The sequence below is a fragment of the Peromyscus maniculatus genome, chromosome X, assembly GCF_049852395.1.
Source record: "Peromyscus maniculatus bairdii isolate BWxNUB_F1_BW_parent chromosome X, HU_Pman_BW_mat_3.1, whole genome shotgun sequence".
Classification (NCBI taxonomy): Eukaryota; Metazoa; Chordata; class Mammalia; order Rodentia; family Cricetidae; genus Peromyscus; species Peromyscus maniculatus.
In genome coordinates, this window is record NC_134875.1 from 27,423,943 (window position 1) to 27,568,121 (window position 144,179).

The 144,179-nt window shown below is 42.4% G+C and overlaps 2 protein-coding genes across 22 annotated transcripts in view; one reads left to right on the forward strand and one right to left on the reverse strand.

Moving 5' to 3' along the window:
* Positions 1-53,839: 53,839 nt before the first annotated feature.
* On the reverse strand, positions 53,840-120,536 carry Ocrl (OCRL inositol polyphosphate-5-phosphatase). Of its 5 annotated transcripts, XM_042269379.2 has the most exons (24): positions 120,393-120,455; positions 111,554-111,634; positions 107,357-107,436; positions 103,822-103,860; positions 91,976-92,086; positions 91,499-91,585; positions 90,811-90,931; positions 90,562-90,723; positions 89,599-89,700; positions 88,125-88,239; positions 86,436-86,552; positions 86,148-86,335; positions 84,190-84,301; positions 81,196-81,305; positions 79,423-79,558; positions 74,056-74,166; positions 73,295-73,460; positions 72,846-73,081; positions 63,324-63,347; positions 59,437-59,553; positions 58,491-58,575; positions 57,655-57,782; positions 56,452-56,563; positions 53,840-56,245 (listed from the first exon to the last, which is right to left on the reverse strand). In XM_042269379.2, the coding sequence occupies exons 7-24, from the start codon at positions 90,897-90,899 to the stop codon at positions 56,121-56,123; spliced, it is 2,235 nt and encodes a 744-aa protein (XP_042125313.1). In that variant the 5' UTR covers positions 90,900-90,931; positions 91,499-91,585; positions 91,976-92,086; positions 103,822-103,860; positions 107,357-107,436; positions 111,554-111,634; positions 120,393-120,455; the 3' UTR covers positions 53,840-56,120. The 5 variants fall into 5 exon arrangements, with proteins under 5 accessions (XP_042125313.1, XP_076417697.1, XP_015844039.2 ...); XM_076561582.1 differs by lacking the exon at positions 63,324-63,347 and having other exon boundaries at positions 120,393-120,536; XM_015988553.3 differs by lacking the exons at positions 111,554-111,634; positions 120,393-120,455 and adding an exon at positions 110,918-111,069.
* A 9,110-nt stretch (positions 120,537-129,646) lies between these two features.
* Smarca1 (SNF2 related chromatin remodeling ATPase 1) overlaps positions 129,647-144,179 on the forward strand; it is a 71,829-nt gene continuing 57,296 nt past the window's right edge. For 3 of the 17 annotated variants that reach the window (XM_076561578.1, XM_006994984.4, XM_006994983.4), the window contains exons 1-6: positions 131,344-131,695; positions 136,305-136,391; positions 139,059-139,225; positions 139,528-139,628; positions 139,738-139,838; positions 142,885-143,064. In XM_076561578.1, coding sequence (XP_076417693.1) covers positions 131,522-131,695; positions 136,305-136,391; positions 139,059-139,225; positions 139,528-139,628; positions 139,738-139,838; positions 142,885-143,064 — 810 coding nt within the window. In that variant the 5' untranslated portion in view covers positions 131,344-131,521. Of the gene's footprint in view, positions 129,736-130,691; positions 130,885-131,045; positions 131,065-131,158; positions 131,178-131,261; positions 131,281-131,341; positions 131,798-136,304; positions 136,407-139,058; positions 139,226-139,527; positions 139,629-139,737; positions 139,839-142,884; positions 143,065-144,179 lie in introns of those variants that run through there. The other 14 variants (XM_076561576.1, XM_076561572.1, XM_076561575.1 and 11 more) reach the window with 10 other exon arrangements.

Consider the following 144,179-nt stretch of genomic DNA (forward strand, 5'->3'; position numbering starts at 1 on the left):
AGAAGCCAGGCAGCCGGCAGCCACTGGACATAAGAGAAGCAGCGAAAGTAAGAAAGGCGAAAAGCCCTGAGGCAGAAGGTAGATAAGAGAAACAGGTTTTACGTTAAAAGAGCTAGCCAGAAACACGTCTAAGCTAGGCCGAGCGTTCAAAGCTAGTAAGTCGCTGTGTCATGATTTGGGAGCTGATTGTGGCCTGAAAGAAAAAAGCCTGGCACAGTGCCATGAGCCAGTATCTGCGCACACACACATGTATGTGTGTAAAACATTGCCTCCTTCAGCAGGTGCTTATGACCCCCCCTCCCCGCTTTGCACGTGGAAGTGTTTTATAAGGTGTAGAAAGCTATAGAAATTCATTTCTGAGGCTGTGAATATAGCTCAGGATTTGAGTATGTGCTTAGCGTGCATTAAGTCCAGCTTTCCACCACCACCCCCAGAAAAAAGAAATCTTAACATTTGCCAAATGTGTATAGAGTGCCTATTATGCACCACATTCCGTCTAAGTTGGAGAGAGAAAGGGACAGATGTCATTCAAAATCACAGTAGATGTTTAACCATGGGGCCCTGGAAGAAAGGTCAAAGCTTCTAAGGCAGTTTCTCTGGGGACTGTACAGCTTTCAGAAGGCTTCCTACAGGAGACTTGGGAGATGAGACCTCAGGAATGAGTCTGGAACAAGAAGGAGGGAGGTCCTTGTAGAAGGAGCCCGGGGCTCCTATTGAAACACTGATGTACGACGGGATAGATATGATTTCTTCTTAAAGCCACTTTACAGGTAAGGAAGAGAGGTTGTGACTTGCCCAATAAGAGATTCCATTGGCCCCCAACATGTTGGACTGATTCCCCTCCCTGCCGTAGACTGGGAAGGCAGGGTACCTGATGAATAGCTAAGGCATTGTCTCTGGTAATTTCCTCAGACGCTCTTATCAATTTTACCAATTGCTTAGGAAGGGCAATGCCCCTTCCCTTTACAGGACGGGGTTGTTGAGTGCACCTGGGCCAACTTTCAGGCTGGCAGGATACTTTGAAAGCTTCTAAATTCTGCCGTCCTAAACAGTGGCTCAGCGGGGCTATCTCCCGTAGGCTTGCTCAGTTTTAGGGTGAAATCTGGTGTGACGTGAGAGGCTTCCCCCTGCTGGCGCAGTGTTGAAACTGCAGCGACTTTTTCTCCTCCATTGAGCTCCCCACCTGCCAGTGAACTCTTCAATGGCTACTATGCTGTTTGCTTCCGATCTGTCTACTACGCCTACGCCAGCCTCTGACTGTACGAGCTGTGTTTGAGCAGCGTATGTGTTTGAAACACGGAGAGAGGTTGACATCTAAGGGTGCCGGGCATGAATCCTGTGGTGCGAAAGAGCAGCAGCCCTGCCTCTTCCGTGGTGTCTTTTCAGGACTGTCCTGCACTGGTTTCTGGCTCTCAATGCTTCCTTCAGTGAACTCCATGTTACCGCTGGTCTTTTCCGTATCAGGGAGTGACTGAGGGAAGCTGCATAGCTTTTTCAGGCAATAGCAGATATTACTGCATGTATTTTTGGGAAACCTCTCAAGGAGTGTGTCTAGCCTCTAAGGCCCGTACCCTGGGATCACCTTTGTCCCTGTCTGTGCTGGTGAAGCTGTATAGGGTGTTTCTGCGCAGAGAACATTGTGATCTGGACATTTCTGTGCCATGATAGTTACCCAAGATTTTCAAAGGTGTCACTCCACCTACTTCCACTCTCGTGGGTACCCAGAGCTTCAGGAGACCATGAGTTAGGGTAATCATTCCTGTTTCCAAGCCTCTTCTAAATGACTAAAAATACTAGCCCACCCTGCCTAGTCTCAGCAAGCAAAATCCCCTGGTGAGGTTATTAGCTGAGTATTTGAGCCACTATATTGGGACAAAAGTGTCACATCAGATCCTAATGAATCCCTGGACTTCAGGCAAAGGGAAAGCTTCTGGGTGAGCTCCGAGACATGGGAGCTTTGGAAAAGCCCACTCGGTTCCTAGGAACTGCCTTCAAGTACGTGCTCACACGCAGGCATCACTTTGTCCTTTCCCCACAGGTGAAGCACACCAGTCCACTCACAGCATTTCTAGGACTTACCCTCTTCGGCTCCCCTAACTGTGGCTGTGCCTCTTTTCATGCACAAGTACAAGCAAGGAGGAGCTGCTGGCCTCGGGTTAGCGTTGTCAGGCATGGCTCTTCTCTCATCCACTCTACGCCTTGCTCTTTCCATCTGCTGCCCTCTTGATAGGGTGGTCCTGAGTCTGAGAAGTGCTGAGAAAGAAAGGAAGTGTTGTGCCAGCTCTACATGACAGATAACCGGATCCCTTCTGATCACCTCCTTTCACTTCCCTTTTCTATACTGTGGAGATGATCCTAGTAGCGCTTGCTGGGGCTCTTTAGGCTCCGTGAAGAAGAGACTGAAACCAAAAGCAAACTGAAAAGAAAAATCACTACTAGAACCTTGCAAGTGGAGAGTTCAAAGGCCCTGGTCAGCACAGAGCCCTGTCCTTGGCAGGATGCCTTCTCTTTCCCAGCTGGTGCCAGAGCGTGCACAGCCTACAGTCAGTCCTATAGCATCCCCCACTTGATGGGAACCGAAGCTGAACCACCATACCATTAGGCAAGCCAGTATTTATCAAGCACTGATGTACGAGGTACTATTCTGTGTGCTTTATATCTCCTATACCCATTGACTCCCCATGACAGCTCCACCAGGTAGAAACTCTCACCCCCCTTTTGTGGATGGGGAAAGCAAGACTTCATAAGCCTAAGCAAATTACCTAAAGTCACACAGCCGGTAAGCTGTCCCACGATTTAAAGATTGTAATCTAGTTCTGGAACCTGTGCTTGACACAGTCACTACTATGTTCTAACAGTCTATACAATCCTTTCTGAGGAGTTGTTTTACCTCGGTTTGCTTTCGTCCAGTAATGAGGAATTCATTACTTCCCAGGGTAGCCTGCTGTGGCTTCACACTGGTAGACTCTTTTGGCAAGTCTGGCCAAGTTTTAGTGATCCAGACCTTAATGATCTAAGTTCCCTGGAGATACAAGCAGGGAGTAGGTTATAGCAAATATTCTCCTTGTGTATCCTCACATAGAGAGATCGTGGCATCACTTTTTTTTGGCAGGGGGGAGGAATCTGGCATTCATTCACATCTTGCTCCTGATCACGGAATCCTCCAAGGTACCTAGGCTTCTTTGTTATCTCATGGTCCTGATGCAGTGGCTGAAAACTAGATAGGGAGAGTGACTTGCCCAAGCTTTTGTGTCAGTTAAAGCAGGATTTAAAATGGTTCTGTTCGCCTCAGCCTTCTTTTCAGCTGAGGACAGTGGATAATCAGGTTTCATCTCTAGTTGTAACCCAGAGCATCCACAGCACCCAGTGTATTGATAGGTACTCACTAATGCCAAATGAATGAATGGGCTCTAAGAGTATGAAGTGCAAGCCCACAGCCTCCTTTCTGGCTGGCCTCAATTTCCTGGAAGAGTTAGTTTTACATCCTGCTTTGAGATCCTTAAAAGCAGCATTTCCATGGTAACAAAGCATAGACTTGCCACTCTAAGGCCAAATTCTTTTCTGTCACACAGAATCTGAGCTCACTCCAGAAAAAATACCCTAAATGCCTCCAGTGTCTGAGGAGCAGGCCACTGCTAGATGGGAGTAGGCACTGCCAAGGGCGGATCCCCCAGAGCATATCTCCTCAGGGAAGTTCTTGGGCCCATCGACCTTGCTGGGGTTTCCATGGTAACAACACTAGGCTAATGGGTTGCCAGGGTGACGGAGCGCTATTGCTAAGATTGCACGGGACTGGACCACACACGGCCGCTGAGTTGAAAAGATGCTAATAACACCTTTCTGAGTCTCTATGACAACAACACTCAAACACCCGGTTGGCTTTGTCCCGAATGCAGATTAGGCCCCCACCCTTCACCCTCAGCAAAGAACACCCTGGAAGGTGGGCCCCCTAGTCCAGTGTGTTTAGGACTTGGCCCTCGCCATTCCTTTCCAGAGGGAAGGGAAGGCCCAGGTTTATTCCCCCCACCCTCAGTCTCACTCTGCTTACCATACTGCTTCTCAGAGTGTCTGGTTGAAGCAGCCTGGGTCTGAAAGAAGGCCTGGGACAGGAACAGGGCTTAGCCTGATAGATGTGGGAGCAAATAGAGCTCAGGTACCTTTGGAGTCGAATACCTCTCTTGTTGCGGCTGCTCTCAGGCCACTTGAGTGCATGTAGTCGAGGAGCAAAGCCAAGAACATGGGGCCAGAGTTTTCAAACTCTCCAAACACATAAATTGTATGAAAGCAAGATCAAAGCCCTCAGCATCAATCATCAAGTCTCATTCTTCCTACCAGTATCTCCCTGAGGCACCTACAATTCTGTGGAACACAATTTGCAAAGTCTCAACTTTGGGTCAGTCTGTTTTGTGTTCCATATGTGGAGAGACAGAGAACCAGAGAGATTGACTGACTTGCTTAAAGCCCCATAGGCAGTCACTCGTAGAGCCAGGATGAACCCCGCGGTTCTTGTGTTTGTAGAGTCGCTTCTCTTAAATCAGGATGCTATGATCTTCTGGAAGATCGCTAATTTGGACTCTTTGACTACTAATTTTTCTACCTGTTTCTGGAGTTTATATTAAAGGCCTGTGGGGAGGAGAGAAGGTTCCATTATGGGGCCAGGCAGAAGCATTTAGGATGGTCCTTCCAGAATTGACTCCCACACTTGTGTGCTAGCCAGTAGGTTGAGACGTGCTTCCAAGCTAGTCAACATGTCATCTTCATAAGAAGCTGTCAAGGCAGGCATGATCAGCTCCATTTAATGGAGGAAAAGGAAGCTAAAGGCAGGGAAAAGTGAACCCCAGTGCACCAACCTGGGTGAGCATCCATCACTTCACAAGGGTGCTATTTAATAGCTCCAGCAGAGAATTTTGTGGACAGTGTTGACCCATGACCTCTTTCTGGTGATACTGAGCTGAAGCAAGCAGATTCATCCAAGTCATTAGAGACCCCTTACTTCCTGTTTCCCCCACTCCCACCAATATCCACATGCAATACACTGCCTTGTCGGGGGGCACTGGAGGGCAACTCTACTCTTTAAAGCAGGAAGCTTTATTTCTTCACAATGTTGCACAGCTGCAGGCCATAACAAGCACACGATCTTGTTAGTATGAGGACAGCTATGGTGATTCCTAGTTACCATGGAAACTCAGGAAGGTGTATGAACATGAGTTGTATCAGAGGTCTGCACTTATTGCATGTGGTGTACACACCTAAAAATCCCAGTACACATCTAAAAATCCCAGAAGCTGAGTCGGGGTGGTGGTGGTGGTGAAGAATTCAAGGCCAGCCTGGTCTACAGCCTTGTCTATTTAAGACCTTGTCTCAAATCAAACTAAAGGACAAAAACAGTTTGTAGGGCCGGCAGGATTGTTCATCAGGTAAATCACTTGCTGTGCGAGCCTACTGGCCCGAGTTCAATTTCTAGAACCACATAAAGGTGGAGGCAGAGAGTGGGCACTGCAAAGTTGTTCTCTGATTGTCACATGTGCTGTGCACCTGCACACACATCACAGCCACAGTAAGAACAAACAAGATTGTTTGAAAAGGTCTGCAATTCCTTCGGTCTTGGTAGCAGCACAATCAATCGCTTTCATACTTCTGGAGTGTATGGACTTGTGGGGCCATGTGTCTGGCTCATGAGTTTGGTGGATGTAGTCCCTTTTGTTTGTACCAGAGCAACTGGCAAAATATTCAGGCTGCTGGCCAGTGGACTTTACCTGGACTCCAGCACTGAGCTTTCTAGGATGTACCCCTCCCTCCACCTGAACAGTCTTTTATTTTTTCATTAAAAATTTATTTTCGCCGGGCGGTGGTGGCGCACGCCTTTAATCCCAGCACTCGGGAGGCAGAGCCAGGCGGATCTCTGTGAGTTCAAGGCCAGCCTGGGCTACAGAGTGAGTTCCAGGAAAGGCGCAAAGCTACACAGAGAAACCCTGTCTTGGAAAACCAAAAAAAAAAAAAATTATTTTCATTTATTTTTATGTGGATGAGTGTTTTGTCTGCATGTATGTCTGTGTACTACATTTGTACCTGGTGCCCACGAAGGTCAGAAGAGGGCATTGGATCCCTGGAACTGGAGTAACAGGCAGCTGTGAAGCACTATGTGAATGCTGGGAATAGAACCCGGTCCTCTGGAAGGAGCAACCAGTGCTCTTAATTGCAAAGCCATTTCTCCAGCCCCTACATGAACATTATTCCAATCTCGAACTCTTTGTGTTGTTTGGGAAAAACATTGAATACTGGATAATTCATAAACCACAGAAATTTGTTTCTCATAGTTCTGGAAGCTAGAAATCCACGAGGAAGGTGCCAGTAGGTTAGGTACCTGGCGAGGCCTGCTATCTGCTTCAGGATGGCAACCTGTTGCTAAGTCTTCCAGAGGTGGAACACTGTGTCCTCACATGGCAGAAGAGGAGAATTGGATGCCCATCTCCTTCTCAAGTCATCTTTTCAGTCTCCCGGTAAGTCTCTATGAGGGCTCTACCCTTGTGACTTATCTCATAGAGATGTATAAGTACATCTGCATATGGGGGTATGTGAATATGAGCGCAGGTGCCCATAGAGGCCATAGACATGAGATCCCCTGGAGCTGGAGTTCTAGGCAGTTGTGAACCACCCAGCATGGATGCTGGGAACCCAACTTGGGTTCTGTTGAAAAGTAATAAGTGCTCTTAACTGTTGAGTCACCTCTCCAGCCTAAGACCTCACCTCTTACTACGGTCATATTGGATTCAGAGGACTTATTTAGTTCATCGTTCTCCCTTGAATTCTGTTGTAGGGTCACTTTCCTGCCTTTCCTGACTACCTGTCACAGTCACATAATAGGTGCCTAATAAACGCCAAATGAACAGAGATAAGAACAAATTGCCATAAACACCTTTTCTCCATTCCTTTGTGTTTCTACCCTCATTTGGTGTCTTTAAAGCTTTGCTGTTCCTACAAAGGCCAGAGAGCCTCATGAGAAAGTTTTCCCTGGGACTCATTCCCTTTGGACAGGAGGCCCGGAGGGAGGGAGGCACTTCAGGCACCTTGGCACGTACAGGTTGTATGGAGAAATGTGGGCCTCTAACAACTCCAAATCATGCCCTGTTGTGCTACTTCTGAGTGGCCTTGAATGAGAGTGGCCCCTTGGCCAGCAGAGCCAGCAGCACGACTGTCCGTGTCTCTCCAGGATGGGAACAGTAAAACCAGATGGCCTGGATTCCAGTCCCAGCTCTGCTTCTTCGCAGCTGTGTGTCTACAGGCAAAGTGTGGAACTGGCTAAAGGCTGTTTTCCTCATCTGGGAAACAGAGGCCCTGCTAGTTTCTACTTATACAGCTCTTACATGTTAATTCTCTCTGTGTGAATTCATGCTTGGTACCAAGTAAGCACCCAACAAAAATGTGGCTGTAGTTTGGTGGCCAAGCATTGGTGTAGTGTGTGTGAGGTTCTGGGTTTGCACCTCCGCACCACAAAGAAGGGGGAGTGAAGAAACTCTTTATTCCCATCCAGGGTGAGACATTCTTCCCTCCCACGTATGTTCTACCCATTGCCACCATTCCACTGTCTGGTCAGAGTTGTCCTACTGTCCCGTGGGAAGAAAGCCCAGACTGTCTATTCTAGTCTCACTGATTGCGACTCAGAGCAGAGCAGAGCTTGTATTTATTTATGATGCATGCTCCCCTGAGTGTCCTTTGGAACAATGCTAACTCTGCTCAGAATTCCTACTGTAGCTGCCCTAACGGTCCTTCCTTCCGACTGCAGGCCTCTCCTTGTGCCCTGTCCCAGTGACTCTGTGATATTGAGCCATACTCCCCATTGCTTTGTACTCCCATTTTCTAGAACACGAGAGTCTGGGTAGTCTCTGGGCCCCCTGATAGCACAGATGGTTACAGTGAAGTGCGTTTCTACTGGGTTGTCCTAAGATCAGGCATGGAGGGCTGGAGTCCCTGGCTTCTGTAAGGGCTCTAGCTCTCTCCTGAGGAAGGATGGGAGGCCAGGTCGGGGCAGGCATGTGGCCTAAGATAGAGATTCTAAAGGGAGATCCCAATCTCAACTTCTGCTCCATTACAGGCTGAGGCTGGATGAAAACAACCTCTCCCCTCCCAAGCTTCCTAGTGCCTACCAGGTCTAACCTAAAACTCTTGCACTGGGCTTGACAGCAGCTTCCTGAAGAGCAAGAGAGGCTGAGCAGTTGGGAGAGGGGGACATGAAAGGTAGATCTCAAGCAGGGCTACCTGCCTGCCTGCTGTCCCTGCAGGATATTGTTAGTTGGCATTGATCTCCCATGCACTATCTCATTAGGTCTTATCCAAGCCCAACTAACTCCTGTGGCTTCAAGTTCAACAGGCCAGTCTGCAAGGCTTTTCCCAACACACCACCCTCATACTCCAGCCTTACTATTTGAGTTACAGCCTCTTAATAGTGAAGAAATTTCTACTCATTTTCCTGCTTGGACCTAAACCGTGGTCCTTCATTCAGTTCTTTGTGCCATGAGGACAGTTCCTCAGCCTCACAGATATGAGGAATTCAACCAAGATTGGTTTTGAGCTGGAGCACAGGAACTAACACTGAAATTGAATACTTGAATTCTCCATTCTGGCTCATCTCTGCATTGTGTATGACTTAGGGAAGGCCATTTTCCTTCTCTGTAACTGCTTCCTCATCTGTGAAATTGAGGCAATAGTCTATCAGTCTCACTAGGGAAATATGAGGCTCACATAAGAATGGATCTTTCCATCTTGAAAGCACTTTCAAGCCGCAATGTGCTTATAAATACCCATAGGAGATGACAAGATGCCTGTCTTAGGGTTTCTATTGCTGTGAAGAGACACCATGACCACAGCAACTCTTATAAAAGAAAATATTTAATTGGGTGGCTTATAGTTTCAGAGGTTTAGTCCATTATCTTCATGGTGGGACATGGCAGCATGAAGGCAGGCATGGTGCTGGAGAAGGAGCTGAGAGTGGAGAAGGAGCTACATCTTGATCCAGCAGGCAACAGGAAATGGTGTAGATGTAACCATCTTGTTAAATAAGAAACACAAAGCCCATGCAGAGATCAAAGCCCAAGAGGTCAGAGTAATAGCTAAGCGCTAAAAACCTTACCCCTCACTGCAGCTCCTGTTCTTCCCTCTGCAAGAGACCTCCTTCCTGTGTATCTATCTTCTTATAGACTTTCTGTTCTGCCTTTTCATTGGTTGTAAACCCAGCCACATGACCTCCTCATCACTACCCATCTATACAGACCTCCAGATCGTCTATGGTTGGTATTGAGTTTAAAGGCGTGTGTCTCCATGCTGGTGGTATCCTTGAACACAGAGCTCTGCCTGTTATGTGATCAGGATTAAGGGTATGTGCTACCACTGCCAGACTTCTGCTATGGCTTGCTATTAGCTCTGACCCCCAGGCAACTTTATTTATTAACATACAAATAAAATCACATTTCAATACAAATAAAATATCACCATAAAGTGGTCTGAAATATTGGGTGTGGCTTGATCATATATGAGACATCAAAGCCTGTCTCCACAGTGACTTACTTCCTGAACAAGGCCATACCTCCAACAAGACCATACCTTCTCCAACAAAACCACATCACCTGATAGTGCCACTCCCTATGAGCTTATGGGGGCCAATAACATATCACAATGACCTTCTAACTTTCCTAGGTATCTGGCTTTCACCATTCTCCTCCAAGCTCTGAAGTGTATTTCCCTTTCCCAGCTCCTTGTCCTCCTTCCTTAGCCCTCAAATGTGCTCAGAGATTCCCTGTCTATCTCCAACATTCTTCCACAACCAAACTTCTCATATAAATGGTGTTTAACCATATGCCTTCATTTTATTTCATCCTTACATTCCCATTTGTTGGTTTTTGATGTCACTCTTCACCTCTCATCTTCCTTTATGGTCCCAGCAGACCCTTTTGGTTCTAATGGTCCTCAGAGAGCACCAACTCCTGGTATTCCGATCCTTGTCCAATCTAACCTGCTTTAACTGTGGGCTTATCCTAGAAAGGTTAACAAATGGACGATGGTAGACGAATAGGCAGGCATTTCTAAGATTACACTATAAGACAGTGATACCCGTCTTTCTCATATTCTTTCTCCACCCCTTCCTTGCTCAGAGAAAGCTGGTTGCTATGTTGTAAGCTACCCTCTGGAGAGTTCCACATGGCAAAGCACTGAGGACTGCCCCAAACCAGCAAGTCACTGAAACTCTCCATCCAATAACCAGCAGGTACCAGGACACTGCTGCCAGCATCCATGTGGTTGAGCTTGGAAGTGAAGTCTCACTTGAGTCCTGCAATGACTACAGCCTGGCTGACACTTTGACCCCAACTTGGAAGAGAACTTAAGATGCAGGATCCAGCTAAGCTACACTTAGATTCTTGACTCAATAATTATGAAATAAACTTCATTTTTTTTGAAATACTAGAGATTGAACCCAGAGTCTTGTGTATACCAGGCAAGCATTCCACCACTGAACTACATCCACATTCTTTTTTGAGACAGGGTCTCACTATGTAGCCCTGGCTGATCTGGAACTCCCTATGTAGACCAGGCTTGCCATGAACCCATGGTCTCTGCCTCCCAAGTGCAGGGACTAAAGGCATGCACCACCATGCCCTGCTCTCCTTTCACCTTTGAAGGATTTGTTTTTATCTTATTTTGTGTGTATATGTGTACATGAGTACAATGACTAAAGAGGCCATATGAGAGCATGGGAGCATCTGGAGGTAGAGTCATAGATGCTTGTAAGCCACCTGATATGGGTGCTAGGAAGCTCACCTGGGTCTTCTGCAAGAGCAGTGAGTGCTCTTAACTGCTGAGCCATCTCTCTAGTACCTCTATCTTTTACTTTTTATTTTGAGACAGGGTCACACTAAATTAACAAGGCTGGTCTCTAACTCTCTTATAGCCTAGGTAGGCCTTGAACTTGCAATCCTCCTACCTCAGCCTCCTGAGTGATAGGATTATAGGTGTGTATCAAATCATGGCATTGTGTCAATCATGTATTCTCTATATGACTAGTACCACAGAGCTTTGCATCACAATCTATAGAAATACAAGCAAAGCATTCAAAAAGTCAAACAGCTGAAGTTATCTTAACAGGGAGGTAGTTATACATATTGGGGTACATTTATATAGTAGGATGCTATAGAGTTAAATTGAAATAGATGTTTCCACATGCTAAATCTCAAAAACCTAATTTTGAGTAAAAAGAGCAAGTTGCAAAAAAGATACGAACAGGATATTGTAGCTAGTCTTTCTCTGTACTTCCAGCCAGCTCCCAAATAACAACATGGGGATTAATTATGAAAGCTTGGCCTTTAGCTTAGGCTTGTCTAACTAGCTCTTATAACTTCAATGAAGCCACTTATATTAATCTACATTCTGCCGCATGGCATTACCTCTCTTCTATCTTGCACCTCCTGTTTCCTCTTCATGTCTCATTGGCATCTCCTGTGCACTTAGATTCCTTCTCCTCTTCCTTTCTCTCCCCAGAAATCTTGCTTATCCTCTCCTGCCTAGCTATTGGCTGTTCAGCTTTTTATTAAACCAATCAGAAGGTGCCTTAGGCAGAGACACATCTTTACAGTATAAACAAATATTCCACAACAAGTTATCATTTTATATAAAGTTCAAATACTCATAAAACCACCTTTACATTGTTTACAGATGCAATGCATTGTAAAAGTATTAAAATAATGCTCATTTCAGCTGCACATACAGTAAAATTTGAACTGTAGAGAGTGGCATGACCTCTGTACAAATTTGTGAAGTATTCTATGATTTTATATAGAGAATCTTGCCTATGCCTCACCATACTAACTGTGGTGTTTTAAATGAGAATGGCTTATATGTTTAAATGTTTGATCCCCAGTTGGTGGAACTGTTTGAGAAGGATTAGGTGATGTGGCCTTCTTGGAGGAGGTATGTCACTGCGAGTTGGTTTTGATATTTCAAAAGACTTGTGTCATTCTCTGCCTTTTGCTTGTGGATAAAGATGGGAGCATTTGATTGTTCCTGTTGCCATGCCTTTGCTCTACCATAATGGACTCTAATCCTCTGAAGCCATGTCAAATTAAGCATTTTTGTTTATAAATTGTCTTGATCATGGCGTTTTATCACAGCAATAGAAAAGTAACTAAGGTAGAAGTTGGTTCCAGGAGTGGGTTATTGTTGTGAAGAACCTGACTATGTTTCTTTTGAGGAATATGGAGGACTGTTGCTGGAGGGCTTCTCTCCAGGTTCCACCGAGCCCTGAAGTCCCACAATCCAAGTATAAAATAATCACTCAGATGCGTATATTACTTATAAACTATATGGCCATGGCAAGCATCTTGTTAACTAGCTCTTATATCTTAAATTAACCCATTTTTATAAATCTATACCTTGCCACGTGGCTGGTGGCTTACCGGAGTCTTTACATGCTGCTTGTCATGGTGGTGCCTACAGTGTCTCCCTCCTTCTTCCTGTTTCCCCAATTCTCCTCTCTCCTTGTCCCGCCTATACTTCCTGTCTGGTCACTGGCCATCAGTGTTTTATTTATATAGAGTGATATCCACAGCAGAGGACTTTGGACTAGAAACATGGTTGCATGTTGAAAACAGAGCTTGATGGACCATTCTAGCAGGAGCATGGAAGACAGTAGTGCTGAGAGGAATGTGGAATGTGGAGGCCTAGCTAAAGAGGTTTCAGAGGGGAACAAAATTAGCAACTGGACTAGAGACCATTCTTGTGATATTTTGGCAAAGATTGTAGCTGCTTTCTGCCCTTGTTCTAAGAATTTGCCTGGGGCTAAATAAGAAAGTAATGAGCTAATTTCTTTGGCAAAGGAGATTTCAAGACACTGTGGTTATTATGTAGGTCTACAATGAAAAAGAGCAAGCAGGGCAAACACAAATAAAAAATAAACATTTTGAAGAGAAAAAGCTCCAGGAAATTTAATGTTGGCACTAAGGCTTATGCTGAAAGAGATGAGGAGATTAAGGAGAGGCCTGATATGCACTGGAATAAAGGGAGGGATGCCCTCAGGGCAAGACCCCATCCAGTTAAGCTTCCAACTTGTAAAGGAAAAGGGCTAAGAAATTTTCTCCTCCTAGAAAGGAAAAAAAAAAATCAAAGGTGCTGCCAATGTGATTCAAGGGGGACAAGTCAGCACCCAGACTTGATAGTGTTATTCATGTGGGGCAAGCTTCAGAGTCATGAAGGATACATGAGCAAAAGGGGTTATGGAGGCTTCCTCCATGGTTAAGGAGAGCCACTGAGGCAAGACACGTGGCAGCGGGGAGGCGGCCCCCCCGAGAGGCTATTGTGTCAAGCTGGAAAGGGAAGCCTGGATTGCACTGGAGATCCCAGGATATTAGATGTGCCAAAGCTGGGGAATGTGCGCCAAGAAGAGCTGCACACAGACAGTGGAACCAGCCCAAGAGAGAGAAGTGTGTTGCAGGCAATGAAGTCAAAAGGGTCGAGCCATCTAAGCTCCCTGGCATCAGGCATGGAATGACAGAAGTTAGAGTTTTTCCTGCTGGGTCTGGTCTTGCTTTCACTGAGTGTTTCCTCAGTAAGCCCTGACCCCTTCCTTTTCGAATGATAATGTATATACAGTGCCATTGTATGCTGGGTATGGAATTTGCTTTTTGATTTTTATAGGGTGTTATGATGAAGAGATTGCCTTGAGTCTCAGAAGAGACTTGGATTTTGGACTTTTAAACAGTGTTGAGACTGTGAAAGACGAGGGAGTTTTGAAGTTGTACTAAGTGCATTTGGCATTATGATATGGCTACAAGCCTATGGGGACCAGGGAGTGGAATGTGGTAGTTTGAATGAAACGCCCCCCCCCCATAGGCTAATATGTTGGAATACTTGGTCCCCAATTGGTAGGATTGTTTGGGAAGGATTAGGAGGTGTGGCCTTCTTGGAGTGGGGTATGTCACTAGGGGTAGGCTTTAAGGTTTCAAAAGACTCATCATTTCCAGTGTTCTCTTTACATTCTGTTTGCAGATCAAGATGTGGCCTCTTAGTTGTTCCTGCTGCCAAGCATTTGCTCTACAACCATGGACTCCAACTCTTCAACTGTAAGCCAGTTAAACATTTTTTTTTATAAGTTGTCTTGGTCATGGTGTTTTATCACAGTAGTAAAGTTGCTGGACACCCAGCATCCCTGCTGTGGACTAATACATAACCTTTCACCCCACATGTTACAAAAGGCTTGAGATCAGTCTCCCTGTCTCCAGCCTTTTGCTTTATTCCCTGAAATGATCATTGACTGTCTATGGCCAGGCGTCTGTCCAGAACCCTTTGTTAGCATTCATCTCCCTCAGTGTGATGACAAATGACCCTTCCAGATTTAGTCTCAGTGCCTCCTAGCCTGACCTTCTGCTGCTGGTACCTTAGGCCCTCCACTCACTCCCAACACACCAGCTTGCTGATTAGTCCCTGTCCACCCAGCACAGTCCCACCTGACAGCCTTTTGACTTGGTCCAGAATCTTCTTCTCTCAGATAATGCCCTTCAGTATTTGTTTTAAATGATACTTCCTTAAAGCACCCTGATTTTTAAAATACAAATGCTCTAGCTAGTCCTCTTTCTTCCTCTATTTTTCATCCACACCACTGACCATCACATCAGATATGTTTTTACTTCTTTGCTTATTGCTTTCCTCGCATGAGACTGTGAACTCTAAGACAGTGGTTCTCACCCTTGCTAGTGCTACAGCCCTTTAACAAATTCCTCACGTTGTGACTTCCAACCATAAAGTTATTTTCATTGCTATTTCATAGCTGTAATTTTGTTCCTGTTATGAACTGCAATGTAAATATCCGATATGCAGGGCATCTGTGCAAAGGCTGTTTGGCCCTCAAGGGGCTGTGACCCACAGGTTGAGAACCACTGCTCTAAGACGATGCGCTTTTGTCTGGTGTTTCCTGAAGGGGTTATGCAGCAGGTGGGGGTTAGGGACAGCCTCCATCTAGGACATTTTGCCTTTTTTTTTTTTTGTCGTCATGGACGTTTTCCTGGATGTGGCTCAGTTCTATACCTGCAGCAAAGGTAGCATCTGGCCCTGCCATTCCTGAAGGCTTCCCCAGAACAATAGATCACACAAGAGTATGCATATGAGAGTGGGTGAAGACCTGTGTGGATGTGGGCTGGATTGGGAATGGAAGGCAGGGTGTGACTGTGGGGCTGTGTGCTCATGCTCTGGAGTGGAGAGGTAAAATATGCTCAGTTGGGTAAGGGTAAGCCTAAGGCCCAGAGGCCTAGTTAGCCCTATAGGTTCCATCTTGGCATCCAGCAGGTGTCCTTAGTATGGCTGGCAATAGGATCTAGTGATATCCTTCCAGTGTCCCTGGAGGGGCCAGGAGTGCTGGTGACTAGTAGGCCAAGCATCTTGAGGAGGTGGGGGCCAAGCCTCTGGCATTTCCCCTCATGAGCCAAAGGAATGCCGGAGAAGCCCCAAGAACAATGGGGATCTGTGACGTGGGCCCTAAAGGGGGAATGCACAGCTGCTGGCCAGAACTCAGGGGATGGGAGGGGGGCTGGCAGGGATACAGAGAGGCCTAGGAATCCTTGAAGGAAGAGGCGGAAGCAGCTGGGGATGACACCGATAGGCATTTCCCGCCTCAGGATGCCCTCCTGCTTTCTTCACTTCCACCGCAGCTGCAAAAGCAAACGCTGCAACTTCCATCCGGCCCCCAAAGTCCATTCTAGAACTCTGGAGCTGTGGGCCCCAGTGAGCCACGTCCACTCTTGCCACCCCGCCCAGTCCCAGAGGAGAGCAGGCACGTCGCTCACCCCGTCGTCGTAGAGTGCCATCTTGGCCTAAAGGAAAGTGGTAGGGGGTGTTCAAAGTGCCTGCCGTTGTAGCCCTTCTTCACCTTTGCCGAAAGAGGAGAGGAGGGCATTTGGGTCTGAAGGTGTGCTTGCATTCTTGCTCTCACTGAGGCCCACCTACCCCCAAGTCACGCTATTCGTTGCCCAGCCTCCATCTTCTCTATGGGTGCTTTGGTGAACAATGTTTAGTCACAGGCAGATTGAAGCCTTTCTCTTTAAAGACCCTCTTGTTTTTTATTCCACACCTTGGTACTCCATTCCAGGACTATGAAATCTTTTCTGCACTGTAATGCCCACTAAATGTGCTCCTTTGGCTCCTTTGGAGTATGACAATCCACCCCCACCAGTTTGAAATCACTGGGGCTGCAGCTCTCAGCCATCCTTAGTGGCTATGGAAGGTTTCAGCATGGAGAGGATAAGCTGGGGTCACATGCAATTCCCAGCATAGCAGCTATACCTCTCTGTCCTACTGAAGAAGGTTCACTGGAGGGGAACTAACCTCATTCTTGGAATAATTCCAACTGCACCCCTGCAGTGAAGATCACCATGATGCAACCTTAGATGTAATGCAAAATCATTTCGTTGCAAATTTTGATACTTTATGATGACATTCTACAACTGTCTTGACTCTGCTGTTTGAAAGGGGTTCCCACCAGAGGCCATCCATCAGCCTTCCATTATTGGAACAAATGCCTGAGATTATTAACTTGTAAAGAGAAGAGGTCTGTTCCATTTTAGGAATTTCGGTTCATAATCAATTGGCCCCATCATTTTGGGCCTGCAGCAAGGTAGCACCTCATTGTGGGAGCATGTGGCAGAGAGAATTGCTCATCTCATCTCTGGAAAGTGAAAGAAAGATGATGACATTGGGGTCCCACAATCTCCTTTAAGAGTAGCACCCCTGCGCTGGTTGGGCTGGACTGTGAATTTGATTGGATTGAGAGGCACCCATGTGATTAGCAAAACACTCCCTTGGGTTTGTTCATTAGGTTATTTTCAGGGAGGGTTGACTAAGGGGATGCTCTTGCTTCACCTTGTTGCTGTGATAAAGCAATCTGACCAAAAGCAACTTAAGGGAGGGAAGGGTTTATTTGACTTACATTTCCAGGTCACAGTCCACCATTGAAGGAAGTCTGGGCAGGAACTCAAGCAGGAACTGAAACATCATGGAGGAATTCTGCCTACTAGCTTGCTCCCTGGCTTGCACAGTTAGCTTTCGTATACAACCTGGGACCAGCTGCCTAGGGATGGTGCTGCCACAGTAGGACCTTCCTGCACCAATTAGCAATCAAGGCAATGCCCCCACAGACATGGCCACATGCTAATCTAATCAGTGCAATCTGTCAGTTGCGGCTCCCTCTTCTCTGGTGATTCTAAGCTGTGTCAAGTTGACAATGAAAAATAACACAGGGAGGAAGGAGTCTTATTCTGAATGTCGGCAGCATCATAGGCTGGAGGCCTGGGTGGGATAGAAGGGAAGAAAGGAGAGAGACAGCAGAGGACAGTTGTATTCTCTCTGCTTCCTGGCTGCCATGAATTGAAGAAGCTCCCCTGCCACACACTCCTTCCACCATGATGGTCTGCCCAAGTGTGTGGGACCAAGAAACCATGAGTCCCCCAATCTTTCTCCTGTAAGTGACCTGCTCAAGAATTTTGTCACAGTGACACAAAGTCTGTTTAATACAGCTCCCAGTGACCCAACTTCCTTCTGCTAGGCCCTAACTTTGAAAGGTTTCACTGCATCACAACAATGCCATATTGGGTACCAAGTCTTTTAACACATGGACCTTTAAGGAATGCATAAGAAGGACCCTACAGTAGAAGGTTCTTCCACAGACACCTGAACCCAGTTGGAGTAGTAATGACCTCAGGTGTAGATGCCAGGCAATGGGTGCAGCAACAGTTAGGCTTGGCTTGACCTCCTTAGAGCACTAGGGAGCAGCCTGCTCATCACCCTGTAGGTGTACACCAACAAGCTAGTGTTGACTCATAGCAGGCCAGCTGGAGTGGTTCAGGGAGCAGAGTAGCTGAGGACCAAAATTAAGGATGTGATGCTGCATTGACACCTTAGAGCCCTCAGCGTGAGACCTGGCAGCACAGTCTATTTTGTTACTGTGACAGAATACCACAGACTTGGTAATGTCCGAAGGAGAGAAAAAAGTTATTTTTCCTCATTGTTCTGGAGGCTGGGATGCTCCAAGGCACGCTGACAGCATCTGGCGAGGACTTGAGTGCTTCAGTGCTGTATGGAGGATTTCACACGCGGGCAAGTGACAATGTGTAAAAAAGCCAGTCTAAGAAGAATGGACATACTCCTGTCAGAACAAAAGCACTCCTCTAATCCACTCATGGAGGCTGCGCCTGCCGGGAAGTCTCACTTCTCAACACGGCTGCACTGGGAATTAATGTTCCAACACATGGAATTTCAAACCATAGCTGAGGAAAAAGTGCTTCGAAATCAATTAAACTTCTGCTGTATAGAATCATTACCATCAGCCACATCTGGCTACAGCGCATTTGAAATGTGACTATTGCAAGAGAAGATGTTCTCTAAGAGACGAAGAGACACGAGAAGTACAAGAATTTGCCTGAGGAAAACAATGTGAAATATTTCATTAATACTCTTTGTACTGATTACATGTTAAAATGATATTTTATTTATTTATTTGGTTTTTCAAGACAGGGTTTCTCTGTGTAGTTTTGGTGCATGTCCTGGATCTTGCTCTGTAGACCAGGCTGGCCTCGAACTCACAGAGATCCTCCTGACTCTGCCTCCTGGGTGCTGGAATTAAAGGCATGCACCACCACCGCCCGACAAATTTCTGTATCTAATCAAATAAAATAGACTACCAAATATATAAAATTACAAAGGGAAGGGAGACTGCAGAGATGGTTCAGTGGTTAAGGATACTTGCTGTTCTTCCCAAAGAACTGAATTCAGTTCCCAGGATCCATGTCAGGTAGCTCATGACTGCCTGCAACTCCAGCTCCAGAGGATGCAACTCCTTTTTCTGGATTCCACAGGCACCAGTAGGCATATGCATGCATGCATGTGCATACCATGCATGCACACAAACATGAAAAATAAACTTTAAAAAATTGTGAAGGGGCAGGCAGAGGCCTTTGAAGTGGAGGAATAGACTCATTATCTTATCGTCATGATGCTTTCACAGATGCTAACATATATCAAAGTGTGCACACTTCCAATACATACAGTTCATTATATGCCAGCTGTATAGCAATAACACTGAAAAAATTCCTCAGTAGCTCTGCCATTCCTGCGCTAGAGGGTGAAAGGACTAATTCTACCTCTTTACATTTTTTTTCAGTGAAGCTACTAGAATATTTTGAGTTATACATGTGACTTGCATTGCATTTCTATTAAGCAGGGCCAACCTAGAGGCTCTGGTTCATTTGACAGATTGTAAAACTAAGGCACAGAAAAGAGAAGGAGCCTGTTCATGCAATGAGATGAAGAAAATATTTTCACCTAACAGCTAGTACCAGCATCCACAGAAGTAAACGTATGGTGGCAAAAACCTTGAAGTCCACTTTTAAGGGTAGAAAAGGGTGCTTGTCCCTGGCATTGACACCTGTAATAGGTACCAAGGCCTCGGGAGGCAGGGAAAGATTTTGGAAGAACTTTGGAAATCTTGAAGGACAATGGCAAGGAGCAGTGAAGAGAGGGAGTCAGAAGACCCAGACAGGTGGGGGAAGTCTGGGTCCTCCACCAAAGAGCTTCAGGAAGTTCTTGCTCTCTCATCATTCTCTTAGGGAGAATTGAGGAAGGTTCAAGGTTTCAAACCTTGGTCACTGTGGTAAAAACGGAAACCACGCCTCAAACCGCAGTAACTTGGGGGGCAAAGAGGAGCACAAGATACATTTTCCCCATTATTTCCACACCCTATGAAATTCACAAAGATCATGGGTGGTACTCTCTTGGCACTGACCTGGCACAGAGGTAAAGGGAGGCTAGAAGTAATGCCAGCTAGGTCTCCAAGGGCATGGGGCCCTGGGGAAAGCTCAGGAATCCACTTGAGTGGTTAGAAATGCAAAGGCGAAGAACAGAGTGACTGCAGCTTTGATTACCACCCCCACCCCTTGATTTGCCAATTTCATAGTCATAAAAGGACTAAGGATGCTTCTATGACATGCAAAGCCAATCTCCATCCCCACTCATCATGCTAGGTGTTGCAAAATATACAAAATAGAAAAGCACAATCACTTGAAGCCTACAGAGAAGTCATTTCCACAAGAGAGCACAATGGACAGAAATCAGAGGTGAAGGACACAAGAACTCTGGGGAGCATAAAAAATGCTCAGCAGGGTGGTAGAGTCTGAGTCCAGCTTGGCTGGATAATGGGTCTCATTCAAGGGACTTCCGAGTATGTCTAGAATCCTTGGGGAGTAGGAAAAGCGTGAAAGCAGACAGCGTCTGGCAGTACAAGCACACCAGGGACTTATATTTTCTGGGAAGATGTGTACTGACAATTCTGGGCTGAGAGTAGGCAGAAAGCTGTCTAGATTATTGGCTCAGGGTATCTCATGGTCACCAACAGGGGTCAATGTGATGGAGGCCACTTGGTGCATACTATCACTCTGTTCCCTCGGACCCTTCTCCAAGGTCTGCTGGTGCTAAGGAAGAAGCACTGACATGTACATCTTCACAATTTGATAATGATGGGTAAGTCTAACTTGGGACATCCTTCTGGGAATAGATGAAGTCCCGAGTGAATTGTCTTGTTGACCTGAACACATCCATGTCAATGACCCCAATGCCTCAGACCCATTGTAATAGCAACCCCCCACCCGCCCGCGCCGCCCCCATCAGGCTCAGGGAAATGGCAAAGCCTTCCTCTGGTCCAAATACTAATATCTTTAGCTAAAACCAGTGTATGATGCCTGCAACCTGAAACTGCTCCCCAGGAAAGATCCAGTTAAAAGGTTGTGGGGGGACATTTCCCCTGGGGTGGGTCAGGAAGACTGCATAAAGGTGTGACGTTTGATTTGGACTTCAAAAGAAGAAGGCAGGAATGGCCTGTTCTTAAAACTTTATGAAGATGCTGACTACACATATCAGATTGCCTTTAAAAAAAACTTTAGATTTATTTATTTTATTAAATGTGTGTGTGTGTGTTTTGCCTGCCTGTGTGTATGTAGATGCACCATGGGTGTACCTGGTACCTATGGGGGCTAGAAGAAGGCATTGGATCCCCTAGAACTGGCGTTATAGATGGTGGTAAGCTAACGAATGGGTGCTGGAAATTGAACCCAGGTCCTGTGCAAGAGCAACAAGTGCTTTTAAATGCTGAGTCATCTTTCCAGCCCCGTGTTGTCTTTTTCTATGTGCACTGCACACAGTGAGTAATCAGGCTCACCACAATCCTATGAAGTGAGTGCCCTTACCATCCCCATTGAACAGATACAGAAAGAGAAGCTTAGCGAGGCTCAGTGAATTGCTCAAGGCCACACAGCTGGTTAGGGATGGCGCCAGACTCAAACTTAGCAGATTCCATGCTGTAGCTACTACTCATACTACCTCTGGGATGGGCAGAAATAGTGTGAGGGTGGTAGGTGCAAGCGATGACTTGACTAAGCAGAATCGGATACGGATGCAAGAACACCTGGCATCTTGTGGAAAGCAGCGATTATCTGGATAGCTTTAGTGTGCCTGAAGGAGAAGCCATCCAAGAGCAGGTAGAAAAAAGTAGTTTCAGGTGCCTAAGGAAAAAGAGTGCCATAGTGCTTTGGAGGACTCGCCACCAGCAGCACTCATCCATGTGTGACTCAACCTAGGAGATGCCCCCCACCCCGACTGTACCCAGCGGCTGCCCATTTCCCAAAGGGCTTCACCGTGCCCCACTGAGTATCTGCTAGGCTCTAAAGCCAATGTTCATTTGAGGACAAGAGTGGAAAATCCATCAAGCTCCAGGCAGGAAATTCCACAGTGAAGGCCCTTGAGCTGCATCCCTGCAGCAGGAGCCATCCCACATGCAAGACAGGTTCCGGTCCTGTTTTGTTTGTTTGAGGACTGGATGTTGTTATTCCCTGCTCTGCCTGTGTTTATGTCAGGGGACGTTTACCATCAGAAAACAAAGTCCAGGCCAGGGTCGGGCCAATGCAGCCTACTGTGGAGCCCTTCACTGTGGCATTTCCGGACTTGCTCCCTCCTAATGAAATTTCTCAATTGAGCAACATCAAAGATCTTCTCTTCTAACCTTTCTCTCATCTTCAAGGGACTGTGGTGCTGAGAGGAAGCCATTTGATTCTTGAAGCAAGGTAACATCTAGGCTTGATGTCCCTACCTGACTCCAGCCTGAGTCAGAAACCGAATAGTCTTGCCCATTATACCCAGTAAGCAGCAACATAGAACGCCTCGACCCTCAGACCTCTTTCAGGAGGTATTCATTTACAGGAGGCCAGGGCTAGCGCTAGGCCTGTGTGTGTGTGTGTGTGTGTGTGTGTGGCGGTGTAGTCAGGGACAGCACCTCTCACTGAATCAGATTTCAGAACTGGAGTGCAAGACTGGAGAGGCAAGACCACCTGCTTGCAGTAGGAGCATCTTCATTTGCAGATGAGAAAACGGGGTCCGGGGTGTGGTGGGAGTTGTCTAAAGATGGGAAAGAGTGGAGGCGTGGTGCTGAAGACCAAGGCTAGAGAGAGAGAGCAGACTGAGAATTGGAGAACAAGGGCTACGCACAGGGTCTCTGCAGCCATCATGCCCAAAGTCCCTCAATGCTTTTCCTTCATTTCCTCTCAGGCCTCCATCTTGGGTGCTTGACCTGTGGCCTGGGCCAGACTAACCTCTTTTACTCGTTGTCACCTACTGGTTCCTGCTACCAGCTGACACAGAGCTAACTCATCTCCTTCATAGTCCAATGTTAACCCCTTTGTCTGATATGGCTCTCCTGCCTTTTCCCTCCCCGTGTCTAGACAGCAACATTTTTGCATTGAGCCATGTACCAAAGAGCTCATAGGTTTCCTAACAGCCTCCTATGTGAGCGAACCCAATCCGTCAGAATACCGACTTCCCTCTTTTCTCCTCTCCCTCTTTTCCTTCCATTCAGTAAGTGATGCCCTGTGGGCCAGTGAGATATTGCTATAGTCCAGCAGGCTCCTGATCAACACGGCAATCAACTGACCACCTTGACTAGTAGTGACTGGGGACAGGGACAGTGAATGGACTGGTGGCATATAGAATGGAATACAAAAGAGAACAGGAAGAGGGCAGGGCCTGTAGGCCAGTGATAGAGTACATTCTTAGTGTGTGCACCAGCCATGGAACCTATCTCCAGCATTATAAAAACTGAAAAATATATGAGGAGAGTAAACAGACAAATGCTGACTCAGTTTCCCTCTCCTCCACTATGTCAGCCCTTCCACTTGGCACTCCGAGGAGTCTCTAGTAGTGTGGCTGTGCGGGATGGGGCATGGGTGCTATACCAAGCCAGCCAGCAACATTCGTTGGTCTGGGCCTTGTGGACATCATACTACATGCTCATTCCCCTAGATGCAAGGTCTCCTGAGGCACCTGGATTTGAGCATCAGCACCTATGAGAGGAACAGGCAGATCGGTCCTTGTGTGACTTTGATTGTTCCCTCTACCTCTCCTAGCAACATTCCTAGAGTACAGTGTAGTACTCAGTGCAGTCTCAATAATGAACAGTAAGAGAATCTTGTGCTTATAGATCACCTACTATGTGGCAGGCTAGGCTAGGTGCTTTACAAAGATGATCTCATCCTGACAACCCTACCCGAACAGTATTATATTTGAGGTTCATTTTATAGTTGAAAAATCAGGGCTGGGGCTATGGCTCAGTTGGTACTTGCCAAGCATCTGCAAGGCCCTGGGTTTGTTACCGATCACTGTATAAACTGGGCATGGTGGTATATGCCTGTAACCCCATCACCCAGAAGGTAAGATCTGGAGTTTAAGGTCATCCTTGTCTACACTTCAGGTAAAGTCCACTCTGGATTACATGAGACTCTCTGTTTTGAAATATGTAAATAAGCACCCGGTAACACTCCTTGACTCTTCTCCAGGGGGAGATCTGGGGTTTAGGAGCAGCCTCTGTAGAGTCCACTAAGCTGGCCAGCGTGAGATCCTAACTTCAAGTAGAGATAGACTCTTGCGTGCATGACTTCCCTGCTGAGATCAGTGACTGCGCCCTGTGTGCTCAGAGAAGGGCTGAGGTTCAGAAGTTTTCATCAGGTATGAAACTGATGCAAGAACTCAGCAGTATCAGGCCATTGTTTGTTTACCACAACTGTCAGCAGACAGGATCTAAACTGCAGGAGGAGTTGATGGAGCACTTCCTAAGCAACCTGGGTCAACAATAAGCACAACAAAAACAGGGGAATTCCCCAGGTTAGCGACTAATAATAGCTCATTTTACACTTGCCAGCTGTGTGGCCTCAGGCACCTTCTTTGACCTCTCTGGGCATAGCCTCATATGTGAAAAGTGGGCTTCTATGAGACTGAGATGAATTAAGGGAAGGCAGACGTCTGGAACAATGCATGGTACATGGTGCACAGTACATCAGTATATACATGTTACTTACTCTGTGTTGTTGTTTGTAGGTCATAAGTGTCTCTAGAGAGGATCCATGGCCCCATATGTCCAGTACAAAATACGTAAGCTGAGGGAGGGAGGGGACTGTGATGTTATTGTGGATAGTCAAATCACTATGAATTGGTAGCATTTAAGCTGAGCCCAGAAAGACCTGGGAAAGGAGCTTTCCAGACACAGGGAACAGTGAGTGCAAGAGCCCAGAGGCATCAAGGCACTTGGGGCTCTCCTAGAATGGAATGGAGGTCCTTGCTCCTGCATAGATGAAGGACCATCAGCTGGGAGAGGCAGCTATGAGCTGATCCCAGCAGGCCTAATAAGCCACAGACGAGATGATGTGGAAGGACCATGAGTACAAGGGTGGTCTCACAGTACTGAGATCATTCCTTATAAACAACCTGCCATAACACATTACAAAATCATCCACATTCTGTCAGGAGAAAGACATGCCCCCCAGTCATCTATTTCCCTGTCTGGGTTTTAGACATCTCAGAGCAGCAAAGCAAGCGTCTCCATTTTTGATTTTGTCAATTTAGATTTCATACGGATCCACACATAAACTGAGCTTCCATTTGTTTAACCCCAGTCTCTTGTAGCTCAGCCCAGCCTTGAACTTGATTGATATGTGGCTGAAGACAAACTTGAACTCCAGATCTCTTGTCCCTGCCTCCAGAGTGCTGGGATTAAAGGCATGTGCAGTCATGTCTGGCGGAGGCAGGGCTCGCAGACAGTGAATTTGTTAAGCTGCCTCCCAATAGGTGCCTAATGAAGGGCCTGTGCTGAAAAGAGCCAGCTTCCGGGTATGCCTGAAGCCACACTGGGCAGCTGGGCAAGCTAGGCAGGCAACTTACATGGTAGGCAGGTTCCCCAAGACTCCTCCTTGGCATCAGTGTCTCATTCTTATTTATTTATTTATTTATTTATTGGTTTTTCAAGACAGGGTTTCTCTGTGTAGCCTTGCGCCTTTCCTGAAACTCACTTGGTAGCCCAGGCTGGCCTCGAACTCACAGAGATCCACCTGCCTCTGCCTCCAGTGCTGGGATTAAAGGCATGTGCCATCACTGCCCAGCCAGTGTCTCATTTTACTGTGATTGATTTGTAGTGGTGAATAATTGGAGGGGGGGGAGAGAAAGAGAGAGAAAGAGAGAGAGAGAGAGTTGCAGTATGCAATAGTCTATACATCAATGTTAAGCCTTGCCTATGAGCAATTCATCTGAATTTCTTGAGTGACTATTGATATATCTATGGTGAAACATGTGTTCCATGCTGAGTAGTAGACACTGGAACTTCAAAATATACTAGACAAAGGAACGAATGCCCCACACTTCACACTTCACCCTCACCACAAGACAAGTCACGTTGGCCATTCTGGCTGCTTCTTCTTCTTCTTCTTCTTCTTCTTCTTCTTCTTCTTCTTCTTCTTCTTCTTCTTCTTCTTCTTCTTCTTCTTCTTCTTCTTCTTCAAGACAGTCTCACCATGTAGTTCAGGTTGGCCTTGAATTTATAACCCTTCTGACTCAGCTTCCCAAGTGCTGGGATTACAGGCAAGTGTGTTATCACACCCAGTTTATTTGCTCTTTGAAACTACTTGGCAGATAATTCTCTCTCTCTCTCTCTCTCTCTCTCTCTCTCTCTCTCTCTCTCTCTCTCTCTCTCTCTCTCTCTCTCTCGTGTTTCCTACCTGACATCTCAGAATTGTCCTTTGGCCTTCAAAAATGCTGCAAGGCTCAGCCTAGGACACAGTATATGGCAAAGTTTAAGCAATATAATAGTTCTGACTGGGAAAGAATTAGTGAAGGTTCTGTGTGTTCTTACTGGGTCACAGTATCAGGAATTACTATGCAGTTATGGACTGGATTATATCCCTCAAAATATTTGGAAGTTATTTCAGAGTGTCTGGATCTGGAACAAAGAACTAACGGTGAGTGATTTATGAAAGATGGGGCCCTAATGCACTAGGATTAGTGCCCTTATCAGAGGGGACCTTTCTCTTTGTGAAGTGAAGATACAGTGAAAAGACACCATTTCCAAGACAGGAAGCTGGCCATCCCTAGACACAGAACCTTCCAGTGCATTGATGGTGGACTCCCCAGCCTTCAGAACCAAGAATGGGTGCCAAATGGGTGTTGCTTTGGCTGTTTGCTATGGCAGCCTGAGCTACAACTCCATGCTTCTCCTGGTCTCTTTTGTCCTAGTCTAGAATTCTTGGAGGCCACTGGTTTCAGATGGCTTCCCTAGCTGTTGTTCAACCCTTGCTAGACTGTGTGAGGAAGAAAGGAGCCTTTCCTGTGTGGATCACCTTAATTTCAGCATGTCTGTTATTGCAGCGTGACCTTCTGTATGCCATTTGCAGAGAAAAGGACCTGACACGCCACTTCCATCCCAACAAGTACCGAGTGGGAAGTGGTACCAGCAATGCTCCCCGTGCTGGCAGACCTCCCCACCTGAGCTGGGGGAGGGCAAGGGGAGGGGGAGCACAAGGCCTGGGAATTAAGACATGTAAGCCTTGCTGCGTCTTGGCTCCCTGGATGCAGCGGTGACTATGTAAACGTCTCAAGGAGTCTGTCAACATTTCAAATATGAGAAGAGGAGCGGAGCTGGAGCTGTTCACAAGACGGGACACCGTGGGAGGGAAGGCATTGTTTCTAGAAAAGCCCCATTCAAATGCATACCACTTCCTTAGCAGAGGTTATGCCTTCATCTTCTGAGACCCAGAAGCCGTTCTTCAGGGCTGATTTTCAGGACAGACAGAGCCTTCCTGGTCACAAAGCAGGAAGCAGACTTCACAGCGTAGCCACGGTCCTCTGCTGCCCCTTGAGGAGGTTTGGATATCTCTGAAGAGTAGAAGGCACGTGCTGTTACTTGAATTTCCTTATGATTTCTCTCTCGTTGCTGTGCCCTCTTCGGCCATGCCATCCACATGCCCAACTCTTCAGACAAGTGGTTCTCAATCTGTGGGTCGCGACCCTTTCGGCAACCCTCTGTCTCCAAAAATATTTACATTAGAATTCATTACAGTAGCAAAATTACAGTTATGAAGTAGCAACAAAATAATTTTGTGATTGGGGATCACCACAACATGAGGAACTGTATTAAAAGGATCTCAGCATTAGGACAGTTGAGAACCACTGCTTTAGACCATTCATAAGAAAGGAAAGAATTTAAATTGGGGATCTTGTTTAATTTTATTCTTGTTAACACTCACCTATAAGAATCTTCTTCCATCAGAAGAGGCTTTCCAAATTCTTTTCCTCATTTAAGGCTAAGCTCAAGGCCGAGTCTCCCCTGCCCCCACCCCTCCGCAAGGAAACGTTTTAGTAATGCGCATGAACCTTAGTAACAAAGTTATAACTGATGTCCACTAAGGCCACTATGTCCTGAGCACGGTGCTGGCTCTTGCTGTTTCTACTCTATCTCATCGACCCTCCTAGTCCCAGAGGGAGGCGTGGCTAGCATCCCCATTTTGCATCCAGGGAAACCTGTTCAGAGAGGTGACGTGACCTAGATAGACTTGCACCGGTGTCATATGGCCTAGCCGGAAAGCAAGCATGTCTGACTCCCAGGCCTTGATCCTACTCACCGCCCTCTGTGGTGCCCAGAATCTCAGGCCCCATCATAACCTGTCTTGAATTGTTCTGAAACAAAAGCAAAAGTAGACAGACAAGTGGATTTTACATTTCCTTTAAGTGTTGTGCTCCCTGCAAGGTCTTGGTGTCGGGGGATGACTGCTTTGAGGTAATTAAAACTTACCAAGAGGCTGGAGAGATGGCTCAGTGGTTAAGAGCACTGGCTGTTCTTCTAGAGGAGCAGGGTTCAATTCCCAGTATCCACATGTCTGTATACACTGTCTGTAACTCCAGTTTCAGGGTACCCAACACCCCCAGGCAGGCAAAACACCAATGCACATAAAATAAACAAACAAAAACCTTACCCTTTTAGACAGGACTCTACAGTTGAAATTGGTTGCCTTCATATATATAATCTCATCTACTCTTTACTATATTCCTGAGATATTTGTGTAGTTTACAGACAAGGTAACTGAAGCTCAGAGTTTCTTGATATGCAAGGGGAATGCACCCGGTGAGCACACCCAACTTGTTTTCTGTATCCCAAGGTGCCTCTTAGTCGCTAAGGCGTCTCTGCTAATCCTTTCGCCTCTCCCCTGGCAATTTGGTATGCTAAGCCTTATTTCCACTGCTTCTAAAATAGCTGAGGTCCATAATGGCGCTCATTTCATCTCCAGTCTTTGGTGTTGGAGCCAAGGCACAGTGAGTTCTTCAGTGGACATTCACCAAGCAGGGTGAGTTGGCCTTCTGGAGACCCTGGAACTGGCAGTTAGGACTCAAAGCTGAGGACAAGCCTCAAGAAAGATGTGCTGAGGAACTTTCCATAACAGGGAAGCCAAGGCTTTCCCTAAGGGCTCATTAAGAGCTTCTCGACTGCTTCCATCATCTCCTCCACTTGATACAAGTGGAAAGTTGGGGACATCATAGGACCGGGAGACTCTGGCCTAGCATTGTGGCCTCTGCTCCATCTAGGCCCACAGAAGGGTGAGGGAGTTCCAAGGTAATTCCATCAAGAAGGGTGGGGCTTGGGCTGTGATGAGGGAAGAATGGCATATGTATCAGAAAGTCATTCCTGGCTGGACATCTGCTTGGGTAGCAGGCTTATCGCTCTGCCTTCAGTCAACATATGACAGCAAAGCCGGGGGGTGGGGGGGTGAGGGTGGGGATGAGGGGGATGGGGGGATGGAAGAGAGTCCGGCAATGCTCATTGTAGCAGGCCCCATGGCCAGCACAGTTTTCCTGCCATCCAGGAGCCACCTCAGAATATAGCATGTTTGAGTTGTGTTACCTTATTCCATCCACAAAGACTGACTGAGTGAGGGGCCCTGGGAGCAAAGATCTTTGGGGATCCCCTGGAAGGGAGGATGAAAGTGTATAGTGGAGGTGTGTGTGTGTGTGTGTGTGTGTGTGTGTGTGTGTGTGTGTGTGTAGGGTTGAGACCCAGCCCTCAATTACCCTGGATCCATTTTATCTTTTAATGACAGCCGGAAGCCCCCTGCCTCCCCCAGGTTCCTCCAAGGCCAGGCCAGCCTAGCAGTGAGAAAACAGAAGACTAGGATATGGGATTCAGCGTTATTCCCAGGGTCAGGCCTGTGAGTGAGGCAAGCGAGGCTCCTGGGCACTGAGTGTTCTGAGGTGCACATGCTTAGCTACCACCCTGCACCTTCTCAGGTTGCACCTTTGAGTGAGCAAGAGCCTCCCCTAGTTTTCCACCTCAGGGCCTCACTTGCCTCTTTCTGACCGCCTTAGGGCCTGGGCTGCAACTCAGAGGCTCGCCAGGAGTCACAATGTGAGAATCTTCTGAGGTCTGGCGCTGAGGATGTAGCGAACTGAGGCGGGCACAGCAGCCAGCCTTACAACAGACAGAAGTGACTCCTGCAAAGTCACCTCACATGGCATCCCAAGGTCGAGTGTGAGGAAGGGCAGGGCATGCAAAACGAGGTCTGGAGACCTGGGGCCAAGCCCCACTCTACCAAAGCACCTTGGTGCCTTTCCTCCATCTGCAGGTTAGGAACAGCACCTCCCTTGTAGGGAGGAGGCAGTGAGGACGTGGAGTCTTGCCTGCAGAGCTCTGGCCCCAGATCGGCTACTACCATTCGCTGGTTCTCTGGCTTGGAGCAAGTGTCCCAACCTCTGTGATTTATTCTTCACAAACCAGAGGATGCATTCATTATATTTCCCGGAAACCAGTAGTTAGGCAGAAATAGGAAGATTTCTCTCACTGTGTGAATAGAGGCAATTGATTCAACTGCTTTCTTAAGGTTCCTTCCTGTTTCCTGTTTCCATGATTTTAAAACAAAGCAAAACAAAACAGAAATCTCTTCGAAACCGACGCCAGAGAGCCAAGTCAGCTTTCAGTACCATTTCCCCTCCAGCCCCGCCCACCACATAAAACTAAGCTTATCCTGCCCTCTGGTGTCCACTGTTACTGCATCACTTCTAGTGGCCTGTGGAGGCTTCAGAGTTAGAATCAATACTTCATTCACACCTCTTCGTTCATTCACACCTCACACTTTTATTGATTGGTTCACGCTGGCCAGCAGCTGTGCTGTGCACTGTGACATTAAAGATGAAGAACACCAATATATTTTCTTTAAGGAGGCCACACACTTGTAGGAGAAACACAGATTTTAAAAAAAGGTTATCTTTGAGTGTGTGTGTGTGTGTGTGTGTGTGTGTGTGTGTGTGTGTGTGTGTGTGTGTGTAGGTACATTTATTTTCTGAGCCATCTCACTGATCCAAATAGGTTGCTTTAATAGTAAAATGAAATGTAAAGGGCCATTTAATGCTGTGTTTAGCTGTGCTTGGCTTGAGGGAGGCAATGAGATATCCAGAAGACCTTGGCAAGAACATGCTTTTTCTCTTTCTTTCTTTCTTTCTTTCTTTCTTTCTTTCTTTCTTTCTTTCTTTCTTTCTTTCTTTCTTTCTTTCTTTCTTTCTTTCTTTCTTTCTTTCTTTCTTTCTTTCTTTCTGTGTGCCACTATGCCTGGCTAGAACATGCTTCTTTAAAGCTTCATTTAAAAAATTAGATTGTATTATCTGTTATTCCCTCAAGATAAATTATTTTAAAATTGCTTTCAAAGTTCACATGCAGGTTGATGGATTTCCTTCTGGGGTTTTCATATAGATGTCACCACATGTTATTTGTCCCTCTCCCGATGGCCCTCTCTGTCTCACCTGCTTTCCTCTTGCTGATCTCCTCCATTCCCCAGATGGTGGCTGTCCCTTCTGCTTTTTGTTACTTGTATTCCATTACTCTCTCTACCTCCTCTCTCCTCCCTTAATGTCTCCTCTTGTCTCCCGGTCTCCAATGTGCCCCTCACACACATGGGGCAGGGTTTCAATCTATACTCAACGAAAGAGACAAAACAAAGGATTCAACTTCCTGAGTCTGGCTTGTTTCACTTAATATAATTTAGTTCTTCAGGTCCTATCCATTCTACCATGACATGATTTCATTCTTCTTCATGTCTGAATAAAATTCTACTATGTTGCCAGGTAGTGGTGACACATATCTTTAATTCCAGCACTCGGGAGGCAGAGGCAGGAGGATCTCAGAGTTTGAGGCCAGCCTGGTCTACAGAATGAGTTCCAGGACAGCCAGAGCTATAGAGAAATCCTGTCTTGAAAAAAAAATCCACTATGTATATGTACTATGCTTTCTTTTTCCATTCACATGTTGATGGGAATTTAGACTATTCTATCTTCTGGCTATTGTGAATTTTGCAGGAATAAACATGGTCGTTCAAGTGTTTCAAGGATAATCACTGGGAATCCTTTGGGCACATACCCAGGAGTGGGCTGGATCATTTAGTAGTCTTATTTCTACTGCACTGAGGGAACCTCCATATTCACACCAGCTCACCCCCTCTATATAAAGGTTCTTCTCTCGCCATGTCCTTGCTAGCATTTAAAAAATCGTTTTTATTTTGTATGTATCAATGTTTACCTGCCTGTAAGTATGTGCACTATGTGCATGTCTAGTCCCTGTGGAGGCTAGAAGAGGGTGTCAGATCCCCTCAATCTGGAGTTATACGTGGATGTGAGCTGCCATGTTGATAGCTGATCTTCTGTAAGAGCAGCACATGTTCTTATCACTGAGCCATATCTCTAGCCCCAGGACTTGTGTTTTGATAGCCACTCTAACTGGGTTGAGTTGGAATCTTGAAGCAATTTTAGCTTGCACTTTCTTGATGGCTAAAGATGTTGGATACTTGTTAAAAATATTTATTGGTCATTTGTATTTCTTGTTTTGAGAATTGACTATTCAGTTCATTAGCACATGTATTAATTGGGGAAATTTGAGGCTTTGGTGTTTAATTTTTGCATTTCTTTGTACATTCTAGATATTGATCCCTTGTCTGATGTACAGTTGGCAAAGACGTTGTTCCAGCCTGTAGGTTGTCTTTTCAGACTCTGGGGATTGTTTCTTAATTTCATGCAACCCGATTTCTCAGTTCTCAGGATTACATCCTATGCTATTGGCTTCCTTTTACGAAAGTCGATGCCCAACTGTGTCTTGAGGTATTTTATCTGTGCTTTCCCACAGCAGTTTCAAGGCTTCAGGTCTTACGTTAAGGCCTTTGATCCACTTTGAACTGCTGTTTGTATCAGGGTGAAAGAGAGGGACTAGTTTCATTCTTCTACATGTGCATCTACTTTCCCCAGCATGATTGCTGAAGAAGCGGACGTTTTCTTTTTGGTGTATGTTTTTGACACTCTTGTCAAAGATCTGGTAGCTGTAGATGCTTTGGTTTACTTCTGGGTCGGTCCTCTGTTCAAATCCTTTGGTCTATATGTCTTTTTGTGTGTGTGCCAGTGGTGGTGGTTCCTGGACGAACGAATTGGAGTTCTTCAGGTGGCTGGACACAATGGGTATATGTATATGAAAAAGCAAAGAAACACATTTAGGGGAGTGCAGGGTGTTTGGTATGTTGGGGACATAATGTGGCTTCAGGGTACCAGAAGGAGATGAAGATGAGGGCTGGGAGGCATTCAGGCAGGGATAGTCTCGTTTGTCATGTGAAAAGCTTGGACTTGGTCCCTGGATGAGAAGGTATTATTGATGGCTTTGAGTGACATGACCATATCTGAATGTCTGGAAGTTCATTTTGGCTGTCTTGTATGGGATGCAGGGCTGGGAAGCTCTTGGTCTGGTTGCTAGGATTAGAAACAAAACAAAAGGAAGAAAAAGAGAAACAAACAAAATGAAACACAGATGGTCCAGTTAAATTTGAACTTCATATAGAAAACACTTTCTTTAAGTGTAAGTATTACCCAAATGTAGTACAAGATAGAAAGACAGTGATTCTATTTATCTGAGATGCACATTCAACTGATGGCTGATAGTCTGTCTGCCACTGGTGTCTTAGAGTCACCACAGAGAGATGGTGATGGTTAGTGCCTTGGGCTACGAGGGAGATGGAGTTTGGTAGAAGTGGGAAAGAACTTGGGATGCTAAGGATGTGCGAGTGTGAAAGAGAGGGAGGTGTCAACCACGCCAGTGTCCAGTTTGGTCATTTGACCACACCCTCAGCCTACCCGCCACATGCCCTGTGGTCAGGTGACCCTCAAAGGCATGCTCTAGAACTGTGGAAGCCGGGACCACAGCCATCTCCACAGCCCTGGCATTCCCAGTTCAGTTCTGCCTCCTGCTTCATTTTACATCATAATCCTCATCCCTTGCTTGACTCAGGTCATCTGCCAGGGGCTGGTGCCTGGGAAGAAGCTAGGATCTCTCTGCATTTCCCGTAGCTTGCCTTTCAGCACTAGTCTTGGCAATGCAAGCAGGGGCCGCCCAGACTTGGCCTCACTTGGGACCAGGACAGATTCTTGCCACTACGGAGGGAAATCCTGGTGTTTTAGTATTCTCCAGTTTCCTTTGAGGCTTTATCACCCAAAGAAAGCTCAGAACAAAATGGCATTCTGATTTTGTCAGGCTGCTTGTGGCAAAAAAGTGCCTCTGAGTGGTCATGGAACAATGCAGGCCAAGGTGCCTTCAGGCTGGTTTCTAGACCAGTGGAAAGCTTTACATTGGGAATCAGAGACCCCGCTCCTACAGTTGGCTATGCATCAAGAGTGCAGGCTCCTTGCTCTTAAGGTTCTGGGTCACACATTTGCTTGGCAGCTTGCTGGTAAAGAGCCCAAGATAGCAACCAGCGAATCAGCCCTGCCCCGAGGTCTCCACGCTTGGCAAGACGTGGGAAGATGCTCCAGGCTAAACTGCTCAGGCTCTTCCGAATCACTAGCCTTCCTCTGGGTTTCACAGATCCCACCCTACAAATAAAGCTACTTGTAAACACTTCCACTCAGAACACTGATGTGGATGTGAGAGGGGCATCTCACAAATCTCACAACACAGTTCCTCGTGACGGACATGCAGCCAGGCCAGGCTTCTAGGCTGGCCGCCACAACAGGCGCCTGCTCCATTCTTTCTGTACCACTCTCCCTTCTGGAGTCACAAGAGTAAAAGAGAACCGTAGATCTCCTCCACAGAGGAGACGAGGAGTGTGCAACAAGAGGCAATGATCGAGACTCAAAGAACGGGCGGTGAGAGAAATCCAGGCCTCACGTGGCTTTACCGGCTGGCACTCAAAGCTGCTCTTGCTACCAGAGTGGTTAGGATCAGAGCTTGGGCCCTAACAAGCCAGGTGCAGCAATTCGCCTTCAATAGGGCAACTAAGCAAATAAGCAGTAGCGAAAATTTGCAGGGGAAAGGAGCTTTAAATATTTATCCAGTGCTGTCACATTAGGAAAAGGGACAAAAAGAGCCAGTGACTCTGCCGCCCCATGTCCATCTTCTGGGTCCTGCCACATAGATTTAAATAGAGGGCCAGAACTAAGTAGTTCCAGTCAAGATGTGGTCTTGCTCATCACTGACTCATCATTGTCTGCATGGGCTCCACCTCTCTTTCTCTCTCTCTCTCTCCTGTAAGTGGTCTGAAAAGGTGTCAGAATTGTGTGGAATCTCCGGGAGACAAACTCCTCACTTGGCTGACACCATGGCATCAGCCCTTCCTTCTACTAGCATGGCTCTCCCATGGGAAAGATTTTTAGGGGTCTAATGTTTCAATAGGCCTATACCCAAAGGGAGGGCTCCAACCATCGCTTTAGACTACCTTCATTCCTGGCAAGATGGCCACACTCTGAAGCGCTGAGAATGACTTCCGAAGGAGCCTGTCTCCGGAAGCTCAGCATCTTCCCTTTGCCCTCCGACTTCAGGGGGTCCTCGGGTGTTGATGTAGAGGCTGAGGTAATCACCGAGCCCCTATGCCCCCCCTCCCATTTCAGGTGTTACCCAGCTGAGAGGAGGAACCATGCTCTCTGCTTTCAATCAGGTTTCAGGTTTGGGTTAGTGCCTTACTGTCCTGAGCCAAGACATGAGTTCAACACAGAATTCATCATGCGGTGTAACTTTAAACTCTGAGCAATAACAACTCACGAAGTATCTGTACAAGCTAAAGGAAGTCAACTACGTCAAGTGTTTTAAAAAGTACTTCGAACACGTTTCAGACTGTAAGATTTGAGTCTCTACAAGGATCATCTGCTGGCTCTGCTCTCACGGTCCCATCTCTCTCCCTTGTCCACAGGGTCTCGAGTTGTCTACTTGAAAAATGAAGCAGGGATCACTTCATCCTTTCTGGGATTACCTCAGTTCCTGGAGCAGCTCCATGGCCTGCGAGTTTTCCAGAATGTGAGCCTCTGGGGGTTTGGTGAATCAGGGGTGGGCGGCACTGTAGCCGTGACCCCTGAGTTGTGCAACACCCTAGCTTCATTCCAGCAACTGATGAAGGCTGTTTGCTCAACAGCCTGGCTGGGGGGCTTGCGCTCTTCTCTGTCATTGAGCCACTGACCTGCTCTGCTCCCTCTGAGAATGTCAGCCTTAGCCCTACGTCCTGGACAAATCCAACATATACACATTGTGTATGTCCACACTGTTGGCTCAAAGTGAAGCGCCTGGACCAACTTCTTTCCAGCCCAGGGGTCTGTCTGCCTGTTGTATACTAGCTTCATCAAACCCCAACCCCCTGGCTCCCACGAGGCATTTGCCTATCTTCTGTGTCGCTGACTTAATCATCCGTCCAGCGACCTCCCTAGGCAGAGGAAACCCCTCAGTCTGCGGTGGTGGGAATTTATCTTGTTCTCAGTATATGGTATGGCTCCAACTCTGGATTCTTCCAGATGGCTATCCAGTTGTCCCAGCACTGTTGATTGAGTGCAGACATGAGAACCAGTTCAGCACAGTGAGAAGCGTGAACAGTGAGATGCACACAGGGACTGAGAAAGATGTGGGAAGAGCAGGTGGACCCATTCCCATCCACTCCATGCTCACTCTGGATGTGAGTGATCGGGGCGAAATGGCTGCCCCGAGCCATACTTGTTTTCTTTCTGTTGGTCTTCTGAGCATTTATACGTGGATTCCTTTGAGTTAAATGTTGGATGGCATAGACTTACTACCAAAGCCTGTGTTAAAGGGCCCAGCCTTCACTGGTGGGGCTCAGAGCAGAACAGTCTAGATTACAACGTTTAGGAAAATTTCGGTAAAGGACCAGGCAGTAAATGATTTTGTTTGTGGGTCTCTGTGGCAACTACCAAAATCTCTTATCGTAGTAAAACACAGTGATAGATAACATGGAAAAATAGCATTGCTATGCTCCAATCAAACTTTATTGACAGAATCAGATGGTATGTTGGATTTGGCCCATGGCTTACCCACTCGAGAGCCACTAGAACAGAATTCTACAGGATTTGTTCAGAGGCAAATGGCACATAGTCATACTGTGTAGTATAACACTAGACATTGTCACTAGAGTCGTTGTGGCCAGGCAGGTGGGCAAGGCTTCTGGCTAAGGTCTCTCTGTAAGAATGCCCTGTGTCTACAACCACAAAGCAGCCTGTTTTGGCTTTCTGGGTTTCCCAGGCTGTCCCTGAGCACCCCATCTAGGGCCATTACACAGAGGTGTGTTCTCTCCCATCAGCCCTCACCACCTACACCAGACTATTTCTGTTGGTAGGACTATACTGCCATTCGTCGAGGACCCAGACAAGTCAGGAAAAGATGGGTTTGTGGTGGTATGGTGTGTTCAGAACTAGGTAGATGTGGGACATCTGAGTGGAGCTCTCTAGCAGGTGGCGACATACAAGCATTCACGTACCCTCAACTCAACCCAATTTATGACTTCATAGAAAGAGAAAATGCTGGTAGAAAGTGTTCTGCACTATGCTTGGACTAAGCAAATGTGTTCTGGGATCAACATGAGATGTCACTCTGTTGTCCTTTTAGCAGGTATGTTTTGTGGGAAGATCACCTCCCTGGAGTGAGCATGATTCCCATATTTAAAGAGAGCAGTGTGTGCCAGGTGTGGTGGCACACACCTTTGATGCCCGTACTCAGGAGGCAGAGGCAGGTGGATCTCTGTGAGTCTGAGGCCAGCCTGGTCCACAGAGTTGAGTTCTAAGACAGCCAGAGCTACACACAGGAAACCCTGTCTTTTTTTTTTGTTTGTTTTGTTTTTTGTTTTTCGAGACAGGGTTTCTCTTGTGTAGCTTTGCACCTTTCCTGGAACTCACTTGGTAGCCCAGGCTGGCCTTGAACTCACAGAGATCCGCCTGCCTCTGCCTCCCGAGTCCTGGGATTAAAGGCGTGCGCCACCACCGCCCGGCAGGAAACCCTGTCTTAAAAAGCAAGAGGGGACATCATTTCACATTGGGAATAGTCAAAGGGACACCCCCCCATCATTCAATATTCTCCTTAAGTGCTGACTTTAGAACATAAACCGAGCAGGTTATGACACCATTGGAAAATGGGTCTGAAGTGGAAGGAGGCAGGGGGGGACACTGCTTCAGATAGAGGCTTGGGACTTGTTAGCACACCGGTGGTTAACTGCAGACAAGAAAATGAGCTAGGTTAAGGGAGAGTGCAGTGTAAGAAGAGATGTGATTTAACCCCAGCACATGCCACCAGTGAGTGGTGGGGCCAAGAAGCAGAGGGCGCCTGCAATAACACCTCCGTGCTAGGTTGGAGGAAAGCTAGGATAAGAGTTTTCCACATTAGGTCACATTCATGGGTACTGGGGGTTAAGACTTGAACATATGAATTTGGAAGGCTCCATTGTAACTCACAACAACCGCGTCCACCTTCAGCCTCCTCTGTCCCTTGTATTCCTTCTCTAGTTATATGGCTAGGGTTCATTCTGTTTCTTCCCAGTTCTCATTTGTGGTTCCCCCACCCCACCCCCGCTCCTCCAGCTGGTCCAGTCACTTTCATCCTCTTCTCTGCAGAAGATCTAAGTCATTAGCTTTAGGCAGCAAGATTACCTTCCAACCGTGGTTGGCGCTTTCAAAATAACTGACAAAGGAAAATGTTATTTGATTTGGCGTGGTGTTCTATGGAATACAGGGTTGAAATCTCCACTGCATTTGGACAGTTTCAATTTAGTCTTGAATAATAAAAAAAAGGCTTTGTTTTTGTTGGCCTTTTGAGCCACAGTAGAAAAGAAATGCCAAAATAAGAAAAAAAAAACTCCAGCTTTAAATGCTTTTAAGCAGAGAACAGTCATCCTCTGCTGCCACCTACTGGCCGTAGCTGCAATATGCATGTGATCCTTGTTCTTCAAAGCCAGAGTCACTGTTAGACACTGTTAGATACGGTTCATTGTCAGTAAAGTGAGTGGGGTGTGTGTGGGGGGCTGTCTTAGAGATTTATTTGCCATAGAGCTCTTTCTAGATAAGATGGGACATCAGTGATCTTCTTTGTCAAAGTTGGAGGAGAGACACCCTTCAATGTGAGGGTGAAGACATGGGCTGGCCAGGCCCTTCTCCAGTCACCTCCGTGCTTGAACTAGACACTGTGTTCATTCATTCCCACACACAGACATTTCTTTCTTTCATGAAATAATGTTTTCCTTAATCTTTTTTCTGAGAAAAAAAAAGCAACACAGGCTCATTGTAGAAACCTCTAGAAACCCAGAGAAATAGCAAAGTTAACTAAAATCGTTGAGGTTGTCATCAAAGAGTGGCTGAGGGGGTGCACTTTGTCATAATTACCAGCAGCACTCCCAAAGTCACTGTGGGTGCACATGTAATTTAAAGCAAAATTCGGTTTGCCGTATAAAGGCACTGTGCAGCGTCAAGACAAACCTTCCAGTTTCCCTCGTAATGACCTCTAAACTTCCCTCCAGGCACGTTCTGAAGTCATAACGGACTACAGTGTCACGGTCCAACTGACTGCTGTCAAAAGTTTGTTTTTATTCAAATGTATTAATTGAGCAACACAGTAGGTTTCACAATGAGGTTTTCATGCATGCAGGCAATGTACTTCGATCACATTTAACCTAATCACCCTCTCTTTTTCCCTTCTCCTCCTTCTTTGGTCTCTCCTCCCCCCAAGTAGTCCCATTCTACTATTTTGGATTCTTCTTTAACTTTAGTTTTCACATAGTAGAAAGCATGTGACACTTTTCCTTTGTGAGACTGTCTTATTTGGTTCAACATGATCATCTCCAGCTCTGTCCAATTTCCCCATGAATATTATGGTTTTGGTTTTCTCTATGGCTGAATACAATTCCACTGGGCATCCATATCTCATTTCCTTTATCCATGCATCTGTTGATGGCCCATCTAGGCTGGTTTCATTTTCAAGCTATTGTGAATAGTGTAGCAATAGCCATGGTTGTCCATAGCTCTGAGGTGTGAGTCCTTCAGTATAGCCAAGAGTGGTATATCTGGGTCATATGGTTGTTGTATTTTCAGGTTTTTTTTTTTGAGGAACCACCAATCAATGTCTATAGTCACTGTACCAGTTTACATTCTCAGCAGCACTATGTAAGGGTTCCTCTTTCTCCGAATACTCACCAGCATTTGTTTTCTTCATAAAAGCCACTCTGAGTTAGATGGAATCTCAAAATAGTTTTCTGTTTGTTTTGGTAGTTTTTTGAGACAGGGTTCCTCTGTGTGGCTCTGGCTATCTTGGAAATCACTCTGTACACCAGGCTGGCCTCGAACTCACAGAGATCCACTTGCCTTTGCCTCCCTAGTGCTGGGATTAAAGGTGTGTGTCACCACTACCCTGCTGTTTTTTTTTATAGCAGAGAAAATGTGGATTTATTAAGGAAAAGTGAGAACTACAGAGAGTGGGATGTTCCTTTCACTGATGACTAAAAACACTGAACATTTTCATATGCTTACTGACTATTTGTACTTCCTTTGAGGATTGTTGTTCAATTAACTTGCACATTTATAGGTTGGATTATTTGTTCTTTGAAAAACATTTTATTTATTGTTTCACAATATTTTTTCTTTTCTTTTCTTTTCTTTCTTTCTTTCTTTCTTTCTTTCTTTCTTTCTTTCTTTCTTTCTTTCTTTCTTTCTTTCTTTCTTTTCTTTTCTTTTCTTTTCTTTCTTTTTTTTTTGAGACAAGGTATCTCGACATAGCCCTGCCTGGCCTGGAACTCATCGGGATCTGCCTGCCTCTGGCCTCCTGAGTGCTGGGATTAAACATGTGTGCCACCACATCTAGCTTAATATTTGTTCTTTTGATGCTTAATTTTGAGTGTTTTATATATTCTAGAAGGTATTAATTTCTTTGTCAGAGGAATACATGGCAAAGATTTTCCATCATTCTGTTGGCTCTCTCTTCACTCTACTGTTTCCTTTCCTGCATATCCACTATTTTTGTGTGTACATATTATTTTAAAATTTGATTTTTGAAAATTGGGAACATATACCGAACTACACCTAGCCTGGTTTTTCTACTTAATGTTACATCTTACCAGTTTTTCCATGATACAATTTTTCAAAAATATTATTTGATGAGGGATGAGAGCTGTATTTATCTATCGGTATAAGGATAAATATTGACAATGCAGGAATTATGCTGGCTTTAGTAAAGTGGCGGTTGTAGGGTCTCCTCCAATAACCATGACTTCATTTGCCTTGGGTAGCTGGCTAGGTTTTCAGTACTAGGCATGCTTTACCTCTTGTTGAGTAGGCTTTAATTCCAACTAGAGGAGAGTGTAGTTGGTTGTTTCTTGGCCTTTTGAAGGCCCCACCACCCAGCTCCCAAATAAATCCACACATGGAGGTGTAGATGGAAGTTTGTGGTTCGCCCGGTCCCACAGCCCTTCAGTGCCAAATAAACACACAGAGTCTTATATGAATTATAAAGTGTTTGGCCTATTGCTCAGGCTTGTAACTAACTAGCTCTTACACTTAAATTAACCCATAATTCTTGTCTATGTTCAGCCACATAGCTTGGTACCTTTTCTCAGTCCAACATTCTCATCTTACTTCCTCTGTGTCTGGCTGGCAACTCTGTCTCCCCTTTCCTCTTCCCAGAATTCCCCTAGTCTGCTCACCCCACCTATACTTCCTGCCTGGCTATTGGCCAATCAGCATTTTATTTATCAACCAACCAGAGCAACACATATTCACAGCATACAGAAAGACATCCACAGCACATACTATTTATTCCTCTTTTTATGGATGGATAATACAGTTGCTTCTGCCTTCTGTCTATTGTGAATAATGTTGTTATAAACATGAATGAGCAAATATGTCTTTAAGAACTTTCTTTAAATTATTTTAGATATATATCCAGAAGTATGTTTTCTGGATTATATGGCAGTTCTATTTTTAATTTTTTGAGGAATTTTGAGAATTATCTTTAAGAAAAGGAAATTCAAGGGTCAGTGAGATGGCTTAGCAGGTAAAAGCGCTTGCCACCAAGTCTAACAACCTGAGTTCGATGCCTGGGACCTACATGGTAGAAGGACAGAACCAACTCCCACAAATCATCCTTTGAACTTCACATTTGTGCCATGGTATGTATGTATGTATGCCTCTCTCTCTCACATACATACACTCAAATAAATAAAATTGTGAAGTTTAAAAAAAGCAAATTCAAGGCTGGAGAGATGGCTCATTGGTTAAGAACACCCTGCTCTTCCAGAGGATCTGGGTTTGATTCCCAGCACCCACATGCAGCTCATAACTGTCTGTAATTCCAGTTCCAGGAGATTTGACTCCCCCTTCTGGGCTCTCTGGGCACCAGGCATGCATGTGGTGCATGAACATGCATGCAGACAAAACCCCATACTCATTAAAGACCAACCCAAATTCAACAAGACTGATTTTGTTGCCTGCAAACCAAGAGAAATGATAGTACTGCATGGCCATTAAAAACCATTATCTTAAGGAGGGTGGTGGTGGCGCACACCTCACTTGGGAGGCAGAGACAGGTAAATCTCTGAGTTCGAGGCCAGCTTGGTTTACAGAGTGAGTTCCATGACAGCCAGTGCTACACAGAGAAACCCTGTCTCTAAATACTAAAAACCAAACCAAACCAAGTTATCTTCTTGTACTACATTAATCCACTAATCCCCACCTGCTCACATACATACACACAATTTTCTCTGAAGTTAACAGAACCGAGAATGAATAATTAATTGTATACACATTTAGGAACACATATTGCACACAGACTTGCATCTTCATGTATTTTCAGGCATAATTTTTGTTAATCAAATATTATTGAGTATTTGTTCTTTGCAAGGCACTGTGGGAAAACTCCAAATATTCTCAGTTTGGGTCCCTCTCTCTTGGGACTTCCAGTCCTGGGGGGCAGCAACACTCTTTGACAGATGGTGCTCTAAAAGAGTGGCCTAGAGGGAAAGTTCAAGGAAGGCAGGAGGCAGGAGGAAGCTTTTTTGGAGGACATGACAGTAGATTTGCTTAAGCCTGAACAGATGGAGCTATAGGAGCTAGACCAGTGGTTCTCAACGTGTGGGTCACAACCCTCTCACAGGGATTGCATAGCAGATATTTACGATTCATAACAGTAGCAAAATTACAGTTGGGGGTCAGCACAACATGAAGAACTATGTTGAAGGGTCACAGCATTAAAAAGGCTGAGAACCACTGAGCTAGAGGGATCCAAGGGACTGATACAGACTGGGCAGTAGAATATAGGTGGGTTTATGTGAGGGGAGTGCATAGGAAGGTTGAGAGTGGGAGATTCACCCACAGAAGTGGGCAGAAGAGACTGAGGAGGGCTTTGAAGCCCAGGTTGAAAAATTGGAACGTCTGTGGTGAGTGGGAGTGAAAGGACACAGAGAGGCGGGGCATCGACAGAGGCGGGGCATTGACAGAGAGGCGGGGCATCGACAGAGGCGGGGCATCGACAGAGAGGCAGGGCGTCAACGAAACGCAGTGATGGTGCAAGATAAACTGAGAGAGAAACTGGCTGCTGAAAAGGTAGGCAGGGACCAGGGGATCTCAAGCTCTGCAACTCAGATCTCACGTGATGACAGCTTGGATTCTGCGGGGCCCAGGAGGTGGGCAAGGGCAAAGAGGGCCCAGATGTGGGAAACTTTGTCCCAATCTTGGCTCCATTTCTTTGGCTGTCTTTTCCTACATTTATGTCCACACCCCAACTCTTCCTTTTTTTCTCCTTTCTTCCTCCCACCCCTCACCACCGTCTTTCCTTTCTCCCATCCACCATCCCTCAACCCTCTTCTTCCGCATTCTTTTTTTTTTTTTTTTTAAAGATTTATTTATTTATTATGTATACAGCATGTATGACCAGAAGAGGGCACCAGACTTTATTACAGATGGTTGTGAGCCACCATGTGGTTGCTGGGAATTGAAATCAGGACCTCTGGAAGAGCAGTCAGTACTCTTAACCTCTGAGCCATCTCTCCAGCCCCTTCTTCCGCATTCTTAACCCCTGCTTTCCCCTGTGTGTCTTATCTTTTAAAAAAAGAGTCCACATATTTGTCTTATCTCCCATTTTATCCATTCAGTTTCCTTTGAACCTTCCACAGTAGCCCGTAGTTAGTGAGTGCCTGTTAAGTACTTGTTGAATTCTAATTGGGACATGACTACAACCAGGGCCCAAGAGCCTGGAGCAGGCAAAGGTTAAGCCTGGGCTTAAACCTGAGAGAGGAAGATACCAGGAGAAGCTGGTTGAAGTCTAAGCTAAGTTGAGTATCAGCTACCAGCAGGATATTAAGCTGATGCTATGTGTTGAGGATGATGCTAAAAGGAATTTAAAGGGCCGCTTTTACTACTATGGTTTGGATGTTGAATGTTCCCTAAAGATCCATCATCTCAGGGGGATGATACTAGGAAAGTGTTGTAAAACTGTCTTCAAGCCATGGCATGGCTGTTGCCATCTTGGGATCAGAGCAACTGTGATTACTTGCATGAGGCCTTCATGAGATTATTACCATTTCTGTATAGGAAACATGAGGGGAAGGTAATCAGACCTTCCCCTGAGATTCCAGCCGCTCACTTCCTCTAGTCCGCCCCTAGTTCCACGTCATCTTGTTCCAACTGCTCATGGTTTAGGGAAGTGGTAGAGAGTACACAGGAGGTGGAAGGTTGACGGCGGGGAGGAGACTCCACAGATGCAGCTTTTCTGAGTCATCATTCATGCTAGGGTGGGGCTTTCTGGTGATGCAGCTGCGTGTGAGTCACCCATGCTCCTGTAAGTAACAGGAATAAACTCACGCATCCACCAAACTAGACCTGGGTAGAATCAGTTCTTTGGTCTATCGTCTTGTCTGTCTTGGGGTGAACAGACTCCCCAGAGATCCTTAGATAAGTGGGGAGCATGTTCTTCAAAGGACTTGTGGGACCCCTATCCCTTCTTTTTTTTCCTGGCTTAGAGACTTTGTTCTACCATGAACTTCCCATCATTGACTTCTGCCCCCTGTTAGAAGGCCAAAGAAATTCCATACCTTAATTATGGACCAAACCTCTCAAATCAAGGGCTAAGGAAGCCCGTTCCCCTTTAAGTTAATTATTTCAGGTGTTTTATTATAACAAGGGAAGCACACCCCCCTACATTCATTGTCGTTATAGTGCGGGAGATAACAATTGTTTCTAACAGCCCAGTTTGGACTCTGGGGTCATATTCTACCCAGTTGTTAGCAGAGTAGTAAATTACAGGCTCTTTGAGCCTTTCCTCAACTGTGGAAATGGGAATAAAGCAGTAATTTATAAGACCACGGTCAAGGCTAAAGGTGATGAAAAATGCATTATAACACTATAGCACCATTATAGCTCTTGTGAAAGAAAGGATCATATCTATCTATCTATCTATCTATCTATCTATCTATCTATCTATCTATCTATCTATCCACACGTGTGTGTGTGTGTGTGTGTGTGTGTGTGTGTGTGCGCGCGCACACGCGCGCGCAAGCGAGCACACAGGCAGAGAGAGAGAAGAGGTCACTACATCACTCCTCTGACAAAAGACATCCATAGCTTTTTGTTGCATATGAAATAAAATGAAACTCCTGTCCTTGGCTTCTCAGGCTCTCCATGATCCAGTCTCCAACTACCTCTTGCCCAACACAACGTCCTTGTCCCTGTGCTCTGCCTCTCTGACCTCAGAACAAGACAAGCCGTTTTTCTGCCTCAGGCCTTTTCCTCCCCTCTTTTGTTGAGATACAATCTCGAACAGAGCCTGACTGTTTGGATTCTGTGGTATGTAATTGTGTCACCACCAGTCAGATACAGATAAGGTATCTTTTGGCTGCCGGGGATTTCGGAAGATTACTGCTACATCCTTGAAGGCACTGTCCCGGAGCAAGTCCTCTTGCTGTACCTTCTGGTGCTCATGCTGTGTTCTCTCTGCGTGCTTTGCGAACTCTGTGTGTGGCTGTCCACCTCCAGCTGTTCCACCCTCTCAAGGAAAGCACCATCAGAGTGGGGACTTTGTCTTGTTTACTTCTTCTATGACTCTAGCACCCTCAATAGCAACAGTACATATAGGAGGCACCCCAGAAATATGTATCAAAATGAATTTCTGATATTGAAGATGCAAGAGGAAGTATCAGGGTTGATGGGAGAAAGTCTGGCAAGGGTGGGTGGAGAAAGCTTCAAAGGCATAGATAGAAGAGTTGGCCTTAGGGAGGAAGAACACCACTTATCAAGTAAGAAAGATGGGTGGGGTGAAGATAGAGATATTGTGATGTGCAGGGGCAGCTCTTTGAGAGGGCTGCCTTTGCCAGATGGCTTTGATATGTTTACAAAGTGTATTGTTCCCTACTGAGAGCTGAATGGCAGCAGATGAGGGGTCAGAGCTTGGAGGCCAATGGAACATTTTGGAATAATTAGGTTAGCTGCCATTTATTGAGCACTTGTTTACCAGGGGGCTGTTCTAAGCCTTTAAAATACATTAACTGAGTTTGTCATCATCATGAGTCTCTAAGGAGGAGGAGGAGGAGGAAGACCGTTATTGTTTCTATTCTAAGAGTGGGATCACTGCAGTTTGGACATATTTTGAGTGTATCAAGCCCAACATCATGTATTGCAGGCTTGGTCCCTGGTGTTGAGATGGCAGGAATCTTGAAGAGGTGGAACATAGTCATGACTGGGGGTGCTGCCTTTGCAAGGGAAGAATGTAGTTCTCAAAGGACTTGGGTTAATTCTCCTAAGTGGGATGCTGTTAAAAGAGAAGAGCTGGCCCCCCGAAACTCTTGCTTCCTCCATGTGTGTGATCTCTTCTATTGCAGTGCTCCTTACATGATGTAACCCACTATGTTGTGATGTAGCCAGAAGTCCCTCACTAGAGCTGAGCACATCCCAGCACCAGGCCTGAGATATCCAAACACTGAGCTTAAGAACCTCTTCTGTAGATAAGTGCCCAGCCTCAGGTAGTTGGTTATAGCAACATAAAATGAACTAAATATACAGAAAAATTGACCTGCCAATTGTATCTCAATGAAGCTGAGGAAAATGGAGAGAGAGAGAGAGAGAGAGAGAGAGACAGAGACAGAGACAGAGAGACAGAGACAGAGAGACAGAGAAAGAGAGAGAATCAATTAACTTTTGACTAAGGAAAAAAAGATATATATGAATGGCAGATCTGGGTTTTGAACTCATGTTGGAGCTTAAAGGAAAAGGCAATAACATTTCCTATCTCTTTAGTCCTTAGTGGAACATGTAAAAGGTCAGCTGGATGGGGATAAGAGGCTCATGGAGCCACATGTGATGGACACAGGGGTAGTCAGTTATAATGCCATGAAAGAAAGCCAAGAATTGGGAGGTGAGAAATGGGACAAAATGCTAGTGTTAGGCACAGCAAGCTGGGATCTGCGGCATTCTGAAATGTGAGGCAAAGAGGGAATTACTCTACACCATGTATAAAGGCTTGAGTTGGGAAAGAAGTCTCAGCTCACTGAGAGAGGTAAAGAACAGTGTCAGAGTATGTTAGCAGTAATGGATAAGGGTTATTGGTAGATGAATAAGATACTTCAGGGCAGAATTCTTCGAAGTATTGGTCAAATAATCCTGCATCAAATGCTCTTGGATACTTTAGGGCAGTGGTTTTCACCTGTAATGGCTATTCTTGGTTGTCCAGTTGACTATATCTAGAATGAACTATAATCCAGAAATGGAGGGCATACTTGTGATCTGAATCTTGAGGCAACATGCCTTTGATTGGGATCTTGAGGCTGGATGAAACAGACTTTAATCCAGACCTTGAAGCTGGAAGGCACACCTTTAATCTGGGTCACACCTTCTGCTGGAAGCCTACATAAGGACAATGGAAGAAGGAAGGTTCGTTCTTCACCTGCCTGCCTTCTTCACCTTGTCAGCACATGCATTCCTTCACTGGAATTGGAGCCTACCTCTCTGGGATTCCAGCATCTACAGAAGACCAGCGGAGACATCCAATCTCATCGTGGGACTGAGCAACTACTAGATTCTTGGACTTCCCGTTCACAGCTAGACATTGTTGGACTTAAGCCTGTAAATCATTCCAATAACCCCCCCCACAGACTCATTCCATAATTTCTGTGACTCTAGAGAACCTGACTAATACATCAAACCTCCTAATGTCATGACCCTTAAATACAGTTCCTCATGTTGTGGTGACCCCCCCAACCATAAAATCCTTTCATTGCTACTTCAAAACGGTAATTTTGATACTTTTATGAATTACAATGTAAATATCTGATATATAGGATATCTGATATGCAACCTCAAAGGGGTCACAACCCACATGTTGAGAACTAATGATGTAGAGTGTGGATTACTATACCTCAGTCTTACCGAAGCAGAATTCTGAGAGTAAGGCCTGCAGACCTGCTTTTGAACCCTGTCTCCAGGTGATTCTTGAGTACACAAAGACTTAGCACCCATCAAATTCAAGGCTTGGTAGGCCTTGGGAAAATTTAAGTTTTCTTTTTTTTCTGAGATCTGACCCACTGTGTCATTTTCATGAATTAGGAGTTCAGAAGAGTGGTGGTCTTAAGTCATGCTGCCCGCTATAGGATGGACTGAAGGGCAACACAGAAAGATGTGGATCAGGTAGAAGACGGGGGACAATAGGCCATGTCAAGGGATTATGGTGGCCTGGATAGTGTGTTGGCAGTAGAGGTTATGAGAAAGATGAATGTGTGGTACCAACACTGAGGTGGAGTTGGAAGGAGAGAGAGGAACTTTTTAACCTAGTTAACCTAGACGTTTAGCCTAAGCCATTGGATGGGTTGCATTAGCACACTTAGACTTGAGGGAAACTGACAGAGGATTGAGATTGGGTGGGAATATATGCATTTGGGGTGAAAGTTCATTTTGTGCATGTGAAGCTTGTGATGCCTATGGGTTTTTCAAAGGTAGATATCGGCCGACTAATTTGACACATTGGGCAGAAAAAGAGAGATGAGCTGGAAACAGACATTTAGAATTGGGATCATTGTAGTGGTATTTATGGCCATGGCAAATAATAAGATACCATGAAAGGCAGTAATGGACAGGCAGAGTAGAACTGTTAAGAAAAGATCAGTCCTGGAGAAGAAGCTTAATGAGCGTGAGGAAGCATAAATGACTCATTAGAAGATCTAGTTCCACAGAATGGAACACCAGTTGGTCTATAGGAAGCCTATGCATGGGGTAGATGGCTGCACAAGGCGAGTCAGACCTGGTGCAACACATCTACAATCCCAGTACTAGAAGGCCAAGGTGGGAGGATTGCTGCTGGCTTTGAGACTAGTCTGGGCTATGTAGTGACACCTTGTATCAAAAGAGGGCGGAGGTGAAGGTTTCAGAGGCTCTGAAACAAGTGTTATTAATGTAGACATCCCCATTGTCAGGAATGATGGCAGGGGGTGAGGTAGACAGGGCAACTGGGAACTAGGTAATGATAATTGTATTGTGGAGGTCAGCAGGCAACCAGTGTGGTGTCTGGTCCATCAGCCTCAGCCTTACCTGGTGTGATGGCTAGCTTTAATTGTCAACCTCACACAACCTAGAATCACTTAGAAAGAGGGGTTCAATGAGGGTTTGTATACATTGGGGGGGGGGACTCTGAACATGTCTTAGGTGAGTGTCTTAATTAATTGATGTGGGAAGACCTAGTCCACTGTGGGCAGTGCCATTTATTAGGCAGGGGGGCTGAAACTGTATAAAAGTAGAGAAATAAAGCTGAGCACAAGCAAGCATGAATGCATCTAATTCTCTCTGATCTTGACTATGGATGTAATGGGACTGTTTTAGGCTCCTACCATTGTGACTTTCCTGTTAGTGATGGGCTGTAAGCTAGAATTGTAGGCTAAAATAAACCATTTCTCTCTTAAAAATAAACCTTTTTCCCTTAAGTTGGTTTTTGTCAGGATATTTTATCATAGCAACAGAAATGAAACTAGAACAACTGAGAACGTGTCAGAAATACAAATGCTTGCAATTTCCCTTGCTAGGCTTTAAATATACTTGTCTTCAGAAAAATTCATGTTGGGGCTCAGTCCCCAGTCATTGCAGTGTCAGAAGATAGGACTTAATGGGAGGGGTTGGGCTCGTAAGGACAGAGCCCTTACTAATCGATATCAATGTGTTTCTTGTTGGAATGGGTTACCTCGAGTTGAGTTCAGTCCTTCTTTCTCACTTCTAAATGTCTCCTCCTGCCCTTCTATTTCCTGCTAAGAGTTGAAGAACCAGGAGGCCCACACCAGAAGCCAAGCACATACCAGTGCCATGCTCCTGGGATCTTCCAACCTCCACAGTTGTCAGTCAAAATAAATATCTATGTCTCTTAAATTGCTAGTCTTGTCTGCGGCCATACCGCCCTGAATATTCCTGATCTCATCTAAATTACCCAGCCTAAAGTATTCTGTCATAGTAACAGAACATGGAACAAGATATCCACCCCTAGACCTATTCTGAAATTTGGAGTTGAGTAAGTCTTCCTGGTAGTTCTTAAGTCCTCAGGTGACTCTCTGTAGTGTGAGGACCAATGTCCTAGGAAGCTCTAAAGGTATTTTTATGCCTAAGACCTAAGACGGAAATCTCCCTGAAGAGTCTTAAGTGGGGCCATGGCAGTGATAATTTTTACATGCTGCAGCCATTAGAGCAGCTTCCAGGTGTTGCTGATGCTGCTGTCCTTGGGGACCACAGTTTGAGAACCGTAGCTGTAGATGACTACAGTGAAGGCCAGGATTAAGAACCACTCACCTCAATTGCAGATGAGGAAGGAAACAGTCCAGAACCATGGCTTCAAATCATGATTTAGGAGCAGGCAAACTCCTTTTCTTTACTAAGCGGGCCGGAGGGATGGAAATAGTTTCCCCAGGACCGAGGAGACAGAAAGTAGCACTGTGGGCTAAGAATCAGTTCAGGTAAGGAGTTGGAGGTGGCCCGGGTAACAAAGGCCAAAACAAGGTGTTTACTCACAAAGCAGAGAGAGGTGGAAGTTGGGCACCCAGGATACGGCAAAGCTCCTTAAAAAAAGCGAGAAGCTGGCTTGGAGGAAAGGGGAGAGCAGCCAGTGTGGCTCCCAAAGTTGAAGAGCAGCCAGATGTTTCACATGGGTGTGCTTGTTATTCCTTCTTTTTTGGTGGTTGTTTAATTTGAGCAGGTGTGGCTAAGGAGATGGCTCAGTGTTAAAAGCCCATACTGTCCTGAGGAGGATCTGAGCTCTGTTCTCAGCACTCACATCAAGTAACTCACAGCTACCTGTAACCACAGCTCCAGTTCCAGGGGATCCAATGCCATCTTCTGCTCCTGTGGGCACCTTTACATTCCTGTAACTACCTGTACATGAGTGCGCGCGCGCACACACACACACACACACACACACACACACACACACACACACAGAGAGAGAAATAAATGAAAAAACAAACAACCAACTCCAATCAGTCAAGACAGGGTCTTGTTAATTAGCTAAGACTAACCTTGATCTCAGCATATAACCCAGGCTGGCTTTGAAATTGGTTTGGCCTCCCAAGCAAACGCTGGGTTTACAGATGTATACCACTATATTTGGTGTTAAGTTATATCCCAATTCCACTTTCCAAAAGGTTTCTGAGGGCCACCCAGATGGGCCAGTGAGTGACAAGACCTTGTCACACAAGCCTGATAACCTGAATTCAATCCCTGAATCCCAGTATAAGGAGAGAACCGAATCCTGAAAGTTATTCCCTGGCCTACACACACAGACACACACACACAGACACACACACACACACACACACACACACACACACTAATAATAATAATAATAATAATAATATGAAAATAAGTTACAGATAAGGTCTGAAATACAGAAGCTTAGGTGTGGTGTGGTGGCATGTCTCACAGTCAGATGATGATGGAGAGTTGGATAGACTGAGTCCAAGCTGGTTCTCGCCTGGTGAACAAGGTTATTAGCATTAAATCTAAAGCCTTAGGTGCAGTCAGTTTGATAGAAACAGAAAGCTGGGAGTGGGGAATCCATATAGCAGCTTCTTTGTGCCAGGTACAATTGCTGGCACATATTAATTTACTGTCCATTTAACAATGCCAGACCTCGAAGGCCAGGAGAAAGTTGGGACAAGATTCTAAATCTACTGGGTAATGCTTCAGGATTTTTTTTTTTTAACAAGGAAGTGATGTAATTATACCACATAAGACCAATATTATACTTGTTTCATTTTACAGGCAAGAAAACTACAGGGTAACTAGTCCAAAGTTACTCACAATAAAGAAGTGGCAGAAACTGGACTGAACAGCAGACTCAAGACAAGTGTGGTTAAATGTTAAGCGTGGAGTACAGGCTACGGTTATGTAGTGCTCAGTGACCCATGTCAAACTGTGAAGCTTAAGCCTTTCCTTCCCATCATACTACATGACAGGTCAATCACTGTCCCCCCTAAAACTCCCTATTGGAGCAATGACCATGGATTAGCTCGTTTACTAAGGCTCTCGCCTGAACATTTTGTGGTTTTATAGTTACACCATGTGGCTATGGATTATTAAGCCACACCAAGAGCCTGTTCAAGTTGCCTTGCAACAGAAAGGCTCTAATGGGGCCCCTAGAAGCCAAGAGCAGCAGGGAAGGTGCCCCTTCGGTTTCTCCCTAACTTCAGGTAGGGGCGGCTCTGGCGCCTGCCATGCCACATTGCCCCCTGCTACACAGAAACTGCTGGGTGTCAGTCGCCATTCACAGGAGGAAACGCCTTCTTCTGCCAAGCCTTTGGGTGGAGCTAGAAAATCCCCACAATGATTCCTAACAACACTGAGTCAGCACATGCATCTGGCAGCCTCACAGAGGGAGGGAACTGGAAAAAGGCCCCGGCTGAGAAGAAACCTCCAGCTGAAGCTTCTTTAGTCTCAAGGGTAATGAAATCAAAAGCTACAAATTCATGTTGTAGATGGGCCAGGGAACATTGGTGTCCTGTTCAACTGACAAGCATCCCCTCCAAGTGCCAGAGAGCTCATACCAGAGCCTCCCCAAAGTCTTGGTAAATGTATGCACCTCATTACCCCAAGTAATAAACTGGTTTTCAGAAGTTATAAAATGGATTATGTGAAGACAGGCTCTTTGGGAGTCACATCTAATCCAGCTAGGCTGAGAGCAAGGGCAACTGGGCTCCTCTGAAATGTTTATGTTAGGACTTGTCATATGTCTGGAGCTGGTGGATCATGGATGTGACATTTATAGGACTAAGGATCAACATTCAACCAGGCAAGATGGTTTGTGACTAGAGCCCTAGCTACAAAGGAGGTTGGATCAGGAGGGTTGAGTGAGTCTAGAAGTTCAAGACCAGCCTCAGCAATATAGTGGGATTCCACTGCACATCCCATCCCAGGAGGTGGGGTGGGGTGTGTAATGGAATAGATGAACTAACTGTTGCCTGAATTTTCATGGTCAAAATAAGGATCTTTGCTGATCCCCAAAAGTACATGACTCCTTTATCAGTCTCTGAAAATACATGGCTTCTCATCTCTTAGAGAAAATACATCTTTTTAATTTTTTCATTAAAAATATTTATTTTTATTGTTTTATTTGTGTGTATGTGTACACACACCATATGTGTGCAGGTGCCTGCAGAGGCCGTTAGATCCCCTGGAGATGGTGTTATAGCAGTTGTGAGCTGCCAGATGTGGGTGCTGGGAACCAAATCTGGGTCCACTGGAAGAGCAGTTAATGCAGTGCTCTTAACTGTTGAGACATCTCTCCAGCCGCAATTTTATTCATTTATGTGACCACACCACAACACATGTGTAGAGGTCAGAGGACATATTCAGGAGTCAGTTCCCTCCTACCATGTGGGTTCTGGAACTGAACTCAGGGCATCAGGCTTGATGGCAAGAAACTTTACCCGTGGAATCATCTCACCAGCCCAGGAAAACACACTTTTGTGGTCCTGGTGCCAAGGACCAAACCCAAGGCTTTGTGCACGGTAACTAAGCACACTAAAATGGAGTTACAGACCCAGTGCAAAAATTGAAAATGGCATTTCTATGTAAGCTGGGTGGTGACAGGTACAGGTATAGTTGATGGGGACTACCAAAAAAAACCAAGTGAGACCAGGTGACATAAGTCTCCCCACATCAGTTCTTTCTAAGATCACAATGATTTTTCACACAACATATATTTATTCAGAAAAATTGCAATAAATTATAATAAAAAAGATGACACAAAATACAGAATCCCACTAGCAGCTTTGCTTAGTGACCAAGACATTTTTGTGAAATATAACAAAGAATTTCCGGTTAAGAATCAGAAAAGAGTAGAAGGGAAACCAATGCACTATCAGCCAACAGATGGGAATCATTTCTTCCCTAAGACACTAGGTGCTGAGTCCTTCCCTACCAGCTGGATCTGAAATCCTTAACTAAGAAGAAGTATGAAACAGTACCTTGGAGGAATTAGGGATTAGAGGTTGGCGTGCTGAATAGGCAGGCTAGGGAAGCAGGTTTCTTCCATCTGATCTACTTTGTATCCCCTACCTGGAGATTGTCTAAAACCCTCAACCCTATATACATCCCAGGCCAAGCTGGACAAAAGGTTGAGGCAGTGAAGCAAGTTGGTGCTTTGGCCTGATGAAGGAAGGACACTACATGCATGCCTCACAGAGCCTCTACTAACCATATTCTTGGTCACCCAAACACCCAAGGTTGGCAAGATATTATAAAATGGGCACAGGAGAGTCATTTCCCTGTGGACCACCTTGCCCTAGCCCCTATCATCTGCTTTTTTGGTGGTACTTTCCGGCCTAATAGGTGTGACAAGACTCTTCCCTCTCAGTCTTCCACTAACTAACTGTTGACCAGTCAGATCTTCAGTGAGCTGGCACCAACACTCTGACTCCGATTTCCCAACTCTCATTTGGGTAAGGGCTTAAGCGGTCTATTGCAGGATACATACCTTTTGTTCTCCAAAGAACTCAATTTTGAGGAGACGAGGGAACTGGAAAACCATTTGATGGTGGGTGTTTCCCTGGCCCTCTCGTGGATGCTACAAGAGTCATGGAATCAGTACCGGAGCCTTATACAAGTTCCTTACACCCCATGTTAATTTGGTGTAACTTAACCAAGAGACAACTTGGGTTGGTTTCACTGAAAGACAACCAAGCAAGTCAATTTCACCAGGCAGTCTGCAGTCAGGTGGTTTGCTTGTCAACCAACAGGCTAGTTTTAGGAAGTCTGTCGGTCCCACAAGGCTTGAATGAAATGAAAACCTCAGAGTCGTTGAAGGTGGGAGAGGTAATGTGTGTGGCTGGTACCACTGACCAGTCTCTCTTACACAGCACTAGATAGAGTAACTAGGAGGCAAGGGCAGTCTTTAAATTCTTTACTAGAAGGAGCCAGATATGGAGCCCAGAGTCAGCCCTGCTGAGAGAGGGCAATGTCTCCCCCTGATAATTCAGAAGATAGGAGAAAGGGTTCTGAGGGTTCCCCTCAATATTTGGTCTAGGGGAGGGGGAAAGATCCAGGGGCCTCACTTGAGGTGCACAGACTCCTTTTTAGACTGTGATGCAAACATTATTCTGGAAGCGTGTTTCTAGTGGGAGATGGGTTCCCTAACATCCAGGATTACTCCTCATGTCAAGTGTGGATACGAACAGGTAAAGGGAAGTAGGAGGCAGGACTGCCAAGCATGGACATTTTCCCTCCCGGAATACTCACAGTGCTTTCCTGGCTATTGTGATTTTCTCCCATCAGTGGGATGCCATCTCTACAGTCATAAAATTATGTAAGCTAATATGATCTGAGACAAGGGAATTGGGCTCCACCCAGTGCGGATCCACAAGAAGGCCAACGTTACAGTGACACAGACATTGTAGTAGAAATGCACAAATGCATGGAACATGTAGACAGTGAGCCTCGCTGATGAGGCTACCCATGGAGTCACTAGCCTCATCCAGGCTTCCTTCAAAGTGACAGGATGGATGGAGGAGGAGTGTGAAGTAGTGACATGGGGTGAGGGTGGCTCCAAAGTGCATGATCCAAAGGACTCCAGACAAGTCTGAGTTACAGCAAGTAGTGCTTGTAGGCCTAGAGTGGGAGTGCCTCACAATCCAGGCCTAGGGTATTACAGATAATCATGATTGACTGGGAAGCAGGCCAGAAAACACAGCCCTAGGTAAAGGAGTGTAAATACAGACCTCTTTGCTTTACAAAGAGTAAACACAAAACACCAAAACATGGTAACTTTGGCTTTGCAATATATGTCTAAAAGGATTTTGCTGTGTAGGAGGATATGGTGAGGAGGGATTAAGAAACTCTTCCCTTTGTAATATTAACAGAACTTAAGATCCTGCAGTAGACCCTTTTCGTGTCAGGACTTTTCAAATCATTCTGAAATACTTGGAGCCCAAGATGTTCCTCCTCTAGGATCTCAGCGAGGAAAAGCCTTAGTCTTCCTCACTCCCGAGCAGGAAGCCCAGAAGGAACTGGATGGCACGCTGGCGGTCACTTGGAGTCTGTCTTGCCATGAGGTTTGGTGGAGGCCTTAGGAGAAGGCTAGTGAAAAGAGTAGCTGGAGGGCAGGAGAAAGAAGAGGGGAAACCCATTGTCAGACATGACCTTAGCAAAACCTCAAGGTTCGGGGTGCAGGCAACAAGAACAGCAGGAGGGAGGTGACTCCCATGTTCCCGAATATCAAATAGGTATACATTATGCACGATGCATACAGATTATTCCGAGCAAACACCCCACACAGACTTTCTTGTGAAGCACCCTTACCGATCATGTTGGCGCTGACATTGTTGTAGTCAGAGAATTTTAAGAGTTCACGCAGGAATGCCATCAAGTAGCGGAAAACATTTCTATGGCATCTTGGAAGCTGGGAAATTACCTGTTTATTAAAGAGGAGTGTGGAGTGAGGTAAATAGCTTAAAGGGAATACGAATTCATAGCTACCATAAGAACATTTTGTAATCTAACTCTTATAGGCCCCATTTGTCTGTCACTATACTCTATTACTTACTCATGACCAGTATATTACCTACTGAATTATAACTCTGAAGTGAGGCTGGTTTGGTTTCTCTCTATTCAATGACCAGGCCATCTACTCACCTTAGAATCATGTTCCCACAGTGCCTCACCAGAAGGTAAGTGTTCATCTGTTCTTTTTTTCCTTTTCCCCCAACAGCAAAGGCATCTGTCAACTTAAGCGTTTTTCTCTACAATTACTTGGCAATGATGGGTACCTCCTACCAACACTCACTAATGTGATTCATAGCTAGTCTCAGCCACTGTAGACCAAATTCTTCTCAAGATTAAAAACATACCAAGAAGGAAAGAAGGAAAGAAGGAAAGAGGAGAAGGAAAGAGAAGAAGAAGAAGAAGAAGAAGAAGGAGGAGGAGGAGGAGGAGGAGGAGGAGAAGGAGGAGAAGAAGGAGAAGAAGGAGAAGAAGGAGAAGGAGAAGGAGAAGGAGGAGAAGAAGGAGAAGAAGGAGAAGAAGAAAGGCTCCCAACTGCTACCCACTTTTCCTGGTAATGACAGCTAGAACTGTACATTCAATTAGCTTTGCCAAATACCACAAGGGTTCAAGTAACCACCCCACTAAATTTTCTGTTAACAGAAATAGATCAGCTAGAAAACACTCCAATAGAACAGAAAATAACAGGCAATCTCACTGGCTCCCACAGTCATAACTTTTTTCCATGACAGGGTTTCTTTATATAGCCCTGGCTTTCCTGGAACTCAATTTGTAGACGAGGCTGGCCTTGAACTCATAGAGACCCACCTGCCTCTGCCTCCCAAGTGCTGGGATTAAAGGCGTGTGCCACCACGCCTGGCTCGAGGGTCACAACTTTGAACAATGCTGTTCTGTGATGAATGACAGACCCAGGCCCATTCTATCATGTAGCTTTGTAAAACTGATGATTTCTCTCTGGGAGAACCTGCACGGGCCATATCCTCAGAGCAGCAAGACTCTCACCTGTCTGCAGATCCGAGGATCGTGAGCAGAGTCAAGACATCGCTGGTACAGCTCGTAACAGATGACGGGCTCGGGCAGGGCTTCCAGGAAAATGAGCAGTGCTTCAGCCACAGAGTGGTTACTGCCAGCTGTGTCACCTCGAGTCAAGGGCAGAGGGACCCCGCGAAAAGCCACACACACATCTGACTGGCTCCCTTCCTCAAGCCTCTCTAGGGATGGTTCTCTCTCTCTCTCTCTCTTTCTCTCTCTCTCTCTCTCTCTCTCTCTCTCTCTCTCTCTCTCTCTCTCTCTCTCTCTCTCTCTCTCTCTCTCTCTCTCTCCCCCTCTCTCTCTCAGGACACACTGCTCCTGACTGGGGCTTGATAATGAATGGTCCAGGTACTCTGCAGCCAAGTAGGTCCAGAATTGGCCAAAGTCCCTTTGGAGTCCCTTCAGTAACCTAAAGACTCAGGGAGCACACCCTGCACAATGATAGGGTCCACTGGATGGGGTATACACTACTTGCCAGTGTTTTTCTCATTCTTCTTCCTGCCCTTGTCATAGCATGTGGGTGGGAAGGTTAGCAGCAATGAAGGATGGCAGTACTCATGCTATGGAGCCTATGTCCCATGCTCACTCGAAGCTGTTCTTACCCACCCCTTGATTCCTCTTAGTCCCACACAAAGAGAGACTAAAAATTCCTGAAAGGTTTTGAGAAAATAACTGGATAGTGAGTGACTATCTTATAATAAGATGATGACAAAAATCATTGTAGAAACACAAACATCAAATGCAGGTGGGAAAAGACTTTGGCCACGTATCTGTCCAGCTTCCCAAGCCTTGAGCAGAAAGGATACGGATTGTCTCAGGAATGCTGGTATCCAGACAATCAATGATCTGCTGTAACTCCTCCTGCATTCCAGGGGTTTGGAACAGGTCCTCCTACCAAAGAAATCAGAATGAAGGGAACAAGGCAAGCTAGCCATCCACTTAAGTTATGAAGCTTGCCCAGAAACTGCGAGCGCAGCAGAAGGTGAGGGGTGGTGCATGCATTAACGGTTAGGGAAGGAGGGATGGGTGTAGCATGTTTTCCTTTAGCGTTTCTATAATCCCTGGGAAAGTTTATTTCAAGCAAGAAGATGACCTGTTCAAAAATGACATGTTAGCCTCTACCTGATAGGGCAAGGGACTACATGGCTAGATCAGGAAGCCAGGCAGTCCACTGAGCCTCCGAAAAATAAGGCAGAGTGTACTCTACATAATCATAAGCGTATCAAATGTGGACAGAATTGGATGCCCGGAAAGGAGAAAATGGTACATTCATGATAAAACTTGGTTTTTCAAGTTATATTGGTCAAAGTAAAACTGAGAACACTGTCTTCAATATGGTCAAAGAAAGTTCTTTCTTTTCGGGAATGAATTGGGCATGGCTAGTGTTTAGTATAGGATTTAAAAAAAACGTAGTGCTAGGTTAAAGGAATGGGCTTGAAGTTTGCTTCAATTTTAAAATTTGCAATTGGCTACATGGCACCTAAAATTGTCATCAGACTGGAGTACTCAGTCGTTCAATGCAAAGTGCATAAACAAGCCGTGGGCATTTTCAGTTCTGGTCACGGCTCTGCCATCAAACTTGGAGTGTGGTCTCAGGTACCTGCTTAGCTTATATGCTTTAGAGGTTGGACAGAGCAGCCACATGGAGGTTGCTTGGGACAGTGAAATGCACTACGCTGATGTGAAGCATTATAATTTCCTATAGGATTTATACACATTCTGAAGTTTCAGGGAAGGTTTTCTCACACTCACCTGGTGACATGCACATCTGTATAAGTGATCTACTAGAAGCCAGATCTCCTTGGGCACCTGAAGGGGTCGCTCGCTGGCACCTTCATCCAAGGGGACCATCTGCAGAAGGGATTTCTCCTAACAGATGAAAAGGGATAAAAATCAAAGGAGCCTCAGAATAAAGAGAGAAATCTCTTTCAAAATCTGCTCAAGTGGATACAATGTGATCTTTGTCTCTGATGCGTTTGTATTTTTTTCTCACAAGAGACATCCATGTTCGGGAGGCCCTCAGTAATGGTTCCAGTAGTTAATCTCCTTCCCCAAATGCTTCATTCACTCAGTTAGCATTTCACTTGTGCTTATGGTGTGCATCCTATGGACGCATTCCACATGGTGCAGTGAGAACCAGCATGGCAGAATAGAATACAGTCACAGCAGAGTCTACACATGACTAGTAGCTGAACCATGAAATCACAGCTGTTAACACGGCACCTCGAGGGGCCATGCTTACACTCAGGTTTCAGTTTTTTCTACACTAACTCTCCTTCAGGTCTCACCACAAATACTACTGGGAGTTCTCATTGTTTCTTTAACTGAATTGATTTGGTTCGGAGGAATTAAAGACAATTCTGCACATTAGATGCACAAATATGGACTTGATCCAATTTTCTAATCATAAGCTCCAAAATCCAAAACTAATAACCTGGAATAGAATAGCAACTGAGGAGCTAGAATACCATGAAAACTCAAGGGTCTACTTCCAGAAGTTATTCTTTATGTTAATAGCTCAGCAAAGATTTCTAAGGGCTATTATTTGTTTTACCTACCTTTCTATTGTTAGAGTCTTCTGAAAGAATATAAGATAAAAATCCAGAAGTGACATATATCAGACAAATAACTAAATTCAAAGTGTAAAATAAACTCAATTATCTCCCAATGCTCAAAAATAAATATTAATTTATCTTAGGTTTATAGATTCAAATATAAAGCATATGGAAAATATATCCAAAACAGGCTAAAAGGGCATTTGAAGGCAGCCTCAGAAGAACTCCAGTGGAGAAAGCCATGTTCAGCTTTTAGCATCCGCTTCCTTTTGCCACCTCTAAGTCATACATTATATACTGTCAACTTTTCAGCTTCTTGTCTGACACTGTTCTACCTATAACCTCCAGCTATATAGCTTTAAGACAAAGAAAAAAGCACAGCACTATGCTCACAGGGACCGCATAACTTCAGCAGCGTCCAGTTCTTTTCTTAACATGGTGCTTTTGAATAAGGACCAATGAACTTTCTGAGCTGCTACAGGGAAGAGAAAGGAGTAGTTATCGCTGGTTACTATTTCAAATCTCTCTATGTATCTATTTTCACATTCATTTTCTTTCTTTCCCTGGGATGTTATGTCTCAATATTCATATTCTACATAGTTTCTATAACTTCTATTGGTGAGTCACCCACGGACTTCATTCTGGTTGTATGTATTACATGCAGGCATCCAAACACTTCATAATGCACTCTACTAACTTTCTGGACCAAACAGAACACATGTGCAGATTCTTTAGCAGATGCCTCTAAACTTACCATATATAAATTATTCATCATTGACTCAAAAAAATCTGACATCCAACTAAAGGTTTTTCCTGTCCTGAGGCATTAAGACAACACAAGGCACTGTCTAACTGAACAGACAGAACATGGACTGCCCTTAACAGAGAAGAGCTAAGAAGCAAAGATGTCTCAAGCCTTAGTGGTTTAAAAGGTTAATAAAATGTCAGTAGGTTATATACAGCATCTACCATCCACTTCCACATTCATGTGTGATAATAGGAAATGTCACACTTGTGACTCTGAAGTCTAGGAAAGGATACAGTAAGAAAATGGGGAAAGAATATTTACAAAAAAATTTTCTGTACATTATTGTGAACTCTGATGTTCAAAGGGGAACCAAGACACTCTGCCTTCTTTCAACAAGACATACTCTGCCTTATAAGCCTATACTTTGCAATCTTAATGCTAGTGGTTAAAGAATCTTCACCTTCAAAATGCATTCAACTCCACCCAATGGGAAGGTCCCTCAAACACTCTATGAACATGCTGTGGAATGTCTGTTGAGCATTTCCCTCCCCGAGGAAAGCTTGGCATCTCCAGTTGAGGATGGAAGAGGCCGTGAGGCCCTGCGGAAGGGGCATACCACTTGAGAGGCACGAAACAGTACACCCATACCTTACACTCTGGTGCTCTGTGCCAGTGGGCCTTTTCACAGTATTTTCTACCTTTCTGGGCCTTGGGCCTTGGGCCTTGGCTGATAGAACACAGAAAATATCTTTCTCTGTCTAAAGACAGATGGCCAGATTAGATGATTTATGATTTTACTCCATCTATGATTTAGCTCCACAATTCTACTCTGCACTCCGTTTCTTGACCATATCTGGGTATTCTCTGAGTAATTAACCACTCTTATCAAGACCCCCCAAATCACTCCTTTGTTGTATGTATGGTCCAAGTGGATGCATGTGTATGTGTGTGTGTGTATGCAGGCCAGAGGTTGACATCAGTTGTCTTCCTCAGTCTGTCTCCATTTTATTTTAGTTTGTGAGACAGGTTCTCTCACTGAACATGGAGCTCACTGATTCTTTTGGACTGGCTGGCTAGTGAGCTCCAGGGACCCACCTGGTATCTGTTCCCCATCACTGGCATTACAGATGTGTGCTACTGTACCTGGCTCTTTTGTTTACACTGGTGTTGGAAATCTGAACTTGGGCCCTCATGGTTGCATGACGACAAGTACTTTTGTGGTGATATATTGTGTACCCTAATAAACTTGCCTGAGGATCAGAGGACAGAGCCAGCCACTAGATTAAACATAGAGGTCAGGCAGTGGTAGCATATACCTTTAATCCTATCACTTGAGATCTCATGCCTTTGCTTGGGAAGCACACATGCCTTTAATCCCAGGAAGTAATATGGCAAGGCAGAGAAAAGTATATAAGGTGTGAGGAAACAGGAACTTACTCTCTTTAGGCTGGGGATTTTGTAGGGGGTAAGAACTAGTGGCTGGCTGCTCTTTCAGCTTTCACCCTCATATCTGGCTCTAGGTTTTTTTTTTCCCAATTAAAAGACTCTCTAAGATTCGAACAACATACTTACTGACTGGGCCATTTCCCCAGCTTCCAAATCACTATTAATGCAACAGGAATAGCAATTTTTGGTTTTACTATCATTGGAATCAGGGGCAGCTAAACAGTACCCTCCAACTCATGAGTTTTCAGATAAGATATATCAAGACAAATCTGGGCTAGAGATCTAGCTTCATAGTATAGCACTTGTCTGGAAATTAAGAAATGCAAATGTGGCTGGGGTATAGCTCAATGGCAGTGCACTAGGTTTCACCCCTTTCAGTCCACACACACACACACACACACACACACACACACACACACACACACACACTGGTGGCTAGAGATGTAGCTCAGCTGGTAGAATGCTTATCTGTCATCTATTATAAGGCTCAAGTTTGATTCTCAGGACTGCATAAAATGAGGAGTGCTGTAATCCCAGCACTGGGGAAGTGGAGGCAGGAGGATAAAAAATCAAGGTCATTCTTGCTATATAGTGAGTTTGAGGCTAGCCTGTAATACTCGAGACCCTGTCTCAAAAAAAAAAAAAGCCTGTACCCTTGAGTTTTATTTCTTTTACATACAGAGTATCAACAACTTATCAGATGAATAAACATCATTCTTGTATTTTGATCATACTTCAAGACACCTGGCAGGACATCAGGGCTTCTTAGGGAATTCTCACCAAGTCAGAGGCCTCTGATATGAGAATGCTTAGGGACAAGTTCCAGGGACCACAGTTAAGTGTTAATCAGGCACAAGGAAACCTTCGTTACCACCAATGGATTGAATTACCTTTTCTAGGAAGCTGTCTTCTTCCTGAGAGCAGAGCAGGAGAAAAGTCATTGGCAGATAGACAATGATCAGAGTTAATTCACAGAATTAGAAACAGCTCAGTATTAGATCTTGCCAGCTTGCTAGACACATAGGTTTTTAAAAGCTCAAAATCCTTCAAATGATGAACACTGAAAACAGAACACATTCTCTACATGCAAAGTTCGTTGTCATGCATAGTATATTATTACATAGTTCGCTGAAATTATCACTCAAAAACCATCCTTTTACAGGCCTTGACCTTTGTGCCCCCAGGAAGCCGTCTGAGGATCTAGTCAAGCCTGGTGCTGTGACTTCCTGCTTATCTGCTGTCATGTGCAGTTCTTACCACATCCCAATGCTGCCTCCGTGGAAGAACTTGGCTGCTGGCCTGAGTGTGACCACTCAGAAGCAGGGATAAGCTATCCCTTTTTATTGCTGTTCTCATCCCAGCTTGTCCCCGGAATCTCTAAGAGCCTCCAAGAACTTTTTCCCTCTCCCAGTACCCACCCACCTCCTTCCGTGAAGGCCAATAGACTCCCCAGATTTGAAAGTCCCATTGAAATGTAAATGAATTTATCTCAGAGCTTTGTGGATCAGAGTAGGCATCGTTCCTCTATTTTTCTAGTGGACATACAACACAAAGGAGCAGCAGGGGAAAGAGCGCTTTTAGCTTCCCTGTTATTTCTGAAGTCATTACAACCCAGTGAGAGTGAAAGCAGCAGCAATGGTCACCACCACCTAGGAATATCTACCATGTACCAGCAGCCATGCAAGGGGTTTATATATGATGTCACTTTATCTGCACATCAATGTGAAACATTATTCCCATTTTACAGATGAAGAAACTGAGGCTTTGAGAGGTTAAATTATTTGCCCAAGGTCACACATAGGTAATAAGTGACAGAATCAGAATTGGAACCCAGGTCTGACTAACCCCATTCATGATCACTATACTCATGTAGACAGAAAGGACTACACAAGTGCTTCCTGGATAGAGAGGCAGGGGAAATCTGTGCGAGTACTACAATCAGCTAGGAACAGTGAGAAATGCTATTCACAAGGCAGCATGGTCAATGCCAAGAGTATAGGTACTGATGTTAGACAGGCCTTGGTACAAATCTTCCTTCTGCCTCTTACTGATTGCTCAAGCAATTTACCAAACTTCATATTGTCTCAGTGTCTTTAGCTCTGAAGCAGGTAAAATATTTTCCTCATAGGGACAGTGAAGCAATCTAAAGTTAGGAAGAGGTGGGGTACACTGCCCCAGAGACTCTCAACTGGACTCTTCCCGTTCCCATTATAGACCACTGAGAAAATCGAGTATAAATCACATCTCAGGTCTGGTAGCTCTAAGGAGAAAGCTAAGTCTTCCTGTCAGAGAAGCCAGGGCGCCTGCAGTGGAAGTGAGTATGTATGTATTCCCTACCATTCCAAGTGATAATCCTGAACCTATTTTCCCCAGTTGTTGTTATATATGACAATTAGGGCTTTTAGTACTGTTAGATACATTACAAATTGAACATGATTTTCCATGTTTACCTAAACTTAAATACCATGTGAAATAAAGTAGTCAGAGTCCTAGTCAGTATACATTGTTCTATCATCATGATACTTCTAAATGTGAAATTGATTCTGAGTGCCAGCCATCTAATTTAACAAAAGTTTGTACTCCAACATTTTATTAAATTTAGAAATACTTTTTTTTTTCAAGACAGAGTTTCTCTGTGTAGCTTTGTGCCTTTCCTGGAACTCACTCTGTAGCCCAGGCTGGCCTTGAACTCACAGAGATCCACCTGCCTCTGCCTCCCCAGTGCTGGGATTAAAGGCATGCGCCACTGCCACCCAGCTAGAAATACTTTTTAACACATCTGACAGACTTTGAATTTGTCTTCTGATGAACACGTGACACATGATATACCAAGCAAAATGAAGCAGGGATTTTATGTCAATGTAGGCCCTGAAAGAAGTTTCCTTTGATTGGGGACCATCTACCAGTACAAAGGGCTATGTTAAATATCTTCTAAGGAGAACAGTGACAAATAAGAGCACAGAAAGGAGAAAGATGTGGTTGCTCCTTGACCTTGGTTTCCAATGGAGTCTGGTCCTCCCTCGTTTCAGAATTTACAACCTGATATTCTCAGAATTCATATGTACAAGTTGCCAATATATGGCCACATGTACTGAAATAACAACAACAACAAAACCACAGGAATTTTTTTTTTTGTCAGCTGGTGTTAGGACCCAGAGCTTTGTGTATGCTGGGCGAACTTTCTACTACGGAGCCACATGTAAGCCCTTGATTCCCAGGATTTGGAGGAAGGGCTGTAACAAATGGAAGTAAGCCAGGCACAGTGGCGCTGGCCGGTGATGACAGTTACTCAGGAAGTTCACATGGATGCAGGAGTTCAGGGCCGGTCCGGACAACAGAGCAAGATCCATGCTCGAAGCAAAGGTCGAAGAGGCAGAAAGAAACAAGTGCTCAGAAAAGTTAGATGACAAGGTGACTGGGAAGAATTTACTCATCTTGTTTGTGGGGAGCATAAGCTAACTAGACAATGTTGAGAAACGTCAAGAAACAAAAGGTGGCGCTGAATGACAACTTAATGAATCTGGATTGTGTGCGTCAGGTATGGGGGAGCCACTCACTACCTTTGAGCAACTAAACCATTGCCCCCACTAGAGCAGCGTTACAGAAAGTTCAGTCGGCTAGACCTGAACAGGAAAACATGAAGTGTAGAAACAAAGGGGAACATTAAATGGCTATCAACATAGGTCAAGAGGGAGAGAAACACCTTAACACTAACATGGGGGCTAGACAGTGGTGGTGCACACCTTTAGTCCCAGCACTCGGGAGGCAGAGGCAGGCGGATGTCTGTGAGTTCGAGGCCAGCCCAGTCTACAGAGAGAGTGTCAGGACAGGAAAAGCTACACAGAGAAAGTGTTTCAAAAAGCCAAACAAACAAAAACTACTATGCGGGCCCATGAAAGAGCTCAGCAGGTCATGGCGTTTACCACCAAGCTTGATCACTTAAGTTAAATCTCTGGAACTCACATGTTAGAAGAAAAGAACCAACCTCATAAAACTGTCCTCTGACCTCTTACATGTGTGCCTTGGTGTGAATGCGTAAGCTAAATCAGCCAGTGAATCAACTTCTTTACTAATATGGGGCCTGGGAGAAGGCTCACTTGATGGAGGTGCACTTATGCAGATCTAGTTCAATCCCTGGATCCTACATGGTAGGAGAGAACCAACATCCAAGAGGTGTCCTGAACAACACACATGTGCTGTGGTACATGCATGTCTATCCAAGTATACATGCACGCACGTATTCACACACGTATGCGCGTGTGCGCGCGCGCGCGCACACACACACACACACACACACACACACACACAAATTCATTTAAAAAACGAGAATGGGAAAATATATATTTTTTAAAATAGTGGCCAGGTAGTGTTTCTTAGTAGTAAAATGATTATCTACTACTAAGGTCTGAATGAAACACTGAGTTCCACCTCCAATACTATAAACATGAGGAATGGATAAAAGAGAAAATTCTAAGAGTCAAAAGGACTGATTAAATGCAACTGGACTGGCAGCAAATTTACATGAAGAGCTTATTCCTCTGGTGGCTGGGATGATGGCTCAGTGTTTAAAGCATTTGCTACATAAGTGTGATGGGGTTCAGATCCCCAGAACCTACTCAAATGCCAGGTGAGTGTGGTGGCCCACCTATAAGTCTAGTCTTGGGGAGATATGAGAGCTTCAGAAGAAGCTGGCTAGCAAGACTAGCCAAATCACTGAGATCTGGGTTTGACTGAGAGACTCTGCCTCAACAAATAAGGTAGGAGACAGATGGAGAATGATGCCCAACATCAAGCTCGGGGCTTCACATGCATGTGCACACAAATGCACACATACACAAATATGCATACACACACATGCACATCACATACACTTGGAAGTGGAAAAAGGAAAACATACAGCGAGTTTACTTCTCTGGATGTAGGCTTAAAGACAACAAATATAAATTATGCTTAATTCAACACTAGTCTGAATTTTGAAACTATAAACCATAGTTAATCTCCACTAATAAAAGGTCACTCATCCCGGAGTTCACTGGACTTGAAAGGGTACTTATAAAAGGCTCTGTTGATCGCATTCGAAACAGGAGCCTATTTCAGGCTTTTTTCCCTGGAGTGACATGACACATAGCAAGTACAATGCAAATCATTCCTAGCTCCAACATTTACCCTAAGAAGAACGTTCTCAGTAGTGAACGTAGCTAAAACAATATAAAAGAGTTCTTTACAAATAGAGGATTCAGACTGACAGTACTGAGGACTAAAGCCAGGGCCTGGGCTATGTTGGGAAAGTGCTCCACCACTGAGCTGCATCTCCAACTCCCCCATCCCCTCTTAACTTTTGACATGGAGACATGGCTTGTTAACTTTCTCTTGTGATCCTCCTGCCTTCAGTCTTCCAAGTAGCTGGATAAAAGGTGTGTACCACCGGGCCCAACTAGAAGGTTCAAATTTAATGATAACTAAATGGAAATTGAAGTTCTCAGAAGAAATAATTCATATGAATATATAGAAGAAACAAATCATGCATGTAACAGGACAAGAAAGGAACGATTAGATCAGCAAGATAAAGCAAACACAGAGTAAGGAGAGCACTGGTACTGAACGAATCACCAAGTTCTTATCTCAGACTTTATATCCTTCTCCTCATTGGAATTTTCTCCACCCACCTTTCATCTTTTCCACGTTTGTACTTGCAACCAAAACCCTTAACCAGTTCTGGCACGCCAAGCCTGGTCTCCGTTCTATTAGCTCATTCTATATGCAACAGCAGAAGGTTCCTTCTAATATGTCAACTTACAACCTTGTAGTAGTCCTCAAAGTCTCCCGAAGGTTCTAGATAATCTCTGGCTCAAGCATAAGTACATCTCTTGATTTTGAGGCCATTGCCTACCCCTATACTACAGAACCAGTTTCATGTAATATAATCTGACCCTTCACCGTTTCCAGGGAAATGTTAGAATTTCCCATCCATTGTCACTTTTCTCTTATTTTGCATCCTTTTTCAAGGTGCCCCTTACTTCTAGAAGAGTCTCTCAGACTATACCTAAATACATATTTGTTTCTTAAGTACTCTGATTTGACTGGAAACATGTCTATGGTCAACTCCAAATCACTTTTCTAATCTACTTTATTAATATGTACTGAACATATTTCTAGATCATGTTAATATTACAAGCATCAAATATCCATTAAGACAAAAATAGGCTGATTCTGAGATTGATTTTACAGAGATTGTCTGGTGAATCAATAAGCTTTTATAGCACACAAGGGCTAGAGTAACTGTAGGAAGGAATCTACTGTGAATACAAATTACAATCTCTGTAACATTCACTTTAAATCATTTCCCAAAATATTGACTTAACCAAACATAGTGAGCAGTAGCCAGTAAAGATCATTAATGTTCAAATTATCTCAAACAAAACTATTAACCATGACTTTGAATTTAGCTATATTTTGCAAGCAAGTATACTTTCCCGACCACTAAATTACAGAAACTCACATAATCTCCATACTACTTTATATCCAGCATGTAATAAATATTGATGATTATTTGCTAGTTAACATGTTAGTTAATAAATCAGAGAAATGGGTCTTTGTTCGGAAAAAGAATATAAATAATTACAACAGCAAATAATTCTCATCTGTTCCGTCTTAACCTAACCCCAACTACCCTAGGAGTTGTAGAATCTCTATTATTGAAAGTGGTTGGAAGAACAAAAAGATTCATGCCAATTATCCCATTTTGCATTTGGCAGGAAGCAGATGTAACATAAGAATCTTCCTGAAACAGTACATGGAGACAGAACATACGCACTGAACTTGGTCCTGGCTTCACCCTGAATTTATAGCACATACTACAATAGAGGACATGTACCAGTACTAAGGGCACTGTCTCATGGGCTTGGAAAGAGCTCATTGGGTCCTGGAAAAGCGTGAGTGAACACGACACCTAAAGAAGTATTTCAGAGTCAAAACAGGCAGAAAGTTGTTCAGAAAGGGAAGTGATTATTTTAGATTCCTGTTTACTGCCGCACAATAAGACGGATGATGATGAGATACAGTAATTTAATAACACTGAAATGCAATAAACCGTGGAAAGAATGAGAACCCTAAAGCCTACAAGATAAGAACTTTCAAAAAGAACAAATGATCATGCACGCATAATGTAATAAAAAGTCATTAGGTAATTACAAACGACCAAGGTTCTATTTCTTTAACCCTGAGTCAATTATGTTCTAAAAGAGCACAGAAGGCCCTCTACAGAGCCACTGATTCCTCTAATGATTTTGTCTACTTTCTATTTATGGGTGTGGTCGACTTGCCTGATAATATATTTTATATACAGGAAGACCCTTTAAAGCTGGTTGAGCCTCCTAGTCACTCCCAGAATATGGAAAAATTATGGTCAGGGTACTATTATGTTGCCACTGATTTTGATAAAAATAAGCCATGGTCTAGTTGATAGGAAATCAAAAGTAAAGAGAGGGTATACAAGGATAAGTTAAAAATACCAAGAAAAATTGGCCAAATTTAGGAAATAATAGACCTATGCTTGGGCAACTAAACTAGACTCTTAAAAAGCAAATGACAATAAAGAATGGGAATGGGGGTAGGTTGGGGGGAAGGCTGGGGGATGGGAGGAGGAAGGACAGGGCAATCCGTGGTTGATATGTAAAATTAAATTAATTATAAAATAAAAATATTTATTAAAAAGAAAAAATGGAGAATTGCTCTACTATGAAAAATACAATAGAAACCTTAGCATATATATGAATATATGTATACACATATATGTACATATATACACATATGTTATACTGCATGAACCAAGATTGCATTTTTGTTTTTAAAAATCTATAAAAGACATTAATAGAACTGGAAAAATATGAATATAAATGAGATGCTACATGGCATTGTGGACTGCTGTTTTCTGAAGTACAATAATAGTGCTGTGTGTATACAAAAGTTTGTCCTTTTTCTTAAGAGATACAGGCTGAAGTGTTTATAGTGTCGAGCTGATATAGAGCCACTTAATTTTAAATGGTACAAAAAAGTGTGTGTGTGTGTGTGTGTGTGTGTGTGTGTGTGTGTGTGTGTGTGTGTGTAAGTCATGTGGGAGTTCACTGTATTATTCTGTTTTTTTCTTACACATTTGACATTTTTCATAAAAGGAAGGAACAGGGGTAGAGAGATGGCTTAGCAGTTAAGAGCCTTTGTTGCTCTTGCAGAGGCCCTGAGTTTGGTTCCCATTACCCAGACAGTGGCTTACAACCACCCAGGAATCCAACACCCTCTTCTGGCCTCTGTGGGTAGGCATGGCATGCACATGGTTCACAGACATGTGTACAGGCAAAACACCCGTGTGTGTGTGTGTGTGTGTGTGTGTGTGTGTATGTGTGTATGTGTGTATGTGTGTGTAAAACAAAAAACGTTTTCAAAAAATTAAAAATAATAATAAAATAAAAAGCAGAAACAAAGAAAGCTAGGAAATAGTGTTTGGGATAAAGTAGAAAAAATCATGTATAATCTATTTTAACAGGTGAAACACAAAATTTGAAAAATAAGGAATATGGTGGTAAGCTCCATGCCCAACAGGAAATGGCCAAAACAAAATGAACACAATGGTATTTTTGTAGACTTTTTGTCTCATATTGCTTTGTTTGGGCACTTTTTTTTGTCCTACTGGCCTTTTGCATGGTTTCCCATCTTGCGTTTTCATAGTTTTTGTTTACATGCGTGTGCGTGCAAGTGTGTTTCTTGTGATTTTTTTCCTTTAAAAAAATTCTAGTTTGTTTTTGTTTGCCTCTTTGTTTGCTTTCTACAATCGGAGAGAAAGAACGGGTGTGGAGTTGGTTGGGTGGGGCGGGCAGGCTCTGGGAGGAGTTGGGGGAGGGGAACTGTGATCAGACTACGTTGTATAATTTCTTTTTTCAATACAGAAAGGGAATATGGTGGTAGGAGAAAAACAATTACGAGAAACACCAGGCTGGCGGGATATAAATTTCTGTAGAAAATGGTTTTCTGTCAAACACAGGTAAAACCTTCCATCATGAGAGCTCTATGGAAACAAATAAAATTCCAGTGCTGTAATTTCCTTCTCTGAGTCACAGGTGCAACAGTTCCATGGCAACGGCACAGATACAAGTGAGCAGGCGGCTGCGGCTGCTGCTGCTGCTGCTGCCGCTGCCGCTGCCGCCGCCGCTGCTCTAACCCTTCCTGCTGGATGCTGCAATCACTAGCTCTGCCCAGGCCTAAGCACCAGTGTGATTTTATATACATAATAACATTTGGCTCTTCACTACATTTGGTTAAAAAGAACAGATAAGAATAAACGTGTAGTGCCAACCTGTACACAAATCCAACAATAGTTTCATTTATCATAAGTGCCTTTTAATAGGATGAACTTGCTATTAAATCATGTTTCTACTGAAAATAATATACTTTTTCCTCTTAAGAATATAGATATTATATCATAACTTGGCTTGGGAAAGGGGAGGGAATATTTCTCTTTTCCTTTCTTGAGTCACATGAAGTGAACGAGCCTCAGTGTGCATTGTCTATGGGCTGAGTTTGCCTCTCAGTTGGCAGAGGGCCTGCCTAGCATGTATGAAGAAGCCCTGGCTTTGATCCTCAGCACTGCATAAACCAGACATATGGCATAGACCTGTGACCCCACACTGGGGAGGTGGAAACAGGAAGATCAGAAGTTTAAAGTCACTCTAAGTTGAACAGGAAATTCAAGTCCAGCCTGGGCTACCAAAGAAAAAAGCTTCTGGAATGTTAGTAAAATATAGATTCATAGGCTCCATATCTGAAGAGTCTGTTATCAATGTTGGATGGGGATAGAGACCTCTACTTGTAGTAAGCACCCCTAGGGTCTATGATGCAAGTTCTTAAGTTTCCCTAACAGCTTGTGTTCTCAGCAGCAGCAAAGTTTGATTTGATATACTGTAGGGAGGGATACTGGAGGGGAAGTCAGAAAATCTGGGTGGTAGATCTGTCACTAACTTATTGGACTATGGGCAACTGAATGCCTCTGGGCCTCAATTTTCTTGTAAGCATAATGAGGATAATACTGCATGGTGCACTTGCCACACGTAGCATACATGCCAATTTATGTGAAAGAGTGTGACGAGCCTAACAAGCATTATAGCTTTAAGAGAGCCTTTAATCTTATTTTAGAAGTAGAATATATTATCTACTATAGTCGCAACAAGAGTTAACGACACATTAGCCTCTTCTCTTCCCTTTCTAGCTTAATTGAATTAAAGTAGTGCTAAGATAAAGTGACATTCTTCTGTATCATTTGTCAGTTCCCCTGATCCCAGAAGAGGAAAGAAGGCACAGAAATAATGGGGACAAAATGTGCAAATTAAACGTGAAGATGGTTTATGTTTTAGGGCACTTCTCACCAAGTCTATGAGTTTGGTGACAGGAACTTCTCGGATTGGCCTTTTCATTCGACACAAAGCCTCTAAGGATGTACCAAAGCAACTTGGGAGGTAATTCCCACTGATGGTTAAGAAGTAATCTTTGCCGCGATCCAGATGAAGGACGAGAATATCTTCAATCTTATCTTCACCAGAGTTCAGGATGGTTACAGAGTCTTTGCTGACATATACATCAAGGGAAATGTCCACTGTCTCATCTGAAATGAAAGAGATGGTGCATTGTAGCACAGAGCTTCCCAGTGGAAAATCGACTGGCTTCAAAAACCAAAACCAAACAACCACAGGGGAGAGATGGGACACAAAGAGCTATCACTAATATAAAGACAGTGAAGTGAGAGTCAGGTGGTTAGAGAACTAGAAGTTAAGCCGAGGTGGCGGCAAGCAGAGGCAAGGGTAAAGGGAAAACTCACTTGGCTCCAAGTAGCCCTCAAAAGGTTCAGCTCGAAGCCATGGCTTGCAGTATTGGCTGTCATTAAGTTTAGGGATGAAAGAAAAATGGCAGGGAACCTGTCCATTGTTGCTGATCTGGAACTTCTCCTTTTGCAGCTGCCGAAACTTCACATTCTCAAACACAAACTGGGGAATAACAGACAGACACAACCATGCATCACTAGTAGGGGAAGTAAGTTGGATTATTCATAGACAATATGAATCAAGAATAAGGTAATTATTAATCAGATGTGTAACCACCACATGTATTCACAGACCAAGACAACTTCCTAGCATTGGCTTTCATACATTATTTGGCTAACACCAGCAGAGAAGGTGTTAGGTAACTTTTGACCTTGTTCAAGGCTCCTCTGATTGTTCCAGGGATCCTGAGATGAAATGATCGTGGTCCAGCACGCCAATTCTGTGACTAGGCTCTGTTCCCTCAGACACATGAACTGAGCACCAAACAAGAGTAACCAATATGAGGGCTTCCGAGCTGGGAGGTGCTGTTTTAAGAGCTTATCACATATTAACTTGTGTCCAGAAAAGGGAGCTGTATCTCTGAGAGGGTAAGACACTTCATGTTCTCCTCCATCTATCAAACTGCAAAGCTGACACCAGAACAGAGAAAGTCTGCCACCAGTGGAGATGTTAACCTTGATGCACCTTCAAGTGACACACTTTCCTTTGTGTTAACTCAAAATGGACAGCAAACAGGAAGCTGTGTAGCTCTGCTCACCTCTCTCCTGCTAAGTTCTAATGAAGGAAGGAAGTCATTTTCCATTCTGTCCATAATGCGTACGATATCTTCAAAGACCTTCCGATACCTCCGTTCATCCACAACTTTCACCTAATGGGAAAGAAGGCACCATTTTCAGTTCCACAGGCTCCTAGCTCAGCTCCATCAGAGAGTATCTAATAATTTCAAACTGGGAATTATGGGAACACCTTTAAACTAAACTGTACTATAATCAACATCCTCAAAAACTTTAATATCCTGCTTTATCTATAACTTTCACCTCAAAGGAAATAGATTTTTAATTTAGTTTTAGGTAATCTCAACCTTTCTATCTTTAAGAGTCTCTAATAAAATTTAAAAGCCACTAAAACAAACTAAAACAATAAGCATTATTAAAAAATACACTTTATGGAAAAGAAAGTCAATTGGCTAAATTTCTGGAAAAGTACAATATCCAAGATGCTTGATAACAGTACATATCTGGGAAGGATTTTTCCTTGCTCCATTATTAATTATCTGACAGTGGAGAAAATGAGATAATTGTAGTAAAAATGATTTTTTGCAGTGTGTAAAATGACAGTGCTAAAATACATCCTCTGCTATTTTTAACAAGCATAAAGTGGTGAAACTGTAGAAGATATGATCAAAGCATTTAAATCCATTAGTTGCTATGCACATTGGCAGGAATCAGATAATTGCTCAGATTACACACCAGGAAAGGTATAGTATTAGTAAATGGAGCCAGTGACCATTTTAGAAAAAGGCCACCACAAAATGTCCTGGCATAAAACCATGACAAAAGACAAGTCATTTGGACTAATGGGTCAAGAAAGTTTCCAGGTGACACAGCACTTCCAACTTCCTGTTATAGCTGTATTTTTTAAAAATATTAAAACTTCATGTAAACTAATGTTACCATTTAGCATAAGTAATATAACATATTATTGTTAAGTTTGAGGCATCAGTTTCCTTTTTATATAAAGTATAAAATTTCACAAAAATCCATGTTAAAAAAGATTCATGTATATAGCAAGGGCTCTGAGGCAGATGTGGAAAACAGCTGAGCTAAACAGACTAGGGAATTATTTTTTAAAACACATTGGAGCTCGGGCTGGTGTTTGGCTGTGGATCTCTGCATCTGTTTCCATCAGTTACTGGATGAAGGCTCTATGATGACAGTTAGGGTATTCACCGATCTGATTACAGGGGTAGGCCAGTTCAGGCACGCTTTCCACTATTGCTAGTAGTCTAACCTAGGGTCATCCTTGTGGATTCCCCTATCACCTGGTTTCTCCCTATCCCCATAATGTCTCCCTCTATCATGGTATCTCTTTCATTGCTCTCCCACTCCATCCCTGTTCCAGCTTGACCATCCTGTTCCCTTATGTTCTCATCCCCCATCCCTGACCCTCCATTGCCCACCCCTCATCCCCAGTTTGTTCATGGAGAGCTCATCTATTTCCCCTTCCCAGGACAATACATGTGTCCCTCTAAATTTAAATCAACAGCAGTGGAGCCTGTATGGGACTGGACTAGGCCCTCTGCATAGCAAGACAGTTGTGTAGCTTGATCTGCTTAAGGGGCCCTGGCAGTAGGATCAAAATCCATCCCTGGTGCATGAGCAGGCTTTTTGGAGTCCACTACCTGTGATGGATGGGACACCTCACACAGCCTTGAGGGAGAAGGAGGGGCTTGAACCTGCCTCTCTACTAAATGTACCTCCCCATGGGAGGCCTTACCTTCTTGTAGGAGGGAATGGGTGGTGGGTTGGGAGGGGGAGGCTGGAGGGGCAGGAGGAGGGAAGAGGGGAATCTTTGATTGGTATGTAAAATGAATAAAAAACTTTTCTTAATTAAAAAAAAAACACACTGGACCCATAACTTAGAGAACTGAGATTGATCACTTAAGCCCCACAGTATATAAGCATTAGGTTAAGATGAACATTAAATTCTTAAAAAATTTTGTAATTTTTTCAGAACTTTCAAGGCCACAGAAGTAAGGAATATTCTGAGAGTTGTACAGTTCACCTAACTGGGTCTTTGGCAAGATCTAGACTACCATGTGGATCCTTCCAGAATGATGAGGTAAGCAACAGACTCAACCTGGCTGAGGTTTGAAATCACAGGTGCCCAGGCCTATTAATCACAATCTTTGAGGTGTGGGGTTCATGGGTTCATCCTTTTTTTCTCTTTAAAAAGTTCTCTAGGAAATGGGTATTTCCACTGAAGTCCGAGAGCCAGCGCAACAGATCACAGAACCCAGTGCCGGGTGGAACACTGTCTCGAGGAGCTTCATGTCAGACAGCCCACAGCAAGTCTCTGGAAATTAACTGACAACAGAACAGTTGGCTCCTTTGTTACAAGTCACTGGTGCCAGGGGTGGTGCACCAATGTGCAATGTAGTTTTTAAAGCCTCTAATCATAGCTGGCCCAAGGCTCTAAAGCATGAAGTAGTTACTCAATAAAAGCAAGCCTTTTCTCAGTGGATTAATACTACTTAATGGTCCATTAGGGTAATGGAGGGTGGTGGGGAGAATTTTACCACGTGATACATTAATTTCAGAAGAGGAAATTCCCAGCAAATTAGGAATTCAGTATAAAAGGAAAATCATAATGACTCAGAGAGAGATAATACTATATACCACAAGCAAATTTCAGATCTGCACATAGTATGAGACCAGTTATAATACACACACATAAACACTATTAAGCATAAAGACATATACTGAAGCCTAGCATGGATACAGGACATTTCCATCATCACAGAAAGTGCCAATGACACACGTCTGGAAAGACAAATACTCCTAAGTGGTGTTGGCCTGGCTAGGAAGTAGGGATTTAGGGGAAGTCTCAAGTGGGAGATGACAGTTACTAAAGAATCTCAGCCTTCTGTATAAATTCTGCTTAGATCTCTATTTTAAAGAAAATGCAATTTTAAGTTTTTTATTTGTGTGTGTGTGTGTGTGTGTGTGTGTGTGTGTGTGTGTGTGAGTGTGTGTGAGTATGTGCCATGATACACACGTGGAGGTCAGAGGACTACTTCCAGAAGTTGGCTGATGTAGTGGGTAGCTATTCCAGCTTTGGTCTGGAAGTTCCAACCTCCATTGAGACTTCGGTAACTATCATGCCTACAAGGCAGGGCCAAGGGAGGGCCCTGAAGACCTGAGATCTGGATGCCCCCGCGCTCTCTTGTTTCCTGGACCTGGACGCTGGAGGTAGACTGAGGAGAGTTCTCCAGAGAACACTGCTGGACTACGCTATGTCTTTCCCAGAACCTGCAACCTATCTATCCCTTCATTTGTAAGTTACACCACTAAATAAATCTCCCTTTTAACTACGTGGAGTGGCCTTAATAATTTTCCCCAATAGGCTGATTTCCTCTTTTCACTGTGGGATCAAACTCAAGTCATCAGGCCTGGTGACAGGTGCCTTTACCTACTAAGCCACCTTGCCAGCCCCACAAAGAGCGCATTTAAATTGCTGTATGATTTTAAGTCAGAAACAGAGAACTCTAGTAAAGATATAAAGACATATAAAGAGGCCTTGTAAATTTAAAAATATCTAAGTGGGAGTCTAGCAGTGATGTGTAGTATGAAAAATATTCCAAGGTTCTGAAGGCAAACACAGCAAAAATCCAAGCATGGCTGATTAAACCAAGGAGGCAAGTATTTAAGAAGTGATGCCTTCTTTAAACAGATCAGGGAGATCCAAATGAGGAAAAGAGGATGTCCTGGAAGTACAAACTGGATTCCGATGGGTAGCTTCTGAAGGCCCATTGAATCAGTACATTAGAACTATTAAAGCACTGTGGGGGTAGTGGAAAGACCACAGATGTAGGAGTTAAACAGACTTAAGATTTGAATCTTAGCTCTCTTTCTAATTGAATACTTTCAAGGAAGTCGTTTTTAAGCTCCCTGGGTTTTTAGCTGCTCATCTGTAAAATGGGAAATATTTATGTGAGCACTGTTGTGGTAAGTAACCGACATGCACAAATTACCTAACACCATTTCTAGCACACAGATGCTAGCTGCTGTATGTGGGAGTGGGAGGGGGAAGGGGTGGGAGTGAGCACAGCTGAGTGATCTGGCATGTGTTTAGAAGGCACAAATCCCTGTGTCTGATTCCTAGCATCACATTAAAACAGCTATGCACACTGGAGAGAACCAACTCCTAGCAAATTGTCACCTGACCTTTATACATCACACAGCACGTGCCTCCCCACTAAAAATGTAATAAGAAACAAAAACAACAACTGCAACCCAAAAATGGATAAAAAAATTAAGTTGTTGGTTGTTTGAAAAATTTTAAATATACTTTAAGACCAAGAACTAATTTTGTTTCTCAAGGAAATGCCCTAAAGTCATTCTTCTTTAAAAGAGGACTAAGGGATGGGGGTGGGAGTGGAAAGATGGCTCAGTGGTCAGGAAAATTGGCTGCTCTTTCAGAAGACCCTGGTTCAATTCCCAGCACCCACATGACAGCTCACAACTGTCTGTAACTCCAATTCCAGGGGATCCGACACCCTCACACGGACATACATGCAGGCCAAATGCCAACCTACATAAAATAAAGACAAGTAAAGAATTAAAAAAAGAGGACTCAGGATAAGAGTAACCATAAAAGACATGGGTAACACCTATGTCAGCAGTTCCTGAAACTGACATAAACAAAAGTAACCTGTCCCACTATGCCCTTCGCATGTTTGAACTCAATAATTCTTACGAGGTGGTCCCATTACTAGCATACTTCGTAAAGTAGACTGACACATAAGGATTTTAAATAAATTGTCCAGTCTCCACAATTACAAAGTGGTTGACCTGGAATGCAAAGCCAAGTAGTAGACTACCCAAGTCATCCTAATGAGAATCACACTAATTATATCCTGACAGGTTACAATACCACAGATGTGGAAAATCCACAAGAAATAGTCAAAACACAAATCAGCAAGCCACAGCTAAAAACGGGAAAATGCAATCACAATAGAGGCAAAACATTCAATAACTGGCTATCAATTCAGCCTAAGATGCAGCCAAGTACAAAACAACATAATATCTAAGCTGTTTGAGAGGAAGATGCCACTGTAGTGGACAGGACTCCCTCTCTTTAATAAGTAGATCTGGTCCTATTCTGATCAGTCTGTGCCTACATGGCATAAAATACCTGTACATCAGTAAAAAGATTGGACCACAAAGAGAACTAAGGATAGCATTTGGGAGGGCTGAGGAGGGTGCTAACCACCCAACCCTGCAAATAACTATTTGTTTAGAGAACGTTTATGGCATGCTGAATTATGAATTCACTATGTATCTACGTAATGCTCTGGAAATAGCTACTTAATATGGAAACGAATGAGCAATCAACTATTTACCCCAATGTGGAACAGGGCGCTAACAGGTTTGTGGTCACTAGTTTTGAGTTCCATGTGACTCCGGTAATGAAGTTGATTAATATTTATTCCTCTCCAAAGAATTCGGTCACACCAGGCTGGAACTCGGCATTTCCCACTGTAAATAAAAGAATGAGTCACACACAGAACATACCACACTAGACTGTAGAAACACATATTGGTTTAGAAATCACATTAGGCCTCTTTTTTATACACTTCCAGCGAACCACATACTTCTTCCCGGAGGACACCTATCATCTTCTTCTCTACATTGCAAGTCCTGAGAATGGCCTGTCTGCTTGTAAGCCACTGAACTCCAGGACTACTGCCCAGTACAAAGTATGTGCCTTGTATCAACTAACGGATGGATGGTTTTCCTAAATTTAGGTCTGCATCTTAAACAATGTCACCACAGAGGAAGATAGAACAGCACCTTCTTAAAATAGTCTTCTCAGGTCAGGGTTCCATTCTGAATATTTACTCTTCCTTTGCTCCACCTGACTGCAATGGTACTTCATAATAGACAACTACTCGAGTGGAAAACTGCCATCCTCTATTCCTAGACTGGGTTTAATCGCTGGAGAAGAGTAGAGCTTTCTCTTCTAAGCCTGGACTTTTATGGACACATCCAGCTTCTTTGATAGAGATGAACTAACATGCATGCATGCAAGCCTGAGAGTAGAACAGTCTATAGAATACCCAGGGCAAAAAAAAAAATTATTCATCGTTCATTAAAATAAGAAATGCCTTGTACACTTGATCTAGTAGGGAACTCAAATATTCCTGATCAGTGGCTCTGGAGCTGGCTCTTAAGTGGCAGACTCCGAGCAAAGTGAAAGAGGTCCCTTGGTGTCCCTTTTCAATTGCTGCATTGCTCCTTAGAAACACTGGACCTTCTCCCCCACCCCTAGAATCTCATCCAATGCTCACAGAGTGTAAAGCAGATGAGTATGCCCATGGATTCTTTTGTCTTTCAAGATTCTGAGCTACCTAGGAAACTAGAAAAAAGAAAGAAATGGTATGTAGGGGACAAGCAGTTAAAGATTTACTGACAGGGCTACTCTGCTTGGGAAATGAGGAAATCAAAGGGACTCCAAGGAGTAGTTCTCTTTTTTCCAACAACAGCAGGTGTGGGTCCAGACATTAGGATTTCTAAGAGGTCACCAATGGATTATTTTTTAAGACCTATTTTCAAATTTTCATTTATGTGTACATAAAGGCCAGGAGAGGGTGTCAGATCCCTTGGAGCTGGAGTTATTGAACTTGGGTCCTCTGCAAGAGCACCAAGTATTCTAGCCACTGAACAATCTCTCCAGGCCCTTACCAATGGCTTCTAATGTGTTCTGAGGACCAAGAATGACTATACTAGAAGAACTGCTTATGACTCTTTGTTCTCACCTTCTGGTATCCAAATTTAAGTAGCAGAGAAGTAGTTTGGGAGAGGGGGCTAAGAGCATTAGGTAAGAAAGAAGGGTAAGATTAGAAAGGCAAAAATCTAAGCTAGTTTGCAGAGGTGACAGAAACAGGGAACCAGAGGCAGCTCATAAAATGTCACCAGCCCTGACATCTAATTAATACTTTCCTAATATAAGCTCAGTTTGAAATACTCTTCTGTAATAACACTGAGCCATTAGATTTCCCTCTCTGCATATGGAATGATATTAAAAAAAATCCTAGCCTGTCAGGAGGGACATGAAAGGACACAGAAAAGATCAAGTCTTAACCTTTTCTGTGAGAAGGTTCTTATCACTTTACCTGGAATCCCATCTGTCAGTTTTAGAATCATACTTGTAAGTGGGAATAAACTTGATTTCCCCTTCATTGAAATCCACAAAGGCTTTTTTCTGTGTGCGCTGAATGTTCAACTACAGATAGAAAGAAACACCACATAAGCACAGTAACACCACATCAACAGAGCTGATAATCAGGCTGATCTGCTCCCTTTCTAGGTATCCAGTTCCACAGCCTTTTCAATTGTGGAAAAATACACAGATAAGATGGCTTATCTTTTGAATTCAATGTCAACGCTGCCATAGCATTAGAACTCACCTTCTGACAACACTAGCACATTGCCATTTTATTGCCAACTATGGCCAGGATAAAATTGTGGAAACAAGAACTCCGAATAAGCCTACAATGTTTAGAACTGGGCAGGCACAACCGAGCATAATTATAATTATAACATCATCATCAACAACAACAACAACAACAACAAAACCCCACATAAACTTTGAAAGGATAATTTCTGAAATCAATTTCAGTGACTAGTTAACATTTTTTTCTTTCTTTTTCTTTCTTTCTTCTCTCTCTCTCTCTCTCTCTCTCTCTCTCTCTCTCTCTCTCTCTCTCTCTCTCTCTCTCTTTCTTAAGTGGGTGGGTTGGGGCTATAGAGAGGGTCCAGTGGTTAAGAGAGTACACTGCTCTTCCAGAGGACCCAAATTTGTTGGATGCCTCCAAGAGATCCACAGCCTTCTTCTGGCCTCCATGGGCACTGCACACACATGCACCGACTTATACTCAAACACACATGCACATAGTGATCCTCCTGTCTCCACCTCCCCCTGTTAATGCTGGGGTTACAGGTATATGTGACCATGCTTGGCTTTTTATGTGGCTGTTGGAATCCAAATTTAGGTCCTCAGGCTTACAAGGCAAGTACTCATTTCTCTAGCCCTATAATGTATTGTTGTAAAAGTTATCCCCACTCAGATATTTTACCAAAGTTACACACGACTCAGCATTTATCCCAACTGTACCCTTTCTGGAGGCAAGAAAGAGGAAGCAATACAAACAAATTAGCCATTCAACCTCAGTGTAAAGGAAGATAGCTAAGAAAGGCTCACTATAAAAACTATTGTACTGCAAAACACCTGAATTTTTACTGTGTCTAAAGGTCAAAAGATTCTCATAAGGATTTAAAGACATGTGAATCAAGTCAAAACTTTGTCTTTCTTCATTAAGAAACATTTACTTTCACTCGTGTACCATGATGGGCACATAATCAAAGGAAGTGAAATCACCATACCAAGGAGATATGTGTACACATATGTTTAATGTGGCATTATTTATAATAGTCAAATATAAGAAACCAAGAAAAGTGCCTGTTAATACTGACTAGATAACGAAAATATGACATATATATGTATATATATATATATATATATATCAGCCATAATGAATGAAATACTATCATTTGCAGGAAAATGGATGGGACTAGACATAATTAGTGTTAAATACACAGAAAGATGTATGTTATATTTCAGCTCTCAGGCATGAAAGCCAAAAGAAGTCAACCTGAATATAGAATAGTGATAATCAGAAGGTGGGATGTGAGGGGAGGTCACATACAAATAACCTGGGTGATTTTATGGTGCTGTAGATTGTACACACAGCCTAACATAGATTATGCAAGTGTTCTACCACTGAGCTACATCCCCAGGTCCCAGAGTCTGGATTTGATTACTATACTCTGACTCTACATCCTGATACATCACAATAAACACAAAGACTGTGTGCAATTAATATGTATTAATCAAATATGAAATGACATGAAACATTCATTTTTATTGGCCAGTACCTATATTCCAAAAATTTATTTTTATGATCAAGGTGTACTGGCACATGCCTATAATACCATCACTTAGCAGGTAGAGGCAGGAGGATCACAAGTTCAAGGCCAGCCGTAGACTATACAACTAGTTCCATGCTAGGATAGGCTTCATAGCGATATTCTAGCTCAAAAAGAAAAAACATAAATGTATGAAAATAAAAATTCAACTTATTTACCAGGTTTATACACTGATATAGTGGCTTATATCCACAGAGACTGGTTTATTGAATATCAGGTTTTGTCTGATCGCTCCATAATCAGTCATTTTCCTATAAGGACTTTTGTTTTTCTTGCTTGTTTATATGTGGGTTGGCATCCATGTGAGAATGTGCAGAGGCCTGAGGGTGGTATCAGATGTTTTCTTCAATCACTTCTCTACCTTATATTTTGAGATTGGGCTCTTTCATTGAACCAGGAGCTTACTATTTGGACTAGGCTGGTAGGCCAGTAAGCCCTTAGGATACACCTGTCTCCCTCAGAGCAGGGCTCACAGATACATGCTACTGTGTCTGGCTTTTACATGGGTGCTGAGGATCCTAACTCAAGTCTTGATGCTTGTGCAACAAACACTTTTATCTACTGAGCCGTCTTCCCAGCCCTTTCCACTGTTTTTAACATCAACAGCTAAATACCAGTCAACACTATCAGTCAACTTATCAGTCAGCTCCTATTAGAATATAGCTTATGCTATTATCCCACACAAGCTTCTTTTAGTAGTTTCCCAGTCTCTTTGATAGGGCCTCCCTCTCTCTTTTACCTCCAAACTGTTGCTCAGCCTGCCAAATAATCATAGAACAATTTCCCCCATTCCATCCTCTAAACCACACCAACATGGCAGAAGGCCATTTCCTCTAGGAAGTATTCTCCAATTAACCTCACCCATTCTGCAGCCCATGTATACAAATCTCTAAAATCTCTGCCTGATAAGGACTTACTGAATGAATTTTATATTTGCTTTTTGTCACCAACATTATGCCCCTTGAATCTTAGCACTTAATCAAGGTACTCCAAATCTCTATATCCCCAGCCACAATATCTTGCAAGATAGTAAAACTTGCCATCTCTTTCTAGCATAAGTCATGCCAACCATGTGTCTATCTCATAATCCTCACAATCTCTGCCATTGAAACTTCACTTACCTGGTCGAATTTCAAGAGCTTCTGAAGGTCATTTTTATTAATAAGAGTTTTCACCTCATTGGCATCAGGCATGCAAAGTCTGTAGTTCAAGTCTCCCAACCAAATGACAACACTGAGGACCAAGACATAGATTAGAACAGCAGTAATTAACATTAAAGTCAATCAGAGGAGAACAGAGAGAAGAAAATGGGCAGACTCCTTATAAGGATCTATTTATCACTGACAAGGGGTTTAAAGATGTAATTAATTCTTTAGGGGCAAGTACTACCAACACCTAAGAAAGACAATAGATTGTAAAATAGCTAGGAAAATAGGCACGCCACATAAAACAGAGTAAAAACGGGGCAATGCAGTATACATATGGGATTTGGAAGCCAAGGAGTTAATGGACTGAGAAGCATGCAGTTTATTTGCTGGATTAGCTTCAAAATTTTGTCTGGCTGCCTGCCAGGTCTCTAGGCAAAGAGAATCTTAATGCTTTTTGCCTCCCAGAGCCCTGAGGTTTTGTAGGTGCTCCATTACGGTTTGGAGGGTGGGAAGGACTGACAGAACCCACTAGGAAAATTAAGCCTGGCTTTTCAGTGTAGCCAACCTGACTAAATCTGTTGAAGATCTGAAGTTCAAGTTCCAGGAAAGAAGCAAACTGGCACCTTAGTCCTCAGTCACAGAAGCAGGACTTGAGACGTGCTGAGAAGACCCTGAAATTACCACATCAAAATGGGTCCCTTTTGAGTCACCTCAGGTTCTCAAAGACAACAGGAAAGTTTGGACTCTTGGAAAATCAATTTGTGGAATTTCTGGGGACTTCATGATCATAAATTTTAAGGCCTTGACATTGTCATCGTCAAACAGAATTCTATATGATCCTAACTGTTGAGACAGTACAGACACATTCAAGTATCACTATCTTTCCCTATTCTTTCCTTAGTTCCCCTGATATCCACTGCTTCTAATAATCCTAAATTATCTCTTGATTTACTACAATTCCCACCTCCTACTATTTCTTCCAAATCACCCTCAGGATTTCAAAGAGCAAGTCATCTCTTTACAACTCATTTTTTTTTCTATCACCACCCAACCCATCCCTCAGTGGATTTCTGCTCCCGTCCTTAGGAAATCCCATTCTTCACAGAACTGCCACTGCCACTCCTGTTTTTAATAATCGCAGCCAGTAAAAGGAATAATGTAAATCTGCAGACACAAAGCTGGAAAGATAAAGAGGGCACTATGTTCTCATACAACAAGTATGTGTGTCTGTATATGTATGGAGAAAAGTCGAAAAGAGACTGTTCAACAAAATGATGCATGCCTCCATATCCTTTCATTTTTTCTAGTAGCTGCACTTAAAATATAAAAGTAAAAATAACAACTTTTATTTAACCCAATACACCCAAATCATTAATGTGTGATTAATATTTTGCAAATTAAGGTATCCCACATTTCCCCCAAGCAATCTTCAAAATCCAATATAGCTTTTGCTTACAGACCTCTCAGTTTGAGGAATGACTTTCAAATACCAGCAGCCAGATGCTGCCTATCATATTAGACAGTGCAGCTCTAGAAAGGTCTACACTCAAATGTTAAATAAAGATAATCTCCTTTGGAGAGAGAGAGTGGCTAGGGGGAAAAGGAGGGAAGTAAAGGGTTTTAAGCCATGCTTATTCATTTTATCTTTTCTTATCATCACACTTCTAGTTCTAGTGAACATTTCTATTTCATTTTTTAAAAAATGATACTAATGTGCAGCTTCTTCAGCATTATTTTAGAAGTTACCAACCTTTTTTTCACCTAATACCAAACCTAATTTCTCTGCCTCAGCGAATCTGCTATTTCAAAATAACATTCTCTTCTTTGTGGCCCCAATCCCCAAATGGCAACCCCTCCTTCTGTACAGCTCCATAGCGTCTCCCCCTATTTAATCACTGTTACATCTCAAAGGCCACGGAGAGGCCACTTACTCATGCTTCATGATGTTCAGTTGTGGCACAGCCTGATTGGGAACCACAAAACTCATTCTTGCACAGATGTCTTTGTAATCCTGATTCCTTCTTTCAAATTCTTCCACATGGGCGGCCAGGTGGGAATTGACAATGCAGAAGGTGGTGTTATGAAATACAAATCGTACAGCTACTCCACCTTTGTTTCCCTGTTAGCAAAAGTAATTATAAAGGTATGCAACACAAAGTATCATCAAATTTCACATAGATATAAACAATAATCAAAAATGAGTTGCCAAAGTAACTCACCATTTTCCCCATGATTCCCGTTCCCACTGTTTCTGTAGCAATATCACGGATATACCGACACTGATCTCTTCTGGCAAATATAAGAAGCATCATCCCCACAAGGCGGACTAGTTGAACCTATGAGTTCCAGGGAGTTACAAACAGCTAATGTGAGCGTCACTCTGCTACATAGCTACCTTCCTAGAATGACCCACAAAGTGATTACTAATGTCCATATCTGGATCTGTATCCTCTAATTTCCTATCGGACCCTATAAATTGGAAACCAAGGTTCTCTGTGGAAGCTCTAGTCTGGATTTGAATAATGAAAGTCGGAATCCTGGAGGACAATGTATAAGTCTCTCAGTCAGTCTCTCTCTCTCTCTCTCTCTCTCTCTCTCTCTCTCTCTCTCTCTCTCTCTCTCTCTCTCTCTCTCTCTCTCTCTCTCTGGTTCTATTTGTCAGTGCTGAGGATCAAATGAAGGACCTTGAGCATGTTGTGCAGGCACTCGACCACTAAGTCATATTCCCAGTTTCAGCTCTCTTTTTAAGTCACCCTGTAGCCTACTGAGAGCACCTGAAAAGTTCAAACAGTAAAGAACAAGCTATTGCCCCAGCTTGTTCTCCCTTCTCCTTCCTAGACTCTGGGTTCTAGTTGTCTCAGATATTTAAATCTACAAACAGTGACCCTTTGAATTTTGAGTATTTTTAGTCTCAACTTGAGCCAGAGAGCTGTAACATCATCACGATTGATGCCACATGCATAAACTGTTCAAAAGCATAGAAGAACATTAGATTACTCCTGAGATTAGGACAGTCATCTTCAAATGAAAACGACTCTCCTAGTAGCTAAATGCCTCTATCAGATATCTTCTAAAGACCAACAAATTGGACCACCTTGCTCAAGTCAACTTTATTATTCTTATTATTATTTTTATAAGTAACTGGGTGTTGTGGTACTCACCTTTTGTCTTTTTTTTTTCCAGAGCTGAGGACCAAACCCAGGGCCTAGTGCTTGCTGGGCAAGTGCTGTACCACTGAGCTAAATCCCCAACCCCGGCACACACCTTTTTTTTTTTTTTTTAAAAAAAAATATTTATTTATTTTTATTTTATGTGCATTGGTGCTTTGCCTGCATGTATGTCTGTGTGAGGGTATCAGATCTGAGAGTTACAGACAGTTGTAAGCTGCCATGTGGATGCTGGGAATTGAACCCAGATCCTCTGGAAGAGCAGCCAGTGCTCTTAACTGCTGAGCCATCTCTCCAGACCCTCAACTTTATTCTTGACCTACAAAAAAGTATAAAATTTGTTTAAATCCCACAATACTGCTATTCTTGTTTTGAATCTAAGGCATACTTTATGTACTCCATAAGCTTCATTCTGCTTTTCTTGTAGGCATTTAGTTCTGGCCATGTTGGAAGACAATCTTAAACTTTTATTACACAGACAGATCAGTTAGTTTATATGTAATTATTTTGACTTAACTATTAATGCAAAACCAATACATTGTTTTCTTTTAAAAGCTACTTAAGTGATAAAAAAGTGTTAACCGAAAACTTATGCTTTTTTTTGCCCTCAGAAGTAACTATGGTAGATCAGGTCCCCTTTGCACAGTATTTCACATGGGCAAGAATTCAATTCTTTAACAAACCTTTTGGAAGAGGTTCAGGTAATGGAATAACTGAAAAGGAGAATCCAGTGCAGCTTACTTTTTTATACTTGGCCTTTGAAGGCAGACCCCTTTCCACAGCCATGGACCATTCTTGCTCTTTTACAGACTCAAAGTAGAAAAAGGCTTCTGTGCTCAAATCCAGCTCTTGGAATCTGAGGGAAAAAATGGATGCAGGAACTATACACAGCCCACAATTTTTTTGGCTACCTCCTTTCCCATTTGCTAAGACATTAGAGTAAAGGGGAAAAAAGAATGCAAGATAAATTTTATAAAAGACACATAGTTTTTTTTAAAGAATCTCCACCATTATAGTCATGGGCTATACAAAAACTAAATAATAACAATAAAAAATCTCATAGGGACAGTAGTGAAACTTCTCTTTTATAACCTTTGAATAATCACTGTGAAAACTGATCTCATTTGTTTCTACAATGAGCAGTTTCCTATGGGTTTCATATTTTCTTTTGACCCACAAATTAGCCCTCACATACAGTCCACATCACGTTTTTACCAAACAAGTTTTAGAAAAAACAGGAAGATCAAGGCTGGGGAAATGGCTCAGTCAGTAAAGTGCTTGCTGTACAGGTGTGAGGACATGAGGTCAATCCTCAGCATCCATGTAAAAAAAGCTGGGTGTGTAGGCATATGTCTGCAATCCCTGCACTGGGGAGAAAGAGAGCAGGATCTCTAGGCAAACCCCTGGTTCAGCGGAGAGACCCTGTCTCAAAAAAAAAAAAAAAAAAGGTATACAAGGCTTTATCATAGAAGTGGGTGGCAGTTGATGTAGAACTCGTAACTGGCCAAAGTGCTGAGAACCAGTGATGGTGGAGTGCTCTGCTACTCTGGGACAGCTACGTCCCACATTCCAAGGCTCAGGGAACATGTGAAAGAGGGTCTGGGAAGAATGTAAGAGCCAGAAGATGGGGACATGTACAGCAAAAGGACATCTTCTGAATGACATAGTCATTGCTCCTCTTGAACTCACTACAGCTGTGGTTATCTGCATAAGACTTGTACAAGATTGGGCCCATCAACATTTCATCATGGATAGGGGAGGGGCCGTGGGCAGGTAACGGTTGCTAGTGGAAAGGAAACTTTCTTGGGTGGAATAGCCACTGATAAGTTGCTCATGCTCCAGTACATAACCTCCGATCCATGCTCACATGAGAAACTCCAACTAAATGCAGTGGGTCACGTATATAAAGAAGACATGAATGTAGGAGGGAGCCTTGTTGGGAAGAAAGGTTTCAGCAGGAGAGAGAGAAGGTAACAGGGACTAGAAACAACTAAGATTCATTATATATATGAATGAAATGGTTAAAGAGGAACAAAATGGAAGGAAAGTAAGATGGAGAGTGATTGTGGAATCACCTAATGACCTGCTGCTCACATGTACACGTTAACACATTTACATACACAAACACATACACAAAGAAAGGTGAGAGAGAGGCCAAAGTCATGGTCCATTAACACCAAATATAGGAAAAGGAAGGTGCACGAGTGGTCTTTACCCAATGCAGTAAATATCAGGAGGATTTGGATCACAGTTCAGCCAAGGTTCTAAGCTGCTATCTGGAGACTGGCCATTCACATTCCAAGTTCCAACAAAAAATCTAATATAGTACAACAAAAAAATTAATTTGAAAACAAAGATAACGTATGAACAAACATAATACTGCTTTTAAGACTTCTATGAAAGGGTATCTTGATTAACATAACTCTTCAAAGTGTTTTCCCAGATACATAAGAAAAAAATTTTGCTCGTAGTATACAAAGGCATGGGTTTATTTTCTCTACATTTTATATCAAGTGAATCAACTAAAAGGAACTAGGTCTGTATTTTAAACAAACACACTTAACTGTTTTGCCAAATTTCCACTCAATTGAAGTCCATCCAAATTCATTAAGGGAGAGCTTTAGGTTAGGATGGGAAAGAGGTATCTTTGTGCTGGACACAGTCTAATATGGACAACTGTTCTGTAAAGAGCTATAGCTAAACTGAAAAAACCAACTTACTTCTGGAAGCTCATGAGGACAACTGTTTGGGAAATTTCGATGAGCAGATAGTACACTAAGCGGGAAGGCAGAAGGGATGACTCATATGACTGTCTTAATTGTTCACATGTAAGCATTATGTAGAATATGAGGAACTGCAGTTGTGATTGAATTCGAGGAAATGATGCATGCTAGGATAGCAGATGGGATTGGAGTCTTGGATTAGAAAGGCATATTCTGCCCATGAGTAACACACTGGGGATACATGCTACACCTCCCCTTTATACCACATATACCAGGGGCCAGAAAAGGGGATGTTATTGAGCCAAGGTGAAATGAAAACTAATAGGAAAGGACTCAGGATAGACCTTCCAATCAAGGGGACTAGGTGAAACTTTAATGAAGCTAATATTTTTATAAATAAAATTTATACTGTTATACCTAAATTTTTAGACCCAGTGAATAGAAGACAGACAAACCTGAAGGATTGGAGGTTGACGTATTCTTTTTCTCGCTTTGCAAGGAGATGTTTGATGAGACCCTCTCGCTGCCCAGACTGGGTATTTGGTACAAATAGCTTCCGCATGGTGTTGGTCACCTTGGGCTGCTCCTTGTTTGAAGCTTCCTTTTCACGTGGAGGCCTAGCAAATCAAGCAGGGATTCAAGAGGCAAATTGGCGAAAATGTAAGCCTCTTATGGGGGCAAGCATGTCACAACATAGGACTTACATTCTATTCACCGAAGGAGGTGGAGGGGGCGGTTCCCGATGGATCGCTGTGGGGTGGTTTTGTGTGTTCATTTTTTTATCTAAATTCATCGATGAAAAATTATCCTCAAATCCAAGCAGCCCTGAAGGACACAAGATCCAAAGTCAAAGTGAAGATGCAGAGACCCTCCAACATAGCCAGGAGAGGCAAGGCTTTTATTTGCTTATGACTGCATCAGTAATGCTGCTAAACAGAAGGGTACCCCAGGGGTACGCACTGACACACCAATCTGGACCCTGAATAATACAAGCCGACATTTACAGAAGGGATTATATATCATTTGTCCTTACATTTCAATAACTCATAAGGTATGTGCCATTAAAAATCTTCCCACATGGTAGAGAAGGAAACAGAAGTTCAGAGTTGTTGAGTCACTCAAAGATGATGACGTAATTAGTAAGTTTCATGTCAGTATTTTACTGACTTGCCATTCGAATCTAGGCTGTCTGGCTGTGGGGTTTGTACTTTTTAACCCCCCCCCCCCTCAGTTGGCTTGTAAAGAGCTACTATACCACAGAGGGAAGCATTAGTCCATGACCATGGGGTCAATAAAGCCACTCCACACAATCAATTAATCTGAACTAATACAATCTACTGACTCTAAAATGATCATAGCAACCAGAGATAAAAGAGTCTTTCCAATAAATACCTGAATAAGCAGGTTTATCCTTAGTGTCTAATTTCTGGTACCAGCTAGATGAGTCTTTTTGTTCTGGAACAAGAAGCTGTGACTGAGCTGGAAAGACAAGATCTAGGTCAGACACTGGGAAGACCATCACTAAACTACAACCCAAAGCTATTTGTTTATTCAAAGTCCTTGAGTGCATGGTCAGCACAATTCTGGAAAGGAATGGAAGAGACTAAGGAAATACCGACAGCTCTGAGTCATCTGGGGGCAGAAGGAGGGGATTACAGGCTGCAGGAAACTGCATGCCATGCCACTGACTTGCTTTTTAGAGCTGGATAGACTCGTTCCTTAATCTATCCTGGCTTCATTCCTGAAGGGAAAAAAATCAGTTATCAGGGCTCAAGGGGCTTTGTTCATGGCTACATTCCTCTGAAACAGCATGTCAGTATTTTACTCCCATTGAAATAGTGGAAAGAAAATTGCCGAGTCTTGAGTTACCTTCCTGAGCCGCAAGAACTTCTGAGAGGAACTTTAAGCAGTGTTCTTCATCAGGAATTTCAAAGTGGCGCTCTCTGGTCCAGTCTCCCTGCACCCGAATTTTGCAGCCACCTTTAAAAAGAATTAAATCCACAGATACCTAGCTATGGGATATACTGCTTTATTGAGATAACATTCTCATTTTTTTTGCTCAGTAGGAGGTCCAGATTACAAATATTCTAGACACTTAATAAGGAGCACATGTCTAAGAGCAAGGACTCTGGTACTGCTGTGGTAGATGGGATGAAGCAGAGAAGAAACCCTACAGGAAGACAGTACTCACAGTGCTGATGAACTGTATCAGTGAGCAGACTGATCTAGCAATAGGCACACTAAATCATAGCTTCCTATGTCCCGATCTCTCAGATGTCAGTGCAGGGATTTCTAAGTTCTATCAAAAGATAAATTCATCAATCACCCTCTTCCTATTTCCACATTGGAAATTACTACCATTTCAAGTCCAGATCATATAGTATTCTAAAGCATGAAGGTAATATGGGAAATAACATGGTTAGGTTCAGAGTAAATTAAAAGTAGCAAGACTGGTTTGAAGTGTTCTGAAAAGATGTACCGATGTCTCATTAACACAAGTGAAAAATCCCACAAGTAAAAATGAGTATCTTGAAGAATCTTGAAAATGTAACATAATGATCTATTCCAAGAGTGAGTTGGTTCAAGAATAGTCAATTGAGAAAGAGTAGGATTAGAAGCAAATTTACTGGGGCTGGAGAGATGGCTTAGCAGCTGAGGGCACTTGATTCTCTTGCAGATGATTTGGTTCAATTCCCAACACCTACATGTTAAATCACAACCTTCTGGAAATCCAGTTCTAGGGGATCCAATGCTCCTTTCTGGCCTCTACAGGCACCAGGCATGCGCATGGTGCACATACATACATGCATGCAAAACACTTATACGCATTAAAAATAGTAATACTTTAAAAAAGCAAATTTACAAATGGCTTAGCTTTAATTATTAAAAATATTATTTTTATTTTATGAGTGTTTTTGCTTACATATATGTCTGTGCACTACATGTGTGTCTAGTGCCCTTGGAGGCCAGAAGAGGCATTGGTTCTCTCTAGAACTGGAGTTACAGACAGTTGTGAGCTACCATGAAGGTTCTAGAAATTGAACCCAGGTCATCAGGATGAGCAGTTGAGCCATCTCTCCAGCCCCAAGCTTAGACTTTTTAAGGGCACAACATACTCTCTCCTGTTTTTGGATGCCCTAAGATTACCGTCTGACTCAACTATTCAGATTTTGTGATCCAGGGAGCCTATGTACTTGTTTATATTTTTATTCTAATTGGTTGATTACATACACTGCTTTCTCGTGTTCCTTATATACTCCATAGGCAGGAGGCAGGACATATATACACATCACCCAATGCTCTCCACAGTCGAGGGTAACCAACAGTTTCAGAGTTGTCTGAAACTTAAGGGCTTCCCATGTGTGCCTCAAGACTTTTCAGATATAAGGATGGAGAAAGTCCTGAGCTAGCTGGTCATTCTCTTGGTGGCAATGATGGCAGACTTCAAAGCTAGAAGGCATTTAACAAATGGCTGTGGAACAGGATTTTTCTACACTTATCAATAATAAAGAAAGAGGAAAATGGAATTCATATCCCACGTCTCACCTTTGGTTCTGTTTTTGTCTTTTTAAAAAAATCTCTTTTTTTTCCATCTTCATAGAACACAGTGATTTTTTTTTGAAAATAAAATTACTGGTGAGAAGAATAAAAAGGATGAAAATGGAGAAAATGAAAGACAACTAAGAGGGCCACAGATAAGATACTCAATGGGGGGGGGTCCACTGTACGGAGCAGAACAAAGGCAGGGAGACATATGTCAATTAGGAGCAGCCTTAAAGCTCCTGGGCAAAGCTTCAGGACCCGAGTCCTCCCTGTCTCATGTCAGTTACAATCAGAATAGGTAAACAAAGCCATCTCTATCTGACACAAATTTAGTACAAGAACACTTTATCTCTTTCCTACAACTCTTGAAAGATAGAATTTAGCAAATATAAAATAGATCTATTTGATAGCCAAAAGATTCCAGAAACTGTTTGCAAATTATCATTGGATGTTCTCTTACCATATTGCTTAGAAAATCTAACCAATTATTTCAAGACCCATCCTTCTGTTCTCTTTTCTTCCACCCTGCCCCAACTCTCAGCCTTCTGTGGGCAACAAACATTCCTATATCTTCCACTTCATCTGAACAGTCTTTGTATCTCTTGGTAGTTCTCAACCATGGCTACATTACATTACCAGAGCTTTATTTATTAGTGTGCAGGTGTGTGCACCTATACATGTGTGCACATACAGGTGTGTACCTACACGTGTGCAACTACACATGTGTGCATATATAGGTGTGTACCTACACATGTGTGCAACTACACGTGTGTGCACATATAGGTGTGTACCTACACATGTGTGCACATACAGATGTGTACTTACACATGTGTGCACATACAGGTGGAGGACAGAGGTTAAACTCTGGTACTATGCCTCAGGAGCCATTCACTTTGTTTTTTGAAAAATACACAGGGTCTTTCATTGACCTTGGACTCGTAGGGTAGTATAGGCTAGTTGACCAGGGAGCCTCAGGGATCTACCTGTCTCTGCCTCCACAGGTTTGCCATCACACCTGTTTTTAAAATTTTTTAAAAACATGGTTTCTGGGGATCAAACTCGTGTCTTCATGCTTGCAGAGAAAGCGGTTTACCAACCGAGTCATCTCCCCAGCTGTAGAGGTGGTTTTTAGAGCATACGGACATGTGGGCTCCACCCCAGGACAATAAAAAGAGAATATCTAGGGAGGGAGCCCAGAATTATCTCACTGTGTAGCTCAGGCTGGTTTCAAACCCGCAACCCTGCCTCAGGCTCCCAAGTGCTGGAATTATAGGCACCTGCTACTACATTTGACTACACTGGGAGTTTTAAGTAAAATATTTGCTAGGGATTCCAACATACAACCACATTAAAAATCAGAGGCAAAAGCCGGGCAGTGGTGGTGCACGCCTTTAATCCCAGCACTCGGGAGGCAGAGCCAGGCAGATCTCTGTGAGTTCGAGGCCAGCCTGTACTACCAAGTGAGTCCCAGGAAAGGTGCAAAGCTACACAGAGAAACCCTGTCTCGAAAAACAAAAACAAAAACAAAAACAAAAAAATCAGAGGCAAATGTAAACTGACTGGTTTCCAAGTGGGTTACTCTTCCACTGCCTGGCCTTGGATTCCTGGTCTCAAGTGATCCTTCTCCTTCAGTTTTTCATGTAGCTGATAGGTACTATCATGCCTGGCTTAAACATATCCAATTCAATACCACCTGTAGACTACTCCCTCTCCATCTCTTTCAGAAAACTCCTCCTTCCTGAGGCTTATCCATTGGGCTATACCGCATTCTCTTTCTTCCTCTATGAGAGCACCACTCTCTACAAACCTCAGAATTCAGGATCCAACGCCTGATACATAAGACCTCCACTCAAATTCCTGTCATTATTCAGTCTTGTTTCAAAATTGGTGCAGAAAATCCAGTTAACACCTTCAATTTCTTCACCCAATGACCTTCCCATTCCACCTCAGCCACCATTTCCTCCCTCCCTACAGTGACTCCTTCAATAATAATATCCTAGTTTTTTCATCATGGAAACACCATCACCTAACACACATCAAACCAAACATCTTTCTGTGACCTATTATTCCTCCCAATTTACTTGCTTATTATCTTTTTACTGTAATCGTTTTGGACCTCACAGAACCTCGGCCCATTAATCAATCCCTTTCTATCCATGGGACCCTTCTTGCTTTCGCTTCCCCTTTTCTCAAACAGATGTCATCATCATAGTCTGTCGCAAAAATCCACAATTGCCTTACCTCTGGTCTCCCACAGCACCTACTTGGCTAAATTCCAACCCACAAAAGTCCAACTAATTGCCTTCTCTGTACTTCTACCAGAGCAACCAGAGGAGATCAGCACACACATACATATTGTGCTGGCTAGAGTTATGTCAACTTGACACAAATTATAATCATCTGAGAGGAGGAAACCTCGACTGAGAGAATGCCTCCATAAGATCTGGCTGTGGGCCAGCCAGTAGAGCATTTTCTTAACTAGTGATTGAAGGGGGAGCAAGCCATGATGAGCAAGCCAGTTAGCAGCACCCCTCAATGGCCACTACATCAGTGCCTGCCTCCAGGTTTCTGCCCTATTTGAGTCCCTGTCCTGACTTCCTTTGATGATGAACAGTAATATGAAAACAAGCCAAGTAAACCTTTTCCTTGACAAACTTTCTTTTTGGTTATGGTGGTCCATCAAAGCAATATAAACCTGAACTGAGACACATATACATTCAGATTTGTTATCATAATAAAATTTTGATCACCAACCTCAAAGGGGCCCTCTAGCCTAGAAAGCAATTGTTTCCCATAGTTAACTAGTTTCCTAATATTATCTGGAATAACTATTTCACATCTTCCCATGTATTTTCAGATTGTGGACCAACTTTTTCTCATGTCCTCCCACCTCAGCAGGTTGCTTAACCTAGACCTCAAAGAATGAGAACTTACCTGTTTGTACTCATCTCTTCTCCTATCTGATCCAAAGAAGACCCCTTCCACTAAGATCCCAATCACTCCTCACATATCCCCCAGTCCTCTCAGGAATTGTACTTACTAAGATTCTTTGGGTAGATGTTCTCCATTCCAAATTTAGAAAAATTCTCATCCAGTTTGTCTACTATGGACATTAGTTATTACTACTTTTTTGAAGTGGCTCCTCCTATATGTAACTTTGAAGAAACAGAATTCTTTGAATTAACTCAAATTATTTTCTCATTCTATAGAGCACTGTCCCAAATTTTCTGTGATGATGTGCATGCTCTAGAGCTGGGCTACCCAGTAATGACACATACAGCTAGTGAGTGCTTGGGAAGTTTGTACTGAAATGGAGCAGGGAACTTTACATTTTACTTCTAATTTACTTCTAATTCAGGACAGCTCTTGACACAATCACATCATTGCTCATGGTTTATATATCATTCACGTGCTAGTGGTTTAGACTTCACTTCTGAGTGACATCGGTTTGGCTGCCAATTTGTCATCCACACACAAGTGTCTCAGAGAAATCTCAGTCAAACATGGCAAACACTGCATTCACTGTTACTGTAAGTCTAGCCACAAACTCTTGGTGGGGGCACTCAAAAGCCCTAGGGGTAAACCTACTGCGATTACTCCACTAAATAGACACAGTATCAACCTCCCTTAAAGCTCGCACTCAGCCTTTGTCCAAAAGTTTGTGCAGTGGATAGTGGTTAAGGAAGAAACTCACAACTTGTCAAAATGCAAAGGGTAAGTGTCAGTGGCATGCTTGGCCACAAATGGGACTTCTATATCACATGCCTTTCCCAAGGCTCAGGAACCATCTGAAGGAGAGGATAGAAGGACAGTAAGAGCCAGAGGCTGAGGAAGATGGAAACAAAACTGTCTTCCTGACATGACAGGACCACACTGCCCTCGAGCTCACAGCAGCTGTGATTATGTGCACAGCACCTGCCCAAATCAGCCAATCAACATTCTAGCATCAAGTGTAAAGGAGTTCATGAGCCCTTACTCCTAACTGAAGAGCTATGGACAGCTGATGGCTTCAAGGGAAGGGAGAGTCAGTTTTCTTTAAGAGTGTGGCTCCTGAGCCGGGCGGTGGTGGCGCACGCCTTTCATCCCAGCACTCGGGAGGCAGAGCCAGGCGGATCTCTGTGAGTTCGAGGCCAGCCTGGACTACCAAGTGAGTTCCAGGAAAAGGCACAAAGCTACACAGAGAAACCCTGTCTCGAAAAACCAAAAAAAAAAAAAAAAAAAAAAAAAGAAAAAAAAAAAAAAAAAAAAGAATGTGGCTCCTGGTAGGTTAACCACCCTGTAGTGGATGACTCCATGCCCAGGAGTAGGTAAAAACAATCAAAATGTATTGGAGATGGGATGGCCAAACACCCTAATTGTCGTGCCAGAAACCCCGTCCAATGACTGAGGGAACTGGATGCAGAGATCCATGCCTAGGCCCCGGGTGGAGCTCTGGGAGTCTAATTAGCGAGAAAGAAGAGGGTTTATATGAGCGAGAATTGTTGAGACCAAGGTTGGATAAAACACAGGGACAAATAGCCAAACGAATGGAAACACATGAACTATGAACCAATGGCTGAGGGGCCCCCAACTGGATCAGGCCCTCTGAATGGGTGAGACAGTTGATTGGCTTGATCTGTTTGGGAGGCATCCAGGCACTGGGACCAGGTCCTGTGCTCATTGCATGAGTTGGCTGTTTGAAACCTGGGGCTTATGCAGGGATGCTTGGCTCGGTCTGGGAGGAGGGAACTGGACCTGCCTGGACTGAGTCTATCAGGTTGATCACAGTCCTTGGGGGAAGGGGGCAGGAGGGGGGAGAACAAGGGAATCTATGGCTGATATGTAGAACTGAATTGTATTGTAAAATAAAATAAAATTAAAAAATTCTCAAACAAAATCTATTTTAAAAGATGAATTCTTTTTTTTTTTTGTTTGTTTTTTCGAGACAGGGTTTCTCTGTGTAGCTTTGTGCCTTTCCTGGAACTCACTTGGTAGTCCAGGCTGGCCTCGAACTCACAGAGATCTGCCTGGCTCTGTCTCCCGAGTGCTGGGATGAAAGGCGTGCGCCATTAACGCCCTGCTTAAAAAGTGAATTCTTGACGGTCCTCTCAAAGGAAAACTCATTCTATCTCCAATGTCATTATGTGAATGGGCATCATCTTCTAGGTTCAGGTTAGAAAGCCTGTATTCACCCTTCACACTTCTCTTCCTCCCACTCCCCACACCCAAGTCAATTCTTCTTGATCTCACCTCCAAATTCATCTATCGAATCGGCTCATTTCTCTCCATTTCTATCACCACCATACTCTCCAGCATATGCAACCAAAGCAGCCTCCAAAGAGGTCTTTCTGCTTCCAGGCAAATGATGCTATATCAGCATAAAATCCTTAACTTCTCATTTTAAAAATCTAAAAATGCAGTTTCAACACTGTGGCTTACAAGATTCTACTGGATGGGGCCATAGCCCCTCTTACCTTGGTATTCAAGCCCTATTCCAGGCACCCTAGCTTTTATTTCCCAGAAAGTGTCAGGGTACTTCTAAATTTGGAGTCTCTTGGAATATTCTTTCCCCCTCCAGTTGTTACCTGTCGCTTAGTCCCACTGTTCCCAATCAAAATGTCTCTTCTTTGTAAATGCCTTGCCCGAATACACTGCCCAATTTAGTAACCCTTCTTGCTTTTTCTTGTGTTTTTAGAGCGTAGCACAGTGCATACACCCAAAATGTACTCAGATGTTTATTGAATAAATTTGTGAATTATAGGCATCTCTGTAGTTCTAGCAACAAAAATCACAGAAGGAAAAACCAAAGCAACAGCAGGACTATTATCTCTGTTGTGCTTGGATGATTTTGTGGGATTTACAACCAGGTTTGACAAATAGAAGGCACTCAACAAATATTTGTGGAATAATGAACAGACTAGGTAGGGTAATATTTAAAAATTAGTATAGTAGAGTTCATCTAAAGGTCATAAAGATATAAAGGAAAGAAAAAGGAAAAATGTATTCATCTCCATGAACGGGGAGAAAATTTAATAAAATTCAGCATATATTCACAATGTTAAAGAACAGCAAAAACTAAATGCCTTTTTTGCTGTTAGTTTCGTTTTTTGGTAGGGGACAAGCGTTTTGCTAGGTGGCTCAGGCTGGTCTTGAACTTGCCATATAGCCCTAACCTTGAATTCATCACCATCTTGCTTAAGCCTCCAAGTATTCTAACTACTGGAACATGCCATGTCTGGTTTAAATGCAGTTTCTTAATTTTTGAAAAAAGAACCAGCAAGTCATTGAGCAAGAATGTCTTTAACTGGGAAATGCCACTTGAGGCATCCTCACTGAACCCCAGAGCCACCCAAGGATTAACACCATTACTTAACATTGGTCCCCAAATTCTCATTGGTCCAGTAAGACATGAAAGACAGCAATGGCTTCAGCAATTAGAAATAAGGCAGAGTAGTTATTTGAAGATAATTAAGGCTATCTAGCTACCAAAATGGAAAAAAACAGCAAAAAATATTAAAAATAAATGAAGTGGCTGGATAAAATATCCATGACTTATTAGTTGCTCTATATGTTAGTAGTAAGCAATCAGAAGGTAACAGAAAACCCCCCACAATATCAGCAAATCAAATCACCATGACATTCTTAACCTAAAAATCTGATGTACATAAAGAAACTACATGGTTTTACAGAGAGCTATAAAAGAGGACCCAAACATAGAGATGCATTATGTCCCCTCAAAATGATTTAATTTTATAAAGAAACTAATTTAATAAAACTATGACAAAATAGTTATGGTGAACTATTGGTTATTAAAATAATGTTTCAACAACCAGGCATGGTGGAGGAAGACATTAATCCCAGCACTGGGTAGAGGGTCAGTGTCATCTTTGATTAGAGTTTGACGCTTACCTAGCTTATACAGAATTCTGTCTCAAACGAAGAAGCAGAAGAACAACAACAGCAACGGCAACATTCTGTTTAAAATGATGTGAAATGACATAGCGGAAATGTCGTGGTAAAGTGGTAAGTGAAACTCCATAATAAAAACTGTCAATAAAGCAGTAGGTGCAAAGCTCAGCTCCTCTGGGGTCAAAGCTCAGCCTGAGAACCCTCCCACAAAAACTATGTAGAAGGATTCCAATTATATGGAGATAAAATCTAAACAGTAGGAAACACATATAAATGTTAGCGAGAGTATAACTTCAAGATGATAGGATAATTTTCAAAGGTTTTATATTTAATTATGTGTGTACATTTGTGCACACAGAGTGCAGGTGTCTGAGGAGTCTAGAAGAGGGCACGGGATCCCTTGGAGTGGGAGTTGCAGGCAGTTGTGAGCCGCCTGAAGTGGGTGCTGGGAACTGAACCTGGGTCCTCTGCAAGTGCACTACTTGCCGAGCCATCTCTCCCATTCTACCTAATCATTTTCATTTGATTCTTCAAAACCTTTGGATGGTCACACATTATACACAGTCCAGATGTATGAACTTTATAACCAGAAGGGCTATTTTCAAGCTGTTTACTAGTAGTATCTAGACAATATATATTTACACTAAAATCAGTCTTGCCCAGTAACAAAGGGTACTATTTTCTAGGCATTGAGCTCAGGTTGTCAGTCTTGGGCAGGAAGTGCTTTTACTCACTGAGACTTTCTCCCCGACTCTATATTCCTTAACAACAACAAAGACAACCACAACAAAACAAAAACAAAAAAAAACCCCTGTTTTGAAGACAGGAAGGGTTTCATGTAGCCCAGGCTACCTCGGAACTCAATGTGTAACTAAGGATAGACTTGAAATCCTGATCCTCCTGCCTGCACTTCAAGCACTGAGGTTACAGATGTGCGCCACCACACCCGGTTTGTCGTGCTGGGGATGGAACCAGGGCTTTTTGGATGCTAGGCAAACATTCTATCAACTGAGCTACATCTCCAACCTGGTGCTGTTTTTGCCTTCTCTTGTCTAGTTACAATGAAACACCGATTCTGAGTTATTTTCTCTTCAGGATACCTGCAACAGAAGCTAGCAGCTAGGTTTACATAGCATGTTAGGACTAGCCTTTACGATATCCATATTCTATGATTAAAGAAAGGAATAATGAACCCAAACTAGAAAACCATTCAGTACAAATGAATAGCGTCAAGGGCACAGACTGTCTCCAAACAAAATTCTGTGCAACCTGTAGCCCCAAGCTAAATGGCAAGTTCTACTTATCCAAGGACTCAAGCAAGAGATAAGGCAAGCCATTTGATTTAGATTTATGTGGTCAGATACACTTTCCATAGCAACCACACGGTAGTCACAGTAGCAATCAAGTGCCCCCATTTTCTCCTCTCCAGAGCACAGTACAATTAGATGATAAACAAAGAACATCTTGCACAGAAAGTCAGTGATTTGCATCAAACTGATAAAAATGAAAGCACAGAAACAGCAAAAAGAAGACCATGTTCCCTTTGATGAATGGAGGCCTTGAGGGAACAGGGCTTTAAGTAGGACACAAATTATTTCAACAAAGAAAAGAGAATGCTCAAACAAGTAATTTAATGGACTCCGTGCCTTTCAACATAATATAAGGAACAGGGGAAAATATTGTCAATTTACACAAAAACATAAAAAGAAGGTGGGAGAAAAGTCTACAGTATAATAGCAGTCAAAAGATGAACATTTATTCAGCCACAAAGAAAACCAGAATCGTGACATTTGTAGGAAGATGGGTGTAACCAAATTACAATGACAGTGTTAACGAAGTATCTCAGACTCAGAAAGACAAACGCTGCATGTTTTCCTTCATATGCAGAGCCTAAATTTTAATATGTTTACAGGTACATCTGTATGTGTGTGGGGGGTACAGGGTATGAGACTGGAAAGGGGATCACGAGAGAGATCTTAAGGGAAAGTGGGGGGAGAGGAAAACAGGGTAAAAGAATATATGTAACATGCAGGCAGGAGGATCAGTGAGGTGAAGAAAGGGGTCAGGAGGAAGGAGGCAGGCTGGTGGGGGAGGAAAATCAATAAAACCAAAGTAATTTGGTTTGAAAATGTTTGTTTGAAAATGCCACGATGAAATCTATTACTTTGTATGCTAACAACAACAACAACAACAACCACACAAAAGAAAAGGCAACTAATGACTATTGAGCGGGGGAGAATTAGCCTCACCCAGGGATGAGCCCCTAATTTGTTATCCAATAAAAAGTGGTCACCTCTGAACCCATATACACACAAACAACAGAAACTTATTCAGCAGGTTGTATTTATATATTTATGCATACATGCATGCATATACATATGTAAAAATAATAATAAAAAAGAGGCTATCAATTTGAGAGTAGGGGGCCATGGAAGAAATTGAAAGGAAAGGACTTCAGAGGGGCTAGGGGGAGGATAAAGAAGAAGGATAAGAACGTAATCATATTAAAAAAAATAATATGGCCGGGTAGATAGCTTAGTCAGTGTCTGACATTTAAGCTTGAGGACCTGAGTTTGGTCTTCAGAACCTACATAAAAAAGCTCAAAATGGTGGTGGATACTTGTAATCTGTGTTGGTGAAGCAGAACTAGGTAGATTCCTGGTACTTCCTGGCCAGCCAGCCTAGGTTAATTGGTGAACTCCAAGCTGGTGAATCCCTGTCTCAAAAACAAAGGTGGACAACATCTAAAAAATGCTACTTATTGTCGCTGACCCAAGGTCTCAACACAAACAAATGCACACACATGTACATGTACACACACATGCATGCTCATCTGCATACACACAAATATAAAACACATGTGAACGTGGGTCCGTACACACACACACACACACACACACACCAATAAAAAGAAAAAATGACCTGTAAACCTTCCGTGCTTTAAGCGTTTTCCTAGCTCGTCTTTATAATTAATCAGTCCTACAGCAGTGATGCACTTGGTAGCGACAACACTTGCCGCTTCAAGTGGCTTAAAGCTCTTCAGCAGCAGAAGAGCTGATCACATTTCCAGTTTGCAAGGATTCTTAGCAGCTACCTGTGTTTTCGCAGGCTCAGATGGAATGGATTTGAGAGATGAGGATAATTTGTGCGGTAGCCTTAAGAAAATGGCGACTACAGAATGAGATGGCAAAAGACAAGATACACCCCCCAAAGTTTCTTAAATATAGAGTAATAAAGTCAGTATATATAGAATGAAAATCAACTCCATTCAGAAAGATACTCACTGTTTGAAGCAATATCAATCAAAAGAGTTTCTTCTGCTTCTAGGGGGAGAAAAAAAAACACAACAGAATCACAGAGAAGAAAACTACTCATTACCACCAAAGCACTATTTCATAACTAAATAAGAGCATCGCTCAGTCACCTCTCCTGAGTCTTAGAACACATTAAAGAATTCTTTGATTGTTTTTGTTTGGCATATTTTGAAAAGGAATTTTAATAGGCCCCGGTTATAAAGACTATGTACAATTCAACTTAAAAAAATATTCTGATCAAGGACCCAACTGGAGCTCCTCAATGAATAGTAAGGGACAGTGATTTAGTAGTACGAAACATGATAACATGTTCATGCAAGTGAAGGAAGGTTTAGCTCTCTGTGTTCTTTAGATCTTACAGAAAGCCAGGGAAGTGACTAGATGCCCCAGAACAGAATTATTCTCAGAACGATTCTCTCAACTCAGACATAGTCTCTGAAAATTTGTCAATGATCTCATTATCTCTGCTTTTGCCCTGTCTAAGAGTAGAGTATACTTAAAGTTCTTTTCTCTTAGGCTTCAGTGAACGTCTGTGGGTAAAACCTATCATACCCAATAAGAAGTTTCAGACTCTTACAGTACCATCTCAATTGGCGCACTAGTCACAAGAGCCACTTACTGAAGTGATCACAGACAGATGAATAAAGAAGATCTAGTGCATAACACACAGTGGAATACTATTTAAGGACAAAAAGAATGAAATCCAGTCCTTTGGGCCATTGGATGGAACTGAAGGACATTATGAAATAAACCAGTCACAGAAGGACAAATATTGCATGTTCTCACTTACACGTGGAAGTTTAAAAAAGTGATCTCATAGAAGCACAGAGTGGAAGCACTAAAGACTAGGATGGAGTAGTGGGTGAAGGGATCACAAGAGTGAATAATGGATATCAAAGTACAGTTAGACAGGAGGACTAAGTTCTAGTGTTCCACGGTGTAGCAGGAAAACTACAGTATATCACACATGGTTACAGCTCTTAGAATAACTAGATGACTTTGAGGGTTCCCAATAGAAAGAAACGTTATTACTTCAATTTGATCATAACATGTTTCAAATTGTTACACTGTACTCCCTATAATATGCAGAGAAGTTATGTGTCAATGGGGAAAAAAAAGAAGACAGCACAAGCTGTTTGCAAGTTTAGAGTTCTCTTTTCTCTCGCTGGTTTTCCTGGACTTCCTTTTTTTGCCCGAGTATCTGAACTTGACCTATCTTTTCCTCTCAGACTTCCCTAGATTTGAGCACAGGCTATTGCCTCAGGGCTGACCCTTGGTTCCGAGAGTCGGAATCAAGCAGGACCTCTGTCGATCAGATGGGAAACCACACAATTTTCTAGCTCCTTCATCATACTAGATTCAACACCAGGTTCTACTATTCAGGCGCAAAGAAGCAATTAGTAAGGAACTAGTTGTCTAGTAGCAGAATGTAGTCTCGCTACTCTCTGTGCAGGGTGACTGACGTAAGTAGGAAATGAAGACACAGTCTATATTCACCATTGTTCTGTAGCACCCTTTAGTTCCACAAAACTCTGAGTGATTAGTTTTCCAAATAGAAACACAAGTCAGGAAATGGAAAGGAAGTGAAAACTCAAGGGCATAACATTTCAATTTGTCATGGGGGAAACAATGGCATACATGTTTTCCACTGCAATATAGCAACTGGCCATCTACTTCTTATTAAAAATAATAGAAATGAGCAGGGCGGTGGTGGCGCACGCCTTTAATCCCAGTACTCAGGAGGCAGAGCCAGGTGGATCTCTGTGGGTTCGAGGCCAGCCTGGTCTACAGAGTGAGATCCAGGACAGGCTCCAAAACTACACAGAGAAACCCTGTCTCGAAAAACCAATAATAATAATAATAATAATAATAATAATAATAATAATAATAATAATAGAAACAAGACCCTAGAAGTAGTAGGAAAGGCCAAAACCATGCTAGGACACCAAAACCTTTGGCTCTTTAGTGTTAGGCTACCACTTACAAAGTAAGGTGAGTGCAGTAACCTGTTACAGCATGCAGGTGCCTTGTTTAGAAGGTCTCCCACATGGGGCAGACTCAACAGCTGACTTGCTTTTTGCCACACTGTAGACACTACTCCTGTAGGTATTTCAATTTACCCCCTCCCTTTTCTCTTCCTCCTTCCCCCTTTCCTCTCCTCTCCTTGTTCCTTCTGCTTTTTGTTGTTGGAGGGAGGGTCTCACTACATGGTCAAGTCTAGCCTGGAACTCTTCCTTCGCCTCTAATTTACAACCCTGCTGCTTCAGCCTTCCTCCGGGATAGTAGGTATGAGTCACTATGGCCAGCTCAGTATTTTTTAGTTCTTAATACAGTGTTTTCTTTTCAGCATACTGTCTTAAAAGTCATACACACTTTACAGGGATAAAACCTGAGCAAATAATAAATATGTGGGAAGATTTATGTACAGAGATGTTCACTCCATTACTATTTATACCAGTGAACAGTAATCCAAATGTCAACCAGAGGGAATACTTAGATGATGAGCTATTCATAAAATGGAACATCATATAGCCATCGACAGCATGGACAACACTCATAATACAGTAGCAAGTGGATGAGAAAAAAAATGTTGAACAGGATGAGTCCTGCTTAAATGATTTCTCTGTGTTATGTGCACAGAGAAAAATAAATGCTAGGTGTCTCTAAAGGATGAGAATGTAGGGGACTTGTTTTCTTTGTGCATTGGTGCTCTTTTTAACCCTTTTACAGCATGCATGTTACTGTTGTGAAAAGATAAAGTTCAGTGCAGAAAGCACCCATGCAAGGTGGAACTCAAGTTCTCAAGAGTCTACACTGTATATAGAATGCTTCTCCCTGAAAGAAACCCTGGATGTGGACTTTTGGGAGACATAATATATTTGTTCTCTAGAACAAATCAGTTTCCTTTCTAGAGCAATGTGAAATTGCAGAAGCAATACCTCCTACACAGCTTTCCCAGGCTTTGAGTTTCATTGTAGCAAATGAAATAAGATTTTTCTATGCTCAGTCCTCAAATGTGAGGGCAGAAAGCCAAGTATTCCCTCCCCAGAGTTATGATTCACCAATGTCAAGGCTTAAGAACCAACATAACTGAGTATGAGACATTACAATCTGATACTTCATGTTGCCAAGGCAACTTAAATCCAGTACTTTGGAAACAAAGTGCCGAATGTGTGAATCCTTTACAATGGACAGAATGTTGGTTTAACCCAAGGTAGTCATTTAAATCCACATATATGTCAGTCAGCATAAAAGATTACTTACACATATCTCCAACCCTACTCAGGGAAGCAGGTTATATATGTATCTTAAAATATAATTCTTCAGTATTTTAAACATAGCACTTATCTGTTCAATGGCAGGTTAGAAGTGTTAACTTTTTCTGTGAAGAGCGATATAATTCATTTTACATGCAGTGACAAATTTGAATATGTATGACATTATACACTGCATTAATGACCGAGGCAAAGTCTTATAAAACTAGCTAAGTCATTAAAGCAAGTACCTTGAACACATCTGAAGTGGCTATTTATAGGGATGATATCTTGAACATGCTGTTCCTTCCCATGCAACTGGATTATTAACCTAGAACATAGAAGAATGTATTAACGAATAGCTACTGAAAATGCCAAATCTTCAGCAACAAAACACCTGTTGTCTTGCTACACAAATATAATCTGTGTTTATTGGACTTGCTGCATTTAGTCCACTTGATCTGAGCATCATGGTTGGTAGATGTTGCTCAAGGGCTAGAAGGATAATAGGGTGATCAACATCTGAACATCCAAACTGGCTTACAGGCCTAAAGAATGTATAATAGTCTATCTCCTAAAATCGGTCTTAAGAGCATGCATTGCAAGTTACACACCTTCAGTGTATAAACATCAGACTGAAGAACTTACAGCTTTAAGGAAATTCGTTGATGGCAGGGACTACGGCTATCTTTTTGTCATGGTATTTCTAGTGCTTGGCCCAGAGCCTGGCATGTCACAGACACTTACGTGCATTGAATCAATGAATTAGACAACTTGTTCATTAGCTTTTCACATTCAGTTTCATGTATTTGACCAAAGAAGTGTTCTGTCTCTTTCACACATAAATGTAGGTTGCTGGAGGAATAAGAACAGTCATTCCTGGAACTGTCAAAATACACTAGCAACCAAAAAGGTAGCCAAAACCATAAGTGGGTTGTCTTCACACCCTTTGTGTATGTCCTCTGGCTTCTAACTTCAGGCTGGTATTTTTATGAAAACACAAATGAATCTGACCTGCAAGTATGAAGTGCAAGACTTCTAAATTCATGTATACTCACTCCTTATATTGTTGAGACAGGATTTCACTATTGTAGTTCTGGCTGGCCTATAACTCAGTATATAGCTCAGGCTGATCTCAATCTCATTATCTTCCTGCCCAGACTCCAAAGTACAGGGATTACAGATGAATACCACCATGTTGGGCTTTTTTTTTTTTTTACTTCTTCTTAGTGGTACAGAATCAAGGTATAACCTAATTGGTAAACAGCCATTCTAAACATCAACTGGCTCTTCCACATCAAGTACTCCTCAGTTTTTTTCAAGAATACCTCTTTTCTTCTTGAGCCCCAGTTGAAATATGACCTCCTCTGTGAAGCCTTTTCCAAATACTTCCAAGCAGAACCCCTTAGCCTGGCTCTCCAATAGAACACTTAAACAGCAGTTATTTCTATTTCCCCTCATTGATTGGAGCTCCTTGAGAGCAAAGAACCTATTCAGTTTTGTCTACAGTCTACAGATACTCAATGACTACTAGTTGAAAAAGTGAACAACTTTAATTAGACTATAAGCAGAGGTAAACTTTAAATGAAACTCTCTGAAGAAATAAGTTTTTTTTTTTTCCCCCCCGAGCCAGGGTTTCTCTGTGTAGTTTTGGTGCCTGTCCTGGATCTCACTCTGTAGACCAGGCTGGCCTTGAACTCACAGAGATCCGCCTGGCTCTGCCTCCCAAGTGCTGGGATTAAAGCCATGCACCACCACCACCACCACCACCACTGCCCGGCCAGAAATAAGTAATTGTAACATCTGATTTTCTCCCAAACCTCCATATTTTTTTTTCATTTTGGTCTCTCAAGTGAAGCTCTTCTATATTCAGAACCACAGAGCAAAATATGGAGATAGGCTTCAAGTTCTAAGACAAAAAGGCCCAAAGTAAAAACTTCTAGACATCTAGGTCAGAGAAGACATTAAGGGAAAAAACCTTTTGAGGCTTATAGATGGTATTACAGTTTTAGGTGCCTCCAGTGAATGTTTTCAAAAGAAATTTCCCAGCTGCATCTTTAATCCCAGCACTCTGGAGGCAGAGGCAGGCAGTTCTCTGTTTGAGGCCAGCCTGGTCTACAGAGTGAGCTCCAGGACAGCCAGAGCTACACTGAGAAATCCTGTCTACAAAACAAAACAAAATACGAAATTTCTCAGTGGAATTCTGAATTATACTGCTAGGTTTAGATCTTAGTAGCTGCTGCTATACCCTTATCATTTATATAGACTCAGAGCACGAGGATTTGATTTCTCTGTGGGGAAATAGTCAAGAGTGCTCCCCTTGCCAAGTTTAAAAGTTCTTCTAGTACAAGAGACTAGACAGAACAAATTACCTATCCCCAGACCTGCTGCTGGCTCCCTTACTAGAGTTTTAAACCCACTAAACAGGGGCAACCAATTCCTGTGCTGTGGTTATTTCAACAATGTAGCTATTCCACTCATTCTTATAATTTTTTTTAATATAGAAGAGGAAACCAAGATACATAGAATCTACTGGTTTGTGCACTACTGGTTACACTTCTACACACCATTTCCACCTCTCGACATGGTAGTGGAATTTGCATTTTTCAATTCCCTGTTCCATTGAATGTACTCTTATTAAACTAGTCTTCTTGGATTTTATAAAGTCTAGGGACAATAGCATGAATGTTTCATATCAACACAACCAAGCAAGCAGGATCTAGGAAATAGCTACTTTACAGATCTAGTTGACAATCAGCGCCCATAGTTACATGTGGTGTAACAATGGCACCCATTGGCTCAGGTAAGTTCAGGCCAGGATAGTGATACTTTTTTTTCTGTGTGAATTAGACAGCTTGAGGCAGAGGATTTAAACATAGGGCCCGAGACAAACAGTTTTTCATGCAGAATCCAATGTTAAGAGATGGTAGGATTTACGTGATCAACAATTGTTAAATGGGGGAGGAAAACTGATTCCCAGAAACCTGTGAACCAAGGGAAGTAGCTTGTACATATACAGTGACAGGGTGTTGTGATATATAATGGTAACCATGGAAACTTAAGATGAGTCATTAGTAGCAAGGGGGCAAGGTTAGCAGCTGTTCGACAGCTTATCAATATAATCTTTTGCTCAATCAGTCAACAGTATTTACTGAGCTCCTATCATCCAAGGAGGTGACATGCACTGATAAAATGTCAAATGTTGCTTTATTTCTATACATTTCCATTAGCTTTTCTTTCCAACAGTCCAGTCCAGTGAGACAGCTGCTGCCCTACGCCAACACATTAGTGAATTAATGAATATGCCTTCAAGCAAATGGAAAAAGAGGATCCAGGAACTGGAAGGGCCAGTCGAATGGGGAAAAGACAAGTCTGGAACATTAACAATACAGCATTTCCATAGCACTTTTACTTTGTAAGCCACTTTTTCATTTATGATCCCCCAGTCATACCTCCAAAAGCCACAAGTCAGTTTATGCTTTTATTCAACTTAAGAGGAAAGAAACCAAGGCTCAAAAAGCCTTATAAACTTGGTTACACAACACATGTCAGTTACAGGGTGTAGGAACTAAGAACCCAGTCTTCCTGCTTCCCTGTCCATTGCGCCCTTCCACTGAGCCACAGGGCCTGGAGTTATCTAGCAGCTTAGAAGTTGGTGATGGGAGGCCTCTGCTCAGGAAGAGCTCACTCTTCACACCTGGCTGTGAACCTGTTGCCCGCTTGGCCAAGGTGGGTGGCTCCTTGTGGTTTTGGACTCAAGGAAGCTTATGGAAGAAGGCTCTCTCCTCCGTGGGAGTCAGGTGGTTACTTACTCATATTGCCCATTCCTCTGGGCTAGGGTCAGGGCGCAGGGCTCCCGGAAGGGACCCTTCATCTCCAAACCCTCCACCACATGCAGGCACTGGTCAAGGGTCTCTCTCTTTCTCTCTCTCTTTTTTTTTTTTTTGCAAACTCAGCCAAGGAGGGGTGACACGGGGCCGGGCGCATACCAGCCGCCCTCCTTGGTTCCCCCAGTGTCCCCTCCCGAGCCGACCCCATTCCCCTGCTCCGCTCGCCCCGGGACGTGCGGCACCCCGGCCCGCGCCCCCACCCGTGTGGCCTCCCTTCCCCTTCCCCCTTTTCTCAGACGGATACTGCCAGGGGCTGAGCTCCGATCGGGAGCTGTGGCTCCATCAGGGCGGCCTCCAGGCTCTGCGGGGCTGCGGACTGCCGGCGGATTCCACGACACCGCCTCCTGCGGCCTGCCGCCCACCCGCCTCGGCTAGGCGGACAGAAAGGGCTCCGGCGCCACCGGGCGCTGCGAGCCTGGGCGCCCGGGAGCCCGGGAGCCTGGGAGCCAGCCGGGGAGCTGGGGAGCTGGGAAGAGAGAGTCTGACCCGAGAGAGAGCGGCGCCTCCCGCCCCCGCCCGCCTGCCAGGCCGCCGCAGATTTCGCCCCCTGCGACCAACCTGGGGAACTGCAGTCAGACACCCGAAGGACTTCAGGACTCCATAGCTGGGCCAGCAGAAGGCGGGCTTCAGAATGCTTATCTGCAACACACCAGAAGGGTTCAGAGGACTTGGAAGACTGTCAGAGAAAAGAAACAGTCATACCAGATGAGCTGGGCCGATGGGAGCCACAGCATGCTGGAAAAAAAAATCCTTAAGGTTATGAAACCTTCTGTTGGTCATCCTCTAAGGTTTTTTTCTTTTTCTGTATTTTTCTTCCATCCCCTAAATTGGGAAATTGTCCATAGTTCAGCCCTCTGGCCCACCCCCTATCCCTGCATTTCGTCCTCCTCAGGTGACTTCTAAGTGTGTGAACTTCAAGCACACCTGCCTAGTCTAGGCCTCTTACTTAATATTGTGAAAATACTACTCACTGACAAACTAGCTCATCATTTCACTCAGCCATCAGCCCTGAAAACTCAAAGCTACATGCTTTCTTCCTCTCTCCTGATCTTTTTATCCAAATAAATCTTATTTATATTTTCTTTGGAATGACTTTTTCAATTCCTTGTTTTCTCTCCTTTCACACAGCCCTGTAAGCTTTTGTGATATCCGATCTGGGGTACTGAATCTCCCCTGCCCCACCACCACCAAAGAAATTCTGTTCGTTTCGATCTCTCCTTTAACTTTTCCAGTCTGTTGATAGTCACCAAAAAGTACTACCACTACAGTTGTGTTATTCATTTACTCCAGAGTCTATATTTGACTAGATATCAAGACTTACTTTAAAGCTATGCTAGTTAGGACTATAGTATGAACACAGACCAATGGAACAGAATATACAGCTCTCAAATAGACGCATACACGAAAAGAAGATTGATACTCAGTATATATGCCATTTCATATTAGTGAAGAAAGAATAGGTTCTTCACTAAATACCACTGGGGATATTGATTTTTTCCACGTGGAAAATTATAAAATTAGACCCTTACCTCACACCATGGATGAAAAAAAATCAGGAGGTATTATAGTTAGGAGACAGCCTGAGCCCACCAGACAAGCTGTGCATGCTCCGGAGAGCAGAGTTGGGGAGACGAGGTTAACCAAGCACGTTAGAGCCCAGAGGATCACAAGTGAGTCCCAGATAGCTGACATCCAAACTGAATAATAGCTTTTCACAGTGGTAGATGTTTGCTTTTCCTTGACCTGACTTTAACTGTGCCCAGATTCTTCCCTCTGGCATAAATAGATATGTAACTTGTTTTCAATTTTATAAGAGCCTATAGTTAAGAGACATTAGATCTTTAAAAAGAACGTAGGCTCTTAAAATAATTGGTATTTTTAAAAGACTGAGACTTTTGTTTTTGTTTTTCAAGACCAGGTTTCTCTGTGTAACAGTCCTGGCTGTCCTGGAACTCACTCTGTAGACCAGGCTGGCCTTGAACTCACAGAGATCCGCCTGCCTCTGCCTCCTGAGTAATGGGATTAAAGGTGTGCGCCACCACTGCTCGGCTAAGACTGAAACTTTTAAAAAGTTGTATTGAGATTAACATGAGATCCCAGAGAAAAGAAATAAAAAAAAGAAGAATGGTTTAAAATTGTTTAGGTGTCAAAATTGACAAAGGGTGGAATGCCGTAGGTTTCATAAGCTCAGCACAATTAGACATACCTAGGAGGATGGAATCTCAGCTGGGAATTGCCTTTTATTAGATTGGCCTATGGAGTCATTGTTATGATTACTGATTGATGTGGCAGAGCCCAGTCCACTGAGCAGATAGGCCTATGCTGTATACAAAAGACAGCTAAGCAAGCCAAGGGAAATGAGCCAGTAGGCAGTATTCTTCTATGATTCCTGCTCTAGCTTCTGTTGATGGTGGATTCTAACCTGTAAGATGAAATAAGCCCCTTCCCTCCTCAAATTGGTTTTGGTCAGTGTTTTATCACTGCTATGGAGAACAGACTAAGACAGGTAGATTAAAAATCAAATGGTGAAAAGCAAAACTTTGCAACTTTCAGAAGAAAGTGGGAGAGTAGGGGTGAGCGGGCTATGGGTCAGTGGTAGCACATATATTTAGCATGCACAAGTCACTGCAACTCCCAGCACCAAAATTATTATCTTAAAATAGAATGAGAATGACACCTTTAGTTACACTATTTTTCACAATGTATATATTTTAAGACAATGGAGTGAGGCATGATGATATGTGCCTGATACTCAGTACTCAGCAGCGGAAGCAGGTGGATTGTGAATCTGAGGCTAGCCTGGGTAACACAAGTTTAAAGCTAGTTGAAGTTATAGAATGAGAGCTTACTCCAAGGAAAACAAGGAGATGGAACTCATCTTAGTGGTAAAATGCTTGTTTACCACGTGCCAGGCTCTGGGTTTATTACCTAACAATACACATGCGCACACACACATAAACATACACATGCAAACACGCAAACATGCATGCACGCACACACACACACCATCTAGTAGAAAATGACAAAATATATGAATAACTAATTACTTGTCAAGTTTACTTTAGTGACTGATAAAATATAAAAGGATGCACAACTTTATTACTATTCAGGGAAACTAAACTATAAAACCATGAAATAATACTTCACAATCATTTGTTTGACAAAACACTGAAAAGTTGGGTAGCATCTGTTTGGTCTCAGGCCCGCCATATGTCTAGGAATAATCTCAAGCTGGACTATAGAAGGATTTCTGGTGGTTAGATAAAAGCCAGCATTCCTCAGAAACTTGTGAAACATTGTTTTCCACGCCCCCAAAATGAATCCCTCCCTCCAGCTACCTCACAATCTGCATGGTTTGTCCACCCCACGGTCTCTTGCTGTTCTCTTATTCTCTGCTCTCTCCCACTTTCTCACTGTGCCCTACCTCTCCTGCTGCCTTAGCCCTGGCCAGTCCAGTCTGCTTTCTTTTCTCTCTGCGCTGGACTCTTCCAGATGCCTCTGGATATTTTCTTTGTTTTCCTCACAATAAAAACCTCCCCCCTCATGAAGCTGTCCTGTTGGCAATTTCTTTACTGCATTCCCTCGGATGCAGCACCAAGTGTCTTTGAGGATGTAGAACACAGAGTACTTGGATAGAATTTATACTAGATTTCTAAGTTGGTAAAGAACAATTGACAATATCTAATAAAAACGAGAACACACCCTGTGGTAGTTTGATTGTAATTGTTCCCCCGAATTTCATAGGGAATGACACTCTTAAGGAGGTGTGGCTTTGTTGGAGTGGGTATGGCCTTGTTGGAGGAAGCGTGTCACTGTGGGGGTGGGCTTTGAGGTTTCCCAAGTGCAGGATAACACCCAGTGTTTCAGTTGACTTCCTGTGGTCTGCAAGATGTAGAACTTTCAGCTATTCCTCCAGCACTATGTCTGCCTGCCTGCCACCATGCTCCTCGCCATGATGGTAATGGACTAAACCTCTAAAACTGTAAGCCAGCCCTCTCAATAAAATGTTTTCCTTATAAGAGTTGCCATGGTCATGGTGTCTCTTCACAGCAATAGAAGAAACTCTAAGACACACCCTCAAACCCAGAAATTAATTTCTAGGTACAGACACTGGCAAAACTAAACTTTCTGAACAAAGAAATAAATGAATAATTTATTTTCCATTCTTTGTAACAGATGGAAGCAAATCAAATGCCTGTTGGAAGGTGAATGGCTAAACTATTGTTTTCGTGAAGGTAATACTACTATTTGAAATTAAAATGAATGAATTTGAACTGTAAGTAGTAACAGAATTAAATTTCAGAACTATGAAGTTAAGCAAAAAATGTGTCATATAATATTTATGCAAAGCCTGAAAATTGCAAAAGCATAATGTGTAAGTCACAAAGGGGCGTGACCACAAAATTATAAGGGAGGAAGAGCTCTGAAGAGGATCATGGGGCAAGTGTGAATGTTATTATCTTTTTCTTTCTTTCTTTCTTTCTTTCTTTCTTTCTTTCTTTCTTTCTTTCTTTCTTTCTTTCTTTCTTTCTTTCTTTCAGACAGGGCATGCGTAGCTCTGGCTGGTTTGAAACATACTATGTAAACCAGGCTGTCCTTGAACTTGTGATTTTGCCTCCTCTCAAGTACTGGGATCACAGGTATATGCTCTCATACTTAGTTTTTAATATTTATTTCTTAAAACACAAAATGAAAGTTGCTGCTGCAAGATTAGTTAAAACTGTGTGGTGGGTGTGTATATTTGTTCTATTGTTCACATTTTCCTGTATTGGCAATCATTTGTAATCAATGAAAATGAAAAGGGAACAATCTGCAGGAGAGGTTGAACAATGTCAGGTGCTAAAATTAAGCCAAGGAAAATGAAGGCCATGAGACTTTCTTTGAATGTTGCAAGGAGTTCACTAGTGAACACCAAATGTGTGGTTTCAATTAGAGGTGAGGATAGAAACAAGATTACAGAGAATGCAAGGAGGGAGCTCTGTCTTGAGAAAGTGGAGACAAGAGACCACAAATTGAAGAACTTTGAAAATAAAAAGGAGAAAAGAAATTAATGTAGCTAGAACTGTAAAATAGGCTTTTGACAGCGCCCAAGGGCACTTTAAAGCCAATGGAAAGGAGGCAGCACGTGGTAGATTGAGTAGGCTGCAAGATCTCATGCAAATTCCCTCAGTAATTGGGAAGGACGAGGATACAAGCTGGAGGTGGAGGAATCAACTTTGGAGAAAAGGCAAGATTCTTTTTCTTCCCAGTTTATAGACTCCTCTGAACCTTAACATAGTGCCTAGCAGATAGTGGATTTTGAGGTAACTCTTGGTTGGATAAAACATTAAGGGATTGCATAGATGTTGATGTAAGGACTCTAAAAGCTAAGTCGTCCATAAAGGTAATGATAGCTGTATAGAAAAGACATTCAAGGGCCGGGGATAGAGCTTAGCAGTGGAGTGTTTGCCTAGGAAGGTGTGAGAGTCCCATAAAGAGTTAAATGGTCATGGAACAAAGTTCAAGCAAATGTATTTTTTAGCTTTAAGGAAACACAAATCTCACCAGCATCCCAGTGTGACTGACTTTTCAGTGTGTATCTTTGATCTATCACACAGTGTCAATTAGAACGCACGAGATTTTCAGAGACAAAATGAAAACTTGAGATCTTAGGCATAGCTCTTGGCTAGCATGTGAGACACCCAGGATTTCGTCCCTCATACTGAAAAAAGAAAATTGAAATCTTAAGGCTATAAAATACGAAATGAAAGCAGTAAACAAAAATGAAATAATTTATACTCGAGTAGTTACAATATAACAATATAGTATGTTCTATCAAGTACACCAATTGTTATTTTTATCCAAAACTCATTATATTTTGTTCTTGCTCTGTTTGGGCTTCTGTGTACTAGTTTAATCTCTCCCCCAGAGTGTCTAATCTGTGCTCCTAGCCCGGAAGCCCATGATATCTGAAACTTGTTTTTAGGTTGGATCTCCCTGCTTCCCAAGTCTGCTTAATTATTATGGAGAAATCACAGCCATCATAAATTAAATTAGTTATGCACAGACAATTTCAAAAGCAAAATTGCAAAAGTCCTTTCAAAAATTTATAGTAAAATATAAATGTTTAATGTAGGAGGGGATGCATTTTAATATGTTTAATTTGATGCTGGCTAGAGCTTCCACAAGTGAGAGTACTTAGGGTCTGCGAAGGCAGAAACAGGTCTGCCTGACACAGATGAGGCCAGGAGGAAAGATTGCACGTAGGTGAGTCAGCAGCCAGAGGCTGGAAGGCAGGCAGAACCGAGGCATAAATGATTCATTGATTTTTAAATTACCACTAGTTGAAAAGCCTTGCTTTTCACACACAGAAGTCCAACTACTGGTATTGCTTTCCACACAGCGCTGCACGAAGAGTTCATTCTTATTTACATATTTCTGTTTTACATTTCTGTGATGTATTTCTAGTTAGGCATTTCGAGTTTGTTTACATATATTTTCCTTCTGGGTAGAATTTGCACCGAGAAAGGTTTGTTACCTGGGGTCACATATACTCTAGAGAAACGGTGAGGGGCCCAGCAAGCAGACACAACTAGCTCTCTTTGGTACATAATGCCCTCCAGACTCTCCTTTCTCACTAAGCCTCACCTCCCATTTCGTATTTCCTCCTTTCCTGGCTAAGTTCTCCATTTTCTGCATACACAGTTCTCGTCTTTGGCCTTTCTTTCCCACATAATGAATCCCAAAGTCAGGCGTTATCCAGACCCACTAGCCTCCTCCTTCTCCCGGAAGTTAGAGAGATCCAACTGAAACAATATGGAATCAACTTGTCTTTCTAGAATCCAAGGATCTGTTTATGTTGCATTTTTGTTTGTTGGTTGGTTACATTTTTTTCTTTATTTTTTTAAATTGTATGTGTGTGTGTGTGTGTGTGTGTGTGTGTGTGTGTGTGTCTGTGTGTGTCTGTGTGACATGAGTGGCGAGCAGAGGACAATTTGCAGGAAGGCCTTCTTTCCTTCCAGCATGTGGGTCCCAGGAAATGAATTTAGGTTGTCAAGCTTGCAAGTAGATGCCTTTACACTTTAAGCCACCTCCTTGGCCCTGACTTTTGTTTTGTTTTTGAGACAGGATCTCTCATTCTACAGGTCAGGCTCTCTTCAAACTCACTATATAGAGCAGGCTGGTCTCAAAATCATAACCCTCCTCCCTCAAACACACAACAACAACACTTGCTAGGATTACAAATGTGCATCACCACACCTGTCTCTGAATGTATTTTTTCTTCAGTTATATAAGGAAGAACCTTGAATCTTGCACATGCTAGGTCAGTGTTGTACCACTGAGCTTCATCCACAGTCCCTGAATATGTCTTTTCATGGTTATTGCTTAAGGTTCCTTTTTACAGACTTTATGTTGTAGCCATCATGCCTTTGGAATTGAACATGCGCAGTAGTTTGACTCAACAAGATAGGATGATGGTGCCAGTCTTTGTTTATCTTCTTGAACACTGCTAGCTTTCCATCTTGGTTTTGACCTTTATAGAAGGTTAAATTATAAAAATGATTTTAAAATACTCAATATCTTTTCAAAGAATATGAGAGATTTTGATGTTGAAATACAGAACATAAAATCAATAAAGGCTTCTGTAATTTGTGAAGATGATACTCATCAAATCCATAAGCTGATCAAAATTCTTAGATTGCATATTAAATTTTCTTGAGTACTTTGAAAAAGCCTAAGGAAAAAACAGAGTTATGGCTACATTCCAAATTGGTACCTCATTTATTGGTAATAAAATCATCCACTTTTGTAAAGTTAAGATCTCTAATTTCATGTACAAACAAAAAAAATTATCAAAGTGAGCAAGTTGGTATTTTTTTTAAACCACAGAATTAAATAATTCTAGGTAGATTTTTTTTAGGGGGGAGACATTTTATTCATCTATTATTATTATTATTATTATTATTATTATTATTATTATTATTATATTTTTGTCCTTTAGTAATAGTACATTAGATACTTGAGCCAGGAATTTAACCCAATGACTGGGGAAGTACCCACAAAACTAAAGTGTATAAGATCATATACCAGGCAAGGTCACCACTGAGGGGCATTAGTTATGAGTTATAAACATCAGATGTTTTATTATTAGTTTTTAATGTTAGTATGCAAAGTAATGGGTTTCATCATGGCATTTTCATGCCTATGTGTCATTATTATACTTGGTTCTTAGTTACTCTCTTACCTGGCTACCCTCCCTTATGTCATCACTAGCTGATTCTCTTCTTTTCCCAGGTCAGTCCTACCTTCTGTTTTGTTATCACAAAACATTATATTTTGAAAGCAGTTTCTGTTTGTGAAGGCTGCAAGGTCAAGTAATATTTAATCAACACTGTGATGGATAAAGTAAGATGATCTATGAAGATTGCCTGAGTGCACCTACCCTCACCCTCATGACTTATTGATGCAGGCAGTGTGGTATGAGACTGGTCTCACATCCAATGTAGGTGTCATGGAGGGAGAGAACAATGTATTCTTGGCCTCCATTTTAAGTCTCAGTCCAGGGTTTAAGAAACAGATTTGGGAAGAGTTTCGGCTGATAAATACATGTTACATCCCTCACTTCTATTTCTTTTACTCCAACAAGCAAAAGCCAAGGAAGTGATAAGAACTTGAATGGGAAGAGAAGAGAAATTAGGAGTGGAGGTCTTGTGGGAATGATGAGATGAAACTGTGTTGGGGAGGAGAGGCCCTGCCCTTAGAGGCCTAGTAGAAAGATGGCTCCCTCAATGGATGGCAGTATGTGGGGATAACTGTACACCTCTGGGAAGGCCTGTGAAAACTATAGCCAGAACCCAAGAAATGGGCTCATCCCCTCCCCTCCAAATGATATTTCAGTCTTATTTTTTATAAACTCTGGAGTTCAAAATCAATATGATTGTCCTGAAGGAAGGAGAATAAATCCTAAATTTGATTGAGTCTAAGTAGGAAATGACTGAAAGAGTCCCCAAATAATGAATCGACTGAGTTTTATATGGTTAACCTAATCATTGCTCTCAGGAAGAATGGTGCCTCCAGGAAGAAATCATGTCCAGATACAGGCAGTGTGAAGTCCAGAATTTAGTCTCTCTTGCTATGGAAGTATACTCAGGACTAAGTACCCCACACAATAGCACTTTCACTGGCATCTATAAAACATACAGTATTTTCATAAAGATCTGTTAAACGTTCCTTACAGAAAAAGATGAATGACTTAGAATTTTCCTTTGGGGGTTAAACATCAAAACAAATGGCAAAATGCCGTCTCATTTCTTGAGCACATACTCCTTACTTCAATGTCAGTATTAATTTAGCTTTATCTATTCTCCATCTCCTCTGTTATTTTACCCCATGGAACCCTCAATTCTTCAATGCTTACCTTAGGGCCTTCCTCTTTGAAGCTCTTCTCCCGTTACTGCTCAGCTGGAAAGGAATGCTCCCTCTTCTGATCAACAGTGCCTCTTTGTACCTTTTATAGAACTTCTTGGAACTCTTCAAGGTCTGCTTTGTATCATATTGTCGCAGAACGAAGGAGCACATGATGGCCTCTATTCATTCTTATCTCCACTCACCATTTTCTCAGCACTTTATAATCACACTTTTTTTAAAGTAAATGCTTGTAGGATTTCTGGTTATATTTTTCTATGGCTTTTTCCTTCTTTTAATGTTCATAAAATAGACAAGCACAACTAACAATAATTATAAAGTAAATGCCCATGTAAATTCTACCTGGTAGAAACAGGGAATTGAACACAGATAGCACTTGGGACAATACCTCTAGAGTAAGCATCTCTCTCTTATCATGCCCCACCCAACCCAGGATTAAATCTGGGCCAGTTGCTGAGACAGAATTCTCTGAAGTATAGAAATTTCTGTTTATTTTCATTTGTCAAAGTTTGTGCCATACTGTATGTTGAAAAAAATCTGAAGATTGGGCTATGAGAGTAGCTTAGTGGTAACAGGCTTCCTTAGCATATTCAGGGCTGCAGATTTGATGCCCAGCATAACAAAATTTTCATATCACCTCTTTACATAAGCCACTGTCTTGACTTTTGTGATAATCTTTTCCTTGTTTTTATTTTTACTTTATAACATATGAATATGTGATACTGTATTCATATGAATATATTTGCCTGTTTGGGATTATACAGTATATACTTCATATTTTGTTAATTCATCTAATATTATGTCATTAAGGTAGATGTATATAGATGTTGTACATTTTCATTGATGTATAGGATATTGTATTGTATAGTGACTATATCACAATTCATTCTCTCTGATGATAGACATTAAATGGTGTCTTGTGGCTATCTTTTTCAAGCCAATGCTTTAGGAATATTCTTGCATAGTTATTTTTTTCTGTTGCACATAGATATGATAAATTATTTTTCTAGGGTATATTATCCTAGTGGATTTAGTGGTCAATAAGAAACAAAGATGCATAGATGGTGTATTATGTGCAACATTTTTGTTAGAGATCAATACCTGTGAAAGAAAGAAGAAGGTTTGGGAAGGCAATGAAAAGCAATATAAGAATGAAACTTGAACCAATCTTTGGAACAAGGAAAGCCCACTGGTATGTTTTCTGTGTGGCTGAAATGATATTTTTCATCCCTTCCTTCCTTATTCACCTTAGATGTGCAAGACCTTGGCCCAATAATCTCTCTGCAGCTGAGACAGACTCAGGAATCTATTAATTGAAGGCTATCCATTTACTTTGCTTTCCAAATCTGAACAGAATGCACTTCCTTGAAGGAGAATCTAGTTGACAAATCTGTCTCTACCACAATATATGTCTTCAACTCTAGTAACATAATGTAATGCTAGACTGGTTTCTAAAGTAGCTGCTGCCCTGCTCTTCATCCTTTTGACTATTGTTAGTTTTGAAGGATTTCAGCCATTCTAGTTGATGTATAGCAGGTCTATATTATGTTTTTAGTTTGCCTTTCTCCCAGTGACTGTAGAGGTTAAACACCTTACATGACTTTTGCTTTGTTATGTCTTTGTTTTTCCAGTTGTGCTTGCTTTGCCTTCCTTAAATCCTAAATGGATATTGTTCAGGCAGGGTCTGCAAACCCTGCTCAAAGGCCAAAGGCCACTCTTGATTTGATCATTTGTTCTTTGTTTGTTTGTTTAAGACAGGATCTTGCTGTGTAGACCAGGTTGTCCTGGAACTTTCAACTCACAATCTTCTACCTCTCAAGTGCTGGGATTACAGTTGTGTGCTGCCACACCTGACTATTTATCTGTTTTTTTTTTTAATTTTTAAATAATTCCTTCAGGTGATGCTGATTTGCAAGCATGAGAACCACTAGTCTATTCTTGGACAAGGACCTTATCCATTTTCTTAGTGAGCCATTATGGTATTTGGTATATTGTTCTATATGTACTGTGCAGTAGTTTGAATGAGAAATGTCTCCCATAAGTGCTGGTGTTTGAACACTTGCTTCCCAGTTGCTGGTGCTGTTTGGGGGAGTTTTAGGTGGTGTAGCCTTTCTGGAGGAAGCATGTCACTGAGGGGGAGTGTGGGCTTTGAGATTATATACCCTGGCCTTACTTCCATTTTGCTCTCTCTGTTTTATGCTTATTGCGGGAGATGTGAGCTCTCAGCTTCCTGTTCTGGTTGCCTTTCCTGCCTCTTGCTGCCATGCCTCTCTCCCATAATGGAATCTTAACTCCTGTGGAACCATATGTCAAAATAAAGTCTTCCTTCTAACAAGTTCCATTGTCCATGGTATTTTTTCACAGCAACAAAGAAAGTAACAAATACAAAAATTGGCACCAGAGAGTGGGCTGCTGCGGAGAAGAATCTAACGGTGTTGATTATTGGAGGAATGTGGGAATAAATGGAACTTTTGCCTAAAAGAATGCTTGAATTTTGAATCAGAGCTAGAGATCATTCCTGTAGTATTTTGGCAAAGAATCTGGTTGCCTTCCTGCTCTAAGAACTTTCTTAAGGCTATATTAAAAAGTAACACTAATTTTGTTGGTAGAGAAAATTTCAAGGCAACCTAATGTTAAGTCTGTGGCCTGGTTGTTACTGATAACGCTTATGTAGGTATACAATGAAAACGAGCAAGCAGGGCAGAGGAAAATACAAAATGCATATGTAGAGAGAAAAACAACACCAAGAAACTTAATATTCCACTCAAGGCATGTGATTGAAGAGAGACTGTAATTGTTAGGATTAGCACCATTAAGAAGAAGCTTCCTGCTGTATACTGGAACAAAGAGTAACACCTCACCCAGCTAAGCTTCCACTTTGTGAAAAAACTGCCTAAAGAGTTTTTGCTCCTAGAAAGCAACTGAATAAAGAGGCTATTGCTCTTGTGATTAAAAAAGGCCATAGTCCATTCTAAGATGGCAGCCAAACTTGGCAGTGTTTATCTGATGCTAACTTTAGAGGGATGGAGGATGCAAGAGTAGTGGGCTCATGGATTCTTCTTTCTTGGTTTTCAAAGGGCCACGGAGGCCAGACTGTGTGTAGCAGGGTGGTCCCTGTGTTGAGGCTCTGAGACTGCAGGAGACCATTGGGTGAAGCTGTTAAAGTGATGCCTAGGTTGCAGTAGAGATCCCAAGATCACAGAAATGCCGAAGCTATGGGATATCTGCCAATGATAGCTATATGCAGAGAGAGAAGCCATCTCAAGAGAGCGAGTGAGATATATGAGTGCTGGAGCCATCTAAGTCTTTTTGACAATGGATATGAGGCTACAGGATTTGCTCTTTGCCCTGATAGGTTCTGGTATTGTTTTGGTCCAGAATTTCTTCACTATATTCCCAATCTTCTCTTTGGGAATGATGATACATATTCTGTACCATCATATGTTGTGTGTGGTTTGAATAGAAATGGCCCCCATAGACTTATAGATTTGAATGCTTGGTCACTAGGGAGTGGCACTATTAGGAGGTATGGCCTTGTTGGAGTAGGTGTGGCCCTCGTTAGAGGAAGTGTGTCACTGGGGGGTGGGCTTGAGGTTTCAAATGCTCAACCCAGGCCCAGTGTCGTTCTCTCTCTTTCTCTTTCTGTTATCTACTGATACAGATGTAGAACTCTCAGTTACTTTTCCAGTACGTCTGCCTGCATGCTTCCATGCTTGCCACAACAATGACAATGGACTAAACCTCTGAACTATAAGCCACCCCAATTAAATGTTTTCCTTTGTAAGAGTTGCCATGGTTATGGTGTCTCTTCACAGCAATAAACAAGTACTAAGACATTTTGGAAGTATGTAATTTGCTTTTGAGGATTTTACAGGGTGTTACAATTAAGAGATTGCCTTTAGTCTCAGAAGAGATTTTGGACCTTTAAACAATGTTTAGACTGAGAAAGGCTATGGCCACTTTTAAAGTTAGTCTGAGTACATTTTGCATTGTGATATAGCCATAAGTCTATGGGAGCCTAGGAGTGGAATGTGGTGGTTTCAATGAGAAATTTCCCACATAGGCTCAGGTATTTGAACATTTGATTCCCAGTTGGTGGCACTGCTTGGGATGGTTTGGGAGGCATGGCCTTGCTGCAGAAAGTGTGTCACTGTGGGGAGGGGGGAGGCTTTGATATTTTCATTCTCATAGCATTTCCAATTTACTTTCTTTGCTTTGTGCTTGGGTTTAAAGATAAGAGCTCTTAGCTTCCCTTTCCAGCTACCGAGTCTGACACTTGCTGCCATGCCTCCCCACCATGATGGACTCTTATCACTCTAGAACTATAAGCCAAATTAAAAATCTTCCTTCTAAAAGTTACCTTGGTTGTCATATTTTATCCCAACAACAGAAAAAGTAACTGATACATAGTGTAAAGGAGCCCTGAAAATGTTATATGCATAGCTCTTTCTCTTTGCTGCTCCTAGGCTCTGAGTTTGGATTCTGTGTCCCAGAAGCTGTAATTCCCAAGTGTTATATGTTTTTTCAATAATAAAGAGAATGAATCCATCATCTGTGTAGTCATTGTCATTTGAGGATATGAATGTGAATATTCCCTGGGATAAATGGCATGGCCTGGATAATTATTCAAAAGATTCTGTGCAGGAACATGATGTCACAGAGAAATCTATAGCATTTTACTGTATTTATGGGAAATGGTACTAGATCTGAAGTGATCTTCAAACAAGCAAGAATCATGCTGGTAGATGGTTGAAGATATTCACAGTGTCCCACATGTCTAGAAAACGAATGGCCAACATTAAAAGGTACCATGACATCTGAGACAAACGGTTGTGGTAACTTGTCATTACAGATAGCAACACGTCAACCAATGAGAACATTCATCCAAAGTAAAGATGTAAATTGAACTCAAACTGTATTTCGATGTGTTATAAGTAGTAGAAACTAGAGATGATGCCTGACTAATTGAATCATGTATTGTTTGTTATGCATGTGACATCTGGTAAGACTGGACACCTAGGATAAGATAGAAAAAGGGAAATGGGAGAAACAGGAGGAGCTAACCTAGAAGTCCAAAGGTATGTGTAGAGGGCGAAGGACTGAATGTAGTGGTTCAGTTAGTTCTTGGACTGAATACTCCTATGCCATTTTCAAAAAGTGAATCATTTCATTATAGTATTTGATATGTAAATTGTACTGTCATACACAAAGTATATTTTTATCAGATGTTTCCTGCTTTCAGGTAGGTGTCAGTCTAAGTTGGGAAGTGTCTTGATTCTCTTTTGCCTAATTTACTGCCTTTCTTTGAAACTTGCCTTTGGAAAAGTGCAATTGCACTAAATTGCTGACCCTTAAAATGATAATAGACTCAATTAACTTGGCAACTGTTTAGGGCTGACTTCCAGCCAGTTTTTTTTATATCCTTGGCTCAATCTGAAGCTTGAAGTGTTACCTTGAGTTTTGTCCTTTGGTTAATTAGCATTCACTGACTGCATTTTATACACCGAGATCATGGAAAACGTTTTTCATTAAGTTTTTAAAAAATATTTTTTCATCCATTTTCATGTTGCAGCTTTATTAACCACTTTAATTTACATATCATCCTATCTGTTTTACAGATGCAAATCTGAGGGCAGAGTTTGAACTCCAAGCTTTTGGACTACAGTGTCAAAGCCAATTACTATTCTGCCAGAAATAATTTTAACCATGCATGATATTATGCATTTAATAATCCCAGTTTGTATAATTTATCATGTTTCATGTTTTAGGGTATTATGGATGGATTGAATGTCAGGATTAGAAAGCACCTGAAGAACTTGTTATAGTTTTTTCTTGGACTATGTTTTACATGATAATTTCTAAAAGTAGAAAAATCTTTATACACATACAGCTTAAAATGGTTACAGTTAAAAGTAATTCCTCATCTAGCTCACATTACTGTAACCAGTAAAATAATTTCTATTGCTTCTGCTACTTTACCCACCATGGTTTCTTTAGGATAAAATGCCGTTGTTCTCATTATGTAACCCAGGTTGGCCCTAATCTCTACAACTTTTAGCCTCACCCTCCAGTGTGATTATTGGGGTATGCTACCACACTCTTGTTTTCCTTTCCAGTTTTTGACTCATTCTACTAGCTCATACTTCTAGCTTTGAGGAGTGTTTTGATTTTCATCCTTTATCATTTTCTTTATTCCTTTATACCTAAAGAAGCAACTTCATCAAGGAAAACTGATAAAATAGAAAATTAAAAAAACCTAAATATAATGGGAAAAAAAAGGTCTCCCATAATCCTACCAATTGCTGCAACTACTGCTAACATTTGGAGCAGGACTTTTCACTATTTACATAAATTCTTTCTTTGCTTTTTTTCCCTCTAAAATAAGAACTTTTATTCTTGCCTTTCCTTTATATTAAACTGAATATTAAGGGCATATTTTTGTGTCAACAAATACCTATTTACATAATCATTCTTTTAAAAAAATGTTATTTATTTATTTATTTATTCATTCATTCATTTATTTATATTTTATAGTTATGAGTGCTTTGCCTGCATATGTTTGTGCACCATATGAATGCAGTGCCCATGGAGACCAGAAGGGGGCATCAGATCCCTTAGAACTGTAGTTACAGATGGTTGTGAGTCACCATGTGGATTTTGGGAGTTGAACTGGGTCCTCTGAACATCAGCTAGTACTCCTAAGTGCTGAACCATTTCTCCAGGCCCCACACACTCATTCTAATGTTTGTTGAGTATTCCATTTATGAATGTGCTTTGCACTTGTTTTCCAATCCCTTTTTGAATACATAAGTTGTTTCCCTTAGGGTTTCTCCTCTCAGCAGTAACTGTCCTAAGAATCATTACTGTTTGGGTAATTTAGAGGAAACACTAGGGAAAAAATCATTTTTTTAAAAAAAAATTATGTGCATTGGTGTTTTGCCTGCATGAGAGTGTTGGGTCCCCTGCAACTGGAGTTACAGACAGCTGTGAGCTGCCATGTGGGTGCTGGGAATTGAACACAGGTCCTCTGGAAGAACAGCTAGTGCTCTTACCTGCTGAGCCATCTCTCCAGCCCTCAATATAATTTACATTATCAAGGAGGAAGCCCCATGAAGAATAGGGAACTTAATAAAGATGAAATGGGAAAAAATGAGATGTTGAATGAGTTTGGAATTTGAATCTGGCTTATGACACTTACTAGCTATGGAATCTTAGATGAATTATTTAACCTCCTTAAATTTCCATGATCTCATCTGTAAAACAGATGTGCTGATTTTTATTTGATGGAATTATTAAGAGCATAAGCAGTATCAGATAGTAAAAATGTTGCATACCAAGGCTCAGGGAACATTGGAGAAGAGGAAAAAAAGGATAAAAGAGCCAAAGGATGGGGAGCTGTGTAGCAGAAAGATGTCTTCAGGACATGTCATAGGCATTGCACGGAGGCTGTGGCTACATGCACAAGACCTGCACAAGACTGAGCCCATTAAACTTTTGTCATGGATGGAAGATGGGTCCACCAGGTCCCTTCTTTTGGGATGGGAGTGTCATTTTCTTCAGTTAGGTAAGCCACTGGCAAGTCACCCTTGCTTCACTAAATAACCTCCTACGTATGCATGGGTAAAATTTCTAATTCAACTCAGTGGGTCACACACAAAAGGGAAAGTAAAACGTGCCTTGCTGAGAGGAAGGGTTCCAGTAGGATGAGGGATATAAGACAGGAGAATGGAGGTGAACATGACTCCAATTCATTATATAAATATACGAAACTGTCAAGCAATAGAAAAAAAAATTTACTGTAGAAAAACTTTAAATAGTAAAAAGAATGTTGTACACTACCATTTACAGTATTAAGTAATTAAGAAGTATCTCTATTCAATAGGACCATTAGCTTTTCCTTAACATTGTCAGCATCAAGGACATATGGCTTTAAAAATGCCACTACTATGAATTGAAAAAAAAAATAGATGAGAAAGACTGTTGGTTTAAGCAGACTGGTATCATAATTGCAACCAAGACACTATGACGAGAATTCTGTGTACTAGCTTCTAAAAGTAATGATGTGGTCTGAAGCCACCATGTGGGGCCCATGACAAATTTCAGATACAGGATAAGAGAAGGAACACCAGGCCCTTGAAGTGGCCTTTAGGGACTTAGTTAAACAGTTGAGCAACTGTGTGATCGTGCATTCTGGTAGTTCCTGGACAAGTATCAACTGCACAACTTCTACAATGTTCAAATCTGCCAAAATAGACATTTAGCACAGGAGGTGAGATTCATTTGGAGATTCCTACATTCGTGTGGCTTCCATTTTTATAAACATTTGCCTTGTTCTCCAACCCCAATGGAGCAGTGCAATTAAAGACCATTTCAGAAGACAAGTTCACATTAGGGTGGAGCAGAAGCAGATAGAGCAGAGAATCCTAAGTGAGGGGACTTGAACAAAGTCTACAGGTCATGAATTCTAGGCAGATTCACAAATAGGAGGGTACACGCTCTGTAAACACCAGCTGTTGCCATAAGCCAAAGGCCAATATTTACACGAATCCCGTGGCAAAGTCTATTTACTAAGCATCGACCTTTCCAGGCAAATTTGTATACTTGAATGCACTTTCAGCCACACTGTCTTTAAAAGGAAGGATCGCCTTATATATATGTGAGAAATTGCCAAAGTACAAATACATTCTATCTCTCAATCCCAAATCAATTCCCAAGTTCTTCCCTTGGAATGTGGAATGCATATTCACACAGAAAAAAAATGTCCCGATGAAAGTGCCTTTAATGCATGGTGTACCAGAACATTGGATGGTAGCAATAAGCAATATGGTACCTTAAAAGCAGGGCCACATCAAAAGATAGCAAATATTTCTTGGGCCTTTCTACTGTTACTACAAGCTGCAGGCAGCAAAAAGGGGGATTCTATTTTTTTTCTCAGTTGCAGTTTGAATGAAAAGAGAGAGAGAGAAAAAAAGAGAAAAATCCTCTACTTCCTCTGTTTGACAAGTATGTGTGGATATATCCTACTTTCCCCTTTCAGGTCTTCTGTAATTTGTCTACCAAGGGACATTATTGATTGACTGAGGAGATTGTACCGGCAGTGGGGAAGGGGGTAAGAATTCACATTCCCTAATGTATCTGTATATTTTAATAGAAAATTCTTATTTTAGCGGTCAGTTAGTCCATTAATTCCCTTCTCCTTTAATGAAATCTGATGCTTCAGGAATACCAGCTGTTTTTATACTGAGACACACCATGTCCATTGGGTAGTGCATGCCTGTACTTCAGTAAGAAACATCAACAGTGGACTTGGATGGAGGGATCCATACATAATGAAGGTAAATGAGAAGATGCTATCATGAGATTCTTATTCCATTTCTTTGGCACACCCATTCAGTCACTAGCTTCTTCTCTGCCTCTTTTCCTGTGTTTAAAATTAGACCAAGGAATGGAACATGGTTGCTTGTGCCTGTAATCCTAGGGATTGAGAGGTTGAGGCAGGAGAATTGCTGCAAGGTAAAGGTCAGCTTGAGCTACAGAGCAAGACCCTCCCTCAAAAGAGATAGGTGGGAGACAGGAAGGGTAAGAGGGAAAGAGAGAAAGAGGCACAGAGAAACACACACACACACACACACACACACACACACACACACACACACATACACACACACACACACACACACAGAGAGAGAGAGAGAGAGAGAGAGAGAGAGACAGAGAGAGACAGAGACAGAGAGAAACACACACACAGTGCGAGAGACAGAGAAACAAGACCTAGTTTAGGGACAGAATCTTACATCCACATCCATTCACACTAAGGCGTGGGTGACCAGTAATAGTATTATTTGGGGTCACCCGACTGCTATGGCACTATTTACACAAACCACACTTTATTTTAGATGGGTTGTTTAGGAAGGTATGCTGATGGAAGTTAACCATGTGACAATGAATTTGGAAAACAGTTGCTTCATTTTGGAAACAGTATGCTTTGTGATTGTTTGGTGTACTGTTTCTTACATGTCTTGTTGTCTGTCATCTCTAATGCCTGAACTTTAAAGGGTAGGCTATCAATCTTCCCATTGTTGATAAATAATGAGGGGACATAGAAGCAATAATTAATAGTTGTGTGTATACACATTTGCCCCTTTCACAAAATTCATTCAGCGATCATTGATTAATAACAAGGATATGGACAGATCATAAGCAAAAAAACAAAAAAACAAAAAAAACAAAAAAAACCATAGCTGTTTAATTCAATGACCAATATTAGATAACCTATCACAACTTGCCCTAGGTTTTGTGGAAGACTTTGGCATTGTCCCCTTTGAATTTTAAAATTCAGGGGTGCAGTCAAAAGAAGGACTCCTGAGTACTGGCCATCTGAGAAAACCAGAGACACATATTTCTAAAACCTGAGTCAGGTTTTGCCTTCTAAGGGAATATTTGTCATCAAGTGACTCAGTTCTTTTTCAGCAGAGTTTCTGAAGGTGAGTGTACACTGTCAATCTAACTCTTCCAGAAGCCTGCAAAAGGGCAATCCCCAGAGGGATTCTGGGCTTTCCAACGAAAAACTGTATACTGAGAAAGACCTTTTATGGCACTCATAAGCAGAGGAGTTCTTTGTGCTAGAAGGGAAGAACACCCTGAGGCACAGAGGTGCAGAATAGGTAGAGCAGATTTGAGGGAAAGGGAATTTCTTCTGCACACATCTGTGAGGGGGAACTCAGCTCTCTGTTGGGGGCATATGGAGAAGTAGAATTTTTAAGGAGCCATGAGCTGTGTGGGTTTCGTCCTCCACCCCTGAGTTCACCCCACATTCAGGCAACAGTTGGTCGTGTGGGACCAGCCCGGGCTCTGGATGGGGAGGGGGAGTCTCGCGATTGGTGAGGGGGGGCGGAGGGGGGAGGGTGATAGGGGGGAGGCCATGACGTAGGGTGGGTGGACGGAAGTGGGGCAGGCAGGGTTGAGGGTTATTTAAAGAAGGTGGGGGGCGAGCGAAGGGGTTGGAAGCTAGTATTCTCTACCCCTGCTCTATCTAGCTCTTTCCAGTGCAGCCACTGTTGCCGCCCAGGAGCCTCCCTTCTCCCCTTCCTCGTCCCCCCTCATCTTTCCCGCTCCAACGCCATGGAGCCGGACACGGCCACAGAGGCAGCCACCGTGGCAGCCTCGGATACCAGAGCCACAATCGTGGTCATAGAGGATGAGCAGCCCGGGCCGTCCACCTTTAAGGAGGAGGGAGCGGCTGCCGCCGCCACGGAAGCCACCACGGCCACTGAGAAGGGCGAGAAGAAGAAGGAGGTAAATAGGAAAGGGGTGTGTGCGCGCGCTCTGTGTGTGCTGGTCACATCCTGTGCCTGGCCCCTCATAGGGGCCCAAATCCTGACCTTTTGGCGCCGACAGGTACCCGCGATCACTGCAGGGATGGGGGCAGCGGGGCGGCAGAACCAGCTAGCATTCCCTCCCCTCCCCCTTTCCTGCCGGCTGCCTGCTGGGCGGGGGCGGGGCAGGGCGAGGGCGCGGCAGGGTGGCGGGGTGTCCGATCGGGAGCCCCAAGTCTCTTCTAGCCCCGGGCCCCCCCACCTTCCCGGAACTGGGGGAACGGTATGGGGGATGGGGCTGTGCAGGAAAAAGCCTCCGCCTCTCCCTTTCCTTGCTTATTCTCCTACCCCCCTCTTCCCGTGGGCCTCTGCCTGGGAAATCTGGGCCCTTCAGTCCCACCATCGCTGAAGGGGGTTTGACTGGGGCTTATTTTTGTAATTTAAATTTCAAGGTGCTGGTGATAGGGGGAGCAAGACCGGGAAGAGGAAGAATGGTTGGAAGATAATGCTTGCTTTGATTGGCAATGTCTGTCTTTGGGATTACAGAAAAAAAAAAAAAAAATCTTCCTTGTTCCTTTGATCCCCGCCTCATGGTGAGGAGGGGTTGTCATGTCAAGAAAAAAACCTCTCCGCGGTTTACCTTATAATCCTCACACTGAGGAACCATGCTTGCTGTCTTAGGAAAATGTCCAATCTTTGCACCCTCACTCTCTCCTGCCCTGCCCCGATGGTATAGTGTTTCACTCCAGGCCACCCAGATGATCTCCCCCCCACCCCGCCCCTCCCACATCTGGTCTCTGGTCTTCTAGCCTTTCACTTCCCTTGCCTACTGGGGCACCATTCACTCCTTGACACAGGCAATTTTTTGTCAATGTTGTAAAGTCATAGTCTGTAGGATGAACTACTTCTGATACATAAGACGGAATCACTGTCACACCCATTACAGACAAATCCAGGAAGTAGGTATTAATTCACATTAATGTGCAAGTAAAACTATACAATGCTTTCAAAATTTATATTAAAGGATAGGATGGAGCATAAGAAGTTTTGATGTCTAATAAAATTGCAGAACAGATCGTTTATAGGTGGATTTTTTTCCGTTTACGACACACATGATGATTTTAAAAATGGTGGGTAATTGCAATTATGCTTTAGAGATCTCAAGTGGGTTTGTATGAATCATTGTACAACGCTATATGACTAAATGGACAGCTTTGGGAGGAAATTAACAGCCTTTGCTTTGTATTGGAGAGTGGTGCTAAATCCAGCAGTTACTTAAGTCACATAGTTAACTGTTCCAAAGTTGACTCAAGAGAAGACAACTGTAGTGCTAAGTGAAAACCATGGAAAACACTGGATGTAAGATGTGTGTAATACTTGGATCAGTAAGACAACATTGATGATTAAAGCTGGGCCAGATATCAAGTATCAGTATAAATTGGTTGAGAAATTCAACAATGTATCTAGTGCCTTTTATTCCCTGGACTGGGCGAATGTAAGTGCTAAGTAATTTTTCTCCTTCTTCTTTGGCAAGCTAGTCAATGTTGAATTTTGAAATTGTATAAGTTTTTGGATTTCCATTGTGAAAAGACTGGGGATCAATAAAAATTACATTTAACAAACATGAAATGTATTGCTGTATGTTCAGGAACTCTATATACTGCTCTGGTGGAACCTCATTTGTCCACTCAAGATAGAAACTGCATTTCCTGGGTCTCCAACATTTCCTATTTTGGTCAATCTTTTTTTTTTTTTTTTTTCAATTTTCAGTTGTCTTTAAAAGCTTAGTTTGGGATGGGATGGGAGACAAGGTTAAGAGCCCTTGACACACAATCAGAACTAGAATTTGGGTTCCACCAACCAGGTAACACACTAGGCCTGCACACACCTGACAGCCTCATTTTTGAGCATGACAGAACGAGGAGGATTGCTGGGGGGGCGGGGCTTGGTGGCTCTGAGTCTCGTGGGAAAATGGCAGCCCTGGGTTGAGGGAGAGACACTGCCTCAGAGGACGAAGTAGAAAGCAATAGAGGAGGACGCTTGATGTTCTCTTTTGTCCCCTATACTTGATGCATGGAATCTTCACACTCCTATGTGCACACACCCAAACAAATGTATAGAAACACACACACACACACACACACACACACACACACACACACACACAGATCCTTTAAAAACATTAAGTATATTTTGAATTACCTTGAATCTGTAAGAAGTACACATTTATCCTTCCCTTGTAGTCATTGGTTAGTATACTTTAACAGTGATACAAAGCCTGTTGACATTAAGCAGGTTGTTTCCTTTCAACTAAATAACCATTTCTCAGACTTTTTTTTTAAAGTAATAATAGCTTCTTATTATTTCTGCTTCTAATAATTCTTGTCTCCTCAATAGCAGGGTATTTACTTTCACTTTTGAAAGAGTTCATCTACTTTCATCACAAAGAATGTATCTATCATACAGGACATAGATATAACAAAGGCATATGATCATTTAAAGCCTCTGTAAAATACAAAAATATCGGTGATGCTCAGCCCAAGGATAAAGGATGCTAATATAGAGAACAGGATGTCAGTTATGGAGTTCTGCCATCTCTTCCTGGTGTCATGCTAATACCTTGTTTTAGTAGTCGTTACTATGTCATTTAGTAATGCTTTCATTCCCTTGGGTGTGCAAAGCTGGACTATCAAATGAGATAGAATTGGATAGAGCTATTAGTGAGCTGATTGTGACAGCCTACACAGGAGTATTGTTTCTTGCCTTCTGGTTCTTGAAAGAATTAAAAAAATTGTTGTGGATAGTAGTGTCAATGAAGTGATTACCCATATATTTTAATAGTACTGCTCAGGATGAGGGATTCAAGTAGTGTGTGATTAGATTTTTAAGCACAGAAGTAATGAATAGAATTTTTTTCTGAGATCTAATCTTCTGATAGTGAAGTTTATTTCCATATATATTTATCATATATATATATATATATTTGATGAGGTAATTGGTAGTGTTTTAAAACTTGAAAACTCCATCTCATTAACCTTTTAAGATGATAGTGTGATTTTTTAAAAGATTTATTTATTCATGTACTTTATGTATATTTTGATATCTAAGATTCTGTTGCTTTGAAAATGAGACTTGTAGTATATGTGACTTATTTTTTCTGAAACAGGATTTCTCTGTGTATCTCGGACTTTCCTAGAACTCACTCTGTAGACCAGGCTGGCCTCAAATTCAGAGTTCTTTCTGACTCTGCCTCAATGCTGGGTTGAAAGCGTGAGCCATGACTCCCAGCATATGTGACATGTTGAAAGTATGTTCTTCAAAGTGTCTTTCTCAGTTTCTATTCCAATCCATCCAGAATTACATTCAAGACATCTCATACAGTTGATCAGATCACTATACCTGAGATGCTGTAAATCAACATAGTTGTTATGTGATCAGTGCTCCATAGTAGGACTCTGACTAAGGTCAAGTTCCATACTCTTTGTTTGAATTTCCTCAAAATAAAACTTTTAGCAAATGTTGGGAAGATAGTAATTAATTATTGGAGGTATTTTGTTTTCTTGTTTAAGGTCCTATTCTGGTGCTGAATTATTATGGAAGATTTCAGAGACAGGTTGACAAAAGCTGTGATAAAAGTTACCTCATTTCTTTTGTTTTCACAGAAGATTTGTGCTTTAATTTCTGCAAAGTCTGTGTTCAAATTCAAATATTCTTGGTATTGATCTTAGTGAATAGATTTTTGTTTTGTTATTTTTATCTCTTGATTTCTCCCAGAGAAGGGTATTTACTCTATGTATGTTCTGATATTTAAATCAATAGGTTTGTTTTTATGTAAGACGTTAACCATGTATTGGCAAGTTATTTTCGACTTCTCGTTACTAATTGATGCTAGTGTTCACTAAATTACAGCTTTAAAAACACCAACAGTTAATAGAGAATAGCTCTGACGAATCACTTGTATAAAATGTTTTTGTAACATGAATAGAATAGTTTTCTTTCCAGAGGAAATAAAGTGACCAGTTTGAAGCTGTACTATTGGATTATTTTAAGTGTATGAGATCATGTCACACTGCATAAAAATGTACATGCTTTAATTAGTCTAGGAAAACAAATTTCAAAAGTGTCGTTTCAGGAACAGAAGCCAGAGTCTTTTCTTCTGAAAGTCTGGCTGGTTTCCAGTACATAAAGAAGTGTTTGGGAGGGTTATTATTTACATTTCTTGAATTCTTTGGGTTGTGGTTGAGCATTGGCCTGTTCAGGATTTCTAAGTCTGCTATTTTATGGTTGCACATTTCTTCTGCTTTAATTAAAAATAGACAAAAGGGCTTAGTGTTTTATTTTTGGTTTTTATTCTAATTAATGCCATCTCTCTGATATTTCAGTTTTTTTTATTGGACCTCAGGTGCACAGAACTGGATTAATCATAAGCCCTGCTTTATAACATGCTCTCATCATTGCTCTGTGTATGTCCCTCAGTGATTTATTTATCAAGTTATTTAATTACTTTGGCTTTCTTTAAGGGAGAACATTGACCAGCTTAAAAACCTTGCTTTGCAATTGGCTGATATTTATTTCCTTTGAAATTCTAGAAAATCACTTCTCCATTTCAACTCAAACTTGCTGCTAAAGCTTCCAAGTCTGAAAAGGAAATGGACCCAGAATATGAAGAGAAAATGGTAAATATACCCTTGGTAAGGTAGTGAACACTGTGATTCTTTTGTTTGTTTGTTTGTTTGTTTGTTTGTTTGTAGACAGGTTGTAGATTTGTCTGTTTATGACACCTAATCAGATTTCAGAGTACAAATGTAATTTAATACATTCAATTGTCACAAGTGTGTGTGTATATGTATGTGTATGTATGTATGTATGTATGTACGTGTGTGTGTGTGTGTGTGTGTGTAGGCCAGAAGTGGATGCCAATTATCTTCCTCTATCACTGCCTACCTTATTAACAATATTTTTTAAAATTCTGGCTTCCTTAACCTGAGGAAGGGTTTGGGTGGGTTTCTTCCTTAATCACTTTCCATCTTACTTGATATTTTTTTCCCACTGGCTTAACAAAGAGCTCACAAATTTGATGAAGCTGAATGGCCAGTGAGCTCTAGAGATCCAACTCTCCTTCCTGTCAATGCTGGGAGTATAACGTGTGTGCTGTTGTACCCGACATTTTATGTGGTGCTAGGCATCTGAACTCAGGATGTTATACTGTTGTGACAAGCACTTTAACCACTGAGACAATAATTACTTTTTATTGCATAAATTCATGTCATTTTCAAAGGAGAACATTAAGGATCATGGAAACTATGTGGAATAGTTGAGATGAGAAGCTATGTCTCACTTTTGCTCAGTGTTCTTTAACCAATACTAAGATGATGTAAGGCAAAAATATTTTGTGTACTCAGTGATGAAGGTGTCAGTGGTGGTATCTTTATGGCTTTGTACCTTGAGCGAAATGCAGTCATGATGCCAGATCAGTATGTAGCCTTCTTAATTTGTATATAAATGAATGCTATACATTAAGGAAATATGTAGTATGGTAATTCATCTTTGGAGGCATATTCAGGTTTCTTTGCCCAATGCATGAAAGTATTACAAACTTAAGTAGTGTAATCTTAGTTGAGCACCATATATTGCTTTATGATATGTTTAATTTTCAGTCACTGAGAACTGGACAGGTAGTTGGAACTGATTTTTTTCCCCCTGAAGGACTATTTTTGCAGTTTTAAAAATAAGAAGAGAGGAAATACATGTTTTAGTTGCTGATAGCTATTTTACAAGAGTCTGTGCCTTGATGTTTAAGACCACATCTAAGGAGACAGTTAATGTTTTAACAGTTCTAAAAACAACATTCCAGAGAGGATAACATGAAGTGGAAAACCTTTGGCCTCCTTCCAGCTCGTCATCTGAATGTATTTTTTTCTAAGTCTTGTATCTGTGCTAATGAATGTTCCTGTAAGTTTCCAGTGTTGTTATTAATTTTTCACCATTAATCAATTATTCTCTGCTGAATGGTCAGAAAGCGACTCAAAAAAATTAACTTCATTAATTCCTTTGCCTAGGATGAGGTATAAGTCTTTTGATCTTTTAAGGTTTCGTAGTGAACATGTTTATTTTTTAAGTTTTCCCTAATTTTTTTTATTGAAAATAGATTTTTTTTTACTATATTCTGAATATGGTTTCCCTTCCCCTTATTCCTTAGATTATCCCCAACTTGCCTCCCATCCAAACCCATACCCCTTTTTTCTCTCTCTTATTAGAAGACAAACGGGCATCTAAAAAATATAGAGCTTATTGAAATTTTAGACTACAGATAAACATTCAGTGATTAACTGCATCACATATGTGTGTGCCTATATTTTTTTCTCTGAGTTCTATTCCTTTGGGTAGAAACCTTACATACTAATAGCATAAAATATAATTTTCCAGATCACCATAATTCAAAGCAATGTTCATTGCATTATTGTACCATGACACTGAAAATATTTTTGAGAACAGCAGATATTTGTATTCTTAGATTTCAGTTATTTCTAGGTGCAGCTTCATTATCCTAAAAGTTAAATTTATAGTATATTTGTATCACAACTTATATGTGTTTCATTTATTTATCTATATCTATATCTATCTATCTATCTATCTATCTATCTATCTATCTATCTATCTATCTAATCTATTTATTTTGAGAAAAAGTCTTTCTGTGTAATCCTGGTTGTACTGAAGCTTACTATATGGATGAGTATGACTTTGATCTCATAGAAATCCTCCTGTCTCTGCCTTCTGAGTGCTGGAATTAAATGTGTTTGCCACACCTGGTCCCAATTTATATGTGTTTCTATGTTCAGGACATAATAACTGATATTTAATTTTCTATTGTGAAGGAAGAGAGAATAATATTTTAGAAAGATGAATGAATAATATTTTCCAATTTTGATTTTTGATCCTTTTTTGTCATATTGGGCACTGGGAATTAAACTCTGGGCCTTGGCGCATCCTCTACCACTGCATTACACCACCAATCCCAAGAGTATAATTATTTGGGGGGCATTTAATAAATCTTTCAGGTCATTTTTATTCTGTTCAAACTATTGGAAACAGCATTTTGAAATTTGGTTACTTGCAAGCTGTGGAAGTTTGGGAATGTTCCTCGCCCATTCTGTGCCTCCATTTTATCAACTGCAAAATGGATATGACACTAGTGGCTACCTCATGGATTTCTGAAGGGAATTTGATAGACTAGTATGTTAAAAGCACTGAGGATATTGCATAAATTAAGTGGAATGTTTGCTAAATAACGTTGCATGAGTATAAAAAGAATATCTTTTTTTCCCTCTCCTTTTGTAAATTAGAAAGCAGACCGAGCAAAGAGATTTGAGTTTTTACTGAAGCAGACAGAACTTTTTGCACATTTTATTCAACCTTCAGCACAGAAGTCTCCAACATCTCCTCTCACCATGAAACTGGGGCGTCCTCGAGTAAAGAAAGATGACAAGCAGAGCTTGATTTCTGTTGGAGAGTATGCATCCTTCTCTCTGCTTACTTCCCCTCTCTTTCTGCCTCCTCCTTCTCATTCCATTTGCTCAGTATAACTGTTTATAAATACGATTGTTGGCAATTTAAATATGTCTTGGAGACAACAATATTTGCTTTTTCCTTACCAGAACTTAATTAGTTAAAAATGCAGACTGCTTTTAGCACATTCTATGCCAGACAGTAGATAACACATTCCTTTTTCATAAAAGATGTTAACAAACCTAACTTAGTTGGTGTCTCAGCATTGATGTTGAATGTGAAAGTTTTTTTTTTTTTCCGCTTTAGCTATCGCCACAGGCGCACAGAACAAGAAGAAGATGAAGAACTGCTGTCAGAGAGTAGGAAAACATCTAATGTGTGTGTTAGATTTGAGGTTTCACCTTCCTGTGAGTACTTTATCACAGTCATGTTGCTTTTACAGTTCAGTTTGAGAAAAACAAATTTCCTTGAGTATACTAGAGGAAGTATGAGAGGTTCTTCATTTCTTTTTTTCAGATGTGAAAGGAGGACCCCTGCGAGATTATCAGATCCGAGGACTAAACTGGTTGATCTCTTTGTATGAAAATGGAGTCAATGGTATTTTAGCTGATGAAATGGTAAGGTGCTGGTATTTAAAGTATGTTCTGAGTTACTAGAAGTTTTTAATGTAAATTTGAACCACCTGTGCCGGAGTTCGCTCAAACTCTATGTCTAGAAACTACATTTAGTGGCAAAATGATTTACCTTTTAGAGTTATTTATTTTACTTTATCTGTGTAAAGTATGCCTGCCTGTATGTGTACCATGTGTTTGCAGTGCCCAGGGAGGTGAGAAGAGGCATAGGATCCCCTGGAACTGGAGTTATGGATGGTTGTGAGCCACCACATGAGTGCCAGGAATGAAACCCAGGTCCTCTGTCAGAGCAACAAGTGCTCTTAACCTCTGAACTATGTCTCCAGCCTGCAAAAGAATGTTTGTAGTCTACAACTGTTCAAATAACCTCTAGAATATAGCCCTTTGCACAGCACAAAGATCAACGGAGATTTCCTGATGTGGTACAACACCTCTTTTTGCTTTTGCTTTTGTTTGCACTTTGGCTTCTAGGAAGCCCAGAGAAAAGTGCAATGTCAGAAGGAGCATCTCTTCACCTTTTAAGGTCTGCCCTTAGTGGTTTATTTCTTTTTCTTTTCTTAGGCTTTACCTTCTAGTATAATTTTCCTCGATAACTTTTCATTTCTGTTTTGCCATTAATTTATGTTCCATGTTTTATAATAGGCAACCTGGCATCTTCTTGGGAATGAGGTAGGATATATAAATGAAGCAATAAGTAAATGAATGAATGAAGGAATTCATACATAAATGAGTGTTGTCCTGTAATTCACTATGATAGGCCACTATTATATGGTCACAGACTAATGGGTTTCAGTTCTTTTGCCTTAGCCTTCTGAGTGTTGGGATTATAGGCATAGCCACGATGTTCAGCTTCATTGTGGAGTCTCCATAAGAGTAGAGTGCCAAATGGCAGTCTTTTGATAAGCTAATGAATCATGGTTCATGCATGTAAAATAACTGAAGAAAAAGTAAGATCATACAAGATGCTAACTGAGTAGATGAGGGGATTATATGGAGGCTCAGATTTGTTTTAAGATAAAATTAATAAAATTAAAGAGATGAAAGAGAGAGTTATAGACCTATTTAACCCAATATTATAGTATTTATAAGACTCAGGAGCCATGTTTTCAATCATTATTCCCCAGAAGGCCAAGTGACGAAACACATTTTATGACATTTAGTCAATTCCATAGGCACTCATCATTGGCTGAGCAGCTATTAGTTGTGTGGCAGAGCATTGTTTTAAAGAAGGGTCAGTAGCTCCTTACATTTACATTATTCTGTTGAGGGCCATATTCAGTTCAAAGGGCCTTGGTTTGTCTCTCACCAGAAGGACCAGGATTATTCACCCCAAGAATTTCTTGGCTACAACCTGTCTAAGACAAATGATGTAAAAATCCTTCAAGATTCTGCTGATGCCAGATTTGTTTTAATTTTATCTTATATTTTTTCGTCTTTTTAAATTTCCTTTTCCATTTCCTTTTCCTTTCCAGTACTGGAACTTAGACCTAGGGCCTTGTGTGTACTAGGCAAGCAGTCTATCACCATGTTACACGCCAATCCCTTGTATATGTTTTGTTTTGAGATAAGGTCCCATTATGTGGCTCAAGTTTTGAACTTGTGATTCTCCTGCTTCCATCTCCCTAGTAGCTGAGATTACAGGTGTATACCCTCATGTCCAACTTGTTTTAATTAACAAAAGAGAGGAAGACATTTTTGAGAATATATGCAATTTAGAAAATAAAAAATATTTTTTTAAAATTAAGAAATCAAGTAATAGTAATTCTGCCACTGAGAAATAACTACAGCTGACATTTTGGCATGTTTCTTTTTAAACTTTTTTTTTTCTAGATGTATAGTTGAGATCATATTGTATGTATAATTTGGCATTCTGACTTCTTTCCATTCATATGTCTTTTTCATATCATTAAAACATTTTGTCAAAGTAAGTTTTTACTGTCTAATGGTCGTCAGGAGGTACCATTGTTTCTGCCCACTCTTCTCTTGCTGCTCCTGCCCTTTGGATTGTTAGCTGTGCAGCAGAAATAGAGCTACTGTGACAATCTTGTCCTCAGTTTTTCTGTTCCTCTCAGATTTTTCTTATAGGGCTTCTGGAAGTGGCATTATTTTTCTTAAACATTTTAAGGTTTTGGTGGATATTGTCCATAACAATCCATCTTAAGTGACTTGCCAGATAAGATATAGCCCATAAAAGTGACATTTAGCTTAGATTTATAGAGTGAAGTTCCGTGCTTTGCTTAGAGATAAAGGCAACAAGCTGCTTAATTATTTAGTGTTTACTTTTACTCATGAGGCTGGGATCAAACCCAGGACTTCATACTAAGCAGGGGCTCCCCACTGAGCCGCATCCCAACTCTTGTTTTAAAAAGCTGACTTTAAAAGGCTGGACAGCATATTGCATAGTTACCTTTCCCATGGGCTAGATGGAAGGTTCACGGGTGTTTGATATATTACTTTAAAAAAGCACACTGTACTAGGTGATCTCTAAAGTCTTTTCTCACTGCAGTGCTCTGTTCCTTTTTCATTCCTAAGGCCATTAAAGGTGTGAGGTGTAAGTAGACAGCTGTGAGCCTCTTGAGATGCACAGTCTGAATATTTAATACCTGGGCTGGAGTAATGTTGGGGACAATAGGAAAGAAAGGTCACTATCTCAGCAGGTTCTAGAAAGAAGTCTATTTTTGTGAAACACACCTCAAAATTCCTAGTTCTGCATCTACCAGAAGAGACTACATAATCAGTTTACTTGATCCTAAACAGAGTCAACATATCCCAAATGGAAAGGTAATTTATTACACAATAATTTGACTACAGATTGTTGGTTCTTTTCCTCCCTACTCACGACAAATACTGAATTGAAATGGTTTTCTGTCTTTCTTCTTTTTTAAAAAAACTCCCTTCTTACTTTTTGTTAGTGGGAACCTAATTCCCAATGTGAGGTAGTTGGCAACTATTTTTTGAATGTTGTTTCTAACAAATGATTTCATTAACAAAGTGTATTTGTGTGTCTTTCCCCCTTGTGACGATGATGCAGGGTCTTGGGAAGACTTTACAAACCATTGCTTTGCTTGGTTACCTGAAGCACTACAGAAACATTCCGGGACCCCACATGGTTTTAGTTCCAAAGTCTACGTTACACAACTGGATGAATGAATTTAAAAGATGGGTTCCGTCTCTCCGTGTTATTTGTTTTGTTGGAGACAAAGATGTAAGAGTAAGTTGAGAAACAGCTTTCAAAGGGCTGTCAAGAATACCATTTCTAGGCAGCAGTTGCATAATATGTCTGTTCAAAACACTTAAGTCAGCTACTAACTAACACTCCGGTTGTACTGACTTTGAGCTAGGTTCTGTTGTATTGTGCACATAGTAACTTATTTAGTTTCCACACTTGTGAACCGTGTTTATTTTTAGATAGTATGTACTATTAGCAACCCCATCATTTGTGCTGTTTTGGAGGCAGGAACTAGAATGAATTAAATCTTGCTGAAGTTTTGGCTTGCTTGGTGCATTCACACACTCATCCACACACAGAAATCTTCTGTGGCTGCAGAGAACCTTACCATTCTCTGTTTAATCAAGACTTTGTAACACGTCTGTATATATTCTCAGATAATACCAGACATTGGGATTTTGGCAGGGGAGGGAGAGGTTATTTAAATTAGCTATTTGTCCAGTTAGTAAGCTATAATTATTTTAGGACTGTAGAATCAATCAAAAAGTAATAAATTATGCAAAAACACAAAAAGAATAATTTGCTTAGAAAGCATATTACTGAACTTTGTCTTTATTTTGCCCCCAGAGAACACAGTTTAAAAGAAAAGTTTATACTATTTTACATATTTAGATTAGATGGATTGTCAAGAGACACTCTCAGTGGAACAGAACCATAATGAATTATGTAATTTTATCATTATCATTTTGCTTGAAGAAAATTTACTTCAATTTATTTAAATTTAACTTATAAATAATTTAAATATTGAAATACTGAGTTCATAAATTTAGAATCACAAGGTTGATTCCTCCCTAAATCTACTATTTCTCCATAGCAAATTGGTTACTTAGAACTCTTTTCTGATTATTGCTATTACTTAATGTAGTACTATTGCTTACAAAATTGCATTTCTAAGATATTGATACTTTATTAAAATTATTTATTGAAGATTATAAGTAAAAGAGCAACATCCAGGCTTGGCTTTTCACAGTACAATAGTAAGATTGTATTTTTTTGAGATAGGCTCTTACTATTTAGGCCTGCCTGGCCTGGAATTCACTATGTAGACCAGGCTGGCCTCAAATTCACCTCCACCTACCTCAGCCTCCAGAGTACTG

What these genes read in the sequence shown, in the direction of transcription:
- Ocrl (XM_015988553.3), bottom strand. Translation starts at nt 110,979, where the DNA reads ATGAAGGGTCCCTTCCGGGAGCCCTGCGCCCTGACCCTAGCCCAGAGG. An exon ending in CAAAGGCCAAGTATAAAAAA is followed by an intron (nt 86,553 to 88,124) that starts GTAAGCTGCACT and finishes TGGAACTCATAG; the next exon opens with GTTCAACTAGTCCGCCTTGT. An exon ending in AAGACAGCTTCCTAGAAAAG is followed by an intron (nt 59,554 to 63,323) that starts GTAATTCAATCC and finishes TTCATCTGTTAG; the next exon opens with GAGAAATCCCTTCTGCAGAT.